Raw genomic sequence first — 137,039 nt, 5'->3', positions numbered from 1 at the left:
ATCAGATAGAAGAGAAATATTCATTCATCATATTGTTCTGCATTTTCAGCGGCAAAATATTGGTTTATCTTGGAATATCTAGAAATCTATATAAAGCGCAGACACAAGCAACCCTGTTGTTCTAGGGAACATACATATTCATAGTCCATATTTTACAAGCGAGACGTTGCACTGAGCAGCAGTCCTTTTGCATACAAATCACATCTTGGTAGTGATTCTTGACCATCCTATATTTCTCTCAAGCGACTGACCTGAAAGATAAGTAATTTCTGAGGAGCTATTTTCCTGTCAGCTTGCAGCCTCTAGCTTCTGTAAATCATCCTGTGCTTCCTATGAATTGTGCTTTGAAAATTACTTTTGCTTCTTCCAATTTATTTTATTGAACTCTGATGACATGTTCTGCATGCAGTATGCCTGTATCCCTGCACTTCTGAGACATCTGGGAAGGCTGCCTGCCAGATGGAGCAACCCTTGGACCTGGAGGGAACAAACCCATCCTGAGCTCTGAAGCTGCTAGAACAAGTGGGTTACTGTCTGTATATGCCAGATCATGTCTTTCTGAGGGTATATGTGAATGTGGACAAAGGGCACTGGTTACTCCATATCCTTTTCCCAAATTAGGGGGGGGAGGTTTTTCTGCACAGGGAGCAAAACCAGATGTGTAGCAAATACCACCTACTGTAAATAGACACATGCTCTTACCCCAGCAATGGGCTAACAGCCTCCAACTCCTCCTGCAGATGGGGCCAGTCTCCAGCCTTGTTGTTATCTTCCAGTACTTGTATGGTCCCTAGGTTCGACCCTTTTTTATTGCTCTTCCCTCTGGAAATAGGAGAAGATCCCTGAGTGTTTTTCCTCCAGCAGAATGGATGCTTATTCTTGCAGGCTTCTTGGGATGGTATGAAACTTGCAGTTACAGCTCAGAGCTGTGATACATGTGTGAACAGGAAAATGTCATGATTTACATGGATTCTGGATGGAGTCACTCCAAAATGAAGACAGTGACCCTCTCCATGTGTTTGGGCTAATGTATGATATAAATACAGGGCCCAGTGGAACAGTTGAGCACAACAGCTAGAAAACACACAGTGACTGAAATCATACAAATTATTCCCATTAAAGCCTCAGATGCAACCTTAACTTCAGCTGAGAAAAAATAGACCATTGCCACAGCTCCAGCCTCTTCTTGCATCTTGTCTCTAGGCTCTGCTTTGGTCATTTGCATGCCACTGGTTTGGGCTCCAGACATGACATGCAGCCAAACCCTTTGGTGAGAAGTTTTGTTCCTGCCCCAGGACCAGTTTTCAGTAGCAGACCTTACACTTAGGAAGAAGCTGGATTCTCCAAGCTCCCTAACTCCAACACACTTCTTCCAAAGACATGCTAAAAACTGCTGGTGTTGAGGGGTGCAGGAGGCAAAGTTTCCCTGCCAGCAAGGAAGGCAGCGTCCCCATCATGAGGGCTCATTGCAGTGTGCGGTGTTGCTGCTGCTCCTTGGGTGAAGAGACGTGGCCTTTCTGCTGCCAGAGAAGGCTTCTGAGTGCACAGCCATCTGCTTTGGAGATTCATTTTAAACCCTGTTGATGTGTCCCTGTGCTGGGTGTGCAGTGTCAGCCTGGGCGGAGCAGACAGCAACAGAAGGTCTGCCATGAGCATGCACTGGGAGCAGGAGGTGGCACTGCCATTCCCTGTGTTGTCAGTCCCTTGGCTCTTCCCCTTCTATTCCAGTGAAGCAGGCAGAGGATGAAAGGCATGGAGACATGGTCCTGACCTGGCTGAGCCCTGGGTGAGTGGCTTGTGCAAGCCTGTGGGAACTCTATTTTTATTCTCAGTTTAGTCTGTTTCTGTTAGCAGATTAATCAAATGGGCTCTGAAGGAGCCTAAAGGCTGGGGTGGAGACAGAGCTGTTCTATGAGCAGTTGGAAGGAAGCCTGAGGCACTCCCTGCCACAGTTACCCTGTGTGCTGGTAACATCCTGCACCAAAGCCCCTGGTCCGGTTTTGTTACTGCCTCTACTGCAAAGGTAGCCAGCTGGTAACTGGTGTGAGCCAAGTGAGAACTGACAAGAGTTTTATCTCAGTAAAGTACATCTTCAATTGGCAGAAGTCTCTACATGCTTAATCCCTTTGAAAACAATGGGAGTTTGAAGGTGCTATTTGTGATTTTGGGGAAAACTTCTTTGGTGTCTCTCTGCATCTAGAAATATAAAAAATCTGACCGTAGGTGTATAGCACTACAGCAACCACTGCTGCTTCACTGAAGTCTCATGCGGGGAAACTTCAATCACAGCATTGATTTTTATCCTGTCTCAGCTTCATTTCTGGAGTTGGCTTGGCTTTTCTCCAGCAGGGCTTTGCTGAGAAATGCCTGAGCAGATGTGACATTCCTGAAGATGTGCAGTTTCTCTTACGATAACAACAGACCTCTTTTTCCTGCTTGAACATGGGAGGCAGATCAAAACTGGTTTAGTTCAGGGAAGGGTTTAGTCTCTCAGTCCATTCCCTGCTATGGACAGTTAAAATAATGATGTATTATCAAGAGCTAATGAGTTCAGACACATTCCTAACATAAGAAATTGGAGCATCAGGGGAGCCCAGTGTGCCAAAACCCTCTCTTCAAATCATTTGGCTACTGTGAGAGATGTGCTAGGTTATGGCTTTCAGACACTTTTATTATAGACAAGAGTGTGAGGGATTGTGTGTGTCTCAGAGTCTATTACCTGTGTGAAATGCTCTGCACAAGCAAGTGAGAAGTGAGAGCAGAGCAAAGTGCTAAATGAGGTATGGAGCTGATCTGCTTTGTCTCCTCTTTGCAAGTTTGTCCTTCGTTCCCTGAGACTTTGGCTGAGCATTTGCCAAAACACTGTAGTTGCGTCAGGTCAGGAGGGATGGCATAAGGCAAATTTGACTCTGAACCACCTTTATATCCATCTTAAATGTCTCATGAGGGAGATGTGACTGTCCCAAGTCTGAAATCACAGGATACTACTGGAGCCTGAAATAGCTGGAGATTGTTATGAAGATGGGCAGAGTATAATGTGATCTCACCTCCCACCAGCTCCTCCTCAGTCTGATGTGCTGGTCAGAAGTCATCTTTCTACTTCTTGAACCTTTCCTCTCTGCTTGCACTAGAGGTGATGTCTCTTGTGCAACTTTTGCACTACAGAGCATGCTCTGTGGGACCCAGCTTCTGAGTGCTTATATCCTTTCTCCTGCTCGTATTTTGGAAGAGCTCCAATTAGGTGAAGGTGATTCCTTCTGATGGGAATGGGTCAACCAGTGGAAACAAACAAAACTTCAAAGTGGTTATGCCACATCCAACTCCATCTGGGCTCAGTTGGCTTCCTTCTTTCTACAGTGCAAAACTGATAACAACAATGACCTCCTTGGAAAAGTCAGACTTCTCTGTTATTATGAATTCCAGTTCTAAATCCTCCTTTTAAGAAGTTTATGATAAGATGATTATCGTAAATAAGCTTCCCCTTTAGCAAAGAATAAATCATCAAATAGACTTTGTTTGGTGAGATCTTTGGCAAAGGAATGTAAATAAATAAGCTAACTGAATAAACTTCTTTATCTGATGTGCTGAGCAGAAAAAGCAGCAAAGTTAATCATTTAGGAAAATAAGCTGGTCTGCTGTAGTTGTTTCAATAACAGACCAGGAAGAGTCTAAGAGAAACAGTCTGCTCTAGCTCAGTGACCCTGGATGTTTTGCCAGCATCCCACAGACCAGAAGAGATCACGTTTATCAGCGTGGAAGCAACGGTCTCTCCTCCAGGAGATGTCCTACAGTCTAGGTCTTTGATTTGTCTCTTTTCTTGAACTGACCTATTTCAGAGTTAGCTCCCTGCAGCAGAACAGAGATCTCTCATGAAGACAGCTGTGATTTCTCTTCCACCTCCTGGGATTAGCACACACAGAGAGACAATAGTCTGAATTTGCAGTGTCTCAAACCTCAGACTCCGTTCATGTTTCCATATAAGCAAGTTCTTGTGCATATGCATGTGATTGTATGTGGATGCCAGTCCACCACTGCCCAAAGAAATAGGAGTGCAACTGCTCTGATCTTCACCACAGTTTTTTTATTGACTTGTGTGGATTTGAGCTAATCTGAAGTAAAGCTGCCTGGAATCTGAGCCTATAAACCAGACACAAGTTGCACAAGTTAACAATGATGTGTGCAACTGCTGTGGAAAGAGGAAATAGCCTGATGCAATTTAGATGATTCTGGCATGTATCAGCTGCAGTTACAATTAATTTGTCAGCAGATGAGTTGGTTCTCATTCTCAGTTGTCATGGTTTGAGGGGTGAACATTGCTGAAAGGTATCTCATCATCCCTTGCTTTCTCTGTTTGCTTGTGCCATACTTTCTGCCTTGCTGTCCTAGAGCATGAGCATCTTATAGAGAAACCTAACTGTTGGCACCATAGATGTAAACAAGCAAGAAAAGCAGAAGAAAACTGGTCAATGAAGAGTTCTTGGCTGTGAATCTCTTTGGTAAGCCAGGCCAGGGTGACCTTTTGGCACTCTCTTGACTCATCCATCTCTGTAAGTCTTGTCGGTTAACTCCCTTCTTCCCTTCCCCAAAATGCATTGGTTGATGAAAGTGTGTGTCTGGTATTGCAGCAGAATCTCAGCACGACGTTGCTCGACCAGGATGGTAGTGTTTGGCACCTACATGATGTGTTCATAGAGGTGGTTGACTGTAGCCTATGCAAATGCCCTTGGCTATCCTCCAACCATAGTTTACTACTATTTCCTTGTTTCAAAGTCTCAGCATTTTGGCATAGCTGCATTTTTGCCCCTTTTGGGGTGTTTAACACACAAGTATGAAGTCAAGATAGCTTGGAACTCTTCCTGGGAGGAAAGCAGCTACAATTTCTAACAACAACGAAAATAGCACATGTTTATGTCAAAATAACAGCACAAAGTGCTTCCAATGTCAGACCACATCGATTTGACCCGTGAATGTATCCAGTATAGAAGAAGTGTAGGCTTGCTCCTCAGGCCCAGCAGCTTAGGACACATTCAAGGTTTGAGTAAAAGCCTTTGCAGAAGCAGCAGTGGCATTGTGAGCGCTGTCCTACAGCTATAGCAGAAGAAGACCCGAAGAGATTCATGTATTCTCACCATGAATCTCTTAGTGACTATCAGCACTGCCCTTATATTCACAGGATAGTGATTTATTCTACATTCAAATAATTGCATGCAATTAAATTCACCTCCTTTGCACTTGGAGAGCTAATGAATGTCTCTGAAATATTCTGAGATCTTTTCATGAGAGCCTTTTCTATGTCCACTATTCTAAAAAAAAAAAGTTTCCCAAAGCTTCCCATTGAGCTAAATGCATACACTGTGTTTTAAGACATGGGAAATTTATGAATCTGTATAAAACCTAAGAAATAAAATCTCAGTGCAGTTGAAAAATATGATCAGTGCCTTGTTGAATGTGGAAACAATATTTATGATAGACCTTCACTGTCAAGTCTTGCATTCTCTTTTTGTGGTGTTTCTGCCTTTGAGCAACCAGCAGTTTGTGAAAATACCATCAGGAAGAGTGCTTACATATAGCTGGCCCATATGGTGGCTTAGCATAGATGATTGTATTAAAAGCACTGAAATAGAATAGTATATTTACTACAAATATTTTTTCTGGTAATTATGTCTTACGCCCTCAAGCCTATGAAGCCAAGACTTAGAATCTCAGTTCTTACTCCCTTTCATCTGTGAATCTGACCACTACAAGCTACAGAAAACTCTTTGGTAATGAGGGCCATGAGAGCAACTTCATGCATGATAAAGCTTCATTCACCCTGCCACCTTCCAGAAGGTGGGCTTTAGCTTCTTCTTTTTTGAAAAATAATGGCTCAAGTGCACAGCTCATTTGGTCTCCTAGACATCAGGTTACTTCATATAGACAGAGAGAGCACCTAGAACAGGGTCCAGTTCTGATTCTTTCTCTAAGGGGACAGTGCAACACATGGACAGGCTGCAGGGAGCTGAAATTGGTATTATCTTGCTGAAAACTTTCTGTCTGTAGATCCCATTCTGGGGTACTGATCTTTATTCTACAGAGAAGCCTGTAGTTGTTTGACTCACTATGTTGCATCTGTCGTGAAGAAGGCAACCAGGCAAATGTTGTCATGATGCAGAATAATTTCTTTCAAGAATTTTGTACCTAAGATGTGCTGTCCCTGTTGTCTTATTTGTGGTCTGTATGTGACACCAATACCTTCTATTATTTTAATCTAAACGTACATTCCAGTTGTTTTCCTATAGTATGGCATTTACTGGAATGGTCAGTCCAAACAAAACTGGCCAAAGGTGATGTAAATAGGTGATGTACCTGTCCTGCTGTTCTACTTCCACTTTGCCATAAATTTGAAATTGAGATTGTTCTACATATGATGACCAGGTTTTTTTATCTCCAGTACTCAGCATCTCCCCATGCACTGTGTGATAAGGATAAAGCCTGGAGAAAATTCCAAGAGCACTGAATTAGGTGCAGAGTTTTCCAGTTTTCCTTTGTCTTTCACCCATTTCATTTCCACAGAGAGAGTATTTTACAATTCCGTGGAGATACTTCAATACCTGAGAGTTTTGAAGAGTTGCTGTATTTTAATATGTACAAGATTTAAAATGGGTTAGTAAGCTATGGGTATTGACAGACAGATTTAAATCAGAATGTCTAACAGTGGTGATACTTAGTGATATATGCTGCTGAATTTTGAAAGATGCCATTTGGTATAGATTGCTGAGTGGTAGATATGGTGATGCTTTGATGACATTTTGAAGTTCCATGCAATACACTGCCAAGTTTCTGTACAAATTGGTTAATATTTTCTAATTTTGCTACACTTTGCATGACTCTGGTCTGCAGAGAAAACCAAAGCCTCCCAACAAAACCCCTGTCCTACCCTGGCAGTAGGGCTGGTGCTACCCATGCTTTCTCCACTGTCTTTCAAGAAGCCTTGTTTTTGCATGAGCAATATAATCATCTTCTCTTATTTTCATTCAGCAGTACCTCTCCAGAAGGGCAGAAATTGTAGGCTGAGAAATACTATCAGACTTCAAATTAACAGTTAAATGTGCTCTTCATTCAAAAGCAACTCAGCCTTGAGATTTCTGAGAATTCATTGTCTTTGTCGTTTATATGTCACCTCTGATTTACATCCTTCTTCAAACTTCAGTGTCAGGGGTGATTTATGAGTGCAATTTTCTGTGTAATATTCTGCAGCAATAGTTGGCAAATCCCTTCCCTGAGTGGGGGTGTATGCTTTGTTACACACCAAAGAGACACACAGCCCTTAAATTTCTTGAAGACAATGCTTAGTAAGCTTTTTGAAAGGAAAAATGCAAATCTCATCTCGTAATATGGTACTTAGACAAAAACTGCTTTGGCCTCTTATGTGAGAGTCCCTCGTTGAGAGCCCCTCTGACCACCACGAGTCACTCTGTTTAACCCATCTCTCACTTTCAGCTTGAAACTGTACTGCTTTGCTGTACTGGAGGCTGCTCATGCTGAAATTTAAGCTTGAGCCTGATGAAAGGCTTTTGAGGTTTGTTCATTTCCTGCTGTATCTCCCCCTAGGTTGGAGACATTTTACATGTTTATGGAGTTCTTCTTTGAGATGCCAAAAATATTAAAATCTTGCATGAAATATTGATGGCATCAGCCTAATACCTTCAGAGAGGGCTCTGTGTTCACTCTTGTTCCCAAAGATTTAAAAGGGACGTGAGTCCCACTAGATTATTTTACACAAGTGGGGTTTCTCTGGATGATTTGTAAATCTGTATTTACAACTTCTATAGGTATTTTCCAGCAAATCAGTTCACATCCACCCAGCAGCACATGTGTTAAAAATCTTGCCGATTGCCAGTTCAGTGCCCAGGTTAGGGACCAAGAAGGCACCCTTCTACAGCCCACTTAGCCATCAGTCTGTCTTAACTAGGACTTGGGTGAGTTGGAGTATGGTTTCAGCCCTGAACTCTGCTCTCCTCTCTCACACACTTTATAGTCTAGAACCACTGCTGAGCAGGGACTTTGTGACCCTCTTCCTACAGTGCTGGAGGTTTTCCATGCCTCTATGTGCTGAGACATTAGTGTTTTATTGGCACCAGTGACTGTGGAGGACAGCAAGTGCATTAAACAAGTGAAAGTTCTCTGGTTGATAGCTGTGGGGGAACCTTTGTATGCACGGGTGTTTCCAGGAGAATTTGGGTGGTTGTAACAGTGGCTTTTTACATCCCTGTGCTCCAGTGAGAGAAGGAGAAACGTTCCCCAAATTGCCACATGGTTGACCAGCATCCTTATGCCTATGAATAGTGGGTACATGACACTGAAATAGGAAGTGTGGCTTCTAGCAAACTTCCTATTTTCACAGATAAAGTTGAGATGTTGGAAATTGTGAAATTTAGTTGACAGATTGCCAAACCTTTTTCTTGCTGTAGTGATGCTCTGCAAACAAAAAATTTTATTGGAGACTGTCAAAAGAACATTTTCTCAGTAAATTTTCTTATTATGAGGGAATATCCAGCGCATATAAAATTGCCCAAATATTTATCACCTATATTCTTCATTCCTTTATGTTTTGCCTTCAGTGCTCTCTCTAAAAACAGCTTATCTACATAGAATGATGATCTTCTTACCTATGTTGTTAAAAATCAGAAATAATTAAATTAAGTTCACAGGGCACAACTCAGAAGCAAGCCATGGACAGGAGCTCGGAAGACACAATGGATTTAGCTTGGTGTAAAACTGGTGTAGGGGGATTGTGATGTCTACAGATTTGTGGAGATATGTAGCTCTCTATCACAGACAATATGTATTTAATAATTATCAGGGGTAATTCACACATAAAAATAATATAGTCAAGGGGCATGGATCTGACAGTGTTTAACAGGTCTTGTTTCAAGTTCTTCTGGAAAAGAATCAATTTGTAAGTATCTGGTACAGATTTTATGCCGATTGTTTTCTGCTGCTTGCAAGATTAATTGGTGCATTAAGAGCTGGACTTGAGCTTCTTTGGGTGTGTTAACTCAAGATCTGCTGCTAGAGACTGTCTGGGGAGTGTCATTGTCCCTGCAAGCACATGTCTGGCCACCAGCTGTGTCACTGGCAATATGGTGGGAGCACTCCCTGGGGTGGTGAGGACCTCTCATCCTCCCATCTCCTTGGCTTTTTCTTTGCTCCACACCTGCCATCACCACCCCCAGACCCCTCTGTCCTTTGGCTCCCTCAGCCTTTCTCACCTGTGCTGCCTCTCTCCTCCCAGCCCCACTTCTGCAGCACTCCCCCCAGAACCCACCTCATACTGGTAGCTCTGGTGCACAGCACAGCTCAGCCTTACCCGGGACCACAGCTGGAGGCTGGCGACTGCCAAAATGACTCCCTGTGCCTGCCCTGCCCTTCCCTGTCCCCATCCCTGTGTGTGCCCTGTCTCAGGCCAGGGGCGGGTGCCTGGCCCACAGCCTCTATGCCACATCCGCCTCCTCCTGTTTTCTCCAGGCGCTGTTCTCCCCGCCTCGGTGGCCCAGATTCGGATGGCCTGAATTCCCCCAGCCCCGCGCTTCCTGCTGGCTGGCACCAGGCCGCAGAGGGCACAGAGCCAGGAGGCCGCCTTCGCCCGCGGAGCTGGGGCAGCCACAGCCTTGTGGCCTGAGCCCTCCCCCCGCAGCATGGCTTTTGCCAAAACCCACAGATTCGTCCTTTCTGTCCTGATGCTGGTTAGCGAAATGGGGGACGGTCGGTATTGATTTGAGGGGCTAGGCAGCTCCGAAAGATCAGCGCTGTGTTTGCTGGAAGGCTGACACCCCTGCTTTGCTCACTCATGGGGGCTCCCGCCGACAGAGCTGATGGGAATACTAAGAAGCTTCCTTGGCCCTTTATGATCACAGGTTTTGTCTTGCACAGAACTGATGTGGCCTTTTAAATCCATGCAGGACCTTTACAGCGATCTCCCTTCTGCACTTGCTGACCTACCATGGCTTTGGTGGTTTATTTTCACTGCTGCTGTGAGTTGGATTTGGTCTCACTTTCCCTTCACGTTGGCACTGTAGCAAGGCTTTCTTAAGATGAGGCTAAAAGATGAGAAGAAAAAAAGGGATATCACATAAATGTGGCCAAATAGGTCACTAGCTGTGTGTTGCACGCATTTATTTAGCCCAGGCACCTTCGAAATCATCCTCCAGGTTATTTTTGGTAGAGGAAAAGAAGTAGTTATCCTGGTACTTGGGGAAGGCAGTAGGGTAGTAACAGCTGAAGAGGTAATCAGAAATGCAACCTCTTTTGGCACCAATGCAGGTCATTAAAGACACCTGGTTGCTATGGGAACCCCAGCAAGAGCTTCTCAAACAAATCAGAAATCAGGAGTTGATTACTCCCAGCAAGCTCAGCCTGGATGGGCGGGAGAATATGGCATATCTGAACCTGAATTATCTCCCTTCCCTGGGTTGGTTACTGCTGTCTCAATTTCACAAATCATTAACACCGTGTTGCTTCAGGTTTATAGCATCTCCTGATGCCATTTTAAAAGACTTGCAAAGGGGATAATGAACCAGATGCACTGCGAGCGGAAGCGGCCTCGGCTGAACCGCCTTCGGAGGGGCTGCGCTCCCATGTCTGCGCGGTCATCCCAGAGCACCTACGGAATCAGAATAAAAACCACTACCTAAATAACAGTACTGCTCTGCTGGGGTGGTGCAGGAACCATGTATGCAAATAAATTTCCCTTTCAATTTGTGAAAACACAATACTGAAGGGAAATGAAGGACCTTTGGAGATACGTGGTCTGTGTTTTGCCAGTATTTGAATGAAATGTCTTTGCTGTTGAGTCGCTGCATGTTCAATGGTAACCATGCTTAGGCAGCTCCCGGGTAAGGAATACAGAACCAGCTCTTTAGATGCTGCTGCACCTACCAAAGGCATAAGCCTACCAGTCACATGGCACTGTAATTTCAGTTGCTTCTTAATAGCCCCTGAACCCTGCAGATGACCAGGTTCCCTTTAAATCCAGGTTTCCATAGTCAAAAATTGCAATCTGCCAACGCTCTGACACTGCCCACAGCTATTGCTTGCCTGCATCCCATGGCCAGATGCAAGACCCACTCCCTGAGCAATGCCCACATTGTGGGTGGCTCTTCTATGTTGAGTCTCCAAAGTACTCACCATGCTGCCGGAGCTGGAAATCTCTACCTTGGGTATTTGCCGTATTTGGATCAGTTAGACATAAAGTTGAGATCGCTGCCTCTGACCTAGCTTTGCCTTCTGCAAGAGATGAAGTTCTATGTAAAAATATATTTATTGGTAACTTGAATGTTAAAATGCAATAGTTGTCAAAGAAAACAGTTTGGATTACAGTGGTATTGTGTTCTGGGATGCTTGGGCACAAAACATTTTTTCAGAAAGTTCTAACAATCTGTCTGGTGTCCTTTATGCAAGGATGCTGCATTCGCTTGGAGTGAGCTGACAGTGTGTTTAACAGTAACAAGCATATTTAGATTTTGGAAGTATGTTATTAATTACACCACTTTACACAACATTAAATTTGCTAATTAGGCAAACTTACTCTACAGAAGCAAAACCAAGGTAAACTGAATTCTTAAGGAAAAAAAAATGTGTTTAATGACTCGTGTACACTTTGTAAACTTGTGTAATCAAAAAGAGGATCCTGTAAACAGGACTTGTGAAGTCTGCACAGTGTTTGGGGAAGGAGCATTTAAATAACTGAGTGACTCTTCTAGTGATACTCCAGTGAGAAGTAACAGCGCTCCTATAGCTAAGTGGAGCTTGTAAAGTCAAATAATTCATTGGGATCAGCAATTAGACAGTTCTAGTTAATTAAAAAACCAATGTCTACAGTAAAAAAAAAAACCAAAAAGAGTGTATTTGTGTTTTCAAATGCAGAGGAGCCCTGTTGCTATGAAGACCTTACATTAGGGTATGAGATGGTGCAAAAGGAAGACAAACTAACTAGGAGCCATTAAAGGAGAGAAAATATGCTGGAGTCACTGGAAATGATTCAACTTTCCTGTGTGAATGGAAGTGAAATTGGTCCTGTTGCATCAAATACTCCCCTTTGAAATGAGAGAACTCCCCTGGCTCCAGTATTTCTGTCCTGTGAGCGCAGAAGGGAAGGAGACTGACAGAAGTGGGACCAACCTGCGTAACATACTGCAGTTTTCGGAAAGAATTGTCTTAATACCAACTCATTACATGAAAAGGAACTCCACAATTTGGCACAGTGAAAGGAAAATTAATGGCAAAAATATCTGTATCTCCTTACAGGCACATTCTGGAACACGGTACATCCTGGAAATATGAATTCACACTATTTATTTAAGCAAACGCAAAAGATTACTGGCTGGCAGGGAGCAGAACTTAATGCAGAACAGCTTAGATACCCAATAAAAAATGATGCTTGGATTAAAATATTAGAAAGTCTAGGTAAAAGTGACCTCATCTTAGTAAGACTGTGACATGAAGTCACCCGAGTTTAATTGATCGTTTCCTGAGCTGGGCTCTGGCTGGTACCCCAGCCACCGTGGCAGCGCCCAGTCCAGCCAAAGAGCGAGTTTCCTGCTGAGGCACCATGGGGCACATCCGAAAGGGCAAAAGCAGTGTTGTATGACACAGCCATAAGCCCTGTGATGCTTGAGTACTCCTGCAGACTAACCAAACCCAAGCAGTCTTTGTAGCTGTCTTGTCCCCACAGTGCTGTGTGCTGTCTCGGTGAGGAATAAGGCTTAAGGAGGATGCTGCTGGGCATTGGGAGTCTCACAGTCTGTTTTGTAACCAAAGCTGTTCCTCTCTACCCATTAAGCATCTTCCTACCTTCCGCTCATATGACCTCAGCCTGAAGCCTACAGCATTATTTTTCTCCAGTTTCACATTGTTTTGGAAATTGATTAAGTGACTATTTCGTTGTTTGTTCTAATAGCATGCCACCCATTTCACAGTGCAGATTCCCCCCCAGTTCATGGAGAAGCAGCCTCCAGCCCTAGGGTTGGTCTCCATCTAATTGGAGATGCAGATCTGGAACTTTCATTGTGCACCAACAGCCGGGGTTGTGCGTGCTCCCAGCCCTGTCAGGCAGTGGGGGCAGGTGCATTTACCAGTGTGAGAAGGACCAATGGAACTGCTCCAGAGTTCACCTGAGAAATAGCGAGGCATTTAGAAAATGCTCTTGCACAGGAGTGTAAGCATCAGCCAGAAGAAACAAGAGGTTTCTTGTTTCTTGCAGATACGGTGTTCGGTGCGTGGGAAGGGGAGAGCTCTGATGGGCATTCAGTCAGAAGTTGGTGCAGGGTTAGTGCTTCCCTTCCTCGAGAGAGAGAACCCAAGACTTGAATCACTTTAATTAGGTTGTTGCTGCTCAGGGATGCACCAGTGAAGTGTTTTCTGAAACAAAAGTTGAGGCCTCCGGCCAGCTGCAGCCTCACCTGGATCCTGTAACATGCCTCAGGGTGTTGGTCCCCAGGCACCACACCAGCTGTGCGTCCTGCAAAGGGGGATGGTTCTTTACAGGTGAACCTGATGCAATCACAAACCCTGGCTTTTTAGGAAAACGCCCTTAAATATTGCTTTGCTTTGCTTTGCTATTTAAGGCACTGAAACATCACACTTGCTCCTGGGGCTTGCACATCTGTGGAGGGTTTGGGGGCTTGGTTTCAGGCTGTGGTCATCTGCACTCAGGGGAAGTATGACACACTCACTGTCAGGTGCCACGCAGATGGCCCTTGTCAGCAGGGAGGGCCAAGGGGGAACTTTTGTGCTTGGAAGAAAGTTCTGTGGCTGCAGAGACTTTCCCTTCTCTGCGGCATTTCTGATCTCTGCTGGGAAAAGCAAAGACTGCAGGTCCCTGCACAAGCTGTGGGCAGAGCGTGCCAGTGTCCTTGCAAGTGATGGGGCAGAACCACAGGAGAGGCCCCACTCTACAGCCCCACTGCATCCCTCAGGGCCTGGCAGCTGGACTGTGCTCCTGTCACTGCTCCCTTCTCTGCGCGTGGCAGCCAGGATGCGGCTCTGCCACGTCTTAAAATGTGGACCGGGCATGAAAGTTGTTAAGGTACTTCTGGAGGTTTTGCCTTTAACCTCCTGGAGAGCAAAAGGCAGCTCAGGTCTCATTTTTCACCTTTTGCTATGTAAAAGGATGCCCTATGCCTGGTTAGGGTGCTGTTAGCCAACAGCTCGCTTGGGGCCAGCAGCATCACCCCCCACACTGCCCACCAGGCTCTGCAGAGCGCATCCATCTGAGGAGATGGAAACATCAAGTCAGATAATTGTGAGGGTGATGTGAATGTTGCGATTCATATGTTATTTTAATACCATTGACAACCGTTTTCCTTCTCTACCCATGTGGCAGCTGGGGCTGTGCTGGTGCTGCTGGGGCTCAGGTAAGCCATGGTGCAGGTGCATCCCCACGGAGCTGGGGAGGAGGTGGGTGCTCTGGATGCGGCTGGGGATGGAAGCAGATGAGGTTTCACTCCTCAGAGTTTGGAAGCAAATCTGTTGACTGCAGGAGTTGTGCCTTCATCTGCTGCTCCCTACTCTGCAACGCTCAGAGGATGGAAATGGTCACACTTCTGCCGTGTGGCCCAGGCCTTGCTCAGGGCAGGGGCAGCCGGAGGCACAGCTGTGGCTGGGCTGGGGGGTGAGGGTGAGCGCAGCTTTGGCAGTGCTGAGGCAGCTCCCCTGGCACTGTGCCCCCATTCCTCTGTCTGCACCCCAAATATAGCGCCAGAGGTCCGGGCTGTTTGTGGAGAAAGGCGGTCAAAACATACCATGTGGAATTTTATTGCTCCATCGCAGCAGAAGGCAGATCCCAAAGCCCGGGATGCTGGAGCTGTTGACGCCGATGCTGTGAAACAGCTGATCGTGAGCGCAGCGCCGGTCAGGCACCGGCCCCTCGGCCACCCGGGGCTGGCAGGACAGCGGCCAGCCTGACCCGCGCTGGTGGCTCCGTGCGCTCCAAGACCCTTTAGTGCCAGCAGCAGCCCGGGCATGGGCAGGGCGCTGTCCCGGCTTGGATGTGGTGTAAACCTCTCCAGGCAGAGGAGGACACGGTTCCAGCTGCAAAGGAGGCAGCCCCGGAGGCAGCCCCGGGGTGGGGAGGGGGGCACTCATGCGTCCTGCCCGGCAGCGCGCAGCTGGCAGCCCCGCTGCCCACAGAGCGGTGCCGGGGCTACGCGGGCAGCCGCGGCCCCTTCCCTCGCGTGTCCCCGGGCGGAGGCCGCGCCGCGGGAGATGCCACCCCGCGGGGACAGCAGCCCGCGCGTGGCCCCCGCCCCGCGGCAGACACGCGTGGGCGGGGCGTGGGCGGAGCGGCGGGGCGGAGCGGGGAGCGGCACGGCGCGGAGGGGAGCGCGCCCGCAGAGAGCCGCGCTCGGCGCCCGCTCGGCAGCGCCTCCCGCCGCCGCGGCACCATGTGGCAGCCGGCCACGGAGCGGCTGCAGGTAGGCGGGGGTCCGGCCCGGGGAGGGCGGCGGGAACGAGCCCGCGGAGCCGCCCGGGGAGGGCGGCGGGCGCGGGGCCGGCGGAGCATCGTTCTCCGCGCCGGGAGTTTGTTGCAACTTCTCGCCCCCACCCCGCCTCCGAGGAGGGTGGTTGTGCTGGGGGGAGAACGGGACGCGCGGAGTGCGGTGGGGGCGAGGTGCTGTCCCGGCGGCATCCCGGGTCCCGGCTGCCGCTGCCCGGCGGCTCCGGCGCTCCCGGCGGGGCTCTGGTGCCGGCGGGCGGGGGTGGTGCGGCTGCGGCCATCCCGGCCCCGGGGGGCGGTGCGGTCAGTGAGGTTTCGGCGGAGAAAAGCGCCGTTTTAGAGCTTCTCTCCCTACACCCCTCAGGTGAGGGGCAGCCCCGCCGGCCCGACTGCCGCCTGTATCCGCGGTGCGTGGCGATGCGGGACGGGACCCGCGGCGCAGGGCGCTGGGAACATAAAACCCTGTGGAAGCCGTTCGCCACCCCCAAAGCTGTCGGTCCGGGTGGCTTATGAGAACTTGGGTCCGCTCCGTACCCCGCCTGGCCCTCCCGCAGCAGGTCAGGCTCTGCTAGCCCTGGGCTCTGCCTTCCTTTAACACACGCTTTTATGTGTATTTCGTAGTCGGGGTGAAACCCGAGACAGGCAGCGAGCGAGATGAAATAAAATTCAGTTTGTAGTTCCGCGGTGTCGACTTCGTGTAGTTCCCCAGCGCAAGTGTCTAGTGAGAGGGAACCGGGCTCTTTAAGTCGCAGCCCGTGGTCTGAGCTGATGTCAAGAAAAGGTGGTTACTGAGTTTGCAGCGGAAATCGAGCGTTTGCTTCGGTATCATCGAGCAGAAAACTCAGGGGTTTAATTTGAGTTGATAGCCAAGGCAAGCTGAGCAGATCCGTGAGTTTTAATCCGCACCAGCCGGTAACGGGAATAATTCCCGCTCTTAACAAGAGATACTTTTCTCAACAATGCAGAACTTGGTTTTTGGTGGCTAGGAATGATGTGCCACATCCACAGATGATGGGTTCCAGGGTAAAAACTATGGAAGCGTGTTGGTTTTGTTTCCCGTGTTAGCCAGGAAGGTCTGTACCGATGGGAAGCGGTGAGATCCCCTGTGTCAGGAGTTAACGGCCCCTGGCTGGCTGTGGAGGCGGGAGCACCGGTATCACCTGTGCTCTGGGGCGTGGAGTCCCCTCTGGGGCTGCTGCTGCTGGGGAAGGACCTGAGGTGAGGCAGCACCCGGCAGTTGAGGGCAAAGGAGAAATGGAGTGGGGGGCAAAGGAGAAGGGGAAAGCTGAGGTTAATAGCGGTGTGCTGGTTTGGATTGTATGGACTGGCTCCGTGCCCCCTTTGTGGAATTAGGGGGTGTTAAAAGTAACGAGATACTCGTATCACAAACATCTGATGCTGCCTACAAAAGCATGCAGGGCTAAAAAGAACCGAGCGCGTATGTTTTGCAGAGTAAGGTTATGAGTGGAAGCTTGTTCAGCTGCCTCGTGTCCCACGCACTGGTGGGGATCTTGCCTTGGGAGCGGGTGGAAGAGGCGGTGTGCGGAGGCTGCCTGGAAGGGATGCTCGCCGAGCCTCTTGCATCACAACACAGGCCTGTAGAAAGGGGAGGGGCTGCACCGGAGGGCAGCTGTAAGCCCCAAAGTTGACAGCAGTGGTCACTAACTTTGCACAACTTCTGGTTGGTTGCCTCTAGCTAGATGCTCCAGACCTCCTGAGCCTCCCAAAATGCTAAGCACCCCTTATTGTGCTTCTTGCTACCAGGAATTGCTGGGGAAGTGTATGAAGAGCTATAGATGCTCTAAAACCCCCCCAAGTCATAGGGATCCACAATTGCAGAATTAAATGATGCTTTGGACTTTTACCAGCTCCTGAAGTGGGGAGAAGGGGAAAGCCTTGGTGAAGCCACGTGAAACACGTAATAATTCTGTGCTAATACAAGAGTTTAAGTAACAACATAGTGGACAAAATGAATATGGTGAGTGGAAGGATGCTGTGAGTAACTAGGATGTGATCCTGTAATTGGGAGCTGGACCCTAACCCACGTACCCACAAGCCAGAGTTGTGTGTGCAATGGATTTTCTAATATCCCCACCTCTATTTTTCTTCTGGGTTTTTTTTTCTTTCTCCAAAAGAACTTTGAAACCTGGTCACTTCATGCAGCCTGATGTCTTCCCATACTGTCCCCAACAACCAAATGTTGTGCCTCACCAGCCTGGCCAGAGCTGCCTGGTATCCACCCAAGGACAGCTTGTGCAAGTCAATTACATGTTTTTTCCCTCAACATCTTAGGTCAGTTTCAGGTGTCTCACATTGCTCTCTTTGTCCCAAGCTCCCTCTCTTCTGGCACCCAGCTGCTATGAAACAAATCTTGTCATCAGGGTGTTGAAATGGGACCCTGTGCTTGCCCCTGGATGGCAAAGATATCTTGGGGGGAGGGGGCACTGGGCATGTGATTTTAGGTGAAGCAGTGGGGTATTTGATCACTGGGTAGGGTAGATGAAGTTTTGTGGTCTCCATGTGTTCTGCCATTATGGGTTATACCAAGTCAGGTATAACCAAGTGCAGGGTATTTGGGAGATGTATAATGGTAGGTCAAGCCTTGTCTTCTACAGGTTCTCCTTGGAGCTGATGTATAGGTGCAGAAGGCGTGGAGCTGGCATAGCTTTTCTAATGTTTTCCAGTGTGATTTTGACCCAGTGCATCTTGCATTAATACCCGGTCATAGAGACGTGCAGCTCCATCATAAGTGACTACTGTGTCACTTATGACCCTCTTTCAGATTATTTCTTTTGGCCTGGTTCAGTAAGGGAAAAGTAAGGACAGATGTTGGAAGTGACAGCCTGTTGGTGTGGGTCAGTCCTGCCCTCACTGCTAAGGGGAGCTGTGGATGTTGAAGTTAACAGGAGCAAGTGCGATGGTGTGAAGGCTTCTGTTGTGCTCGGACATGGTCACCTGTGGCTTGTGGGTCTCCCAGTCTCATGCAGCCTGTGTAACAGGGCTGTGTGTTCCTGCTCTGTAGCTGTTCATGTAAAAGCTGCTTTTGTTCTTTTGGTCCTGTCAAGTTTCACAGTTTGTGCTGAAATTTTTGGCGTTGGCTGGACGGCTGCAATTCCAGTAGTGAGGTCATCAGCAGAGCTCACGCATACGCAATGGGGATGAAGTGTCATCAGCAGCTGGCTTATAGAAATGTGGTGAGCTGGGGCACTGAGCTGGACATCTCCCCACTGCTGTTGTGGCCTCTTGCTGCTGAAATGCACCCCCTTTTCCCGTTTGGGGGCACTGGTTTCTGGCTTTGCTTGAATAAACAGTGATCACTTGTTATAAAACAAGACTTGGCTTGGGGATCTTGGTTGGTTTTTAGTCACTCTGGTCTCTGCTCCACTTCTCTCTGGAAGCTTTTCCTGTTATCCTGCTACTTACTGAAGAAGCCTTGCTGTTTCTGTAAAATATGTTGAGTTCAATGGATTAGAGCAATAAGCTAAAAAATATAAATATCCCAAGTTTCTGGAATTTATTTGAAAATATGATACGACGAAGACTGCTTTTTCTTCTGCTGTTCCTCTGCTTTCCCTTGTTGTGATTCTTTCACCTATAGTGACATCACAGTTACATGTATTTTCTCCAAAGTTTGGGGGATGATCAGTTATATGAGAAATGGCACAGCCAGGACCTGGCAAGAATATGCCATAGGGATCAGTGGATCTCTGGTGTCTTCTCTCCAGAAGATCATGGCTTTGCAGGTAATGCTGGCATTAACATTACTCATGGTTAATGTAGAAGAGGTGATTGGGACTGTGTCTTTTTTGGAAGACTTTTACCCTTCTAATTTGTGTGGCAGCATTCCTGACTTGTGTTCAGTAAAATGTAGGTGAATGTATTGAACACAGGAGTGCCTCCTCATCTCCTCTGCTGGGACATGAACACAATGGGGGAGGCTTCAGATATTTAAGGGCTGTTCTCCCTGCTGGGAATGCCAGGGCTCCAGCCTAAGGATTTCTGAACCTTCTGGGTATGGTTTTCATTGCCGTGTTTGCAGCGGAGCTTATTGATGGTTATAAGCAGCGTGCTCTGATTTTTTTGGCTCAATGCTTGTGGCAGTGGCACTGGTTGAAACAATGCTGAAAATCTTCTGAAATCTTTAGTTACAATTATTTCCGAAAGTCCCCTTTGTGCCTCGCTCAGGACATGAGGGTTGGGAGCCCTTGGTGGCACAGCTGGGATTTTGGAGCTGCTGGCCTCAGTGATACTCCCGTGAGGACTCTGAAGTGGTTTTTGAAAACAAGGTCTTTGTGCAGTTTCGTGTGCCTGTCTGAGAGTTGACTGCTATTTGCTTTGAAACCTAAATTTTCCTGGAAGCTTGATGCCAGACATTGTTTCTAGATAATAAATCCCAGTGGGTGCATAGTTTCCAAGGTCATGCTGTTTATAAGCCCTGTTTATAAGTTTTCCTGCTTCCCTTAACACATGTGGGTAATGGGGATCACCATGTCCAAACAGATTTTGCCCTGGAGCTGGAGCCCCAGCAGTGTGGGTGCTGCCCAGCCTTGCCTCGTGCTGTAACGCTGGGCATGGCCAAGCTGTGCCCACAAGCCCGTCTTCCGGAGGAGCTCTTGCTTTTTCTTCTGTAGATGGTATGGCCATGGGCTTGCACAAGCAGTATCCAGGCAGGAGGGAGCAGGTCGAGGTGTTGTGTTGTGGAGCCTGCTCCCATCCCCTATCTTGTCCCTGCCTGTGGGGCAGGGTGGGGAAATGCTGCTGTTTGAGATGCTTTATTTGAGCACGTGATTACCTCTTTCCAAACGGTCTCTGGGTTTCTGCCATCATCTGGGCCTGCCCCAGACCACTGTAGGACAGCTAGGGAGACTCTCGTGCTGTCTGCTGCATCCCTGCTTTAGGACTGGACATCATTTGATGGGGTGGCTTTATACGGACATGCAAACAGCGAGTTTATGGAGGAGGATTTCAGTGATTCTCATTTTGCTCATCTGTGAATTGGATATTCTGACCATACCCAAGGTTTGTCTTTGGTTTTGGTCAAGGATTTAACAGTGGATGGCTGTGGCGTAATCTCATATTGCTGGAATGTATTTCTTTCATAAAATCCAGCTCTGTTCTAGAGTGCTGTGAAATACTGTGGGGGAGTCCTGCGGGTGGGTGAGATGTGATGAAGTGCAGGAAGCTTCAGGCCCTTCTTTACTGGGGCACGTTTGATGCCCCAAACCCAGAGACTTAATTTTGCTGTTGTGTAATTTGTGCAGTCACTGTGAAGTCATGGGAAGGATGTTTCTGTAAGGCTGCATTACCACGGTCTTTGAGTTTCTGGTGTAATTTGCCTCTGCATCATTAAGATATGGTAGTGAAAACACAGCATGGGTATTGATGGAGGTGAAGAGTGAAGGCACCGGTGTTGGTGGTGTGGCTGCTCACTTTCTGGCCTGAGAGCATGACCCTCTGATGCTTCAGAAGCACATTGCTTGTTTTTCTGTGATTTGTTACTGTTCTCTGTACCGCTGCATTGTGAAGATACTCAGAGTTTCAGTTTTGGGCATGACAGACCCTGTCGCTAAAGAAATCTGTATTGAATGCATCCACTCCCAGGTAGCATCCCTCTCCAACATCATGAGCATTGAAACTCTTCACTGGAGAGAAGTTGTCTCAGGGTGCGATGGCATCGAGGTAATCATGGGCACGGTGGTTTTATGATGTTTGTTCACATCTGTTCAGATGTAAGGGGGCTTTAGGTGCTTCCAGAATGAACTTCCGCTCTTTCTATTCTAAACCTGGTGTTCAGATGCATACATCCATTAAAAACACAGCATGCAGTCAGTTCAAACAATAGTTTTCCCATTTTAAAAAGCATGGGGGGGGGGGGAAAAAACCCCTTTAAACCAAACACAAACAGGTTGTAAATGTAAAGCACACAAGCAGCTGTCTAGGCAGAAACTGCTGCAAGACGTGTAGCAGGACGGATACTACTACTGAGCTCTGGTTTTATTAAATATTATGTCAGAAGGAAAAAGTGAAAAGTATTTGAAATTTAAGCTTGAGTCATGTGGATGCAAACGTCTGGGAAGCCTTACAGCCCAGTGTTTTGGCACTACATAGCTTCAGGATATCTTTCAAGGCATCAAAGTTCTTGCACTAGCTTGCTGCTATGACTTTACAGCAGTCAGGGATCTTTAAAACAAAGCTCTGTGATTCCAGCAAGCTCATCTGGCACCACTTAGCTCGGGCAGTTCCTTTTTTCTACGTTATTTATTCTTTGTAGAAAATGAATGGCTCTGGAAAAATGCTAATTTTGGGAAGCATTCTATGACCAAAAGAAAATCAAACTCAGTGACTGCCTTGCAGAAAGCCCCCTGGGAAATGATCTTAAGGGTTCGTTTATAGTGTACTACTAGTTTCTGTTTATGAAACTGACAGCCTGTTTGATGACCAAGAAAAAAAATAAATAAAGCAGTGATTTCCTTGAAGAAAGACAAACTAAAACACTGAGTGGAAGTAGTTCAGAGCTTTGACTGCCTGTTTCTTATTTTCTGTTTTTCCCTGGTGGCAGCCAGCAGGACAGGCAGCAGCGCTGTGTCCAGAGCTGTGCTGCATCCTGCCAAGTGTGGCTGTGTTTGCAGACCTTCAGCTGGGTGATGGGAGGTGTGCTGGGCTGCCCAGGCCTCCTCCTGGCATCCTCTCACACCGTTCAGTACTGTAGGGACTTTTCAATTTAGCTGTTGGCACAAGCAAGATGAGTGTGGCCTAGGGACGCGTAAATGTGTAGCTGGAGAGTCCCTTTAAACGATGTACTTGCCTTCCTTCCCCCTCGCCCTGTGCTTTCATGTATGATAATTGAACTCATTTGCACTTCACACAATAGTTATTATTTGAAGAGTTGCAGGTGACAGTACTGTTAGTCTTCCAGGCTCTTTCTGAAGAAGCACATCAGAACCCTTTGACCAAAGATTTTAAATGTGAGTGATGGGAAATGTGTCCTGAGAAGACCTGATACAGCTTTTCATCATTTGCTTTTCCTCCTGGAATTCTGAAAAGACGAAGTGGCAAATATAAGTTTTTGAGCAGAATCTTAAGGGAAAAAAAGAAGGATGTTTCTGGTACTTGGTATTCTTTTAGTAAGAGCAGTTCAACAAAATTATACACAGACTCAGAGTGGCTGAGTTACTCGTGTTGCACAGACCCTTACCCAGGCAGTTCAGCATTGGGTTTTTTGAAGAACTTCCAGTTCATTGGAAGCCCTTAAACAGTATCCCCTTTCCTGGCAAAATGATTGTCAGTGATGCTAGTTCAATGCCAATTTGGAAATGTAAAAATTCTGCCATTCCATTAGTTTCTGCCTGTTCCCTCACAGGCTTCCTCTGCCCCATTGTGCCGGGTGCTTCAAGGGAGGCAGTGGGATGCCTGGAGCAGGTCAAGGGCCTTTTGTGGGCTGTTTCATTCCCATCTCACAGCTTAACGGCTGGTTATGTTTCCAGGCAATGCAAACGGCTGTGTTTCAGGCTGGAGTTACTACTTACAGGTTTCACTGACCAAGCTATGCTGCGAGTGCAGCACTGCTCGGTTGGGATCCCCATGCTGTAGGACTGGTGCAGTCAGCGCTCTTGTGCTGTTCCCCTTTGTGGTGCTGGGTCTGTGTGATGTCAGGCAACTTTCAAATGTCTCCTCATGTGAAAATATTTTCTCCAGATCTATTTGATGGGACCTGCCAAGAACCCTGAGAACAGATAGAAAGTTAATTAAGTGTCCTGAAGCTCAGATTTATGGCCACCTCTTTCTTCCTGTGCCAGGTTCCCTCTGGGTTTGGGAAATGGCTATTCCATATGTTTTCTGTGCAGTTTTCAGAATTACCCTGGAGTAAGTTTCCAAGTACTTGGAGCCTCCATTTGGGTCCAGACATTTCCAGAGTGTTTTACCTGGTGGGCCAAGCTCTTCTGAACATGTACCCATTCACACAGTGCCTGCAGGGGAGGAGGGATGTTCAGGCTCTTGTCCCACTGGTGGAGTAGCTGCCCTGAAGATTTTGCACTGGGATCTGGCCCAAGCTCCAGTGGGATCAGTAGCAAACTCGAGGCTGACTGGATTGTAGAGCAGGGCAGCAACTGTGTCCATCAGGCTCTTATAGGAGATTCACAAAATTTGTACAGTCTCATGTAAAACATTTCTCTGTGTTATGGAGCTTCTTCCTGAGAGTGGCTGCTGGCTGGAGGCCAGGGCACAGGGTCTGAATGGGACCTCCATAGTGATGGTGGCAAGATCAAATACATCCTCTGAGCCTGCAAGCTTCTTGCTCTCCATTCCTTCCCTGAACCTGGGTGTTGAGAGACAGAAGGGATGGGTGGACACAGCATTTCCTCTCCAAATGGCTTCGGGGGAGGCTCCCTAGAGTGAACCTCATCTGCTCGGTGGCTTTCCTGGGGACAAGCTTTCCTGCTGTCAGGATTAATCTATGCTTTCACAGCTGATGACGATGATACTGACCTGAAAATGCTAATTATCTCTCCCTCTAGTCATTCTGGTTGAAAAACCAGGCAAACAAAAATTCTGTTATAAATTATTAAAACTACCCAGTCCATATTAAAATACTGAAGTTGGTTTCGAGTGTTATGTTGAGAAATCTGTCCTTGGTTTTCTAGTATTTCCTTCTGCTGGGGAGAGGAATACCACGAGAACAGTTACATCATGGTGTGCTGGCTCTTCTGGCTCCAGCTTGGAGCTGGAGAGTGTAAAGACAAACAGCAAAATCATTAGAAAAAAAACACATCAGACTTCAAAAACAGCATTTGAATTTTTTTTTTTCCTCCCTTGATTTGAGACTATTTATTTAACAGAACCCTTTGCCTGATTTTTAGCTTTTCCATCTGGATTTCCTGCCCCCCTTCCCTCCCCCCATCAGTTTTGACCGGAACGGTCCCTTCTGGAACTTAGGTAAACATCAGGCTGCAGCTCCCTGAGCTGCCTGGGTGTTGGGGTGCAGGGCACACCTCTCCCCTGGCTTGCTGCGTGGTGTGTCTGTGGAAGGTGGCTGTGAGTTTCTTTCATCTTCCAGAACATTGCCAGCTTAAGCCTCAGATTAACCAGAGTAGTCAATGCAAAGATCGAAGAGAAGATTTTGGCTGTGTTCTGTTCTGCAGCTGAGGGTTTCAAATTGTCTGATGGGCTGAGTGATGGTTTTTGTGAGGGATCTGGGGAAGTTTTACTTCAGGTAAAGGAACAGTCACTGTAACAAGTTTCTTGTATCTGCCTATTTTAAGGCAACGTGAACTAAAACCTAGAAGTATTTGCATGTATGTGCAGAAGATGAAGTGAGATATTTCTATGGCTGCTTTGCTTATCCCATAGTGTCCATATTACTTTCTGTGCTGCCTGTTCCAGAATCGATTGATATTAAGTCAATTTTAATGTGGGGTGATTTTAGATTTGTGGGGTATTTTTTTTTGTTTTGGTTTGGGGTTTTTTTTGCTTTGTGGTTTGAGGGTTGTTGGTTATTTTTTTCTTTCTTTATCCCTGACCCACAGGAATTTTCTGTGCCTGACCATAAATAAAAATGCAGAAGCTTGAATCTTGTCCCAGTGCTTTTAAGAGGGAGCCTGTACCGCGCAGATCTGCACAGGCTTCAGTTTTCACAGCTGTGCTCTGTTGTTTGGATTAGAATCAGAAGGAAGGATATTGTGAAAATTTCATGCCGGTCCCTCTCAATAGTTTGGCTGAAAAGGCCTATTGAGTTCAGTACCCTGTGTTGGAGAAAATCCTGATAGCGAAGACAGCTTTGGTGCCTCCTGCTAAAATGAGCTGGAGGGATGCAGGGTGCTGGTAAAGAGCGCTGGGTGGTTCATTTTTCCGTGATAGGTGATGAAGAATGAATCCAGCAGTGATTCCCGAGACACCCAAAGCCCAGTGACCCTCCAGCTGAGGACGAGGCACAGGGGTCAGTGTGGGCTCTGCCCCCTGAGCTGTGGGTTTGCTGCCCTGGCTCCCCGCAGGCCGAGCAGCGCGGCCGCCAGCAAAGCCGCCTCTTGAGGAGTTGGGTGGTGGAGGAAGAGGAGCTTTCTCTGTCGTGTTCTTCCTGCTGGAGCCTCGACACTGAAGTCTGTGGATGGGATGTTCCTGTCTACAAGATGGGGCAGTTCACTTTGATAAATGTGGTTAAATCCCTGGGTTATAACAATGCAGCCTTATCTCTCTGCCTTTGAATCCATTAACTTTTATCTTGCCATTTGTGATGCAATATAACTGTTCAGTGGTTTACAAGGAATGTTAGGAACCATTTGTCTGTGACTGTTTTGTTTTGATCTGGTGTGTAGAGGCTCTTTTTTCCATTACAGAGCCTGGAGCTTGGTGCTAGGATGTGTAACACTTTCAAAGGGCAATGTTTTAATCTTGTACCTCCAAAATACAGAGCGGCTATAGAATGATGAGTTGGACAGTTTGAAAGGTTACAAGAGCTGAGATAGCTCGTGGCTGCCTGTTCCCACATACTAGTGGTGAGGTATTCAGATACTCGGTTCTCTTTCTTGTAGCTTTGAGATTGTACATGATACCTTGCACCTCCACCTCACAGTCCTGCAACTTCTGGGAACAGGACTCTCACTTCCAAGGAGTTACCCTGCTGCAAAGACCTGGGATTTTGTTTTCCTGGGCAGCTATCACAGACAGAATTCAGATAATTGCCTTGGAGGTGTCCAGTGGGGACTGGGACTGCCTGGTACAGGAACCAGAAATGCCAGGCTTGCTGCAGGGTGTGCAGGGGCCAGGGTCAGCCTTTCTGTGCGTCACAGCAAGCCTGCAACCAGTCTAAATGAACAAGACAAATGCCTTTCATAGTCAAGGGTGTTGAAAAGCCCTGGCACTTCAGAACAGTGAAAAATATTCACTGAAGTTTGTCACTGCTTAATTATTCTTTTCCTGAAGTCACTCCCCCACGTCTTCCATGTCTTTAAAATGTAGACAAGTTCTGGGCTGCTGAAGTGGTGAAACTCGTCTACTTGCTGGAGAGTTGCAATTTGAAGAGGTTGTGAGCTGGAAGTGATAGCTGAAATGAGTTCTGGCGAGATCTTCATGTGGAAAGGGATATCCCAGAGCAGCACCGTAGCGATTTTGCTCCCATGGCCTGATGAGCTCCTCCGGGTTTTCTCAGCCTGCGGTTGGGCTCCAGCAGGTCAGAGCAGGGGTCCAGCTGTGTGAGGTGGTCAGGTCTGTGTAGGTGGAGGTGTTTCGGGGTGTTGTCAGAAAGGCAGAATCTAAGGAGGCTTTGGGCTAATGTAAAATGCTTTGTGGAGATGTAGAGCTTCTGGGGGAAGGAGGAGCCAAATCTGTACCTGGGGACCAGGGTCTGTGGGCAGATGCAGCTTAGGAACCCTGTCTGCAGAAACCCTGCCCTGAAACAGCTCTCTTCTGGTGGGTTACAAGAAACACAGACATTTTAAATGCCTTTCAGAGGATGTTTATGTTGTCTTTTCAGATTGGGATTTTTATTTCTCAACATCAAAAGTTATTAATGCTGCTTACGTGATGTTAGAATAATAGCCATGTACAGTGGTCTGCATTGGCTAGGGAAATGCCTCTATCTCGTTTGTTCTGAAGTTTACTGTGCCAGCTCTGGAAGCAACAGCCTGACCTTTAGCTCCTCTGTTATGGTCTGAGGGTGTTCTTGCATGGATGTGAAGCTTTCCAAGATAAAGGGAGTGAATGTGGTTTGGCATTTAAATCATGAACATTGTATCAAGCTAGAGAATTTCAGAAGCCATTAATGTCAAAGGCCATGTCATTTTGTTCACTTGGGAATAAACTGCCCCATCTATATATGTCTTTGGTTTCAGTCTGAAATTAGAGCTTGAGGAACATGCTGCCAGTGAAGTTACTCTGCTTTTCTTACTCTGATTGACAACAAACTTCATGTGCTTTTAAGAGTCCAAATCTTACCTGATTTTTTTTTCTCCCTCCCCCTTTTTTTTTTTTGTTTTAAAGAGTAGATATTTGTGACAAATATTAAAGCCTCAGAGAGCTAAACTAAATGTTTCAGTATGACTCTCTTTGGAATGCATGTGGTACTGAAGTCATTCTGGACTGAGCCCTAACGCTTTTTGGATCAGGGGCTGCTATGTATCCGACAGGAACATCTGTGCCATGCTGTGTGCTTGCCATGCTCTTGCTTTGGAGTGGGGGGAAAACCACTTCACAAACTATTTATGGAAGTGTTAATAAGTGTCATAGTTCCTCCCCTGTGTGGGGGGAAAAGGGAGTGTGGGTCCCTTTCAGGAGGGTTGGCGTGGGGCTGTGGACTCTGCCCCAGCAGCAGGCTTGGAGCATCACTGGCTGTCGGCCCCGGTGCCCCATGGTGCCTGCAGCCACCTCCTGTCACAGCCTGCTGCCTGGCTTGTGGCCTTCAGCAAATGTCTTCAGTTTTCAGCTGAAAAATGTATTTCGTATTTGTGAGTCTGGGCTGTTTGAAGCCTTTTCTGTCATAATTTCTTGTGAAAATGTAGTGTATTTGCTGCTTCAAAGGCTTTAAAATGCCTGCTCTGCTTCCATGCCCAACATCCCCCTGCCCCCCAGCATTTCTCAGGATCAAAAAATTGCTTCTTACTCAGCAGCCACTGTTACAGAACTGAAGTGAGAGAGCAGCCTGCCTCATCCTGGGGAAAAAAACCCCACCACTGTTCCCAGTGTTTTCTTAATCTCAAATCTGTACACGGGATAATAGGGAGGTTCTGTCATATTTTTCTATATTAGCCCCAAATTTATCTGGTGATTTTTAAAAAAAATTTAATGAACAGCTTTCTGGGAAACTTTTTAATCTGGTGTCCTTACTGAGCTTTACCAGTTGGCATAAACTTGCATAAAATCAGGTTGAAATGGTTGCTTTAACTGACCTAGTCCTTACAGTGCCAGACCTGACTTCCCATATTGGTAGTAAAGTGATGTGAGTTTGAGGAGTTGGATAACGAAGTTAGTTACTGTTAATTGTTACAACCGTGCTGCAGAGCCACCAATGCAGAGCAGTTATAGCTGTGTAATATTTTTGCAGAAAAATTACAGTCTTTTGGAGCATCTGAGTTGGTAGGTGTCAAGGTGCAGGGTTTTATTTCAGATAGGGTTTGGTTAAAACCCTTTATTAGGGCTCTCCATTAAAAAAGGTGCAGGTAAAGACTTCCTTAGCAACGCTGGTGGGATGGGCTGGCTGGGGATGGAGGGAGCAGGGTTGTCAGAACACTGGGGGACTTGGTGACTGTTTTGCAGTGGGAACAAACTGACAAAGCACAACTTGTCCATCTGTTGGAGGTGTGAAGGAACGACTTTTGAGCATAATGTCACTTCCTTAAAGTAATTGGGTTTTCCACTGGGCAGGAGGCGATTGCAATGCCACCTGTGTCAAGTTGATGCCATGCACTGGATCTTCTTTGCTGTGCAGTGACATTAACCTGGTGAGGAGAGGGTGATGCTGTCTGCACTGGAGTAACACCTCTTGCATTGCCCGGGCGGTTCACAATACTTGGTGGTGGTGTCACAGTCTCTGGTCCTTCTAATCCTTCCTGGGCACAAACAGGGTGCAGAGACGCTGACGTGCAGATCTCCAGCAGCGCAGGGAGCTGGGCTGGCAGTGCACTCTGGCATAGAAATTTGGGCTGTAATCTTGTGCTTTGCAGAAGTCTCATGTGTGCAGCAGTTTGTATAAGGTCCAGCTCTTGAATAAAGCTTTAGAAGGGAGTTTGGAGGCAGGTGCCTGCCCGAGACTTCTGTGTTACTCGGTACCCCTGGTTGCTTGCCTGCTTTGATAGATCAGAGCAGGAGTGAACAGGCCCCATAGCGAGAGTTCGTGCTGTAAATGCTGTGCAGTGATTTACTGCTGGGGCTGGTTATCCCATGTGGTGGTTTACTGCGCCCTGTGTACAGATCCAAGGTTTGCTCTAGGAAATGTTTAATACTGCTCTGCTTTGTGCACGTGGAGGTCAAGAGAATGTGGTTTTTCTTGCTAATCATCCTGTCTTGCAAACTAATGGTAAGTAAAATAAAGCAAAGAGGAAGCGTGTGGATTCTGGCCAGCTCTTAGTAATGTCTGAACCAACTAGGCCAATGCTGTGTTATTTTTCTGACTTAATTTTACAGAACTTCTGTGGGATTTTGAAATCTTACTAGTCTTACCCTGTGTAATTTACTCTCACTTCCACTGCATAGTGGTTGTTTTTGTGTGGATGGGTTTTTTGTTTGGGGTGTGTTTTTCCTTTCTCAAAGATAGTGGGTCAGTATAAAGAAGTATTTTATACAGTGGGTGTGAGATGGCTTAAAAATACAGTGGGAGTTGCTACCAGCATTTATGTTATAGATATTCCCCTGGAAGTTAATATTGAAGGGTCTAATGAGCAGGATGCTCTCTTGCAGGGGTTCTATTTACAAAGATTTAGAATTTATCTCCATTCCTGGGATGTGTCCTCCTCCTTTAGACCTGGCACAAGATCAGCGGGGGCACCTGGGATGGTGAGGAGGCCACCCGCTTCCCTGCACTTGTGTGTGCTATTTCCTGTCCCCTAAAGCAGCCAGACCTTGGATGCTGTGTGTCTGTCTGCTGAGATACTGTAAGGACAAAGGCTGGTCCTCACCTCAGGAGCTGATGAGCTACAACAGGGAGCAAGATGACTTCAATTTCTATTGTGCATGTTTTGATTAATGTCCTGTTAACCTTGTGTTAACCCCTAACACCATGCAGTTACTAGTATAGATATTTACTCTTGTTACATAGCTACAGATATATGTAGCTGCAGCTTTGTGGTAGGATTAATGCTATGTTGTTAGTACTCAGTTTAAGTAAAACAATTTTGTCAGACTTTCTCCTTTGTATTTCTTTTAATTGGCAAAAGAGGAGGCACAAACAAGGTTCAGATGGCCAGAGTCTCCAGAATCTCATTATCTTAATTGAAAAATGTCAGCCTTTGACATTAATAAATGATTTAGCTAGTACATGATTTAGTCACTGGGGAGAAATGGAATCGACTGTTACAGCCATCCTTCACTTCTAGCCGATAATGATAAGCTACAGCCCACGGCACTCAAGAATTAATAGCTCTGGACTTAGGATATTATTTCTGTATATTAGAACATCTCAATTTCATTATATTTGGTAACATTTTATTCTGAAATATCTTCACTTAGTAACGAACGGGAAGGTGCATAAAGGACACCATCCTGTATCCTCTAATGTCACTCTTCAGCTCTTTACAGTTGCATGTGTGTCATCAGTGCTCTGCCCCTTCTTTTTTAAAAATCAAACTGGTTTGTTTCTGTTGACCATTCTTCTCTTCCAAAAGGAATCAAGTTGCTTAGATGGTGTGTGGGGATTAGTCGTGTATTGAACGACTGCAGTAAACAGGTAATTAATTCTCATCAGAACGTACACTGTGCTGTATGTGGATTTTATGGAGTCTTCTGGAAAAAAAAATATTTTCTGTCTAAAAAGCATATCCTACCCAATGACTGGCTGTAAAAGAAACGGCTTGGAAATATTTCCTGGCCAAAGAAAAGGATCGGTGCATACTTTTAGTTTGCCATTGTGGTTAACTTCTCTATGTGTGTTTTCTAGCAGCATTTTTTTTCTCCTCAGTTTTCTGTCTCCAGTGTTAATAAACGTAGGTACAGAAATAACAGCCTGCTTGAGCTAACCCGTGTGGTCTTTTCTTGTGCTAATGCCTACAGTAGGATTTTGTAAAGGACAATCTGAGGATTCAGGCTTGGCTTTGTTCCTGTTTGAAATCAGTGTCAAAATAGATGACTTTGCTGGATCAGAGACCTGGTGATTGTGCCCTGGGTTTTTTTCTTTTCTTTTGCCCTTTTATATATATAAATATTTTTATATATTTTTAAGAACTAGGTCAGTGGGCAAAATAGGGCATTAGTGTGCTGAAAGAGATAAGGGGGTGAGGTCTGTGCCTGATAGAGCACCGTGCATGGGGTGGGCACCACACATGGTTGTGCAAGGGCAAGGTGGAGTTTGCCATGGATGGCTGGCCTTGTGTGGAGCCAGGAGTTGTACTTGATGAACCTTATGGGTCCCTTCCAACTCAGAATTCTATGATTCTGTGTGTTTTGGAGCACAGCCAGTGACTGATGAGTTCTGATGACCAGCTTTTGCCTTTAGAAAGTAGTAGTGTTTATTTCAGCTTCTAAACCAGGTGAGTGAACAACTGTTAGGAGTACCAAGAGATGCACAGCCTATTGGTTTGTTGAGCATAAAAGATAGTTTTTTATGCTGTCACCAGCCAGCAAAGGGAGGTTGGGATTGGCAATACTGGTGTTTCCAGAAAATGAGAAATCAGAGGTGTAGAACACATCTGTCCTCAGGATTTCTGCTTGACCTTCCCGTTAATGCAGGGGTCTTGCTGTAGTCTTTTGGCTTTGCCAGTTGCATCTCTCCGTGGGTCAGGATCAGGGCTTCTGACACTTTGCAGGCAGCATTTTTCTTGCATTGTTCCCTCTAGGCAAGCCCTGAGCTCCAGGTAACTCAGCAGGAAAGTTATCCTGAATTGTGAGCGCCTTTTTCCCTCTAACTTCTCCAGTCTTGCTTAGCTGTTTTCAGTCCTGCCCTCTCCTGGCCATGGCCCAGCAAAGCTGAGTGATGTGCATTTCCCAAACTGTGTGGCTTTACAGCGTGGCTATCTTCTGGGGCATCTTGACACTAAGGTTTCAGTGTCCTTTTGCTGTTGCATCGTACTGGGAATGACTGCTTAACCTGTCTGATTCCTGACAGAGTGGTTTGCCTTCTTTCAAATCCTGCCTTCCTTTAGCTTGACCCTCATAATCTGGGATTCCCATAGTGCCACATTTTCTATAGATGTGCAATTAAGTGTGAGTTTTCTGCCTTAAACTGTTGTTGCTTTTTTTAAAATTGACTTATCTGTTACTGTCACAGACCATATCTAAAACTGTGATTCTTAGATGCTCAGAAAACCTGGAGACAAATGAGAAGATTCCCAAGTTTATTCCTCGCTTGCACACTTCCAGCTGTGATGGCTTCCATACTACCGGATATGTTCCAGCTCTGGCAGATGAGGAGTGAAAGCAAGAACTGTTAGGGATGGTGACCTCAGTGCTACCAAAAGCCAGGCACTGGACAGCACCAGTTCTTTGGTTGCTGCATTCTTGGGCGAAACCAGGTTTGGAAGTTTTTAAAGGCCAGGTACAGGGTGAGATGCATAAATAGATCCTTAAACTTTCTCTCCTGAGTTGCAGAACATCCCTCAGCAGGTCAGGCCTCAAGACTGCCAGATATTCGTGCTGTACGTATTCATGTGTGAGTGTTCTACGGTGACATTATCACAAACCTGGAACTAATGCGAGCTGCAAATGGAAAAGCCATGCCAATTAAAATAATAAAAAGAGGGAATGTGCCCCTACGGAATGCTGTAGTGTAGTTGCCCTAAAAGCATGCACCTAGGTATAATAACAAAGGCCTGATTTCGGCAAAACTTGAGCCATATGCGTTTATTTTCCTACTGTGAGCAGCCAGCATGTGCCCACAGGCCTGTAGGCTGCAGGGTAAGGGTCTCATTGCTTGCAGGACTGAGGCCTAGGCTAAGTATTCCGTGTTCCGATGCACATGTATCTTTTCCGGAATTGAAAACATCTTTTATTCCCTGGGCTGAGCTGGCAGCCGGCACAGAAGGCAGTCTGCTTTATGTTTATCAATCCAGGGAGGAGCTCAGCTCTTGCAAGAGTACTTCTCATATGCCAAGAGCACTGATAGAAAGTTTTAACTCTCTTCCACACTCTTTTTTTCTTCTTTTTTTTAATTCCCCCTCTTAATTTCTTAAACATGGCCATTCAAGGAGGCTTTTAATTCTTCAAATATGGCAAGGATGGTGTCAGTTAAGGGTAGAGGGTTTAAGCCCATGATTTCCAGAGCTGTACTGGTGGCTCAATGCTGTGTGACAACGCATGGTCTGTCCTGGGAGGTGCCGTAGGAGCATCCACCTGCTGTGGACCAGCCCTGGGTGGGGAATCTGACCTGCTGTGCTCCCTGTGCCCCTCGCTGTGGGGATGCTGCCTGTGTGCCTGAGCCTTTTTGGGGCACCTGGAGAGGTTTTACCTGTGGACTGTGTTTTATGGGGAAAACCTGATTCAAACTACTGCTCTGTGCTGCCATCTATGCAGATTATATCTGGAGAGACTAGGCAGCCGAGTTCTGATGTGTTTAAATTATTCCCTTCATTTTAATTAGCCTAATTTAAGCTATGATTTAAGTGTGTAAAAGCAAGCCTTGATCATTTCGGGGCTTGGCAGAACGCACCCTCTGATCCAGGGCTGTAAATAAAGCCCTGGCAGGGAGTGAATGCCAAAGACCTTCAGAAGGGCCTTTTCAGATGATTCCTGTTGCCCGTGTGTGAAGGAACAGGGATGTGTAAAATGTTTCCCTTGTAGCTGAGGAAATTTTAAGTCTTTAGCAGCATATTTAACCATCAGAGTTCCAGCATGAAAATTTCTTGCATAAATTGTGGCAGCCTATTTCACTGACTACCAGGTTTATTACTAAATGAACTTGATAATTAGTTTGTAATCCGTGCATAGGCATTTCATCCTGGTTGTTTTCTTGTGGAGAATAATTTGCCTTTTATTTGTTGAGGGTAGGTTTTTTTGGTGAAAACACAAGTCCCATTCATGATGGGCACAGCAAATGTAGTAAAACACTATCATAGCTGGGAGTTGTTGTACGCTATGGATTTATGTCAAGAATGTTAATGATTTGTTTATGAATAAGTGAGCCTGTAGTATTGTGAAACAGTATCTGGCAGGGATGCTGAATGGACATTTTGAGAGTGGAGGATTCTTGAACTGAATAAGCTGTAGATATTTGTATGTCTCAAACTAGTCATAAGTAAGCTTATGGATTTTAAACAGAAGTGTTTATTTAATGCATTATTATTGTCTACAGTGCTCATCTGGCGCATGTATGGGCCACTCAATAACAAGCAAAGAGGTTGTTAAGTATTTATTAAGGGCAGTTAATCTTCTTCTAGTGGGCTTTATTTTAGAAACAGGGTTTTCTTCCAGAAAGGAACAGGAAGCCTTTAGCAGAGTGGCGTTGATGTTGTACTACCTAGTTTAGCAGAGTCATTGCTTGAGTTTCTTAATGAAATTATTGCTTGGCTGTCAGTATGTTGTATGATCCCAAATACGCACCTGAGTGCATGGGAAGGGTTTACTGCTTTCTTCTGATCCCTGTTTCCTTGGAAGGATGCTTATGGATGGGTAGGTGGGGGTGGCTTATTCCCACCTTACATTGGGTCCAAAGACTGGTGTCTCCTGTGTGTTGGGAGTATTTGTGAGAAATGAGGTGCAGTCCTGCTAAAGAATAATTTGGAGACTAAATTGAGCCTCATTCCAGGTAACAATTCCTTGCTTTGCCTGTTATAATTTGCACGGTCTGGACATTGGATCTAATCACTGGGTTATCAAATCAACTGACCAACAACCAATGTCCAGCAGCACAAAGTGAGAGGTCCTTTCGCTGTTTTGGACTCAGGTCCTTAAACTGATGTGTGAATTTGTGTTAAATAAATAGAATAAAGTTTAAAAACCCTATTGCAATACTTACACTCTCTCCAACCATCCTTCCTGTAAAGAGTTTTATAGCTTGTTAAATAGGCACAGATGCTTAACACAGAGAAAGGGCTGCCACTCAAGTTGGATTTATGCAGTGTAGCTATACCTCTTGAAGAACTGCAGGTAGGTGATGATGATGTGTTGGTCACTGTAGCAGGAGTGGTGGCAGAGGCAGTTGGTGTTGTGCATCTAGGCTGCTGTGTGGAGTGGGACTAAACTCTGCCTGATAAATTACGTTGCTTCTTGAAATAGTGTCTTGTACTTTTTAATGAGCTGGGCTATCAGCTCTGCATCAGTGGATGGTTAAAATGGAGCCAGAATTGCTTTAGCATTAAACTGTGCCTGGAGGACTTCTCTGAGAAATTGCTTATGATGATGAAGTGAATATAATACAGTAAGACAACCTTGCTTCTTTGCTGTGGGGTTTTTTTTTTTTGAGTGCAGTTTTGAAAATTGAAACATGTACAGATGGAAGGAAATTGGGAATGGCTTTGGAAGCCATGCAGTGCTCTCCCTTTGAGCGTGGATAGGGAAGAGAGGTAAGACACAATTTATTGAGATGCAACTTATATAGAAAAATCGGATTTTCTCTAAATATGGTTTGATTGTGTGCCAAAAGGAAAAGAGGCTGAAGCCAGAGTGCTTCATGTGCCAAACTGGAGAAAAATCTCTTCCAAACCAAATGGGCTGGGGAAACATGAGCCTTGTTATTGCTTGTTCCTTCTGCTGTGTGTGCATACGTACTGCTAAATAAATGGGAAGATAGCTACCCTCGGTGACTGCTGATGAGGAAGCAGCTGTGGGGGGTGGTCAGGCTAGCCCGTAGTGTTGCTGTAGCTCTACCAAGTTTGGGATTTAACCTGTGTCCCACATGTCTTATTTCTTCAGCAGTGCGTTTGTTTCTTACGCAGTTTTCAGAACTGTCTCCTCTTCCTTCCCCAGAACTGTCTGGTCTGAGATGGTAATTGAGCAAATAAATAGCCCACGAGCTGTGTGCTGCTCCTGTTCTCCAGTACAGCAGCATGTGCTCGGGGAGGAAGGCAGGAGGGAAACTGTACTGGAGCTGATAAACTAATTTGTTCTGTAGATAGATGCTTCACCCTTTTCCCACTTGGATATATACCGCACGATTAAACACCATTAAATGTTGGCAGCTTCACAGGAAACTGCATTTGTGATTTGTCCCCTGTGTTAGGAGAAAAGGCAATCCCAAATGTGCTTCAGAATGGCTTTACTCTCTCGGTTTTGGAGTATCAGTGATAGCCACCAAAGTCTGCTAATTTCTAACTGTAATGGTGATAAAACATGAAAGTGGAAATGCTCGTGTTGTAGGTAGGAGTTGGAACTAATCACTTTTCTACAGATGCTACAGGGAAAATAGATTATGACCACAGCCCTGTTTCATGTGCTGGTTCCCTTTTCATCTGTATCCTAGTGATGGAGCACTGCGTGGAATATTATGGTTTTCAAATTATTTCTAATCTTTATTTCTACAAATCAGTTGTTCTTAAGAATAGGTGTTCACTATTAGGTTTTGCACTTAGGTTTTTTATATCGTGTGGTGGTCAAAACCCATTGCCCTTTATGGGTAACTACTGTGTACGCCTGCCTGCCTCGAGCAACAGAAAGTGTTGCTAGTTTGTATTTCTGTGTCTGCAGGGAGATGCTGTAGCCCTTTAACCTCTGATTTTAATCTGTTGTGCTCTTTGTGGCGTGGAGGTCACAGAGATGCACATAATACCCAACCAGTACTTAAAGATGTGAAAAAACAGGACTTGGAACACGTTGATTGTGGTGGTTGCTGGATTGTACCCAGAAGGCAACAGGCTTTGTTGAATGATCAAAGGTCTCCTGTGCTCATCAGCTGCTGAGAATGGAGCAGACAGATGTTTATCAAGCGGATTGTCTTGTAAAACTGTGGAATTGGCTTGTGCAAGTAGCTGTGCATGCAAAACTTGATTGATGTGATTTCAGAGGCTTTTCTAATGTCATCTGAAAATCTGTTCCAGGTGGACAACCTGGGATCTAAAATTGAATAAGAATTCAAACAAGGATATCTTCTGATGCTAAAGCTATCTAAGACTGACAATAGTGTAGTGGAATTAAAGGTTGGTATGTTGGAGGGGAACTAGTGGTGATTAATTGATGTGGGGTTAAAATTCCCTCTCAACATCTGTGACTTCAGTTACCAGCTTGCTCAGACTTTCCAATTTGTTATCTGTTTCAAGATTTACTTTTGGACTGAAATGATGTATTTTTTTTTAATGAAGATATTTTAGTTGCAGTGTCTCACAAGCAACAGTACAAACATTTTTACAAACTTTCCCCTAAATAACGATAGCACTTGGGCAGAAAGAAAACAGCCCTCTGTCATCTAGCTCAGAATCAATGCTCAGGAAGAGAAATGTTCATTTTGAGTGTTTTGGCTCTGATCCTCTTCTGACTTCTCAAGTGGAGACCTAGAGGCAAAGTCACATTTTTGTGCCCACGTGAAGCGTTTTATGCTGAATGTCCTTGACTAGTGTGTTGGCAGAGCAGCTCTGCAGTGGGCAGTGTGGAGGATCTCAGCAGCTGTAATGAAAACCCTGATGGGAATGATTGGTAATCTCAGTGAACCAGAAGTCTTGGGTAGCTGTTGCATTACACCCCATATGCACTGGTGGAATCTTCCCACTGCAGTTCCCTTCTGGTGATGGTGCTCCATTGGACTAGTTGGCGTTGATGATCCTAGCTCACAGGTTGGTGGTTAATTGTGAAGTGATCCTTGCTTTCCAAACGTAAGAAACTGCACTAGGAGCTAGACAGTTACTTTTCCTAGAAGTATTGATGGAAGAGACCAGGAAACTTGACAGATTGCCTTGAGAAGTCTTCCGTGGATTCTTTGTCCATTGGAGAACTAGGACTACCCCATACAGAAGCAGCACTGGAGATGCACATTGAATCCCTGTGTTTATGCATCTGTCTGTCTTGAAATTGCAGCCCACCTGGTTACTGCCATATCAGTAAATGTTCAGAATTGCACCCTCTTTTTCTTCCATTTTGAACAGATTGCCATCATTGACGTCACTCAGTTTGGCTTTGAGCTATTTTTTTTTTTTTAAGAACTGTACAGCTATTAGATATGCAAATAGCTTAGATAAGGACAGTTGGGAAGCCTTCAGTAGGGCTGCAGCATAAAGAATTTCAAGGGTTTAAAAAAATTAATTATATGATTGATAACCCTTGCACTTAGTGGTCAGAATGCAAATAACAAAAGCTGCAGAGCTGAGCAGAGAGTCTCTACAAGAAGTGTTACAGCAAGATTAAGGTACAGAACGTATATTTTTGCAAGGCAATCTACTGGATTTATTTTGACAATTATTTGTTTGTGGTTGTTGTGAAACTGGAATTCTTAGCAGGCCTGGTATAATTACTGAGGACGGAATTTGTAGAGCTGCTCAAACATTTTGCATCACAGTGGTGTGGTTTGGTTTTTTTCCAGTCAAAAACATGCCTGTTTTGATTAAAAGAAATAATTTGTCTTGAAACTTTTTTCCCCAGAGAAATGACTAATTGGTATTCACAAGATAGAGTACTAAAGTTTTATCATAGGCCCCTAAATTCTTTCAGTCCCTTCCCTTTCAGGGTAAATAATTTAGAATTCAGATGCATCAAGTTTGATAAAATCCACCTTGTTAATGTCTCCTGTAGAATTACAGCTCTCTGCTGAAATGACTGCCTCAGTAATGCTTCTAAGTTAAATTGAGTGGGGCAAAGGAAGAAGACAGTGGGGAAATGCTGGGCAGGCAGTTCATTTATTTTAATTTTGTTGGTTTTCACATCTGTTTAACAAGCTGTCTGACACAGGTACGCTGGAGACCATAAATGTCATGGGTATTCCGAATACTGTCGTCATGTTGTATTACAGGAATATATATTAGATCTGCATGTAGAGAAGCTCAGGGCTTCACAGCCCAGGTCCCTTTCTCTGGATAAAGTATTCTTTGCAATAATCGACGCAGTTTGCAGCAAAAAAAGGTTGCAAACAAAAATCCCATTTCTCACTTACATTCCTCTTCTCCTCTGCAACTTATGTCTCAAAGCTGGCCAAAAACTTGCAGACTCCAAATTGGCTGTTTTCAATGCAAAATTATTTAAGCTGTAAAGTGGCTGAGAATAGAAGGGGGTTAAGGTGGTCAGTGGTGGGGGAAAGAAATTTGAAGCTGTAGTGAGGATAAGGTTGTTCCTCCTTGTCTGTTACTCTGTGGGATTGTTTATTTTGCAGCTGTTTTCTGTGTAGAAAACTTGTAAGTTGTTGATGTGTGGAACAAATATTGGAGCAGGCTGGGCAAAAGTGAGAGTATAATGGGCGTAAAAAGAGGAAGTGTTTTTCACAATGTAGAGAGGTTGAATGATGAGCCTTGTATCAGGCTGGTCTTCTAGTTCACTGGCCTTGCTGGAAGGGAATGTTTGGGTGGTTTTGAGCTCTTCTGTCTTTAGTTAAACAATTTATTATTTCCATCCCTCGATGCTCTTTGCTTCATTGGCACTGATGAATTATAAGACTGAAATGGCAATTTACTAATTTTTAGAGTATTAACTGTTAGTTCTTCATGCAGGTGTATGTAGTAGCACAAGTAAAAGAGCAGTAAGGATGGGGACTAGCTCTGTTCCTGATGAACTTCAGACTTGGTGTGCCACCGATTTCTGTGGAAGCAGGGCTGGTTTTCATGGCATATGGGATTCCAAAAGACTGGGATTTGGTTATGAATGAGCACGTGTTTCCAGGATTGAATTACATGAGTTTGTTTAATCAATTGTGGATTCCTCTAGAGTGACGCTGCAGCGCCTGTGTGAGGAGTTAGCTCTTTTTAATTGGTCCCATATGTACTGGCAGATAGTATATTAACCATGCCTTGGGGGGATAAGAGCGCCTGGTTGAGTCTCATGGTGCATATTTTATTTCTTTTCTAGAGGGATTTGGGCTTTTTTGTGTTTTTTTGTTTGTTTGTTTTAAGAACCATGGATTTGTATGTATGTGTATTATCAGTAGTGTTTTGAAACTTATTACTCAGCTGAGGGATTAGTTAGGCTTCTGCAAAATTATCTGAACTTCACGGATAAGTAAAGAAGAAACCCAGGTTTTACAGAGAACCTGGAGTTTCTGAGTATCTCTGCATTTGAGTGTCTAAACTGTGAGAATTTGGAAGCTTAATTTCCCTTCTCATCAAGTGCCTAAGGACTTTAAAAAAAAAGATAATGGGAGCGTCAGAGAAGATTAATTACTTCTGAAAAACCTTGGAAACACTATGCAGTTTTAACCTTAATATCTAGAGAATGTGATGTGAGGGGGCTGCTCTGTCTGTGGGTGCTGGGGGTTTGCCCCCACAGAGGGGAGTGCTGCCCTTAGCTGCTTGACTTACTCTGCACTGGAAATGCAGGTTAATTTTCTATCTGTTTTGGCTCAGCTTAGCCTGTTAAGGTAGTTGCAGGAGAAACAGGAATGTAAATGAGTTGGTTTGATTTTCTTTTGTAAAGGTTCTTGTTGCAAATCCTGTCAATTATCCAACTCTAAAGCTTTGCTGAATTAATGAGACACTTGGTAGAAGGGTATTTTTGATTGCTTTCTGTAGACTCCCTTATTCATGTTGTAGGCTCTCTGGTGTGCTGCTCTTATTCATGGCTTTAGGAGGTGGGAAGACCTCCTGTGTGAAGTCCCCCAGGGGACAGGGGTTATGCATTGGCACTGCGTCGGGACCCAAATTTTGTCTGTGTTCTGCATCGTCTGCTGAAAGGTTTGTATAGTCATAAATCCTGTTCGAGTTCCCCTGTGGTGAAGAATTTTGTGGTGGAGGCGTGAAAAGAGTCCTATTGCAGGAGATGAAATGCCTGTGAGCGTAGCTGGAGCTGGGGAAGGTGCGTGTGATGGGTCAGCAGTGCTGGCCGGATGTGATTCCCATGGGGATGCTCTGGAGCATGTAGTGAAGGGGCTGTGTGGAGACAAGGGAAGCTAAAGCAACCAAGCTGCTTTCTTTGCAAGGCTTGGGTGGATGCACCCTGACTCGCTGAAGAAGCAGATCTGTTAGCTTCTGGGTCCATGGGAAGGAGGGTCACCCCCTCTCAGAGGCTCTCAAGAATGCCAGGCTTAAATCCTGCGAGTGTTTCAGACCTGGAAAAGGCAGTGCTGTAAATTAGCATCAAAACAGCCAGTGGTAAAATGGAAAGCTTTGGAGAAAAGAATGGATTCTCATTATCTTGTAGCAGTAAAACCAAGAATTCGTTAGACTTCCTCCAGAAGTCCATTTGGGCTTATGTAAGCCATACATAAGCAGCATTTTTGAGCACGAATTTGTACTCTTTGTTTCTGAACAGCATTATTCTGCATAGACAGGTTGGATGGGGCTTTGGCCAACCTGATCTAGTGGTGGGTGTCCCTTCCTGTGGCAAGAGCTTTAAGGTCCCTTCTAACCCAAACCATCCTATGATCTTAGAAAGGCAAGAGAGAGGTCACAGGACTGCGTAACTGCTTAATGGGTTATTGATTCATTGTAAAGAATTAAGGAGAAGAGTGTGAGAGAGTGAAATGCCGTTTTTGAAGGGGCTGTGTTGGGGAATGTAGTGGCTGTCTGGCAGGTATTGTATGAGATGGGCTTGCTCTGCCAGGCACTGAGCGAGGAGAAAGAACTTTTTAAAGCATCCTCTGACACAGAAATTATTGGAAAGCCTCCAAGAGCAAATTGAAAAAGCAACAGCCGCCTTTATGCTGCAGGATTCCATTGTTTTAATATTGGGCCAACTATACCAAATAATACATCTACTGGAAACTCATGTTAGGGGAAAATATGTTGGAAAGCAGCTCAGGGGTCAGCTCAAAATCAAAGTGAATGAACTTGACATATCTATGCTGCTGCGTGTCCTATTTTGTTCTTTCTCTTCTTGTCAGCTCCTATTGCTTCATTTATTTCCATTCCCCTTCCTTTTTTTTTTTTTTTACCATTTGCCTTGGGTTTGTGTTCTGGCTGCCATTTGTCCTGAAAAATGCTGGGACTAATAAATACCTGTGCTTGCATAGAGAAATTCTGGTGTACTAATGCATTAGAAATTGTAATCTAGTTTTAAATTCCAGCCTTGCACACAGACATGGTGCTTCTGGGGAGATACTGCTGCTCTGGTGATGAGAAGATGAACAGTAGATAATGGGGATTACTTTATTTTTCTTCTGTGCCATGTAACAGAGCTATGCTGCCCAGGCTGGTTTTGTTTGCTGGACTTTTGAGTGCAGCTTAAAGACCAACATCATCTGGGATGGGATGGAAGAAAAAGGCAGAGTGGTTACTGCACATGTAAATGTTATTTACAGTAATCACATTTAATAAGCTATACAACAGAGCTATGTATTAATTGGGTTTGGGTGGAATGAGAGCTAGTTTAGTAGTGACAGTGTTATTAAAATTTGAGAGCTAACTGATTTCTTGGGGCAGAAGGTTGAGAAGTTCTTGTTTATAAGTACAGCTCAGTTGGTACAGTGTGGAAAGTCATTATACTTTATTTAAACAGATGCTAAAAGAAAATAAAGAGTTCTGGTATAAAACATGCCATGAACACCAGGCACTGGAAAATAAAACTAATTTCAAAATATGTTTAGCAGTCATCAGTAAATAATAAACTATAAAAGCCCAAATCCAAACATTTAGACATTCATCCATATGCACAACTTCCTCTGAAATACTGAACTGGGAATTTAGGTACTATAACGTAGGGACTGATCAAAAATCTTTTTATTGTAGTCTTGTGACATCTTTTATCTTCTCCACCAATATTTTAGGAAGGTCCTATTTTATTTTCATGATTATGGGTGACATGAAACATTGGCTCTGTACTACTCTGATGTGGATCTTTATAGTGGGACTTCAGGTTTTCAGCAATTATGACTAAACTGGGAACTTAGACTTTGAATACCCTACATTCAGATTTGCTTAGGTTGGGGGGTTTAGTTTGGCTGAGTGTGGAGTCATGAAATTCTCCTCTGGCTCTGAAGTTCCCTGCAGTTTGGAGGGTGTTTGTATCTGGGATTGTGTTTTGTTTGGGCAGCGATCCTGCTGATTGGAATCACATAAGCTTGGCAACAGGACGGAGGCATCCAGCCAGAGCAAACTCAAAGTACACAGGGTCTGAGAACAAAACGTTTCACATGAATTAAATTGTGAGGAAACAGAAATTCTTTAAACTCGTAAGAAAACAAGGCAATGTGAGCGTTGTCACACCGGCAGCTGTGGGATCAGGGCTATTGATAGGGAGTGAAAGTTTTATTTATGAAAAACCTTGATTGTTTTGTGCTTTTAAGAGAGATGCCCCAGAAGAATGATATTCTCCAGGAAACTGATATCAGAGCAAGATGGAATAACTCTCAGCACTTGCATGCAAAGATCCAGCAGTGCCTTCGCTGACAAGCGCTTTGACACCTGACTGGGTTTTGTTTCATCTGCAGCATACGCTGCAGCCGAGCTTGCCATCCTGAAAAGGTTCCCTGTGTACTCCTCCTGCTTGTCTATCTGCCGTCCTGCCCCCTTCTCTTCATCTGTCCAGTTATTCTGCATGTTACAGGTTTCTCAGAGCTTTATCCTTGAGTCCCTTGTTAGGGTGAGCAGGAGAGGTCCAGGTGGGTCTCTGTGGCTGTCAGGGAGCACTGCTTGCAGCATGCTGGGTGCTGCCTTTCCTTTCCCCAGTCTCACTCCTTGCTTGCTTTGATGCCATCTTCAGCGTGGTGTCTGGTCATGTGGATTTGAGCTTACCCTGATAAATGCAGATTTCTCTTTTCAGTACCAAAACACTCCCCACTGCCCCCGCCTCTCCTCTACGCTGTCTGGCAGGAGGGTGGTAAGAGCAGGGGGATGTAAGGAGGGAAAATGCTGGCAGGCACTGGTTCAGTTTCTAGTATATGACCCTGCAGGGTAGCATTGGGCATGTATGTGGAGCTGTGGCGAAGATTGTTTGGGTTTCTGTTGTTTTACTTTCCTTTGAGGCATGATGCTTCCTAGATGCTTTGCCCCACAGTCCTTAGAGGTGCCATCCCCTCAGTGTGGGTATGCCCAAGCTCGTCTCCATCCCTGTGTCACAGGGTGCTGCAGGTGAGTCTGTCATCCCCTTGTGCCTGTTGCCATTTCGTTGTGATGGAGAGACATACTTTCAGACATAGTTAACCTGCTTTCCCACTGAAGTAGCACCTGTTACCTGAAAGAGATTGAATGGATTTTGCTTGATTTGCTGGCAAAATACAGCTCTCAACACGCTATATCAGATGGGCTTTTAATGACCAGATTTCTGGAGTTGGATCAGTTTCAAGAAGATTACTTGGGCTGGATCTGTTTGAGTATAAAGAGTCATGACATGATCTTGGATTTGTGCACGCCAGTCAGTTTTGTATTACAGAGCAGACTGCTGATGGGATGATTTCTGACTTTGGTAAATGCTTCCATGTCCTCTGCAGAGAGTTTTATTGTAATGTTCAGCACAATGTTTATGTGAACTGCTAGTAAAGGATAAATAAATACAGCATAGTAAAGTTTAATATGGGGGAGGAAAGTATTTAAACTGTATTACCAATATTTGTTTAACAAGAAATGGATCAGATATGACATTTATCTGTGCTGGATAGCATTTGCTTAAGCAAAACAAAGCCTTGGAATGGATCAGTTTTCATATGAACAGTATCAGAATTATTTTCTTGACGAAAAGCTAAAGGCTTGGGATGGGGTGGTCCTTGGGTCACAGCTGTGCTCATTCACTTCTGGTGTAACCATACCGCTAAAGGGCTACTGAGTTATCTCCGCTGACCATGAGTACAAGTGTCTTGTACCACAGGCTGGATATGTTGGTATTCACATTCCACTGGGAATAGTCAAAAAGGGACAATTGCATCACCAAAGTTTCTCTTGCTTTTCATTACACTTGGTTGTGTCTTTCCCCTCCTAGGCTGCTGTGTTTTGCTGTGGGATGGTGTTGAAAAGTTTTGGTTTCATTCCAGAACTAAATGGATTTCAAAGGCAGAGGAAATCCTTTCCCTGAAGTAGTAAGTTGATAGAGGTTCTTTTTTAATTTCTCAGGGATGGATTTTTTTTTTGCTGATGCCCTACTGTGGATTTCACCTGGATATTCCTTTTGTATATCCTGTAGAAGGAAGAGTTGCACAGAGGATTGCTTCTCATTGTGTCCAACCTCACTTTCAGAGGCTCTGAACTCTTAGAAGTCGTCTTCTCAAGTTAAATTCCTGTCAGTTTTGGGTTTGCACTCAGTGTGTTCCTTTGGGTAAATCTGACCCAATACAGGTCACCTGGAAATGTGAGGCTGGTTGATGCAGTTGTGTTGGCTGTAACGCTGGCATTAAGAGATAAGAGGGGCTGAGAGCTAAGGTGCTGAAAACTTTTACATTCATCATGTCACAACCCCATTAGGTTTTAAACTGTGTTTATTTTGCTCATCCCCAATTGCTGGGTTACAGATTACAATGAGCTACAGTCCCCTCTTTCTCGACACTTATATCTGCATCTAATACAGAACCCTTTCTCAGATTTATTGAATTGGAATCTGTTTTATTTCCATCATGAAAATGAAAAGATCCACTAGCCCAGGCTTGACTGCTGAGCACTCAACATTGTGAACAGCAGTGCCTGTTTAGTTAAGACCTGCAAATGAAGAGCTATGCAGAATTGTTAAGCATTAATATTGCAAATTGTCAGGTCATACTCTTCTCCTCTAAGGCATGTTTAATTGTAGAGTCACAGTTGTTTTCTCCAGGACGTTTGGCCTGAGCAGTGGAAGTGAGTGTATTGTTCTTGATAATCTAAACCAAAGCCAAATGCTGTCAATCTTTAGTTTTAATAGCAACAGAAATTGTGCTTGGACTAAATACACAGCACCTAAAGTTGCAAATTCAGTTGTAAAAAACTCTAGAGCTAATTTATGATTGTTGAGCTGATAACAAAGTATGTAAGTTGAAAATGACTTACAGGTTCTTAATTCTTCTGTTCAGTTAACCTGTAGCTAATAGGGTTAGTGATGACAGGGTTTTCATTGAAGTAGGGAGCACCTTGAGAGCCATCAAGGAATGAAGTATATAGGGTATCTGTGTAGTGACAGTCTTGGCCTGCCATGGGTTAGGGCTACCAGCTACACACCCTTACTTTTCTTCTATAGGGGAAAGGGTGAAAGACTGGTAAACTAAGCAGAAGAAAATGATGGAACTTGAATCTTTGAATAAACAAAACCATGATTTTTCTACTAAGATCATTTTCCAATGTTATTAGGGGCTTTACTTAAACTTTGCTCTAAATGAATTCATGTTAAAGTAGGAAAATACAATACTAATTACAGCTCTGATATTTTCTTTGGTAATTAAGCTATTTTGTTTGCTCAATGAAATTTAAAACTTGCTGCCAGTTCCTTACTGTTGTATTGCCTCTTGTGTTTCTTTCAAGTATAAAGTGTGTATCAGTAGCACCAGCTAAATGGATAAAGGGTGAATGATGGACAGTTTTGAGCTGTTTGTTATGCCAGTTATGAATCTCTTCTTGTGATGACTTACACTATAAGAGCTACCAAATGAACTTAGTGGTTCTGGCACATGAAATGGGAATGGTATAATGTTCCTTGAACGTTTATTCACTGAATTGCCAAAGTCATGCTTTTCAAGAACTTTGGGAACTTAAAGCACTTTAAAGAAATATTCTGGGTTCACAGCAGTGGAGACCTAATGCCTCTTCTCAAAAAACACATTGGCCACTGTTATAGGTCAGTATTTGCCAACACTTTCCACAGGAGGTGCCAGTTTGGAGTGGAAACTAAGAAATGGGTTCAGCGAAGCACTTTATCCTGTTCTTGGTTTAAAGCATGTGAATAATCCCATTGACTACCCACGTGTGCATTACTGGGACTGCTCACATAGTGAAAATTAGGCATGTGTTTAAATAACTTGCTTATTTGGGGGCTCACTGCATGATGTCTTCTGGCAGAAACTTGATTTTCTTATGAGAGCCATCATATGACCTGTGTGCAGGGAGAGCAGTGCTGTCTGTGCAAGTTGTGAGTCCAAAGCAAAAGGCTATTTCTGTGTCCACCCCCAATCCTTCCTGCACTTCTCTGGCAACTAATTATCCGTCTGCTGCCAATTGTGCTCTAGTGTTTTTTGGCACCCAACCACTCCAACGTTCATGCAAGTATTGAATTGCCTTTGTAAGGCAGAGAGTAGTCTTCTCCTTGTTTAAGACTGTATATGTGGTGGTTAAAACATGAGAAAAGTAGATGATTGTCATAGCTTTCCTAATTTTGGTCAAACTGTGATTTCTCTGTCAGTAGCCACACTGAAGTTGATAGACATGCTAGCAGGGGTGAAGCACCGTTTTGGAAGAGTAAGCTCAGCACTCAGAGAGGCTAAATGGAGTTCTTTCATCTATTGAGTATCTACTGGAAGCGTTCTTTATTTCTGTAAACAGATCATCTATGGAAACAGAGAGAGGGAGAAGTTAAATGCTAGAATGCAATCTTCAAGCCTGATATTTCACAACCATTATCTCTGGTTTGATAAAAGTTGGCCCGGCAGCAAAATAGTACAACTTCAGGGTAAAAACACACTTTGATAAGTTTTCCATCTCTGCCTTCCTCTCCCAACTCCTGCAGACACAAAGCAGTGGATGACCTCAGAGACAGCATTTACCCTGTGCTTGAAAAGGAGCTGGTCACAGGCAGGGAATTGTCACTAACCTACACATGGCAGGTCTCCATTGCTCTCTCCCTTCTGCCTATTTTCTCCTCCAGAGGTACAACCTCTACAGTAATTTAGCAGATCTAGAGCCTATGTATTAAAGCAAGTCAAGGTAATAGAACTACAGTTGTAGTAGCCAGCAATTAGCTAATGGGACCAGTAAGCCCAGCACTGCAGCTGGTGGTTAGCGGTGCTCCTTCAAGGTCAAGATATCAAACTTTGAGCTTGCTTTTACACTTGTCATGGCTGGTTGTTGTTTAGCCTTTGCTAACAGCTTCACCAGAGTAGCCTAGGAAACTCCAAACAAAAGGCAGTTAATCACAACTGAAAGGTAAAATGAAATAGGTTTTTTTTCAGCCAGTTTAGTAATCCTGACTGGCAAAGAGCTCCGTTAGCTTCAGGAATGTATGTCAAGAAATGTTCTTCAATGTATACTCATCCTAAGTGGAGTGAGAACTCCTTTGCTGGAGCCGTGTCCAGGAGCCATTATGTGTTATCTCATTCGATGACCCAGATAATAAATAATTAGTAGATTTCACTGGGGTGAAAACTTGAATGCTTGCACAAGCAGCATGGAGGTCCTAAAGTGTTGCTGTAACAGCTTGTAACTTCACATATGAGGTAGGCAAACAAGTCCTCTTCTCACAGACTTTTAGTGTTTGTGCCTTGAATATGGTTCTGAGAGTATGTAAAGTACTGTAGGTCCAGTACCTTAACAATTATTAGACCTGAACACTGATGAGGTAGGGATTAAATCGTTTTAGAAGTGTATTAACAGGCTTTCGGTTAGCTGATGATTAAGTACTTATGAATTATGCATTTTCAATGGAATACTCAAATCCACAAAAATCCATATGAAACTAGATAATTGATTCATCCCCTGTGTATAAATAAAGTATTTAATGGTCACTCCCCTGGCCTAAAGCACAGGACTGAAAAACAAGGACCTGGGGTGACTTTCTAGCTGTGATAGAGACTTCTTGTACAGCTCTGGAAAATCAAGCCCAGAGATGTTTGTGTGCCTTGCAGAGGTGAAGGGGAGGCAAAGGAAAGGGGTGACTGCAAAACAAGTTAATCTCCCATCAAAAGTCAGAACAAATGGCTTGGTTAATGTAATCTGGAGAGATCCCGCCTAAGTCTAATAACTGCTGATTTCAAGAGTGAAGTTAGGAAGCTGTAATGAATGCCTGTTTCTTTACAAAGTGCTGCAGTGTATTGCTAGCTTGGAATACTCCACTGATTTGCTTCTCATATCTGTGCACTTGATTTGTGGTAGCAAGCAAAAATGTTCAGCTTCTCAAATGAAGGTCAGTTCAAAGAAATATCTGAAAGTTTCTCTGACTCCTCTTCTTCCACAAAATTGATTTGGAAATCTTTAAAGGATTGGCTTCATGCTTCTTCAACATTACTGTCCACTTGATTAATCACCCAAGCCTGGGGTGGGTTATTTCTTGTCTGTTACAGCAAGTGACAAGTTTTGAATGACATCTGTTGGTTAGTACCAGTAGTGGCATTTATATTGAAGGCTAGAAGAACTATTGCTTACAGAGGAATAGAATTTAAAATTCACATGCTAAAGGCAACCTGATGGGGCATTCACTCTAGTGGGAATGGTAACACCAACTAAGGTCAAGGAGATGAGATTTAAGTATAGAGGAAAGAAAACAAGACTGAATGAATACACAGTTCTTTGAATGGTCTTTGATCCCCTGAGCTTCCCTCTATATGGTCATTAGTAGAGGATCTGGGTATATGAACAGTTTTATAATATCCCTGGGAGTGATCAGAGATTGTATTTTTTGGGACATATATGGATTTCAGTGAATCTTATTTTGTGTACATATACCTTTTTAAATTGAAAACAGTCTCTGTATGGCTAACAGAAGTAATGGATATTGACTTAAGGTATAAAACTTCCTAACCCACCCCATGGAAACTTCCAAGGCACTGAACAGCGAGTGAAACATGCAGATGCTTACAACTACTAATTCTTGCTTTTCTATACCAGAACTTGAGATAATTAGTTTTCTTTCTTTGTTTTAGCACTTTCAGACCATGTTAAAGACTAAGTTGAATGTCCTAACTCTTCGGAAAGAGCCTCTCCCAACGGTGATCTTCCACGAACCAGAAGCCATTGAGCTGTGCACCACAACTCCCCTTATGAAGACCCGTACTCACACTGGATGCAAGGTATTCTGGAATGTAAACTTAAGGAGCAACACCTTTATGCAGGTGTCCTGTGTGTGGGAATTCAAAGTAACCAACAAGATCGTTGCTGCTGTTGTGGAAATCCCAGTATCTGGGATTACTCACTGTAAACACTGCTGTTGTTTCTGCAAGTACTGGTGGTGAGATGGGAGATGAAGGGCCAAATGCTGTGTGCTTGCATTTAGCAATCTATACTAACTGAAGTATATACCTACAGAAATAGAGTTGCAGCTTAAAACTTGAGGTCAGTTGGGTTTTTTGGGTGGAGGCTTTGTGTTTTGCTGTTGGTTTTTTGGGGGGTTGGCTGACTTTTTTGACAGAGGGGAAAAAATAGAAAAAAGGGGATGGGGAGAAGTCTTGGGTCTTGATTTGGTTAAGCAACAAGATGAGTTTGCCTGGTTACGTCAAAGCACAGCTTCTGAAAAAGCTCTTTAAATTTTTATGGCATAAGAGCTTCGAGTGTGTTCTGTGGTAAGAAACCATGTAAAAATAGCAAACAGATCTGCTCTGTTCACATCTTCTGTTGGAGTTATTTTCTTTGGTTGCAGAGCTCGCCTAGCCTTGCAGGGCCGTGGGCAGCTTTACAGACTGAGATGGGTACCAGTCTGACCTGTGGTCCCAGCTGGGGCTTGGCATCCAAGTGCCCTTCACCCAAGCCCAGCAGTCAGTTGTAGGGAGTATGACTTTGAGGGTCTTGATGAAAATGGAGAGAACTGGGCTTCAGCCCCCACTGCTCTGTGAAATGTCAGTTCTAGAAGAGCCATTGCCTGATGCTACAGGTACTGGATAAAGTCCAAAATGAAGTTAAATGTCCTCTTACTCCCAGCCCTGCCAGCCTGTATATACACATGCATGCACACGCTCTTTTCCTTGTTGGAGGATCTGATATGAGTAAGATGGGGTTGGAATAAGTTGTTTCTTGGTGTGTTGCCCTGCTTCTCTTGGCACACTGTGGTGATGGCAGGGGGTGTGGGCATGCTGTGAAGGACTTTGCTTGGGCACCTCCAGATCTGGCATTTCCTTAGCTAAGTTTCTTTTTGGGAAGTGTATTTTTTTGTTTGACTTAGCCAAGAAACAAGAGTGCTGCTGGGTGTTGACACAGTGCTGACCTGTGTTGACACAGAGGGATGCAGGGCAAGGGACCCTAATATGCTTTGTATGGTAGCTCATAGCATCTGCTCTTCTGCCATGATGTATTTTGTCCTTTATTTTGACATGTAATGAATTTTTAGAGAATATTAGCTATCATAAGAATGGTTCACGAAGTATCTGATTTTCACCCCTAGTAAGAGAGTTCAGACATAATAAATGCTTTGTGAAATCAGTTTATCTCTGTGAATGTGTGTAGAATTTAAATGATCCTTTTTACTTAACCTACAGTCCTTCAACTGGAAAAGATGGATTGCAGAGAGATGTTGAACCTTCAGTGAAGAGAATCTCATTCTATATTTAGAGATCTCTTTTATTTATTCATTTATTTTTCTTGCAATGTAACACAGTAGTGGTGACGAGGGAACATCTGCTGCCACAACACTCCCCTCTTCCTGCTGTCCTGTTTCTCCTTCCTCCTGCAGCTGGTTCACCTCCCGCTAGTGCTGGAGTCTTACAGTGGTGGTTTTGGGGAGGTGGCCAGCACCTCTTCAGATGATTCAGTAATTCTGATTTCCAGTGCCCCCTCTGGGAAGGTGATTCCACATATATGTTGTTCTTGTGGCTAAGAAATTGTCTTCAGTCATTAACTAAAAGCCTTTGATTTTACCTAGTCTCTCTAGTCACAATCTCTTTTTTTCCCCCTGCTCTCCTTTACCTGACTAAATTATTCTTGTTACAGGGCTTGTATCCTCTAGCAGTTTGTAGGTAATTAGCCACCTTCTCATCTTTCCCCTGTTATTATTAGCTTCTTTCAGAGTGATGCAATAATAATTTTGCCATAACAAAGCCAGTATTGTATAATAAGCGTTTGTGCGCTGTGGGGTTTGATCTATCACTGTTATTCCATGTGTAAGTGGGGAGATACTGTGGTGTGTCTGGTAACACTGAGCCCCTCTGGTTCTGAGACCTGGGCTTTTCAGGCAAGAGCACAGGATCCAGGTTTTACTTTTTCGTAAGTCACACTCTTTTGATCCTTAATCGTTTTATTCCTCTTGACTGAAATCCATCCAATTTTTCTATGTAATCCCATTAATGAGATAGCATCGTTTCTCTGACAGAAGCTCCAGACATCTAATTTTATTGCACAGTTTTAACATAAGCCTCAGCTGGCACCATCGTGTTATGGGAACTTGACACATGCAATTGCTTTGCTGTTCAGAAGTCTGAGCATTGGCTTTCTTACGCAATTGCTCTCTTCCTTGTCCTTTCATCACAAGACAGGCTTCTCTTTCCTCTTTGATTTGATGCTAGCTGCTGAATCCTGAAGAAACAAAATTCCTCAGCTGAGATCCAATCTCATTCTGTAATTGAATGGGGTGGTTTTGAGAGCAGCAGTGTGTGGCTTGAAGTAATCTAGGGTGGAACCCCCACAAAATATGGGAAGTTAAATAATTGAACAAACCCAGAGAGCTGCCATTTCCTGTTCAATCCCAGATCTGATGCACCTTTGTTACCATCTTGTTTCCTAAAATACATATATTTTATTATTTACAGTAGAATTCTTAAGACTTGTTCCCCTTGCACCTGCCTGCCTGTGCTGGCTTCGCTGTTGCCATTTCCACCCTTCTAGACCTGTGGGCATGATTTCATCAAACAGGAGAAATAGAGAGTATTTGCATTGATTTGCAGCACAGAGCTTTAGGGACACACGTTGCAGAGCTTGTGGTGCTGGGTGCTTAATGAGACAGTGGTTGATGCGGAGGCTGTAGCTCCTGAGGGGCACTTTGCCCCACTTCCTCTCCCTTCCCCACCACAAACAGGGAAGGACAGCCCTGCACCCTGGGGTTGGACTGTCAGCAGACAGGGTAAAACAGAGCAGGATTTCTGGGTACAGTAAAGCACTTGACTCTGTGTTTTCCCTGGGAGTGAATTTGCTTCTGTTTGAGCCATGGTGTGTGTTAGATGAGAGGCAGGTCTCTGGCCCCAGAGGAGACACAGCTTCTCATCATCTTCCAGCTGAGACTGCCAAGGCAGGGCAGTGGGATGCAGTGCCCAGAGGGTTCTCATCTCTCTGATGGCTGTGGTGGAGCACCCACATGTGTCCCACCTGTGATTGATGTGGTGTTTGTGAATGCTGGAGCACCAAGTGTTATGGTCAGTAGCTGTTCTGAAGAATGAAGAAAACCTTGCTGAACCTAACCACCTTGAGCTGAACCACCCTGTGGTGGGGAAGGACAAAAATAAAGTGAGAATAAGTCTTTTGTTCTTACCGACTGAACCACAATCATAGGTTCCTAATTTGCTCTCAGTCAAATAGAGCATGCTTCTGTATACTGGCTTGAGAGTGATTTAGATGCATGTGTATAAAAGTGTGTCCATCTTTCTTCAGATCTTAAGGTCCCTGATTACACTGTGGCTGTCCAGCTTGTATGTCTTTCATGTCAAATGCCGTGCACTCTTATGTTTCAGCTGTAAAACTCCTCTTCCCTTATCACACCACTAAGTACCACCAGATGGAAACTGAAAATCTGGAGTATCTCCAGAAAATAAGTTGCTCTCTACTCAGAAATATGCTTTCTCTGTGCCTTTTAACAATTTTTTTTGAAGTTCTGTGTGGTTTATTCTTCCTTAATGTCCTCATTGGCTTATACTGATTCTAATGTTTCTTGATTTCTGTCCCTTTGAGCTATGGTGGTGGCACAAAGAGAACTGCCTAAATGACTCTGTCTCTTCTGCTGTAGCTTTTCCAGGGACTGCTGCAGTAATGCAAAAGGACAGAGGTTAAAAACGCTGCCTGCGATTTTTGAAGTGGTGTCATAGGTCTAATTTTTTTTTCTATTGGAAGGCTCTTCAAAGTGAAGTCAGTGCTGAATAATCAGTAGCTCGTTGCCACCTACCTTGGGCCAGGCGATCTTATTCCTCCAGTTCCCACCAGTGGACAAGCTTTTCTTAGCAGCTGGGGAGGCTGAGATGACAGGAGCATAGACGGCACAAATAATTGCATTCTGAAGAGTATGCTTTTATTACATGGGAAAATATATATTAATGATATGGTGTTTGCAGGAATGATACTTGTTGCTTGACTGTCTTACTGGAGTGAGTTGGTGAGGTTATTGATTTAGGCTTTGTGGAGGGCTGAAATTTCTGCAGTGGTGAGTATCTTAGTTGAAGATCAACAAAAATCTTGGTTAGTGATTTGTATAAATGACATTAGAGTGGTACTGGCATTTTAAAATCAGGTTTTGCACATAGTGCTAGAGTAGTAATCTAAATAAATGGAGCTGGTTCTTTCAGAATAGCTTCAGTTCTTCACATGGCAAAAAGAAAATTATTCCTTTCCTAAGCTTGCTGCTGCATGGTGGTTGCTGTGGGGTTTGTTTGGTGCCTGTAGAGCAGGAAAGGGGCCATGGCTGGGCCAAGAGTGCTCTTTTTCACTTTAATTCTTTTCTATTCTTTTATTAAAAATACCTTTCACCGTTAGAGACAATGCTTGTCATCAACTGTGGGCCCTACTGATGCGTCTCTGCATGAGGAACTGGCTCCATGTACTTTAAGCAACAGGATTTACATCAGTGTAGTAGAGACTGGAAGTTAGTCTGCAAGAGAAGTACAGGATCTGATTATGATCCATAGAAATAAAATGTTTCTCACTGGGATACTTAATAAATAAAATGTTGTCTTAAAATTGCCCTGCTAGACCTGATTCTAATTCCTTGTGTAAGGGTGTCATTTAGGAATGTCTGCTCAGATGCTGCTGCCTGTTTTTGGGTTTCTGCTGTATTAATTTTGATTGCAAAAGCCTTGCAGCAGGACTGTCTCTTACCATATGCTTGCAAAATATCCCATTTCTACTCTACTAGATGACTCTATAGCATATTTATTAATGCTCTGTTGCTGCGTTTATTGATAGTTTCAATTTTGTCCTTTGGGTTTTATTTTTCCCTCTAGATCAGAATTTCCCAAGCTGCTTTGCCCAGCATTTCTGTCTTATACAACCTCTGCCACTTGTGTCCCATCCTAATGAACTCAGCCATGGTGGTGGCCAAATACACCATTATTGGTGTAGCTGTCTGGAAACAGCGTGTTCCCCATCTCCTGGGCCTAGTGGCTCCTCAACATTCAAAAAATGCAAAAATGAATGAACCATCCTCCCAGCTTCATGCAGCCCACACAGTGTGGCAGCAACCCCAGCCTCATACCTCTTCCCTTCTTTGCTTCCCAGAGCCAAAGCTCTTGCTCTGATCAGCTGAAGAGTAAGTAAATGGCTCCCCTCTGCCGTGCTGTGACTTAGCCAACCCTCTGGGTTGGTTTTGTCTGTCTTGATACTCAGTCCATCAAAATTAATGCAAAGAGAACACTGTCTCTCATTTCAGTACCCAGACACCAGGGTGCTCTTTCCTGTTTGTGCTGTCCTGTTGGCTCAAAAGGGATGAGCATGTGGCTTAAGACTTTGAGACGGGGAAATCTATTTTCATAGATAATTTAAAAACCCCCATGCCTCTTGAATGCTTATTACTACTTGGGCTACTGAAACCATAGCTGTTTGGAAGCTGCACATATTCTTAAAAGCACCTCACTTCATCCTTATAAAGCTTAATAAAAGTGTTCTTTTTGCAGCTATAGTCAGAAATGATTGTTTTCCATGTAGTTTTATACAGCTCTAAATAGGAGTCCAGCTAGTTGCCTGGTCTTCATTACCATTTGTAAGTCTGTAATATTAAGATGGCCATTAACTTTAATAAAGAAACAAATTAAACAACTGAGACAAGCCAAACTGTACCATCACTCCCCAGCCTATTGTTTTCTACCATGCTTATTATGAGTGTGAAGCACAGAGCTTATTTTCTCCTTGCTTCATTAAAGGCCTTCTGTTGTTATCCTTAAGCATTACATATTTTGTATTGTGAATTAAGAGCCTGTTTTTCTGCCACTTTCTCCCCTCAAATGAACCAAAAGGATACACGTGAACAGTGTATACATATGCAAATATATGTATACAGTGATGGTTGGTGAGAGATATAGAGGCTTTGATTATGTGTTTTCCAGAAGTGAAGTGTATCAACTAAACTAATGTCTCAAGTATGCCATATAAAGAGGAAGTGTTTTGTTTTGTTTTTCTTCAAGTACAGTTACAGAAACAAAAGAGAAAAGAAAAAAGCCAAAAAAAGCTTAATACTGACGTTAGGGAACAGTAAATGGCTTGCAAAAATCACAACTGAGGCTGTGTCCCAGGGTGCTTTAGAGAATTTGGCGGAGTCTTGTTCTAATATTGAAAACTGAGAGTTGCATGTGCTTTTTTCAGACCATGACAGTGTGGTAAGGACCTGCCATGCACCTATGAAGTCAGTGAGAGCTTTGCTGTGGGCTCCCTTGTGAGCATGGTGGGATGCAGCTGTGCAGGGTGGCAGGCACGGTCAGGCAGCACACACCTGGTGCTTGGCAGGGGCTGCTCTCAGCTTTCAGCTTCAGAGAGGATCTCTCTTGCATATGATTCCTTTTTATTACATGCATGGAATGCCCATTTGTGTCAGTGAGGATTTATGCTTTAAATGAGTGCAGAGAAGCTAACAGAAATATGAAAGGTAGAAGCAAGTGGAGAATGTTGTTATTAGAGAGTTGTAATGCTTCATTTCCTCAAGTCCAGGAGGCTTAGGTGGAGAATATAAATTGGTTAAAGCAATTGAATTAATCTTAAACTGAGCCTGCTTTAAATAGGACCTTCTGCAGTGTTCCGTTTTGCTGCATTGGATGTATTTGGGCATAATTTTATTTGCTTACTGGCGAAGTGGCATTGCAAGACTAATGTATTCTGAGAGCGGAGGAAGTTATGCCTGTCAGATGTGTTGGTGGTATTTTTTGTGCACAGGGTGACATTTTTCAAGCTATGGTTCAAGTAAAGGGCATCTTGTTATTCAGGAAGTTCTTACATCCCATCTAAAAATGGTTATGTATTTTACTCAGGTTCATGTTTCTGCTTTAACTACCTTTATAGGAGAAAGTATATGGCTCTTTTCTACATACAGTGGTATAACTTCTCTCTGAATATATGTATATTAATTAAACAAGTTTGCCTGCTTCTGTTTACTTTTGGATTTTCATTGAGAATATGTATCTCAAACCATTGTAAAGACTTCCTTACGAAGAAGACAGGCACCTTGGGAGGAAAGAGCTGCTGGCAGGGAGGACAGGAGGATTTCTGGGAGCTGCCCAGCATGTTGGGGCTGGAACTGCCCTGGCTGCAAGGCCTTTGATCAGTGAGGCTCCCCCTTGCATTGCCTTCAAGGGGGAGGGAGCTCAAGGCTGGGGATGCTCTAGGGAAAACTGAGGAGGGAGCTGGGCTTCACATAGAGATTTGCAGTGAAAATAGTGCATGCTCCCAGGGCAACTAGAGGATTGTGTTCGCTGCTCCTTGGGCAGGGTAAGATATTTACCAGGTAAGCCAGACTTTGCTCAGATATGTGTGTGTTCGAGCCCATTTTCCATGGCAGTAAGCTGCAGAAAATATCCCCTAAACAACAAAAACCCTTGAACTTTTGAAGGAAATAAAAAAAAAACCCAAAACCCAGCACATCCATTAACACCTTGTGCTTTGCTTCTCCCCTTGGTGCATGTATTGTATTGCTTGTACAATCACTGTATACCTTACACTTCTTCATATTGCTGCAGTGCTGTCCCTGTAGTGGATACAGTGAGCCCCAGTGAAGAAAACTTATGCTGATGCATGATATGGAGCCTGGGAAAATGAGTTTTTAACATAAACAGAAGTCCCTTTGGCTGGAATCAAGTAATTCCTTTGGCTTCACAGCTTTGTTGCTATTAGTCGCCCCTAATTCAACAAAAACTTGAATTGGAAGTCATCAGCCCTTAATTTTGTTAGCAAATGGTATTTATCAGCACAAGTAATCTAAATCAAACCTCTTAATGTAAAACAAGGCACTAAACCGTTTATATTCCAATTAGTCATGGAAGAGGTAGTGATTGACATTCAAAGGGCACTGCATAAAATGCAAATCCATAGGAATTAAAAATGCTCCCCGTGACTTGGTTGAGGATGAGCACTGCCCATTCCTGATTTTCACCCTGGCTGGGAAAAGCAACTAAGAAACTTGGGAGGCACGGAGGAGGCCAGGCAGTGTGCGCCAGTGAATGCTCAGTAGCTCTTTACTATGTATCGTTTGTATTTCTGTAGTATTTCTCACCCAGAAAGATCCCTAAACGCTTTCTAAAACAGGTCTGTTGTCTCCCGCTGTTCAGCGGCCGTTCCCGGCCAGCGGCTCTGTTCGCAGGGGTCACATCAGCTCACTGGAGCTCGGAGCAGGGCTGTATGGGCACACCGTGCCTCGGGTAACACATGCTAGGGGAAAACTAAAAAAGATGCTGAGAAAATGCATACTTCTAGTTAGTAATGCGCTGAAAAAAGGTATTAAAAAGCAATATATATTAATGACATTCCTTTTATGCAGAAAACTCCATGGAATACTGCTGTATCTTGAATCCCAAATGTGGGTTCTTTTGTCGGTTCTAGAAATCCCACTTTTCAGGGTACTTGGAGCTGTTGCCTAGTTATGGCTGTCTTTGTAAGAGGCAGTGTACCAAAACAGTTTCCTCTCAAAGAATATTTAAATATTTAAAAACTATTCAATCTCTTTACAGCAGGAAATATTTAAGTTTTGAAGTTCTAATTTTCCACAATTCCTTAGGAGACAATTTCCACTTACCCAGAAATGTAATGCTGTATAGTGTACGTCAGTAAGTTCTATCTTTTGCAGTCTGGCACAAAGCCAAGGCACCAGTATGAAGCACAGTGGCATCTGTGAGGTCCTGGATGGCTACAGATGTGTTAGGATATTTCTTTTTTACGTTGTAGAAAATATTGTGCTCATCACAGTTGTTCAGGCAAAGCCTTCTGGTCATAGGAGCTAATTGCTTCCATAATAATTAAGGTTCAAATATCTAAGACCTAATAGCTTTTGACATATAAAAATTAAAATGCAATTGAAATTTATTACAGTGGTTACGCTGAGCAGATGCTGCAGTCGCTGTCGATTGTTTTGTTCTCGCCTGTCCTTGAGAACTGTTTCCGTCTCAGTGCGGCTGTTTCAGGCAAAGGATGGAGCTGTGATTTGTGTTGCTGGAGAGCATAGAGAAGCTGGTGCTTGTCTACGGCCCTTAGGGCCTATGGTCCCCACTGCGAGCTGGCTCTTGGAAGGAGGTGGCACCTTTCCTTCATAGCAGGTGAAGTTATTCTTGAACAAAACCAAAGGACTTCTGGTTCTGTGGCTGTGCCTCCCTTGTATTATTGCAGTGGGCAACTCCCTGCTCAGCAGCATGAATCGTGCTGGGAGAGGTGTTGGCAGATCTTTTTAGTCCCGTTTTTTGCAACAAAGACATCCTGCTTATTCTGTAAAGGTATTCTGTGTGGCTCTTCCCCTGCAGTCATGGATATTGTTTCTTTGATTTCCATTAGAATGCTGCAAAATTTGCATTTGGCACTGGGTACCCACTGCTTAAACTTATTTGAGCCAACATGAGCCTTCTCAGGAATTCGTAATCTCTGCTTACAGCAGCTGTACTATGCCCAAAACCATCAGTTCTTATTTTGAGGCTGATCCCATGTGCTGAAAGCTTCCCACTGAAGCAAATGGCATGGGCAAAAAAGGAGGCTGAAATGGATTACAGATCCATTCTTCTGTAGATGAGGTACTGTTGGCCTCGTTCATAGCTGCACAGGCTGATGGAATGTAGATTAAGGTTCCAATAAAAAAAAAAAGTCATCAGAGAAAAGTGTGTCCTTTGTGTTCTACCTCAGTTTCTGTTGGTCCCAGGAGTAATCCTATTATCATCATACTATCACAATACAGTCTGCAATGCAGTGTGATGTATAAATACATTGGCTAAGAAAATATTTTTTTCTATTCTTGGGGTTGGATGTCAGTGTCTGAAGCTAATCACATTTTTTTGTTTCATTAGAAGATTTTTTTTTCATAGTTAATTAAGTGTTTATATTGATAAACATCTGTAGGCAAAACTTCTGGACAATCTTAAAGCCTGATGTTATGTTGTCTTTTGCTGATCACCTACCGTTATTGTAACCCATTGTATTTGACTTCAGGCTTGTGGTAATTCAGTCAGCCTCTCTGAGGCCGCAGGTGATATAGGAATAACAAACACAACAGAGGTATGATTCTTTTTTTACTTCTTGTTTAAAATTGATCTGTCTGCTTTCTTACAGCTTACAGTCTGGTTTGGAAAAACCAGTCAGTAGTCCTAGGTTAAGAACTTTCCTCATACCACAAATTCTTGTGTTAGTGGTATTCATCTTGAATTATTTGACCACAAGATCCTAATAAATGATACACATTGTCACTAAAATAAAATACTGAATTTAACAGCTATATAAATTTGGAGTTAAGTTTATCAAGTTTAATCAGAGAATAAAATACTCATGTTGAATTGGTAGTGTCCTGTTAACTGGTAGAACAGAAGACTGTTTTATACCCACTGAGAGTGTGGGCTGTCTCTCTTTGGGTGATGCTGGTGATTTGCCTGAACATCAAGTTTGCTTTCTGACTACTAGAGCTTAACACACTGAGGAAAAAAATCAGTGAGTTAATCAGCTGGGAGACAGTCTTAATTCATTATGCTGTTCAGGTTTTTTTCATCTGGAAAACCATGATGTCATGATCATCTGATTAAAGTGCTCTCAAGATTTAAATGGTGTGGCAGTGACCTGCACTTGGTAACAGCAGATTTGTAACCTGTCTAATCTTACATTTAATAGGTGGATGTATTCAAACACTTCAAGTAGAAGGAAATTACTTTAAATGCGCAAATTATGGAAGAAAAGCAAATTGAAAAGTGTCTTATATCTCTATCTTATAAAATTCACTGAAGATTCATTGAAGTATTTGTGAGAATGCTACTCACTGACAAATCTATTCAGTGGGATGGAAGTTAATTCTGAGTATCCTCTGGGACAGGATGGGGAGAAAACAAACTGGTTCTAGTTCTTTATGGAAGCTGCTTTTTTGACTTAATCATCTATAGGCTGGGAGTAATTCCCCTATGCTGATATGTCTGACTCATTCATACAAGTAACGCAATAATACACTTCAGCTCTGTCAGCTATTTGTAACCACAGTGGCCAGAATCCCTATGGGAATCATTGCTAATGGGATGCAGTTTTTGGGTTGGCTTTGCTACGGTATAAATTGGCATGCTTCCTTTGACTTGACTGCTGTGCTAAGTTCTATCATCTAAGAATTTGGCCTTTTAGTTTGACATGTGGCTTGGGATTCATAATGATTGGAAGCAGTTTGTTAACGAAATCAAAGTAATTGAGTACAGCATATGTGAACCAGTGCTCTTTGTCAGTTGTTATTAGGCTGAAGTGTTAAAAATATCAAGTAATTCTTGAAATGATTTCTATGAAACAGCTTGATAATGATTTGAAGAAAGGTGTGTTTTCACCCCAGAGCTTTGCCTTGAATTGCATTTGAAGGTCTTCATACATGGCCAAACAATTTTTGTGACTATGCATTCCTAAGTGGGAAGTAGGATATATACCTAATACATGTAATTGAAGTTTGTAATAGTTTGCAGCACTGTCTTAGAACTACTGACAACAAACTGAATGACTTTACTAGTGACTTAATGATGAACTGCTCTGAGGCTTTTGTTCTGCAAGACTTTCCTTATCTGTGTATATAGCTTTTGTTTAATGTTACTACTTTTATGCAGACAGTGCATATCTCTGGGGTGAAACTTGTCCCAAACCAAGAGACCAGTGTACAGCTATTGCTGTCATTGTGCTCTGGAGGGTGTTTAACACAGCATGGCTGGGTGAGCCTTGGTTGCAGTGGGAGGTATGACTCTCGACAGCTCCATGCCTCTCCCCTAGGGTAAGGCATGGGTGCTGGTTGCCCCAAACTCCTGTCTGTCCCATCCAGCAGCAGCTCCGCTGAGCAGGGGTGTGTGGCACGGCTCCTGGCTATGCCACTGTTAGGGGCGAGGGGCCTGAAAGGCACCCAGCAGCTGCTCTGTGTTACTTGGCTGGGTGGTGCTGCATGGCCTCTCAGTGCAGTTTAGCTGAGCAAGTACAGGAACTCACTTGCATGACCTCCGGTCCAGCCCCACCTGCCCCTGGCATGGCTTCATACTGGTGCTGATGGTGATGCACACAACTGGATGCTCTTCTGTGTATTTCTATAAGGTGCAAATGTGGTGTGTAGTGGTGTGTTTTGGGGTTTTTGGGGGGGGTGGGAGTGAAAAGAAACTAAAGATGAAACTACTTTGCAACACATTTCATAAAGTTATTTTTACTCCAGTCAGCTCCTCAGTAAATTGGTGAATTTTATTTTGGAGTGGGACATACAGATTATGATTACAGAGATTTTTCTGTAATTTTTACCTCCTCTTTCAATAAGGTTGTGTGTTTGCTCCCTGTTAGCACTTACCTTCATGTGCAAGAGGTTATAAAAAGTGCATGATGTTTCTCACATTGTAGCAGCTTTCTACATTCCAACCCCTTTTGCCAGTTTGACTACATGGAAAACCATAAATGTGTCGTGCAGGAAGATTTAAATGAGGACTGTTAAGGTCCCAGATGCTCATTCCAGAGCTGCAGTTTCTTAAGAGCTGTCTGAGCTTTACCTTACGTGCAACCATGACAGTCATGCCGACTGAAATCCTGCTAATTGTTTTGCAGGCATTTTGTATGACGTGTCTTAAGAAAAAAGTCTGAGCATCTGTGAAACAGATGAAGTGAAAATTCCTCTGGTGTCTATCAGCAAACATAAGCAGGTGGAGCACATCCAAGTTTCTGCAGCTGAGGGAGGGGCTCCAGAAAACGTGGGTGTTTGCAGCACAGAGGGAAAATCAAAAGAAAAATAATTATGTACTTATCTTAATTTGATGGGGCTGTGTCATGTAAGGCCAGTTAGTTCAGGAACAGCAGCTTTCTGCTTTGTTTCAAGGGGTAGTGTAACTTGATTGTCAGCTTTGCATAGAAAACGAAAAGGACATAGCAGCCCCTCTCAGATGCAAATTGCTGAATCTAGAGCTCTACACTGCAAATAGAGCTTATGTCTCAGTTTGAAGTGTGTTACAATGTATACACTTCTTGCCTGTGCAGGGTTAATCAAGGTAATCACTGGAAGACATTGTTGCATCAATTTCCTAATTGTAGCATTCCTGAAAATCAAATGGTTTGTGTGTTTTAAGGCAAACCCAGGAATTTAGAAATAAAAAAAAATATGTTGCTGGTGCCCACTAAAGGAAACGTGTTGTAAGCAGCTGTTTTTACTGCCTGGTGTGAAGGGCTAGCTGACATCAATTTAGCACTTCATGCATATGCACTTTTATAGAAATAGTTTTTACTGAGTCTGTTTCAAAGCCTTTTAGTGTCACTTAGTTAATCCTCATAACAATCCTGTGCAGGGCTGCATCATTATGCACATGGTCAGATTGGAAATTGGGGAGGTTTAAGTGACTAATCTATAGCTGCACCATGAATCAGTCCCGTCCTGTCCTATCTGTCTTTTTAAGGCAGCACTACTTCACTCAGGAAAGTAAAATATGACATAAAAGTTATGGCAATGGTTCTATGGTATGCTTTAGAATATTCTTAGTGAAGCAATACTTTTTATAGGCACTGTATGTGATACAAATAAGACTTGTTTATTATATAAAGGACAACTAGAAAGGATTAAGTAATTTATACATTAATTGACTTCTCTACTTCAAGTGAATTGTCGATGTACTTGGCTAATTGCATGGACAAAGACTGACCTTTCCCAGTACATGAAAGGAAGCCTTGCTGCCTTCTCAAGAAAAGAAAACTGGAATGTTTTTTTAAATAAATGCTTTCTTCTTCTAAGAGCGTGACTGTGCAAAAACGCAGGCGTGCCAAACTCAGCCCTGTGTGTGAAATGACCAAACGTCCTTCACTGCTTTCTCTGAAGTTCACACGCACTTAAATCAGTCTGCAGTCTGTTTTCCACAGTGGTCTTTAAAAGCCAAGAAAGTGCAAATAAACCACACAAATATTTGGCTAACCCAGGAGTTCCTCAGTGGCACGATCTCCCCCTTGGATGACAGCTGGGTACCATGCTTTAGAAATCTGTGGTGCTTGGGTTGTCTGTCCCTGTCACATGTAGGGTGGGGAGGAAGTGGGAGACTGCAGGCTCTAGTTGAGTGTCAGAAATGTTATACATAAACTATAAGACCTTTCCCTATAAGATTCTGGGGTGATAAGGAGGCACTTTATTCTTTGTCCTTCGTGGTTCCTCCCCTTGGAAGATTGTTATAAAAGGAGCAGGGAATTCACAGAAAGAACTGTCTAGTTCCCTAGTATCTCATGCTCCTGTTGAAGTCAGACATTATATAGACAAATTATCCTGTAGCTATGCCTGACTGTAGCTTCAAGATATGAACAGCACTTCTTTATTTCCAGCTGACAGGAAGTATTTCTGATGCTATAAGTGAGGATCATCATTGTGAATGAGCTGCAGATGCCCTGTGGTTTAACCCTCAGGTTTGGTTAAGCTTGCGTGTTGGTTCATGTCTTAGGGCTATCTTTCCAATTAATTGTCTCAAAGCTGATGCACTGAATAAAATGGAATGTATTAGGGTGCATGTGTCAGGTGATGGTTAAAGTCCTGCCTGATTATACAGATGTGAAAATAGGGTTCTAATAGGACACTGTATATTCATAAGCAAATTCTCTATTCATTTTATAGCAATGTAACTCCACGGCAACTGCACTAAACTTATGGAATTGCTCTGATAAACCAGTGCTTTATATTGCAGTAGTGGGCTAAGTTCCTTCAAGATGAGAGGAACATCCTCTCATCTTTCTACGTATTATGTAAGACAGGAGATGCATTGTCCATATTCTACCATGTGAAATCTGTTTCATATTTCTTTTGCTGAGCATCCAGATCATATAAATGATTATGGCTATTGCTGTATAGCACAAAGCAAGCCATGTTCTTTTCATGTCTGGAACAGTTTGACATAATCAAAAACTATCGAAGATATTGAAGATGCTTATTCAGCCTCTAAAAAAAGCTATGGCTCAGGCTCATATTCCCAAGTGTAAAGTTCAGGGATCTTTAGGAGAAAATGAACCCCCTCACAAATGAACTCCTCTCAAATAATATATATGTTACCATACTCTTAATCTGGGGTTAATCCCTCTTCTAAACCTAAAAGAAGTGGATGACAGTATTGGCCACTGTTGCCCTGATCCCCTTATATAAAGTGTGAATAAAGCCCAGAACCCTGACTTGTCCCCATGTCCAGTGCAGGGATCAGGGAGGAGAGGGGTATGAGGATGCTTTCAGGTTTCTCATCATTAAATAAGCATCCCTACAAATCTGTTCAGACTACTTCTTGGTAAAGGCAGGCAGCTTCACTTTAGGTTTCAGAATTTGCATTGAGGATGCAGACCCTGGCTAGATAGCACCATCCATCTCTGCGTTATTTTATAGAGGCCTTATAGAAGATGTGGGAGAGCAGTTCCTCTGTGTATGTAGCAGTGCACACTGGTACTGGTATTGTGACTAAACCTTCATGGTTTCCTTGTGGTAAGAAATGAAGTAATTCCGTTTTACCAAAGTTTTAGTGAATCAAAGTTGATTTGCCTGGTTCACCTCAGCATGGAGGGGTGACAACTAAAATAGGCACCTGCCTCAAAACAGATCAAGACAGTTCTGCAGGACTCTGGGAAATACAGATTTGTCTTAGATAAGTGGTATTGGCTGGAGATGTTACTTCCACACCTATGAACAGTCCTTTAACAAATTATCCACAAAATTGGTTCAAACAAACAATTTTCCAATTTATTTTGCTTTTAAGAACAAAGAAAATAAATTACAAGCATTTTAAGGATAATTTTCTTCTTTTTTTTCTTTTCTTCTTTGAAGCCCAGAGAAATAATACTATCTTGAGGCTTTTTTGTTCCTCTTTGCTGAGTGCCATGAAGAAAATCGATTATTGCCTCCTTCTCTCTGTCATTTTCTTTAGATTGAATAGAGATTGATTGCTTTTCTGGGATGAGAAAAAACAGGCTGTGTGATTCTGTGATACTCGACGCTAGCAGCAGTGGAGAGCACAAAGCAGTTTAGTGGTGATCTTGATTATCAATGAATGTAGATTCAATTATGTCAATTTACTTATATTATTTCACATTCATACAGTCAGTTCTCCTGCTTTCTCACTGTCTGGAAGCTGCTTTTTTTTAATCATAGTTTTAGATACTATTTTTAGTTCTGTTTGAAGTTCATTATCAGCCTTCCTTTGATATTGGTAGAAGATCTGGTTGCAGGGTACCCCACTGTATTTATTTTGTTGTTGGGGTGGGTTTTGTTTTGGTTTGGTTGGTTGGGTTTGTCTATTAAATAACATACCTTTGACAAGCAGATGCTGACCTTGGCATTTTGTAGATACACAGATACTCAAAGAAACAAAGATAAATTGCTCATTAAAGCACTTAACAGAAAAAGCTGCAAAGCAGGGCAAGACAGCTTGAGAATTCACAGTGATCAGATCCTTCTTGCTGTACTTCTTTATTTTTTGATATTGCATGTGCAAAGAGGCCCCAGATGCCCAGTAGTGGTTGTTTGCTGACAGAAATACTCCCTTGCAACCACAGATGGGGTAACTATATGCAGGCAGAGCCCCACTGATGTCCTGTGTGTTGCATCTCTTGAGTAGTCTGTACAACAGGAGTTAAGCAAATGACTTCTGAGGAGTTTGTTTCCAATGAGTTTTCTGGCTATACAGAATTGTTTTTTGCTCTTTTTGTTATGTATTTTTATACTTATTGGCTTCTTGGCATTCAGTTCCCCATAAAATCAACATCTTTGTTTAAAAATACTTTTTAAAGGCACACTGTCATAAAACACATGTGGATGTGGTGGTATTAATGTAAAATTATATGTTCCAAAAAACCCCACAGAGGTGAACCCATTAGAGCAACAGTCTATCTTCATAAAACACAACATAGGTTTACCTAAAGAACGTTACTAAGCATCTCTTGGGATATTACCAATGAGAGAGGCAGCAAAACTGAAGGATCATTCACATGTTTGGAGGAATGGTTTTAGTTTAGTGTAATCCTGTGGTATGTGTTTGGGATAGATGGAGAAATACAAGCATTTTGGCTAGTCCAGGCTTGCCTCCCCACTGTCTGTATGTGCTGAGATATTTGTGTCTCATCTGCATTTTGCTTACGTGGGTTAAAAAAAAAGGGACCTGGATTGTCATCTTGTTCTGTATTTTAACCTCTGGCAGCAGATGCCCTGAAGGAGAAACTAAAATGTACACAAGAAAGTGCCTGCACCTGGCCGATTGTTCAGTGTCTGAAAGGGTGTGGAACGAAGTAGCTGGTGATCATCTGATGCATCTTATCCTTCAAGTGTGAGATTTGATTACTTCAGGTCTTCCTGTTCATGCTCATGTAACTGTAAATATAACACCTGCTGCGTTACCTAACTTTCTAAAATTCCCCCATTTTAGAACCTTTTAACCAAGGAAGTGCACATAGTTAAAAGAGGGAACCTCCTTGTCTCAGCCAGTAACATCAGGCCTGGCAGAGCAAAAGGGGTTTTTTTTCCCAGTTGTGACTTCTGCAAAAGTTCATAGACTACATCTGCTGTGTACCACACCTCAGGCAGCGTCCTGCTCTGCCCAGGCTGATCCTGGTATAATATGTGATGCATACATGGGAATTCAGAGTTAAACAGACCAAAACAACTGCACCTGCTGGTGGTCTTATAAATGGTTCAGCCTTGCAGTCTGGAGGGTGAGTCTGAGGGGATGCATTCAGATCAGGGCTGAGATACTTGAAATACCTCTGAATCCTCCATGTTAAGCAGAACACTTGGAAGTATGCTGCTGACCATATAAAATACTGCCAGGTTCTTAAGATGCTTTGTTACGGGTTACAAAACAAACATAAAATCCTGTGCATTTAAAACCTGATTTTCTGTATTTCTCTCTGGATGTAATATCTACAGAAAATGTAATCTGAAGTGGAAAGGCCATTAAGAAGTTTTGCTGCTTATATTGTAATATTGTAAATGACTAGGATATAGGCATAGCAATCATCCTTATTTCCAGTGCAATCCTGAAATGCAGAAACACAGTTCAATTGTATTCTGCAGTAAATTTATGCAAATGAATTGTCTTTCATACTGATGAAAGCTGTTTTCACTCTGGGCAGGATGAAATGACTCTGATGTCTCATCCTGTTTTTTCCTCCTCTTTTCCCTCCACCCTGATCTCTGGGCGTGCGCTCTCATTGTGTTTTTTTTCCTTTTTTCCCCTCCAGTTCCTCTCTGTATTCCAGACAAGGAACCTGGTTTTAATTTTCATGTGTCATGTCTGTCTCATAAAACACACACGCTGGATCATATGATGGTTGTGCAATGTCAGAGCACTGCTGAAGTGAGTATCACACAGAAGGACTTGTAAAGTCATCTTGAAATGAAGTGTACTAAGATTCAAATTTGAAAGGGGCAGTATTTCCATGCATATGACAGGAGATACACTGACAACAACTAACAGGTATGTTTAAAAACAGTGCTTGTGGCTTCGGCCTCAGTCACTGTCACAGTAACTTCCCCACACATCCCTGCTGTGCAGGGGTGGGTGGGGGAAACTGTCTCAGCCCCTTGGGTGGGTATGGTGGGACTGTTGCCATGCGCTGCCACGGGGCCATATTCAGCGTGGCCGTGGGCCCTGTGTGGCACATGAAAGAATTTGACCATCCAGTGTTGACCCCAAAGCATCATTTTTTGGATTGCAGTCAGGGTCCAGTTATGAAACAGCTACGAATCGCTTAGTTATGTCGTTCTGCCCTGTCCTGAGGCACAGTGTGACTAACGATTTAATAAGGTTTTGCTCTGTGCATGCAGGCGTAACTCTTTGTCCAGTGTACGAGTTCAGCAGCACAGCTTTGAGAAGCCTGTGAGAGTTAGGCAAGGGAGGATTTTTCATGGATGTGGGCTGTAGACTTAAATGGCTAGTTTCTGTCAGGCTTGTGAACCAGGGACATCACTGTGTTATGCGTTCCCTTTTGCAGTCAATGCCGCAAGTTGTTTTGGTGTTGAAACAGAAGTAATTACAGTTGATTTAAAGTCAGTAATCCAGGTGAAAACATCTTTTTCTTCCTAGTCATTTAGACAATGCACTTCCTAACATGAGATCACAGATGGCAGTCCTACAAATAGATGCATCTCTACTGAAGAAGTAGAAAGATGTGGGATTTTATTGATGCGCATTGCTGCCAAGTTGCCAAGCTGCTGTGGAAAAAGCTTGTTTTCCTAGGCCTCCTGTAGCATCAACTCCACAGCACATACTGCAGCAGGACCCGTTTTCAGGCTCATTGCTCTGGAAAGGGTGAATTGGAGACAAAACCAGACCCTTATCCTCCATTCCCTTCCTGTCCTTAGCTGCAGCAGCACAGCAAAGATCTGAGCTGATGATCTGAAGGGTGAAAGCACAAGGAAAACTTTAAAATATGTAGGATGTTACAGAGGCAAGTTGTGACTGCCAAAAAAAGCAGATTTTTCCACATAAGCAGGAACCTGTTGTGCATGTGCTTTAGACATGATGCAAAACAGGAGAGAAGCTTTTGAGTGCCCAGATGGAGGGGAAGGGCTGTGCTGCTACACGATGACTGATGGGACATCATCATTTCGTGATGACTGTTTTCTTCTGGATAATTTCGTATTCTTACCTTAGAGAAATATGAATAAGGGCAGGAAGGAGTTAACTGGAGTACTCACAGTCTTGTTACTGCTGTTATTACACACATCTGTCTTATTTGATAGAACGTCTGGTGCTTTTCTCTTGTGCTGTGTTTGGTTTGCTGTCATGTGGGTGTGCTGAATTATAGATAGCTTTCATGAACAGAATAGCAAGGGGATGGTCAGTGAGGGCACATACAGTGTTGCATTTCTTTGTTGTTTTTCTCCCAGGTGACTTTTGTGTGCATGGGTTGAGGTAAGGCACGAGGCTGGAGATGAGCAGAATGTGCCCTGTACATCTGATGCGCCTGCTGGGTTTTGGTTGCCCCTTGTACTCTTAAAAACTTCTTGCTTGATTCAAATGGGGCAGCTAGGCCACCCAAGGTTTTTCTTGCCCCTCTCCTTTTGGAGCTTGTCCCTTTTTTCATAGCATTGCTTGCAGGTTGAGAGCTGAAAAATGCTCTTTATTGCTTATGGACAGAGAAACCAGCAAGCGACAGAAACATCACAGCCTTCCAACTCTGTATACAATCCCTCATTTACTGCAGAGTCACAGCCCTGCCATACAGGGCAAGAGCATCCTGCAGTGACACTGACTGCAGTGGCTGGGGCTGCCTGGCCTGTCTGTGGCTGAGGGCTGCTGCTGCTGGGAGCTGTGCTGAAAACTTTGAGCTATTTCTTCCTGGGACGTGGCAGCTTGGAGGACTGAGCTGTTTATCTGCACGTCTGTCCATGCCCTCTGTTGAACGCTGCCGTTGCTAAGGCTGGCACCCAAACAGACTGCAGAGCCAGAGACAGGGGTTTTTTAAGAACGTCTCTTAAGATCCTGAAAAACTCTGGTTTTAAACCACTTAGTTTTTGGTAGCTCTTGCAGGATAACCTCTTAGGGGAAAGCAGTGCACAGTGAAAAAATACTGTCTGGGCAGGAAATGCTGACTGAAATATAGCTTGCTTTATGGAGGTGCTTTAATAACTAGGAGGCAGCTTGCCATGCCATGGATTGGAAGCAATTGTTTGTCAAGAATAGGTGGTTTTGGTTCTTGACATGTAGCTTTCTTTTCTGGAAAGTCTGTGGTTGGTGTCCTGAGCTCTGAAAAGCCAAAAGCAAACAGAAGAGTCATGGCTCTTCTCCCTCCTCTCCAGGTTTAGGAGAAGAGGGAGTGCAGTGCACAGGTTTCCAACCCACCAGAACAGGCTACAGGAGCAGCTGCAAACACTTCGCTTTTGGGTGGAGAGGTAATTTCAGCACTTCTGTGTGCTGATGTTTTGCAAACTGCAGTTGTTTCAGAGGTACTTTTTCCACATGTGCATACTTGGACAAAGCAAAATATTTTTGCTTAGGATTCTTGGACTCCCCTTTGTGCCTTTCTTGTACAAAGATTCTTTGAGTTCTTCAGGCTTTTTGTAGTTTCTTTACACTGACTCAGAGGAGGATTTCACATATATGGTGGCAAATTGTAGTCTGACAGGCTGGTGTGAGCCTGGAGTCATTCCAAGGCAGTAACTGAATCAAAATTTGGCGTGGAATTATGATGCTGTTTCTAGATCCTGAACTTTCTGTGATTTCATTCTGATTTGCTGTGTCTTGCACTGCATTATGTTTTAATAATGCTAAGAACAAAACAGATCTGTTTTTGTAATGAATCTATTTTTAGAAAAATTGTGTCTTTGACTAACTGTCTTTATGTTTGGGGCAGTGATGCATGTATACTTCACTTCATTCATATATCCAGGGGCAGAAGTATGCCCACAGCACCATGGACGTGGTGAGAGCTAGTGGCAGAAGTGGCTGACCTGTGGCAGAGCATCCATGCCTGTTCTTGGGCCTCTTCTGCTTTCTCTTGCTGAGGAGCTTTGCTTTTCAGGCTAAAAGACCCTCGTATACCTAGATGATGTGGTGTGTGCAGGCTGTGTGAAGGAACAGTAATGCAGACTTGCAGAATATCTTTTTTTTAGAGTGGTTTTGTATTATTTCTGTTTCTACGTAATTTGGCTGCTAGGAAATGTAGGTTGCAACCACAGGCTGGCAGTTCTCTGTTCTCTGCCATGCAGTTTGGATATTGGTAACCAACTGCAACCACTTTTAGAGATTTCTTCTTTTTTTTTTTTTTTCCCCTTTTCTTCTTGTTTCATTTCCTCAAATTTTAGCATAACTCTGGTAAACGTTGAAGTAACTTCTTCTAAAAATGTATTTTCTTATTATTTTATATTTCTAGAAAATCAGGGGGGTTTTATAATTTTGGGAACACTTCCTGAATTCTCATGGTTGAAAAAAATTGTTGTAATGCTTGGCTTTGAAAATATATATATGTGCATTGGTGTATTTGTGTGTATATGTATATAAGCACACTTTAAATGTGTTCCAGTGGCATTTTGTTTTCTGTTTCTAAGTTTACTCTGGGGTTTTTTTTGGTCTCTTTCCTAATTTTCCTCCAAAAAATTAATTTGGTGTCAAATTTGTTATGAAAATATCCTTGTCCTTTATAACTGGTACATAAAGAAATGTTTTGATTAAAGGATTGCCCTTGTTAGGGTCATCCTTTAGTTAGTGATTCATCCATACAAAAGTCTCCAGCTAAAGACAATAGCAATTCTGTGCACAGACTCACTAGGGGCCTGAGCTGCAGCGGCCTCAAGGAAAAATCTGAAATTCTTTCATGATTACGTGTTTTGACTGTAACATTTCACTGTTGTCTTTGTAATTTAGCCATTCTTACAGCAAGTTAACAATGGTGGGTGCTTTGTTTTTTTCCTTGGATCACTATAATGATTTCTGCAAAGCTTAATGAGTTTGCTTTCCTATGTGGTTATGTCCCATGTGGGGTTTTTGATTTTGCCCCAAGCCCCACCTAAGCATATTAATTTAAATGCATTTCACCTCAAAGGCATGGCAAACACAAATGTTTTCCTTGGGTTTTAATGGCATTACAAAATTGGCAAAACATTATTTAACCCTGGGCCTGGGTTCCCCACCTGAAGAGAGTTGCTACCAAAGTTACTGGAATTTGCAAAACTTGGTGGGTAAAATAATATTATTTACAGAGATGGAAATAAGTAAATGATGGAGATTTGGGAGGAGAAATTCATCAGGGAAAAGCTTCAAAGTGTTCTTAGTCAACTTCAGGTTTTCTAATCCCTTTTACCAATAGAGGTTCTTCTGATGGGCAGTAAATGACACTTATCAATTGAAATGGAAATCCATTATTTACATTAGGGACTGATAGTTATCAACTGGGCACCTGTGATGAAAGACCTACGGTTCCAGGAGCTTATCCCCAGCCGTTTAGCAGCAAGGCATTGATGGCTTTGTCCCTGGAGTCAGAGAGGACCGAGAGTGTTCCTGAGGTCATCCCATCTCTGCCACGTTAACCAAAGCCTAAGGTGTCCCTCAGATTTTCACCTTTGCCAGAGAGGAAGCAGTTAGTCTTTCTGTCAGTGCAAATCCAGTGCTGTTGGGAGGACACTTGGAAGATTTGTGAGGCATTCTGATAATTGCAAGGATAAATTGCTTTCCTGATTAGCTGAGGAAACCTTTAATGATGCTGTTACAGGCTTTGCATGGTAAGAGCCAGGGCATCAAAGATGGGTAGAGCTTCATCTGGCTGCTTGGGAAGGGCAGCATCAGCTGGAGGATCAGCACTGGAGGAGGAAGGGATATGCTTTATTCTCTGTCTGTATCCTCTGTGCAGTCAGTGGTCTAGATAGGAAGTCACAGAAGGTGGTGGGAAGCAGGTAGCTACAGTCAAAGCAAGCTGGTTTTTAAAATGTCAAGTAAGTAGAGTGTAGGAAAAAAATCTTACTCCAAGTAGATTTCTGTGTGAAACCCACCTTGAATATTGCATAGGAAGTAGGTGTGAACAGAGCATCAGGAAGGCAGTGCACATGGTCTGCTTGTGGTCCTTGTGCACACTGGCTCGTCCCAGCACCCCACGGCTTTATGCTGCCCTGGAGGAGAGAAGCCTGGGGCTCACCTCTGCAGTGCATCTCATTCCTCAAGCCTGCAAATGAGCAGGCTGGCAGTCTGCAGCTTCAGCTACAGTCCATGGCAGAACACACACCTCTTTGTGCAATTCTTCCTAGAGGTATTATCTACTGAGCACAGTTAGTTTCTCTTGGTGGGAGCCAGAGGTTGTTGGTGCCTTCTGCAATCTCCTAAGAAAGATAGAGAAAAAGGAAAATATTTTCATTGCTTACTGCAGAGTTTCTTCCAACATGCAATTGCAGTTGTGCAGCTCTCCTTCCAGTTTTCCTGCAGGCTGTCACCTAGGAAATCTGCCTCCTCTCCACTGCACAATGCAGGGGGAGCACAGAGGATGTGACTGTACTGTGATCCATCCACCAGCGAGTGCTTTGCAGACACATTTGTGGATATCCAGACAGCTCATGTGTGTGTTGGAAGGGCAGTGCAGTGAGGTACCTGGGCACAGGGCTGCAAGGCTGATGGGCAGGAGGGGAGGATGCGACCTGCTCATACCAGTTGTCTTGGCTGGGTGTCACAAGCTGTGCAGAGCTGGTCAAAGAGCATGAGCCAAGCTTGTTTTAAAAAGAATATCTATTGTTATTTAACTGTAATGTATGTTTTACTGAGTCATAGCAATGCTATGATCTAAATTAAGTCATCTGCCCACTTGGAAAATGCCCTAGTATTGGTTTTACAATATCCTGAGTTTTTAAATGCTTAGCCATAACTCTTCAGGGAAATCCGTGAGGAATCTCTTCAAGCCTAGTCATGAAATCATGTGGCTTTCATTGATTTCCACAGGATAGGTCTCTGATTTCCCATTTTATGTTCTATATAAAACATCTTCACTTACCTGTGCTGTCAGGGATGTTGGCCCATAGTGAGATAATACACATTTGTTGAAACAGAGATTTGTTACTTAAAGTTTTGAGTGCAGGAGGCAACTATATTAGTTGCTATGATAGAAAACAGCTCATACCAAAATGTTTAGGATAGTTGTGCATTCCCTGGAGAATGTATAGAAGTGAAGAGCAAGGCTTAATGGTGGTTTTGGTCAGTAATTACTGTGTGGCTTATATTTAACCAAGGTGAATCAAATAATCTGTAATGATGAAATAGATATTGGACCAATTTGTGACAGTTACAGCTTTAGTTTAACAGGTTATCATGCATGAAATTAGTTAATAACGAATGGGTCTTTATGCTGCAATAACATCTGGTTTTGTTTTCTCTGTTCTTGGCTTCATCCCAAAAGAAGATGCACCTTCTCTCTGACAATCAGTTGGATTTTCCAGCTTCCAAGTCACAGAGAAAATTAATGAAATTCTCATTTCATGAATTACATGAAAGTAATTCAGCTGATTTCAAATAAGTTATTTCATATATGTCTGTATATGTATCTGATGGAAAGATTCATCCTGTCATCCCATGTAAAGAGATCTGTCCATCTCCCCATACACTGTACCATAGGAGCTAATCTTGGCAATGGAAAATTTATCTGTTTCAGTGCAGCCTTAGAAAATGATAGCTTCCATGATTTTTTTGTAGTTATCTTTCTCTCTGACTTTCCCTCAGGCATCCACGTACTATCTCTCTAGAGGAGATTTCAGCAGCAGACATTAGGAATGGGAAGAGTCGCATGATATGAGTCATTAAATAGCAATAAAGAAAAAGGATTATAAACTAGAGCTATCTCAGAACAGGCACCGCCTATTGCAGATCTTCAGAATTTTCTTCTGCTTTTGGTAAATGTCTTCTGTCTCTAGATGGGAAGCTGAGAAGTGGGCTGGTGAATGGGCAGTGTGCACTTTCACAATTAATAAAAGCTTCAGTCATGACACAGAAATGACTCAACTGTCCCTGTTTCATTCCTTCCCCTTTTTCACTCATCTTAGGTTTCTTGCTTACCAAGATAGCAGTGGCATTTGGGAAGGAAGGAAGGGCTGCTTTGGAGAGGCAGCTTCAGTTCCTAGAAGAAACAAACCAAAGCTCATTCACATGTGCCTGCTGCAGTGCTGAGCAGTGTTGTATCCAGTCCCCATTTGGGGCTGCTCAGGGGCATTTGAGATTGTGGCTCAGTGTCCCGGCAGGAAAAATTGCACGTGGCTTATTTGCAAATGAACTTCAGGAGCAGCTGGGGCAGCGCTGGGCTGTGGCAGCCTGTGCTCCACAGCTGAGCCCCTGCCCGGACAGAGGCCGGACAGCCCTGTGCTGTGCTCAGGCTCTTCCATCCAGCAGGGTCGGAGCAGCCAGGGCAATAAACACTCCGTGCTGCGCGTCAGCCCGCAGAATGTAAATATTTAGGGGGTCCTGTTGGAGAGTAAGCTCTTTCAAGAGCCTTCTGTTTATAGTCATTCACAAAAGTAAATATTCCCTATTACACAAAGATCATGTGGGTAGGTTCCTGTGCTTAAGCGCTTTGTCGTATGAAAAGCATAAGGAGCTGAGGAGCTCAGCTTGCGGCTACTCATCAGACACTCGACCAGTTGGGCACAGCTTTCTGTCCCCACAGCAGTGGGCTCTGTGGGCTTGTCCCACCCCACTGTTGCTCTCCTCAATCATGAAGCTAGTTGGATTTCAGCCTTCCTGAAATGTGGTTGTGGCACGTCACGTCTCCAGGGTGTAGCTCACCTGCTCACAGCAAATCACATCCCTTTTTCTTCTATTTTTTTCTCTTTTTTTTTTTTTCTTTTTTTCCATTTTCAAGTGCTGAATAATACAGGATGCAGCTGCCTGCAGATGTTCACTGGTCAGACCACATTTTTTATTAGGACACAGGGATTTAAAGGTGTTTGGACAATACTGGGTTTGATATCTTTGAGGGCAAAACCAGATTATGGCTTTGTACCTGATTCAGTGGAAATGTTGGCATCTTTCAGGGCTCTGCTAGCATCTCCTCTGTGGAAGGATGATGTGGTTTCAGCACACCAGAACTGATCGTTTCTAATCGTCAGGTTTTAGGAAATGGTGCTACAGAGAGCTTTCTGCATTCCAGAGCTGCTTCTTGTGGCCCCTCATATGATGAAATCATAGGGAACAGTGAGCTCCCGGATTTCTTACAAAAATCATGTGGGTTTTGTCTGACCACCTTGTTCCTTTTTTTTTCCCCTTTTTTTTCCTCTTTTTTTTCTTTTTTCTTTTTTTTTTTTTTTTTTTAAGATTTGTGCTGCCACAGTGCAGGCACAGTGGTGGTGACCTTACTTTGTATCACTATAAATACTTCCAGCATCCTAGGCTCAGCTGAAGTGAGCAGAGTAAACATGCCTTCCAGTACACCCTGAGCCTCTGAGACTCTACCACATGGCTACAAATCTCCCATGCAGCAACTTCTGGCTTTACAGGCAGTTTCTTCTTCCTTTAGACTGATGCCTGTGAATTAGTCATGTCAGGGCAGGAGCCTTGCCCAGTGGTATGGACTGATGCAGGACGAGTTAATGTCTTGTTGAATTGAGAATTCATTGTCTTTTCCTGCCTTGTGTTGTATTTGACAGTTGTTTATGGTCCAGTACCAGGTTCTAAGAAGATAGTATTTTTTCATCTCTTTGGGGATGGGATATCGAAGAAGACTGTATATTCAACTAATTTGATCTGATTTGGATTTATTCAGATAGTAATATTTATCCTAAAAGTGCACTCTGATTAGATTTGTTAAGTGTTACCGTGAGCCATTTGTCCTTGAGGGAAAACAGGAGGGAAAAATGTTCTGGGAGGCTGGCCAGCAATTTGAAAAGCTCATATTAAAAATATGAATAATAATGGATGCTTGACATTGTTTGATATAATAATACTTCATTTCTATAGTCAAGAATCTTCATCCAAGATAGTAACCTCTCCTCTCCATTTGCATGTGTTGTACTGTCCAAGAGGAAAAAGAACAGTGCAACTAACTCAGGTGATAGTACAGAAGTTCTTCCAATTTTTGGTAGTGTTACTTGAAATTTTTCTTATTCTCTGAAGGATCAATGATGTGGGTTATGCATATCTAATTTTATCCCTCTTTTCCTTTACCACCTGCCTGCTGTGTGGTACCTGTGCTGAATGTCAGTGCTGCTGCTGGTGGTGGCTGCTGCTTCTGTATAAGGAGCAAGTAGGAACACAAAGGTGCATCTCAGTGTCTGGAAGGCAGCTGAGTAGAAGGAAGTGGAGGTTTTCTGCTGGTACAGGGAGTGCTTTGCCCTCCAGACTGGCCAGGTCAGAGTGATGCAAGTTCAGCTTTGCAAGCTGCCGTTTGCCTGTCCCATCTTCAGGTTTGATTCTTTCCCTGTTTGAAGTAGACATGTGTGTTATAGTCTGGTTCTGGAGCTGGTTGTTGAGTTTGGGGGTTTTTTTTGAGTGAGAGATTTGGCTTTTAGAGTTGGGAGTTTTTCCAGTTCAGTGAGGGGATGTTGACTGTTACCAGAGTCCCATGACCAGAGTTTCTATGAGGAGTAAAAATGTTTCTTATTATGTTAGGCTGTCATAGAAGCAACTGCAGAATGATTGTGTCCAAATCCAGTGTGTCCTAAACTGTAGACTCAGGCCACTTGACTGGTGGTGGTAGATGGGTGTCTGTCACAAGAATGTTTATATTTGACCACCGAGTGGCACTCCAGATTCAGCAATCCAAGAGGGGAAGGGTCTGTTTCTGCCATGAGGTTGCAAGGATTTATCATACAATCATCTGCAAGTGTGTAGACACCATTGAATCAAATTGAATTGCTGAAGGTTAAATTACTATCTTCAGAAATGCTTTTCTTGACATTTCATTATCCCAGTACAATATAAATATCAAATTTGATTAGCTGTCAAGCAGCAACAAAAACAAACCAACATCTTTCCATCATTTTTACTTCAGAAAAATAGTAGGAGGAATTGTTAAAAGTAGCTGGTTGCCAAAGGTGGATTAAAGTTTAAAAATAGTAATTGAAAATGGCATTTAGTTGGATTGCTAGAATATTTGTTTCCCAGAAGGTGCCATTACGAGGAGTGTTGTTGTTGGAGGCAGATGTTCAAGCTTCTGCAACCATTTCTGGATATAACCTATTGTGGTTTGGGCTATGCTAGTTTTTTCATCCAGCTTTAGTGCTGCTTCCAAGATTCATTTTGACACTTTGAGATTACATTGTGCTTACAGGACAGAAACCTCCCAGTAGCTTACTCAAGATTCATTTTTTTTTAATCAAGCAAATTGAAATAGAGCATCACATTTAATTGACCTTGTTGGCAAAACCATTTGTGGTGAACTGGCTGTATCCATATTTTTAAATTAAGGGTCAAGCAAACCTCTGGTTTGAATGAAATTTGAGTTACCTTAAATTTGAGTATGGTCCTGTCTGCTGGAATTTAGGCAATGCGATATTTTAAACATTATTCAGTGTCATAGCAAATCATTCATCATACTCAGTGGATCTAGAATTGTTTATAACCATTTTTATTACAGTGAACAATTTCTGGTTCATATTATAATTACTATTCAAAGTAGTGAAATCAATCTAATTATCTTTTGTGAGATTAATGTGTAACTCCAGCCTCCTATTTTACATATGTAACTGTGAAGGCAGCTGCTGCAAGAGAAACTTGAGCAATATTTCTGAATAAATGCATTTGATAGAGCTCCAGTTCTGAATGAAGATGGGATATCTCTGTGACTAAGAAAGAATTAAGATTCCCTCTGGACTGTGTCTGTTGCAGAGCACTGTTAAGTTTAATGGCTGTTTTTGAAAAAGTGGGAAAAGTTGGTCACATACACTGCAGATCCGTTCTTGTTTCACATCATGCCTGGTGGTGGTCACACAGCCTCTGGTGAGATAAATGATTGTGGCATCACTGATATCTGTGTGGCTACAGCTTTGCATTGGGCACAGACATCAGCCAGCTTTCTCCAAACAGTCTTTGAAGTATCAGCTTCCCATGATGGGAGGCTGAATCAGGCCAGCCCTGAAATTTCAGAGTTTCAGAATTCTTTCTTACAGGTTCTTTGTGTTTTGGTGTTTTGTGTAGTTTTAGTTTTGTTTGTTTGGGTTTTTTTTAATTGCAAATGCCAGTTGTGTTTTCTGTTGAGCTGATACTTTCAGGGATATTTGATTTTTTTCAAGTTACATAATTTCATCTCACAAGTGACTGGGTAGTGAATATGGGTACCCATGGGGGCTGGCATCTTGTGACATAAAATACAGTAGGGATGAGTATGCAAACGCTTCAAGAGCAAAATCTTTATGTGCTTCCTGGTTTGTATGCAGGTTGCAAAGGCAGCCATTACTTTCTAGGCTATTGCTTAATTGAGATAAAATTAAACATTATCAGCTGAGGTTCTAATACTTTATAGGGGATTTGTACTGCATTATGAACTGCATCCTTAATGACAGATAATTGCAGTCATTTTCCTTTTTCGTGGTGGTAGAACTATAAGGCAGGTTAAACAGCAGTGTAGCAGAAATTGTTCATCCTTTAAGGGCTTAAGATAGGAAGCCATTCTTCATTTTTTTTTATCAACAACCGAAGAAAACACTTTATATTTTCCTTGTAAGTAGCAGTGGACTGTCATGGAGAAACATATGATTGATTTCTTTTGAGTTTCTCTTCTTGAACCTGATTTCCAGCAATGATTTAAGAGTTGAAAGAAGCCTTCAGGAAGTTAAGCCAAACATTTGGGAATCTTTTGTACTCCATCAATGTAACTTGGTGGGTTCCACCTCTTTATGATGAGTTTCCATTGGTAGTGCCTGGTAGTTTCACAGCAGAAACTTGCATTTACATTTTAGCATTTAGCATATGTAGGTTATAAAATGCTGAACTCCTAGATCCCTCTGGATTTGGTTTTGTTTGGTTTTTTAGACAAACAAAAGGTCTGATTCCCTGCCCCTGTCTGGTAGAGGCGCTCAGCCCCCAAATGCACTGCTGAAGGAGTAGGTGCTGCTCCAGCCCACATCCTGGTGACTGAGCTCTGCCTGCTGGGAGATGGGACAACAGTGTGTGAACCCCATCTCTTGCTCTGCTCATCACCCAGGAGACAGGGTGCGTATGGGGCCACTCTTGCTCCATTCTAGTTTGGGTAAAAGTGGCAGCAGCGTGGGGTGGTAGGAGGGGTGTGGGTGGTTGTGCTTGGGCTCCCTGCTGCTACCTCTGTCTGGGGTAGTGCTTCCCACCTGCACCATCCTCCCCAACAGGCCAGGCCAAGGTGGTTAGAAATGTTTTGTAGTATGTGACTAGAAGCTGAGAAGGGGGTCTTAACTGGTGCTACAGCTGTATCTGTAGCACCTCTGACCCCTTGGGCTTTCCAGATGTTGGTTGCTCTGTTTTGGTGTACAGTGTCTTTTTTCCTTCCTTCTCCTCTTCTGTCATCCTGGTGAGATCATGCATGCCTTGCATAATAACTTCTCTGCTCTTAATTCTCTAATCTAACTCATCCAAGCAAGTGTCTCATCTCCATATGACCATGGCTTGATCATGCTGGAAGATTTCATAAGCCAGCAGAATGGATTTTGATCCTTTCTTTGTTTTGGTTTTGGTGCAACACAGCTGTTGCAACGGTACCTCAGTTACATTAGAGACAAGCACAGTATTTATTTTGGCTCTTGGTTCTTATTTCACTGTCATCTGTTATGGGAGATCTGTAGTAGTTTGATGTTTCCCTACATGACATTGATGTACTACCACATTATGCATAAACCTGGTGTATCAGGCATCTAGTTGTATATACTAACTACAGATTTCCACACTGACAACACAGGATATGAAGACTTTTTGTTAGGTGTCTCTGAGCTTTCCAGACTTGCATTTTAGTCCAAGTCCGTTAATACAAGCGGCTATAGACTGTGCAGTTGCAGGAGGTGAAGGAGTAGGGATCAAAGAAGTTCCATCATTAAAACCCATTCAAATGACAGACATCAGTGTGCTTGCTGAGACGTTTCTGGTGCCTGAATGCAGAGCAGATCAACCCCCAAACAACCTTCTGCTTAGGCAATGGCTACAGATACCTTTGGGGCAGTATGAAATGCTTCAGATGGACATCCGTGTGAGAACTTGGTTTTCAAGTGATGAACCAGAGCCAGGGCTTTTCAGGTGATTTAAGTTGTTTTGATGGCTAGCTTGTCTTGGTTACGACATGTCAAACAAGATCATATCATAGGATTCAACATTTTTTTGCAAACTGTTACTACTGTTGCTGAAGAGTGGTTTGTTTTCACTAGCAGGAGTTACGTTGTGTGTTCCCAGGGCCTCTAGTTCTACCCTGGGTTTTCTTCCTGAGTATCCTGACCATCGTTTTCATGTTCAGGGATGTCACAGTCACATCTTCCTTGCTGTTGCTCTTTTGCATGAAGTCACTCTGGGTGAAGTGGTGCAGAAGCACCACTGTGCTCAGCTGCCAAAACGCACGATACATTCACATGGGTTGACATGGAGCACTGGAAAGCCCAACATCATTTTTGCTCTGTGGCCTTGAATTCCTGCTGTCTGTTGATTTGCTATCAGAGAGTTGGACACAAATCTATTTGTTATTAAAAATATAAATACAGTAGTTATTAAAAAAACTTCAAGCTGGAATAGTAAAGAGTGATAGCTCCTTTTAACCAGGAATTCAGTGAGTCCTCAGAATAAGTGTTTGGTTTTCTGGTAGTGCTATGCATGTAATGATGCCCTTCAGGTGTGATGAAGGCCTTTTTCATCTGAGAATCATCTGCTGAGAAGTGCTTATGAAATGAAACTTTGATTGCAAGAGTTTTCATTCCCTAACAGGTTATATAGTGATCAAGGAAGGTGGCTGTACACGTACCAAAGTCAAAGTTACTGGGTGTAGTTATATCTGTCTACACAAAAGAATTTATGTTAGTCTTTGGTTGAGTCTTGTAGAATTTTTCCAGGCCTAAGGTGATGATTTTGCCATCTGGGAGAGTCCAGATATTTATCTCCTTTCCCACACTTGCAGGACATGCTTGGATACCAGTATGTTTTCTGTTCTTTTAATGTATGTGTTTACTTCATTTGAATTTCAAAAAAAAAGGTAGGTCCCTGAAGGTGGCAGCTTAGTTTCTGGAACTGGAAAAGGACACAAGCAAGATGAAGCTTGTTATTGCTATCACATCCTTGATTTAATTAGCTCAAATACAAGATCTTGCTTATACCTGACATTGTGTAAAAGTTTCAAGTGTTAGTTGGAAAGTGTGAAGGACGTTATGTCTTCCTTGCCTAAAGCATAAAAGGAAAAAGCTGCTTTCCCTCAAAAAGAAACTCCAAAGCAGTTTATACTCTACATCAAAGAGAAATACTCTGCGTCTTGATCTTTTCCAGACAGTTTGTAATAGAAGTCCAAACCCAATCTGTAAGCAGTAGCCAAAGTGATTTTTGCTTCTCTCAAGTTCTTGCGTGCTGAACCTAATCATGCTGCTTATGCATTTTTCCTAAGTGCAGCATCCTTATAATGGAGAGTAGATTTTGCTTTGGCGTGTGGTACTGTGGAATCATCCTCTTGGATCACCTCCAGCAGAGCACAGGTGGCAGTTCTGCTGGGATCTCACAGCTTCTCTGTTTTTATTAGCCTTTCTGGCTGGTATCCTCTACAGTATGACCCACTCAAGATGTGCACTTTCTCTGGACCACTCCATGGAATTTCTCCTGTTCACCTTCTAAAATTTCTTCCCAATATCTTAAATTAAAAATGTTTGTGTAAAACTCTCAGTGTTCATTCTAATCACTGGCTTATGATCAGATTAGCTCAATTTCAGTGGCTACAAGGAGCCTAGGAGTATCCTTATTGGATCATCCAGGGAGATCCATGCACTTCTCTGAAGGGTGTGCTCTGGAAACAGCTGCATTTCCAGCATGAGCTTTCTTGAGGTCATATCATGGCTCTTTCCCTGTTCCACACATTACCAGCCTTCCCTATATAAAGTTTCTGCTTACTGTGGTTTTCTTATTTTTTCTTCTTATTTTGATGGGCTCCCTCCCAAGCAAATGCAGCTCACACCTATTTCCATCACCTGGCTGGTGCAGGTGGTGCTGGTGGGGCACTTGTCCCCTGCCAGGCTGACATCTTCCTGGGAGGGAGGAAAGGAAGGAAGCAAGCAGAGCAAATGGTAGGCAGGAAAGGAAGGCAGATGCAAGAAACATGTGAGGTTACTGTGCTTCATGAACACTCCTCCTTTATATTTGCTGATCCTTGGGTGTTAATGTAGCCGGGGTCTGTTCTGCAAAGTGAGTGGGAGTGTAGCAGATGTGGTGTAAAGACAGTACTCTTCCATGCTTTTGGGAGACACCACTCTGAATGACACTGTGCAGTGAACAAGACAGTGTCCTGAGTGCTGCAATCATTGGAAAACTGTCTCTAGTTGCAAGGGTAGCACTCTGGACCTGGCTCCTAGAGTCTGATTATCACATCTGTTAATTACTCTGCTCCTTCATAAATTGCCCTTGCAGTTTCCCAGTGTAATACTATTCATTGCCTCCTCTTCTCAACTCTGGAGCTGGGGTGTACAGGGACATGTAGGCAGCTGCTGTTTATATTTAATGACACAGCTTGCTAAACTCTTTGTGAAGAAAGGTGTTAGAAATAATGGCATTATTCTGTAGCACATATATATGTGTGTCATATCCAGTTAGAGTAGCATAGTGTCACTTTATGCATGCAGATAGGAAGCTGTCTGTGTACACTGTGGAGCAATTTGGTGTCTGAGGAACCTCAGGCTGTGACAGGCATTGTGATATAGGGTGCATCACTGCCATTTCTTGGCCTTAGTGAGTTCACCCTTTGAAGGGCTGGTCTCCAGTTCACTAGAGCAGATAGTGTGATCTTGCTGCAGTGGGAGGGACTGCCTTGGACATGCTGTGGATGTTTTAAATGTGGAGATCTTTATAGTCTCTTTGGTGCTTTTGTGAGAAGGAAGATGAAGCTGGTTTTTATCTGCAATTTTAAAATGAAAATAAAAATCTGACCTTGCTAATGACAAAAGATGAACACAAATTATTATTTATATTGTCTGCCATAGAACTTGTTTTTATGGGTGGGGACTAACCTCTATTTGAGCTGCTTCTCCTTGGAATAGAAAAGGTAAACAAGATCCTCCAAAGAAACATCATGTGCTGCCTGCCCTTGCCTGGAGTAAAAAAACATTGGGGTTTTTTTAGTGCTTTTGGGTTTTTTTGTGAGTTTCTTATAGGAGCAGTATGTTTTCTTGTAAATAAGATTCCCTCGCAGGAATAGCTAGGTTGGCATCTTCAGATTTGATTTGTGCATACATGGCTTGAACTTTAATGCTGGTTTTGGGTTTGCATGCTAATTAAAGAATCTTCTACTTGTTTTCAGCCCAGCAAGAGATACAAACTTGTTTTTGATGAGGCAGCAGAGGCAAAGGGTGGAAGGCTAGAGGTAGATGATAGGGGACAAATAATATAGTGTCTGTTTTTACTGTAAATATCTACATTTTTAGCCTAAAGTAAATCTCAAGTAAATCCTATTTTACCCAAACTACTGTTTTCTCTCTATTGCACTGTCATTTTTAAGCTCATCCATAATTGAACCTAAAATATATGTTATTTTCTATTTAAAAGTATTTAACCAAAACAATTAGAGCTTTGGTAGGAAACCAGACTGTTAGGAGAGACAGCAAGAACTCTAATCCTGTGAGTGAAATTACAGCTGTGTCTCCTATCAGCATTGTATTGGGCTCCCTAGAAACAGGAACACTTTGACTTTGCTTACTTCAGCCTAGATGGGGAAGCCACAGAATTTTAAGAGACAAGTAATTCCTCATTTGTTAATGAACACATCGATCTGTCTTGCCAATTTTCTGTCTGTATTTCTAGGTACTGAAAGAGTGGTCAGCTTTTCTTAAAATGCTCAACACGTGTTGCTGTCTGTGCTCTTCTGAAAATCTCTGTCAAGATCTCAAGGCACTCTAAACCCATGGGCTTTCTTGAAATGCTTTGAAATGTTTGGTTCCTGCTGTTTGGGAAAGAGAAGCCATCCCCTGTGGGCAGTTCATTCCTGTCTTGGCCATTGGTTTGTCAATTCAGACCCTGGTGCTTTATCTTCCCTTTCTGTCTGATACTGGAAAGTGCTGAAGAAAGCATTATGCACTGGTTGGACTCTTGGTTTGAGATGATCAGGAGCTATTAGTCTGCTTATCCTATTAAATAATTTTAATAACTGTATGGAAAATTGTAAATGTGGGATTATGAAAAATGGTAAGACTAAGAATTTACTTGTATCAGAGCTGTGAAACACCTTGTTAGTGGGAAGTAACTGTTCGTCTAGAAAGCAATCATCAGGCTTCTGAGATTTTTATCAGATACATATGGCATTTACAGTTAGTAATGTGTTAACTTTTGGATGGCAAGACCTCATTGAGCTGCTTGTGCTATGGAATGGCTTCTTGTGCTTGATAGGGTGGGTTTATTTTGCGTAGAGACAGTTTATAGGCTGAAGAGTGATTTCAGAGAGTTAATGTCGCTTTACCCAGAACTGTCCCTACCCCCCATGTGGGCCAAGCAGTGCTGGAGTGCAGGTGTCTGAGCTTTAGTGGCAAAGCACCCAGTAGGCTCTCTGCTCCCCATGGCTTGGCTGTGTAGTCCCAGCTACTGCCAGGCTGCAAAGAGGAAGACAGAAAATAGGAGTGAGTGGGCCTGCTGTTATATTTCTCTTACCCTAACTTCTCCTAAAGCAACATAGGCTATGGAGAGGTGATGGATGGGATGCTCTGCTGGTTCAGTGGTTGCTCTAAATCAGTATTGATCCCATTGTTGCTTTTTGCTACTGGACCTATATATCCTTTCTTTCTTACTATTCATACAAATACAGACATTCTCTGCAAATAAAAATTGGAGCAATTTTTTAAATCTGGATGGCAGTTTTGGTTGGCTGAGAACTGCAAAACTGGGGCTTTTTATAATGTTATTATTATATTTTTAACTGCAGGTATTTATTGTTGCATGAAGACAGTAAATGTCAAGAAAAACAGTGAAAGGTTTATTTATTTCTATCATAAGTAGCTTCTTTTTTCCCTTTGATCCCTAAAATTTGCTCCAGTTTGTCCTTTGTCAAACAGATTGACAGTGGGGCTATTCACTATAGATTTTTGTCTTTGGAAAGTCAATTTCAGAGACAGTGGAAGCTATGAAAATGAATTTTCTGCCCTTTGTAAAAGCCATGACCTCTGTAATACTAGAGAGATGAACTGTGGATATGAAGGAAGCTCGTAGGAGTTTGCTGTGCAACTAGTGTGAATAGTGATTCGATCTGACCTGCAGCCATCTGAACTGTACTGGGGGAAAGCTGCTGTGGTTGATTGCTGCAGTGATAAGCAGAGCTCTCCCCAGAGATAAGGACCTTTACCCCTCTCCCCTTATTTCCTCCAAACAGTCGTCCACTTTGGAGTGCCACCTTCCAGGCTCTTCAAGCCACAGCTTGGTCTTTCCTTTCATCTTGGCTGAAACTAGCACCATTGAAGCCTCCACGTCTTGGTTTTTGCTCCAGGTGGTTAAGGACTGTGCCTTCAGGCTGCTGTGGGTGCTCATCAGGTTAGACCTGAGATATATGCCAAGAGAATGTGTTGGAGGCAAGGTTAGATTTTTTTTTTTTTCAGAGGTGGATAAGTGATGCTGTGATGAAATCAGACAGAAAAGGAGGGAGGCTCCTCCCTCTGTGTCATTGTTAAAGGCTTCTCACTGCCCAGAGAAACTCCACTTCTCTGGAGCCCAGGTAGCCTGCATGAATACCCAATTCACTGGTTGCTCTCAGGGGCTAAGGACTGCTTTCAGATCTTTCTGTGGTGTTTGGAAAGATACTGTGCAAATAGGAAGTGACTGTATTGAAGGCACAGAGGAGCACTAAATCCATTGTGAAAACAGAACCTTGGACGCGCTGTGAACCACGGCTTTGGAAATGAATTAAAAACTGTGTGGCACCATTGTCTTCCATCACTTATACTCCATGGGGTATATTTGTTCTTTCAAAACCCTTGTTTAGTTGGCTAACATACTGTTGCATTGTAGAGTGCGAATTTTCTGGTTAAATTGTAATACAGTGTCATGAAACTTCAAGGCAGCCACATGGTATTCTTTCTGTCTGTGCTGAGCCTGGGTTGCTGTGGCCCTGATCCAGAATTTGATACCACAAACAAACAAACTGGTAAATCAGGCATAGTTATCTAAGGGCTCATTTAGCAATAAAAGGAGTTGTTTAACTATATTTCCTTTTTAATAATTTATTTAGTGCTCTCTTTCAAGTTGAACTATGCAAGCTGGGTTTTGTTGCTGCAGTGTAATATAATAGCTCCATCCCAGTGTAGGTACTGTATTTCTTCTTCTCAGGCCTTCAAATAAGGCTTTTCCTGAAGATGCTAAAACTTGTGAGAGCTGGAAAAATCTCTAAGGGTTTTTCAAAGTCATCAAATTCATTTCATATAGTGTTGCAGGAAAGACACATAAAACTAATGACCAAGTATTTTAATAGGAGATTTCGCAGATGCAGGTGTAGTTACATTTATATGGGGGGGTGTGATATTTCTGGGTTCCCCTGTTCTCTTTGGGCAGTGTGTTTCGTTTGCAGCATGTGGAGGATAGCAGAAGGGGTAAGTGCTGCAATTTCTAGGAGTCTCTAGTGTCTATTGTTTGTTTCATAACTTTTTTCTTTTTTTAAATGTTACTGGTCTTGCGACACGCGGGGAGGAAGAACTGAAATGGTTCAGTTGTCATTATTTTCCTTCTGTTTTTCCTGTGATGTAGGCCTGACATTACTCTTGAAATACAAACCCGATTTGTAGTCGTCTCCTGTGGTCCCTGAAGCTGGCTCCCTTCCCTTTTGCTCTTAATTTCAGGTGTTGTCAAGTTGTGCCAGGAAGCAAGTGCAGTTGAGATGTTTGGTCTCCAGAACTGAATGTCTTAGTAACATGGGCTTTGTTCAGTTTTATTACTTGGCACATCCTTTGGAAAGGAAGAACTAAAGGAGAAATACAAGAATCTCATGGGGAATGCACAAAGAAGGGAACCTTGAGGACAGGTCTCAGCCATAAAAGATCCTGAAAAACGTGCACTCTGCATGGCTTTCTGGGAGTACTTCAGTTTCCAGAGGCTTGGAGAGTATGTAAAATGCATGTGGGTCGGTGCAAACGGTGGCCCAAGTTATACAGCCATTCCTGTACTCGCCCTTTGCACGCTCCATTAAGTACAATTGGAGAAGTTTTTGTAGGACTGGTGCCAAAGTGAGCTTTCTGTGGGTTGGAAAGGAAGGGGAACAAAGTAAAAGCAAGCAGCCTGGTCCCCCCCATCTGCCTGAGGGCTCCTTCCCTCTGCTGCAAGACAACAGCTGTGAGGAGCCCTGGACCAAAAAAGCTTTCGGAAGTACAATGGTTTGCTTAATCCCATTTCCATGTTCAGTTTCAACCTCATGTAAATATAGAATGTGTAGAAAAAAAGCCTTGTTTGTAATTTGAATGTAAATGTGAAGGTAGATACATGTTTGGGGGTAGATCATGATCGTACAAACTTATGCCACTTTGTCCTGGCAGAAGGGACTTGCTCAAAGGGGAGGTTTTTTAGGTGGCAGAGGGGAGTTTTTGGAAGGGCTTTGTGTGAAGGAGTCTCCAAGTAATTGCAACTGGTGACTGCACTATGGGTTGGTTTTTCTTCTCACTTTCCTGGCAGCCTCCCCATTTCTCCTTTTCCTGGGAAGATTCCTGAAGGACAATGGGAAATCAACTGACTTATCCAAGAATTAATTTCTACCTAGTGGTAACTGCGCACAAAGAAAAGAAGTTATGTGGGGCGGTGAAAGGAGACAAAGGAACACGGTCTAAATACCACTATAATGGGAGTGTTTGGGCATAAAAATAATCAGCAACTTGTATAGCAGGGTGTCCAGCAGCCCTGCTGAGGCTGTGTATGATCGATGTATTTGTTCATTCAGTTATATCTTCCATCACAACATTTTAAAATGACTGTTAAATTGATTCCTTGAGTTTTAAATAGCACAGTGTAAATCTTCCTCTCACATTGGGACCCAAGTGTCTCGGCAAGCTCGTTGGTTTGCCAGTTCCACTTGATTTCATTTCAGGCTCATCCCTGCAAGCCAAACCACAAAAAGACCTTCCTGTCCAGTGGAAAACAAAATACAAGAGGTGATCCCTTTTTTTGCTAACAGGAGATTGCAGGGAGCAGAGCTGGCACTTGCTGAGGTGGTGTTTGGGCTGAGTTAACCATTTTGCCAATTATTCAGAGACTCTGGTAGCTGGATAGAAGTTAGATGTTCTTAGATCTAACTGAGGACAGTAGTTTAATACCCAGGGTGGTTTATAAAGAGGCTTGTTGAGCAGCAGTCTGATGTAATAAACGGTGAAAAGCTCAGACAGTTGCGTTTCTCAGGGTTGAAGGAGAGCTCTGCTTGCTGCTTACTTACCCCATGCTGGCTGTTTGGCCTGTGGAACCATTGGGCTTTTTCTTGTTTGCTTTTGTTCCTCTCAGAGCTTCAAAATTAAGCTGTCAAGGGTAAAACTTTTTTTTCCTCCAGTACATTTATTTACTAAATCTTGGACTTGCCAAATGTCAGTGTTTCTTCCCCCTCTTCCCCGGGCACTGTAGTTGGTGTGGGTGATAGGGCTAGTTGTATGGGATAAGGAGGGCTCTGCTCCAGTGGGTCCTCTGCAGAGGTGGATGTCCCCTGCCCAAGCACTGTCAGTGGGAGGCCTGGCAGATCTGCTCTGGGAGGACTGGTGGTTTTATTTTGGCTGGGATCACAGAATCACATGTCTGTGTGCTCTGGAGTGTACTTGCTCAGAGATAGGACAGGATGTCAGAGATGTGTCCTGCACTTGATGTCCATTGTCCCTGAAATGTTTGTCCTACTTGGTGTCTGAGGAACGAGAGGTCCTTTGTGGGTGAGCTCTGCCCTGCATCAGAAGAGCCCTGTACCTGAGATGCTGCCCTGGCAGTTGTGGGCCTGGGCCTTGGAGCACCGACCTGGGATCGTGGTAACTCCTCTGCTCTGCCTGACACCATGTTAAAGGGCTTTCCTGGGCTAACTCAGAAGCAGCAGTGAAGCTGGTGATATGTTTTTCTTTCTACTGGGGATATGTATTCACAGTGCTCCAGCTCTGCCTTCTGCACTTGCTACTGCTACCTGGAAGCATGGAGCCTATAAAACCTGGGAGAGTAACGATGGATCAAAACTAACCACTGCTCATGCATCCTTTAAAGGGACTGAGTTGGAGGATTGAATTATGTCCAAAGTGACTGCCCTGTGCTATCACTTTACACCTTAATTGTGCATTGAACCCTTCCTGGGACTGAACTACGACAGGACCTGGTGCATGGTTGCAGCTGGGAAACATGTGGGAAAATAAAGGCACCTGTGACAGGCTGCTGCAAGTGTGGCCATGGGGACAGACGGATGATGGAGGGAAGGAGCAGCTGCTTCCCAGCAGTTGATTTCTCCAAAGGAGTTCTGAAGATGTAAAGAGTTGAATGCATTTCTTGCTGGGTTTGTTTATTTTGTTTTGTTTTCAAGGGAGAACTGCATTGTTTTAAAACTTAGGTTCAGCTTTTTTCCCACTAAAGGAGTCAGATGCTGGCTGTTGACTTAACTAGTGAAGAGGTGCTGACACTTCCAGCTTTTTCTGGAGCTACTCTTTGATTGCTCAGAATAAAACAGACTAACTACTGATGTCCCTTCCTACCTCCCTCCTAAACTGGAGGGTGGCTCTCAGAGTCGATGGTTATTTTCTGTTAAATGGTTACCCAGGTCAATCTGTTCTCCCTCTATAAAATAGTTCTCCACATATTTCTCCCAGCCACGTTACTGCATTTACTGAGTATTTCTGTGTGCTGAGGAGCTCTGTGCTTCCCACAAAGACCCTCGTGTTTGTGCTGCGAAGGCTTTGGCTGGATGGTGGGCAGTGTGTGTGAGGGAGCAGTGACAGCCAGAGGGAAACTGTGCAACCTTTTTCCTGAACTGAGTTAGTTTGTTGGGTCTTAAGCAAACGTTGCTTGAATGCAGTTCATGGTATTTGCTCAGTGATCTAGTGGAATGTCTGGGATATTTTTGTTTTTCTTCTGGAGCCAGAAAGGAGTCCTTGGCTCTAAATGCCAAAGCCGCCAGCCTGAGGCAGAGTCACTGTGCCTGAGGGTGAGGAGAGCAGAGCTGCTGTGGTGGTGTGGTGAGGAGGGCACCCTGTCTGGCACTGAGTGCCAGGAGCGGGGTGTGTTAATTAAAGATGGTGCAAATGACTCCACAGCTAAATTTGCTTTTACTGAAATGAAAGATGTGTCATGACTAACTGAGCTGCTGGGTAGCCCGCTGCAGGCCTGTCCCACTCATATCCCAGCTCCACTGTGGATAAAAAAAATCCAGTTTGAGAGCTCAAAGCTGTGTGACCCCCTGGTGAGCGCTGACCCTCCCTGGCTCCCCAGTGTGGGAGGCACTGTCACTCTGTGCACGCTGTATCACAGTGAAGCTCCCCGCAGGCCACCTTGTCTCCTGGCCAGCTTTCCAAATGCTGCACTCCATCCCCAGCCTTGTGGGATCAGCAGGCATCCTGGTGGGTCCTGCCAGGCTGCCCAGGGCAGCCTCTGAGAGTCTCTCCACCACAGCTTTGTGACATGGGGCTAACATGCTGTGTGGAGGGGAGCTATTCCAGGTGGCAGTGGCCATGGGGAAACATGCCTTCTTAACCTTATTTTTTCTCATATCTATATATATAATATATATAGAGATATATAAAAGTTTATCTCATATATATATAAGGTTTTATTCTTGTCTCTGAACTAAAAAGGTGATGTTTGGGATCCACCAGCACCATACCTAATGCACCTTCCTGATGCTTTTTGGAGGCATTAGAGTACATGGGACTGTATCCAGGCAGCTTTAGACTTCTCCAGATTGTGTGCCTGGTGGTACAGCTGGCTGCTGAGGCACAGGGAGGCTTGAGCACAGGTTTTCAGAGTAGCAGTTTTTTTGCAGTGTTTTCTGAACCTGGTAATGATGTGGAGATAGAGCTCTGGCCTTGACAATGCCTGTATGGAGGCTGAGTGAAGCTTGGGCTTCCTCGTCCTTTGTGTGCTTGTGTATTGCTAATGCAGACAGTGATCTGGTTTCTCTGTGTTCCAGCAACAATTCATAACAAAACATGCACACATCCTCCCAAACCTGCTTCTTGCTGATACTTTCTTCAAGTCTCCTTTGTATTCCTCTGACATGTTTTTGCGAGTTTATCTGATCTTTAGGCAGGTGCTTCTTGCCTTGCAGGGATGAGCTGATACTTTACTTGTTGACTGGAGGCTCTTTGTGCATCTTGACACAGACCCTTACAAATGATTTTCCAGTACCACGTGCTGGATTTTCCAGTACCACGTTCTGTTGACACAGAAAAAATTGTTCTGATTTCAGGAAGAAAATGTCTTGTTACCTCTCCTTGCCACACCTGTAAGTGAGGAGTATCTTACTGCCTTAGATCAAACATAATCAATTGCAACTAGATGAGATTTGAGGCTAAAAAAAAAATTATTTTAAAACCAAGATTGACAAAAGATACAGTCACCTATTAATAAGCTTTGCATAAGATTCAAGATTCTCTAGGACATCCTCTTGTCACTGCAAATACGCAGAGTAAATAGCTGCTGGCTCAAGTTCAGTGCTACATTTGGGTTTTGTTGTTTTTTATTGGTGGGTTGGGTTTTTTTTATTTTCTTTAATTTTGTTGATAAAGACCCTGGTGTGTAAGAAATACTTCACTAGTTAATTTTCCATATGGTCCTTTGATCATGGTCTTTGAATAGTGAGAGAGCCCAGAGTCCTGTGTGCATACATGTTCTTGTGCCAGATTCCTGTGCCAAGAGAGCATCTGCCCTCATGTAATGTGATAATCACACATCTTTACAACTTGGATCTGCTTTCTTGGAGCAATGATAGTCTATGGACCAGGGATAGGCAACAGAGAGAGAGGAAAAAGAATTTGGGATGCTTAACTTTAACTGACCAACTGAGGTTCATGAATTAGGAGCAGTCTGGACTTATGGTCTGTAGAGGAGTCCAGATCTCAAGTTGGATCACCACATGCAGGAGTTAAGCTGTTTTTTATTTCATATGAGCTATAAACAATGTGAGGTCAATGATAAAGAATTGAGTATGGAAAGTAAAACCCTCTTATTACTTCTGACAGATTGTGCTGCTCTAGAAATGAAAATGTCTATGGCAGCAGCTATATTGGTCTTTTCAAAGTTGGTAAGCTCTTGAGCCTAGTTATAGAAGATATTTTCACTCTGTGTTACCGGACTGAAGGGGCTGAAATCAGCAATGTCAAAATACTCCGATTATTGTGTGTGTGCTAGGACAGTGCCTGAAAGATGGTGTTGATTAATCTTCATGTCCTTTGATGTGAGACATCTCTACATGTCAGATGGCTGTAGTTGTGTTATGAAAGGGCAAAGTCACAGCATTTTTCTGTTGAGGACTGTTTTGTCAGATACTGACACTGGTGTTGGCAAGGGTGAAATAAGGAGCTCTTCAGAGCATCTCAGCTTTTGCTAAAGGTTTCAATGTGTGCAAGCAGAGAAGTGCTGAAACCACAGGTGTATTTTATGTCATGTTGGGTGACAGAGCCCTATAAGTCCATCCTTAACCAGTTTTAGTTCATGCTGGTACTGTCCCTGCAGTCATGCAAACATTAATAACTAAGATAGTAAACTGGCCAGGTCCAGATGGATCACTATGTAGCAGATAACACCTAGATGATATTTAATCATGAAGAAAACTTTGTTCTGAATAGGATGCTGCTTTTTTTTTTTTTTTGTGGCAAATATTCAAGGTGTCTCATCAACCCCTATATCCCTGTTCTGTATTTAGCAGGTGGCCGTGAAGCAATCTGTCTTCACTAAGAGCTTCATTAATGCTACCCTTGTGAAATGCTTGTATCTCAACTAGGAAAAAAATGATCATTTGTTTAAAAAGAAACAAAAATAACAGTAGTAGGTGTTGATGTTTCTATGTAAGACACAGTACAGGGGAGACTCTAAAACAGAGGTTTTGTTTATTCTCTCTCCTGTGAACTCATTGTAATGTCTAAGCACCTTATAAATATTTATGAATGTGTCCTCAAAGGAAAATGAAATTTATATAATGGAGATGCAAAGTGGTGCTAAAGGAAGCAACTTTCCAAAGGTTCCTACACAGTTATGCAGTGACAGAACTGGGACAGTAAATTACGTCCCATTTTCGTAAACAAGTCATCATCTCATCCTTCTTTTTAGTTACTTTTTCCTTGGCTGCTTTCAGAGTTATTCACTGCTTTTCTTCATGAAATACAAATACTTTATTTGTACAGAAAGGCATAATTTTTTTGGTAACTTCACACTTGGGCAGCCCACGCACGGATTGATGGCCAACAGGGGGTTGGAGTTAACGGCAGGGAAGGGACAGCGAGCGTTCAACTCAATTTATACTCCTGTGCGACAGTCTGCTCTGGTCTTGCTACTCTGCTGCTGGAGGAGCATCGCTTGGGAGCTGTTGGTGCTGAGAAGCTGCACCGAGCTGTTTGCAGCACCGAGCTCAGCAGCACTAACTGCCTGGGAAGCAGTTATACGCTGCCCAAGTGGGATGCAGCTGCCTTTGCTTTCCTCTCCCATTCCTCACACCTTTGGGGAAGGGCAGCTCATGTGCAGTCAACAGCTTCCTTTTGCCTGTAATGAAACAACTCCCTGCATTAACTGTTGTGCTTATTTCTGCATGCTCCAAGTGATACCGGTGTTCTCCAGACAGCAGCCGGGGTCACCAAATGTTGCAGTGGTGGCAGCATCTCTCCTGCGGCCAGGGATTCAGAGCTGTATTCCAGCAATGACAAAGTGCATGAGCAAGAGGCTAATTCTCTGTTCCTCGGGGCTTAAGGGCTTTGTACAAATCTCTTTGAAGTCACTGAAAGACTTCTGTTACTGCAGTGGGCTTTGAATCTAACCCCAAGTGCTCGATTAATTTACAGTGTGTGTCAGTCTTTTGTTGGCTGGCTTGTGAATATGAAATGGTGCTGAGCGAACCTTGGGAGAATATATTGGATGTGTAAATTTGCACACTGATCTTGATCTTTCTAAAGCAGTATAGTATGGCTGAGGATATATGTTCAAATACCCCCCAGTATATTGCAGACAAATTTGTCTTTGGTCCTGTATGTGCTGTTTGTGTGTGTTGTGTTGGCACAATGAGCTCTGAGGTTTGCTTTTAAGCTATTCTACAGTACTTTAGGGAACTCAACTCTCATCACTAATAAAATAAAATAAAGCAAAACGCTGGTAGGTCTTGCAGTGTTAACTGTTCTAGCTGTTTTGTTTCCCACTGTTCAAAAAAAAAATATAAAGCTTTATAAGATTAAACATATTCCCAGTGCAAAGCATGAATATTTATAGGCAAAGAATAAGATTTCCCATTTTGAAATGTCAGTGCTATGAAATTGCTTTTTTGGCAGGCGTGATTAAGCCACACGGACTTCCAATAATGTTTTGTAAGCTTTTTTCTTAATTATGGCCTAATTTTTGGTCTCTGAGTCTAACAAAACCTATGAAGCTTGCAGCAAAATATTTTTCTTGTGGAAAATTTTGTTTGCATGGAATAGAAATCCCGTATTCCTTGTGGGTATGATATTTTAATGCGTTTAAATGTGGAAAAACTCTGTTTTTTCTTTGCATTTCTTAAAGCATATACAATATAAAAATAGCTGATACTGTGTGCTTAATACAGGATTTTGAAGAAATTACTTTGGAAATTGCATGTGATTACTTTCTTTTTTTTTCTCCAAGTGCCTGGAGTAAAATGCACACGATGTTGTGAGACATCAAGGAAGAGGCACAAGATTCTGTCTCAACCAGTAACTGCTGCAAAAGACAAATTAGAAGCAATTTTCCTTTCATACAGTTGTTGTACTGTTCTGACTACAGCAATAAATAGAATAATCTGCATAATTGTATTTGTGTAGTGTTGATCTGTTTTTTTTTCTAGAGAAAATCCCTTTTCCCAGATGAAACAATCTTCCATTCAGCTGTAAGTGGAAGAAAGCCTCTTTAGCAGCTGCCCAGATATAGGGGGATGTTTCTGCAAAGGCTTAATACAGAATTTTGATGTGGACCTCTTGGTGAATTTGATTTTTGTGAACAACATACAATAAGGGCACTAAAGACACCTTGCTTTCCTGTGCAGATTGGATAACAGGTTATTTACTCCAAAGAGCTAGGCAGAAAAACACGGGCGATGTGATTAAACTACGTTATTACTAGATTATTTTTTTAACAGCATATTTTCTTAAATTGATGCAATAAATGCCTCAGCCCTGCTCAAAGATAGAATTTTGAACAGCTTTGAGCTATTCCTGGCTTAATGCTTAAGTACAAACAGCAGAAGTGGTGGAAAAACAAGGTCATTTTGGAATAAAAACATATTCAGTTTAAAGTCCTCTGCCGTGATCACGCTTTTCTGACCCCTTGCAGCATTGCATTGTCAAACTGGGAATGTCTCCCTAATGTTTGAAATACAATACAAATATGTTATCCAAATAAAGTAGAAAGGAAAAAAGTGACTAGCATCATAGCTACCTGGGGCCTTCTCTGCTGGCTTGCTAACATGAGCTTAGAGGCATAGTCGTGGGCTCTAAAGCTGGGCTGTCCAGGGGAGCTGGAGAGTGACATCCCTTGAAACTCAGAGGCTGAACATTTTTAACATCTGGGTTTGAATGGTGAAGTCAGCATCTGAAATAGCAAATATTTGGAAAACAATTTGAATCATAGAATCATTAAAGTGGGAAAAGACCTCCCAGATCATCTAGTCCAACTGTCCCCTTACCGTCTGTATTACTTACTAAACAAAACAACCTGTTTTACTGAAGAACGTGAGGAAACTGGGGAGTGTGCTTTTCTTTTCCAGGCAAAGGAAAGTTCCCTGGGCTGGCAGAAAGCAACGCCAGACTCTGCTCTCCGTGTTTCACCTATCTTTGCTCTTCTTTGCAGGTTACGTATTTGGGTAAGGTTTCCACAACAGGAATGCAGTTTTTGTCAGGCTGCACAGAGAAACCAGTCATTGAGTTATGGAAGAAGCACACGCTCGCCAGGGAGGATATTTACCCAGCTAACGCCCTTCTGGAAATTCGCCCTTTCCAAGTCTGGCTGCATCATCTGGACCTCAAAGGCGAGGCGACAGTCCACATGGATACCTTTCAGGTAGCACGTATAGCCTACTGCACTGCTGACCACAATGTCAGCCCAAACATCTTTGCTTGGGTCTATCGGGAGATCAATGATGACTTGTCGTACCAGATGGACTGCCATGCTGTGGAGTGTGAGAGCAAGCTGGAGGCCAAGAAGCTGGCCCATGCCATGATGGAGGCCTTCAAGAAGACTTTTCACAGCATGAAAAGCGATGGCCGGATCCACAGGAACAGCTCGTCAGAGGAAGTGTCTCATGAGTTTGAACCTGATGATGGCTGACTGGACTCATTCACGGTTCAGCAAAGGCAGAAATGGCCTAGGGAATGAGAGCTGATAGACGAATAAGCAACAACTGAAACTGAGGAATGAAAGGACTGCCAAACACTTGTCTGACCAGCTTTTTAAATCAAAAGAGCAATTCAGTACCTACAGATATGCATCATTAAAGTAATTACATTACCTTGAATTCTGCTGCTGTTGTAAAAGTGAGAAGAAAAAGTTCCCTCCCCCATCTTTCTCACCAATCACTGTCCCTTTCTCATCTCTGTAGTTCAGGTGCAGACCATGAAATAGAGTCATTCCTGTTTGTCCTACAGGACTGGTCAGGCAGTTTTATTGCTTGCTTCTCTGGCATTCCTAGCTGGAGGATGATGCACAAGAGCCAGTAGACCTGGAAAGCCCTAATTGTCCCTGAAGAGTCTTTCTCCATCGTGCATCAAAAAAAATCCTTTGACCATACGTAGGGTAAGACAGCAATACATAGCCTGTTAGACTAATGGCCTGGCATTATGCAGTTAATTCACATTTCACAGATTAAAAAAATGAAAGAAGATGCTCGTATGTACACATTATATCATATGCTATCCTTTATTTTATTAATTGTACCTTTTTTCTTAATATACCTGCTGCCACATCTTTCATCCAGCACCAGTAGTTGCAGTTTCAGACTATAAAACTGCAGGATACCAAAAAGAGGTGGGCAAAAACACTCCATGATGGCTAGGGGTACAGTGAGCCAGCACCGCTAGATGCATTTTCCAACCCTGACGTGCTCTGCAGGAGAGGGGCCCGCTGGTAAGACTTGAGGGACACTTGGGTCTGTTGGTGGTTGAACTGTTGACTTCTCATCAACCTCAGGTCTGAAGGGTTGCAAACATGGTGGCCTCAGCTCCATGTTGCTGGTCGAGTGGCCTTGCCAGGGTGGAGCCAGTAGTGCCTCCTTGCACAGGCGGGGCTGCATTACTGTGAAGATCAAAGGAAGCGGCCCCTTGGGAGTCAGGTTGGAACATCTGTTCTGGTTGAGAAGCTCATGTTAAGATTCCCGTATCTTTCCTTGTTCACAGATATACAGAGTCATGCCTTTCTTAAATGCAGATGTTTAATAAAACTCAAATAAATGGAAAAACTTGTTTCACTTGATATTTTTTAAGGCCAAGAGCAGCTCAGTAGTTTGCAAGTAATGCTGCTCCTTTATACAATTTTGTTCGTGATTATGGTAATGTTAGGGGCACAGGGGCACCTTACAGAAGCCTTAAAAGAAAGCTAATTCAAGCAGATAGCTCTGGTTTGTGGGTCTGTATGTTGGTATGTGAGAGTATGTCTTGAGTCCAGTGTTAAAGCATGGAGACACGTTGAGGAGGGCCCACGCTTCTCAGAAAATTGCTTGTTGCTTTACAATGTATGTAAACTGTTCTGCAGCATAAATGCATTCGTATTTTAATTAAAAAAAAAAGTTTTGAGTTAAAGCTTGGGAGTTTTAAGCTGTCTTTCCAATGCAAACTCTGTGGTTTTGTTTTACGTGTGTGGGTTGTGTGTCCATTTCATTTAGTGGAATGAAAATGTTAATTTATTTCCATTTGGTATTACATCAGTCTCCATGAAAATTACCTTTAATATTTTAATTTCTTTTTTTAAATATTTAGCTGATTATTGCCATGAGAGGGTTTTTTTTTTGTTGACTTTGCTGTGTATGGAGAAGACTCATTTGGAAGTGGAGGATCACTTTTGGGCTATATGCTGGTAAAATGTATGTGTATCTATTTTTGACCAAGACACAGTTAGGCAAAACTTCCTTCAATTTTTGACAATTTATTTTCTTTTGCTGAGAGCTGTAATCGTGTGTTAGGTTCTGTACTTGTTTGGATCATCTGCTGCCAAAGCTGCTGTGACTCAGCGTGTGAACTCCCCTGTTTCAGCCTCTCCACCAGCCATCCCTGCCAACAACAGAGAGGTTTGACTGTGAGTCCCAGCTCTTAACTGAGGGCTGCTCAGGAGTGGGAGGGGGAGAAGGAAGACACCAGCCCTCCTCACACAGGAGCTGAGATGCCTCCTGCCTGCCCTACAGAGGACTATGGCAGATGATTTGGGTTTGGGATTTCCACTTCTGGGGCCACATACATGAAGCATTGTGTGTGTTCCCGCAGTGGGAACACAGGCACTGCCTGCCCTTCTCACCAAGGTCAAAAGCACAACTGCACAGAAATATGGTCACCAGTTTATTTTCAGTCATGGTCTTTCCTCTAACATTTTGGGGTCTGCTGAAAATATCCTATCGCCTTGAGTCACTCACAGGCATGGGTTATGCAGAGTACCTGTTTGGATTGATTTATTTTTTTAAAAGAACACTTAATTTCTGTGAACAGTGCAGGCTTTGTTTGGGAGCAACACACAGAAGCCATAGACAGAAATGCAAAGGATTGCTCTGACGTGCTTTTGCTCAATGCTGAAGTGGCATCCTGCTGTTCTCCTTCCTTGTCTGGTCTGTGACTGGCAGCATCTGCCAGCAAGAGCCCTGGGCTCCCCCTTCTGTAGCCTTTGGCCATGTGGTGTTACCCAGAAGAGGAGTAATCTGGGAGTGTGATTTTTAACCTGTTTCATCTGCAGATCATTTCCTATGGTGATGCTGTGTGTCAGGACATGGTGTGATACCTTGATGCTAGCAGCACCATGGCGCACTTCCTCAGTGATGGAGATGCAGGTTACCTGGTGGTGGTTTTGTTCTATAGGAAATAGGCTTGGATTCAGAGAAAGCAATGCTTTTGGGAACACAGGGCTTGCCTGTTTGCTGGTTGCCTGTGTGCATTTGGAAATTTGTTCCTGGGTGCTGATTAGGATCCGTTACATGTGGCAGATGGTGAGGTGGCTGCTGTGTGTGCAGTCCTCGCTGTCCTAGCGTGGATTTCCAGTGGGTTAGGGAGGTCTCACAAGGGTATCTGATGTTATGTCTACTTTGATAATTCCTCAGAGTTTGGAGGTTGTGGATTGCATGAGAATTTTGAATGATAAAAATGAAATGAAAAGGAGAAAATTCTAGTCCTTGTGATTAGAAAATCTAACCCTTTGAAACACAAGCCATCTACTTTCTCAGGGTTGAAACATGCCAGGGAATATGAGGGAACGTGTGAACTCCAGTTTGTCTTCAAAAACATGACATTTGAAAAATAATCAGTATCATGAGTTTGGATCCTTAGATAATTTAGAATTCTGGCCAAATCCCTCTCTTTTATCAATACTAAGTATGTGATGCCATTTGCATGAAGGAGAAAAGCTTTTACTCTTAAATTGCAAGCATATCAGTTATCACTGAATATCAGTTGCCAATAGATAATGGAACGAAACATCAAGTTTTCCTTCATTTAATCTGTTGGAAAAGAAAAATCATATTTTTTCCATCAGAAGTAATTTCCAGTTGGCTAAAGACTTTCCTTTTCAACTACAAAGAGCACAGTTTTGGATCTTGTAGCATCCCGCTGTGGGTTGACGAGTTCCTTTGGCATCAGCCAGGGAAACATGTAAGGGATTTCTTTCCCTCTTCTGTTTGTAGGGGTAAGTAGAAAAGTGTCAAATATCTAAATGTTTTATTGGACCTGCAGAAAAAATAGAGTGCATTACACCCCAGCATCAATATACATGACTATCAGTGTCTGATCAAGCAGAGTTTTCTAACTACCTTAAAGAAAGAGTGCTATTCTATAGAGAGTACGTTTGCCCAGTTTTCAAGCTGTGAAATCTAAATATCTTCTATTCATACCAAGTCTTCTGTGGAGCTGTGAGCGAATGATTGTAGCTCAGGAGGAGCAGTTGTACTATGGGGAGGGCAACACATTGCACCAGCAAGCACAAATTGCTCAAGAATTGCTTAGATGTCTATGGGATGTTTTGCCTGTGGGAAAGGAGAAAAGCAGAGTTATTTCTTTCATGTTTTAACTCAAAGACACCTAAGAACAGCTTAATATTTTGTTTTGTTTAAAAAAACCCCAACACCACTCAAATACAACCAGACCAAAAAAGAGCCAGCCGTTTTCAGCTGGTTCTACTCCCTAACTTTGCAGTGGTGAGTGGCTTCATTTTTACAGCAGAGAGGAGTTGGATGTTGCCAATGAATTGCATTTAATTTTCCTAAAACCTACAAATAAATGCCATGTGACTCAGAAGCCCTTGATACAGAGGCAACCCCCTATCAGTCTCATACAAAAATTTTCATATCTGTTATTCTTGGAAGCTTTGAAACTTCAGTGTCTGTGTATTCACAGTGAATTTTGAGTTAGGAGGTTTGTTTGTAGGCTCGTATGTATGCATATACACACCTATACTCCTTGAAACAGCATTTTCTGTGTGAAGGACACATGTAATGGGAAGTGTATGTGTGAAGGCAATCTTGCATGTTAGTGTTGAGATAAATGATTTATTTCTTAAATGTCCTTTAGTGGGAAGCAAATTAACTTGTCTATCTACACGCAAAATTTGATATGCTATATGTGTTATTTACCATTTACCTCCGGGGATGTCCTGCTCCATGCCCAATTAACTGCTGTAAGAATGATGTATGGTTGGGCTCATTTCTCCCTGTGGCAGTGAATTATTAATTTGTGTGTAATTGGGAAGTGATAGCTTAAATGTATGGTTGTTATCCTGTTGACTAGAGTGTTCAGTCTGCCAGGAGTTTACAATAAGATTATATAACCTTTTGTGAACATAGGGACAGTCATTAGACCTTTTTTCTAATGTAATTTTAAACAGATACAGGGTGGTTTAAAAGTTCCTTTTTTTGTTAAAGTCTATTTAAATACTTATTTCTTTTTGTAGTACATTTGGTCATCATCAGCTGCTTTTACTCGTTGCCCCAAGGATCTTTTATCTCCAGGACATGACTTCTACACTGCCCTGGGGCCAGGCTGGGTGGAACTGGGGGCTGCTCCCTCCAGCCCCAGCAGAGGACATGGGCCAGATGCTCGTATCCCTGATGCTGAAACCACAGGAGTCTGCATGCCTGCATCAGGGCAGGTTGCTTACAGGAGAGCTCACCTCTGGAGGCTGGGCTGGGACAGGAGTTGCTGCATGAAGCTTTAAGAAAGTTGGGTCAGGTTTGATTTTTTTATACCTAAGTTCTACAGGCTAAGGTTAAAATTTGGGAAGACCTGTCTTGTATGGCAGTAATTCACTGTAAGTGCCATAACAGTTTCTTCAGTTAGGATTGTAATTAATTTTGATCAGGGCTGGTGAGGCAGATAAAATGATTTATTGAACATAGTTGTATGTTTGGAGAGATGTTATCCTGTCTTCTGCAGTTCCCTCTCTGAAAAGGGTTGTGAAATACATTGGAAGCACAGACACGATGCATGTGCTGGCCATGTGCTGCAAGCAGGATTAAAGCTGAAGGCTGTTAAAGCTGCGTGGGGAGTGGAAGGGCACCAGCAGGAACATGTGTATCTGTGGCAGAACAGAGATTCTTTGCTGTCTGAGCATGAACCAAGTATGTGAAAATCTGGTTAGTTCATAGTTCCTCAAAGGGCTCCCAAACTGAACTGTTGAGGTGTGAGAATAAGGTGTTGGAAGGCTTTCTGGGATCATTTCAGCAGAGATGCCCAGTACAGTTGAATGGTAGGAAAGTCTTCACCAGAGTGAGTGAATGTGATGTGCTCAGCTTCCACGGCGGCAGTTGGTTTAGTAATGCTCTGGTACAGCCAGTGCCTGGAGGCAGTGGGGTTTGTGTGGGTTGGACTCCTGCCCAGTGCCAGGACTTCACAGGGTGTGAGCAGCAGCAGCAGCGAGTTGCTGCAGTCTGATGGGACATGCTCATGGCAGGGTGCTCAGTGGACTCCTTAGGTGGCACCATCTCTGGCCATTATCTTTTTCCCTGATTTCAAATAGTTATGTACCTGATTTACCCTGCTGAAAGAAAGAGGAACTTCAAATTCTCGGCAAGAGATGGGGGTTGCTGCCAGCTCTTTTCACAAAGAATGGAAGGGAGGAGGTAAACTTCTAGTGTACAATTGAGGTAGCAGTAAATATACTTGGAGTAAGTGTCTCTATGTACTGATGAAGTTCTGGCAGGGAGTTTGAAGGTAATCCTAATACTGTGCTAAGCTTAAGGAGATGAAACCCGAGCCTGCCACAGGAACATTTCAGCAATAGGTTGTATAGGTGATTTCCAGTTACTGCTAGAAAGGTGGAGGGGGTGTCTGGGGAGTGTTTGCTTTGGGTTTTTTAATGCCTGTGGTGGAAGGTGTACCTGAAAAGGCTGTTAATGTTTTCTCAAAACTAGTCACATGTTAACGGGGTGACTTTTTTGTGTGCTTACATTGGCAAGGTGAAAACGCCTGTTGAAAACCTGCCATTAGAAGCATCCCCACTCTGATGGCAAAGGTGAGTGCCTTTTAAGTACTGTGCCCCTCACCTGGTACAGAAGCCACACATCCCTTCATGAGGGGGCTATTACTCCCTCAACCTCCACATTGGAGTGGGAAGATATTACTAGATAACTTTTATCTATTATGCTTTGATTTGCCTGTTACATTCTCTGCTATTTTCCTGGAAATCATATTGCTCTTGGACAGAGAGGAAACAGAATAATCTTTGCATAATGTGGCTGGTATGTTTGTCTGTGGGCAGTATAGATTTTCTGAGAACAACAGGCAGGAGTGGATTTTGTTCTTGGAAAGCAAGTAATTTTTTTTCAAAGTTGGTGTGGATCCCATGCGTGTGAAAAAGTAAGTTATCTCAAATTAGTCACTTCTCATTTAGAGATATTAGGAATAGTTTTAGACATGATTGTTGGGGATATAATTAATCAAGGTTTTCTTGCACAGTTGGGTACAATTGTTGTGGCTGAGTGCTTAGTGCCACACCGGTGCTCCTTGGCTCAGTCCCATCTTTGATGAATTCCAGATCTGGTGGTTTCAAGTAACAACAGCTTTTCCAGATCTCAAGATAATAATGAAATACGCAGAGGAAATTCAAAGGGAAAACTCCTCTAGAAAGGAAAAACGAGGTTAAATGATGATAGTGTCAACTGTAAGATATTTTTATATTCATAAAAGATGTCAGCCTATCCAAATGCAGAAACAGGTGAAATCTGAAACTGCCCTTGACTGTGCTTCCCATCTACCCAGGCTCTACTATATGGTTTGGAACTTGATTCTTTCTGGGATTTCCAGGTGGATTTCTTCGTGCTTTTGGAGTCAGCTCTGGCCACCCAAAGAAAAAATGTTTGCATCTCCCTTCCCAGTTTCTAATCGCTGCTGCTATTCAGTAGCAAAGCACTGGCATGGGACAAGCTGGAGCCAGGTCTGCTGTGAGAGGAGCTGCATAGTCCCTGCACCCTGCTGCAGCTCGGCCATACAGCTTTGCAGTCCTCTGTGTCCCCAGGAGGAGGTCACTGTCACTTCCAATGAACCCTGCTGTGCTCCCTGGGCCATCATAGTGTCTTCAGCAGGTAGCACACTCTGATTAAATTTGTATGACCTGTCAGAAAAATACATCTTTTTCTGCCAGTGTTGTGGAAGTGTTTGTATGGTAACGCGGTCGTCTCTGCTGAGCAGTGGGAGAAAGGCCACAGTCTCCTTCCTGCTGTTTGCAGAAAGATGACCAGAAATAATTGCCTAGTGTTGGCTAATTGTCTCATTAGAGGTCTCTGCTGATGCGTGGTAGAGGAACCACGGCTGTTCTGCCTCAAGTGATTAAAATCTCGATGTCGGGATGATGAAAAGGGGCAGGACTGGGGGTCCCGGTTGGTGCATGTATCTCTGGGACAGCAGCCACTGGTGGGACGTGAGAATGCTCATGGGGCCAGGACAACACCAGTGTTGCTGCCTGTGGGATGCTCTTGCAGCTCATCTAAGCTGTGGGTGGGGGTGCCCAGCAGGCGTTGCAGGATGAAGTGATGCTGAATTGCACTGAACTTTCCTCTGCCGGCACGGTCTTGTGCAGCAGGTCGCTGCGTTCCCTGGGCCTTACTTACAGAAAGCCTAATTTATGCCATTTAGAAACGTTAAGAACAAAGAGTTTCAGCATGGTTCACATCTTGCCTGTGCACTGCAGTGGGTCTGAGCTTAATTCATCAGCAGAGGTTTGTTCTGCTTGAAATCCTGGAGAGCGGCTTCTCTCCTGAGGTATTTCTTCTGACTTAATTGCCAAGTTTTAGTGAAATATGAAGTTCGTTGTTGTCTGCTGGAGCACTGGGGATTCTGTTTTGTTGGCACATTTTTCATGACCTTGTGTCAGCAGCATAACTAGGCTATGAGATAATTTGTATGCTTTAGATGAGCAGCTGTATGCATCTTAGCTGGAGAGAGAAGTAAGTAGGATCAGTCCAGCTGAGTTAATTAGGTAAAACAGAGAAATAACTTTAATCTTGTAGATTAAGTGATGTCAGACCATGCAAGACATATGCAACTTCCATGCAGGTGTAAATCATAATGATCTGACTTGGTATACACCAAGATTTAGTAAAAATGAGAGAAGCAATAGCTGTAAATCTGGGGGGAAAATAAAAAACCTATAGCCATTTAACAGCTTAAAAGAAAAAAGCCTTGTACCCTTATTTCCATGTCATGCCGTCCTGGTTTTGGTGGGCAGAGTTAACTTTCTTCATAGTGTATAGTAAGGGGCTGTGGTTTGGGTTTGTGCTGGAAGCAGTGTTGATAACACAGGGATGTTTTAGTTACTGCTGGGCAGTGCTTATGAAGATCCAAGGCTTTTTCTGCCCCTCACACCACCAGCAAGTAGGCTGGGGGTGCACAAGGGGACAGCTGACCCCAACATGCCGAAAGGATATCCCATACTGTATGGTGTCATCCTCAGCATATTGAGCTGCAGGAAGAAGAAGGGGGGTGAGGATGTTGGGAGTGATGGTGTTTGTCTCCCCAGGTCACCATCACACATGATGGAGCCCTGCTTTCCCAGGGGTGGCTGAACACCTGCCTACCCATGGGAAGTGGGGAATGAATTTCATGGTTTTCTTTGCTGGTCTGTCTGGCTTTCACTTTACCTATTAAACTGTCTTTATCTCAACCCACGAATGTTCTGGCTTTCACCCTTCTGAGTTTCTCCCCAGTCCTGCAGTTGGGGAGTGAGCAGCTGCATGGGGCTTAGCTGCTGGCTGGGGTTAAACCATGGCACCTGCTTTGGGTCTACTAGTGGCTTTCCACTCATTTCCTATTTGAACATTTGTGAGGTTGCAGGAAAGGAGGACCACTCTGCAAGCCCTGTTCCTCATCCTTGTGCTGCTGCAGGTGTCACGCAGTTATCACTATTGAATTTACCGGAATTCTGTTGGCCACAGGGATGAGGGTCAAAGAGTAGAGGAAAAACAGAAGCAGTAGACTTATAATGCTGCCTTGTAATGCCTCAACTTCCTCTCCTGGGGAAACTCTATGAGCTACTTTGAGGAGCAGTGAAGGACAGATTCTGCACTGGCTTTTGCCCGGCATAAACCTCCCCACATGGGAGGTAAGTGATGCTTCAGGAGACTGGTCTCTGAGATGTCACCCTGAGTAGACAATGGTTAGACATTGGCTCTGTACTGATAATCACAGCATTTTTCTCTTGTATTTCTGATAAAACTCAATGTATTGATTGTGTTTTCACTGTATAATATTTGGGTGGAGGAATCTTAGCTTAGCTGTCTTGGAAATCTGGGAACTACCTTGAAAAAAGGTTTAGGACTCTTTCCATATCTGTAGTTTGGAAAAGCAGCAAAAGCATGTTATTAAACTTACTTTTATTGAGTTTTATTGAGCCACAGTATCTGTCATCCCGGACATCTGTGACAGCTTCCGTGGTTTGGGTGCTTTCTGTGGAGAAAAAAGGCAAAAAGCCCCTGTAGTTTATTATAACAATGCAATTATTGTAATTCAGAGTGTGTAATGAGGTGTCACCTTGTTATTTCTTTCTCCTGTGTGCTCCCAAGGGAGCCAACATGCTGGGGAAGAGCAGGGCGTGCCCCCTTCACCAGCCGAAGATGATGAAATTGGAGGTGGCTTCACTGTCAAAACTAAGCCATACCTGTAAAACTAAGGCATGGAATGGGTAAGTGTGAGCTTAAAAAAAAAGGTGGGAGACTTGTGGAAAAACCTTACCTTGGCACCTACTGCATGAAGCCTGGTGGTCACAGAGGAGCTCCCCCTCCTTACGTTAATGGTCCCTGTTGGTGTGAGGTACCACATGATGGAAACCTCTTTCCTTTGCCTGACTGATGTTTTTTTGGGTTGCCATGCTGTGGCACATCCCCTGAAAGGAAAAGGAGGGTGATTGTTGCTTTAGCATTTTGTCACCTACTAGGGGATTTACACGGGATTGCAACATCATGAGTAGTTTTAAATCAAGTAGGCACTGCAAGGTTTTGTCCAACACAGTAATAAATCAACACGCAGTGGCAGAGAGCAGAGATGTCAGGAGAAAACCAGCAGAAGTTAAAGGCTCCATTCCTCAAAAGCTCATTACCCTGTTCTCATTTGCTGCTACCTGCTTCTAAATTCAAGGAGTTCCACAGTGAAGTGCCAAGATAGAAAATCTCACAATGCAAGCAAGAGAAAATGAGTTTAATGAGTGCTGCGTGTTCTACATCCCGTAATTTCACCAGTAAGCTCTCAGACTTGTAGAAATTGCTCCGAAATTGGCAGCCCAGACTTAATATCTGCTACCATTTTGCCATCACATGCAATTTTAGTTCTCAAGTGACTCCAATTTTAAACTCCCAGTGATTTAAACAGCTGCATTGTGCAAAGGCTGGAGTGAGGACATGCTTTTGTAATCAAGCAGCCCAACTCTGAATTTTATGGCGTGATGGTTACCGTGCCATTCAAACTATGCCCCATTACACAGAAGTGCATTCCTTTGATTTTACCAAAGAGACCATAAATATAACAAAAAGCATGGCTGGAAAACATGATTTCATGCCTGGATTTTTCAGCTCCTTCCTACTACAAAGAATAAATGAAGTGGTCTCTGAAAGGGGCATATCTTTGCAGTGAATTATGTTTGGATTATTTGTATGGCTAGCAGAGCTCATCATTAAGCTTACCAGAAAATACGTGCCTGTTACAGCGTTTAGAGGAACAAGCAATCCAGTTTTCAAATCAAAAGAATAAAAATGAAACTTCCTGTTTCAGCCATTTAATACGGTGGAGGCTCAGGGCGTGAGGGGAGGAAGTGCTTGTGCTTGATATAAAATTGTAAAAGATGTTCCACAAATGCATAAATAAAAATTAATAACCAGCAGTCATATGCTTGGCAAGCTATGTAAGGCTTATTTGCCTTCGAGTTTCTTGCTGTGTCCTTTCCCCCCAAGGTGGTGTACTGTTTTCAGAGATGAAAACTCGGTTTCAAGAAAGATTTGGCTCTGAAATGGAAATGTGCTTTTGATTCCACGTTAGGTCTTAGCAGACAGTACTTTTCAGTCCCGTGTTGATCGCTGCAGCCTCTCTTCAGAGAGAGCAAACCCCAGCATGTCTTGCCACCCGTGACTGGCAGTACCCAGCCCCTGTGGTCTGTCAGTAATACCAAAGCTTACCCAGGTTCTGTTCTTAGTTCACCACCAACGTGAAATACAGAATAAATGCCATCAGCATCTCAAACTGAAAGCGAATAGCTGTGCCATCTGGCATCAGTGGAGCAAAAAAATAAACCAGCGTGCACAGGTACAATAATTGAGAATTTAATTTGGGTAATTAAGTTTCATACATAATAAAATTTTATAGTAAACATTTAAAATGTTCCTAAAAATATAAGGGCTTATTTGCTCAACGTTTTATAGAAAGGTACTTATTGCAAATAGATCTGGTGGGTAATTTTGTGCTGTGAGTTATGTGAAGTATTGATTTACGTGAAAGCCCAAGTGTGGGCCACTGGCAAGTGATTTCAGCTCACATTGGATTAGATCCAGTGGGGCAAAGGACAAGCTTCATGCCAGCCTAAAAAATTTAATTGCTTTCTTGCAAACCTCAAATCAAGTATTTTTCCTTGCCAACATTGATGATTTAATTTTGGACATTACAAAAAAAGAACCCCAAAACCCCAACTTTGTCTCCTGCCTCTCCCCTTCCCAACCTCATCTTCTTTGGTGGTTCCCTGAGCCAGCGCTGAGCTGGCTCCTGCCTTTGTCCCCCTGATGCTGCTGTCCTTGGGACCATCAGCAATCCTCCCTGCCACCGCTGTGCCTTTTTGCCAGGGGCCTGTTAGATGCTGTCAGTGACAAAAAGGAGATGATGGATAGATGAGGTTGTGGTCGGATGGACTGGTTGAGCTGCAGAGGGACAGGGTTAAAGGCTCCCTGCAACTTGCCATCCCCACTGCCTTCTCAAAGCATCTTTGGGTGTGCTGGTGGCAGTGCCAGTATCAAAGGACATTTGCTAAGGGGGTTCAGAAGAAAGGTTTAGTTGTGTGAGTCCCACTGATTTTCAGTGCTTGGGTTGATAGGCCATGTGCCCCACTGAAAGTATGGGAATACAAGGGCTTCAAGGCACTGGATTTTGGACTTTGTCAGAGATAAGGTGATAACAGCCATGCTGGGCTGCAGATTAATGCCTTTAGAAATGTTGATGTAGTGGTAGCAATTTGCTAAATTGTTTATGGGTTAACCACAGCTTCAAGGCTCAGTGGGCTGTGCTTCCCTGCGATCAGCTCACTCCAGAGAATCAGGAATTCTTGTCTGGAAGCTGCTCAGAGGCGCCAGGCATGGGCAGGATAATGCCAGTAGAAAACCCAAGGCAAATTGTGCCATTTTACATTTATGTGGGTAAGCAGCCAAAAATTCCTGTGTGTGCTTCAAGGATGGCAAGCACTATTTTTTTTCTCAGATGTAAATGTAAGAAGACACAGTAAAATGTAACCCGAGGCCCTTCAGTAACCAGGAATTACCATCCCAGGCAGAGCAGTGATCCCTTTTGTGCATTGTCAGGTCTTTGAAAACGCCTTGTGCTCCAGGCTACAGATGATGGTCCTGCAAGGCTATACCTGCCCACTGCAGGATTTTTTTTCTCCAGTCTCATGAGTCTGCCCTGAAATATGAGTGTTTACATCTCTTTAATCCTATTTACCTCATTCAGGACCATCTGATGTTCTCATCTGTGGAAATGCCTGATTTGTATGTGAACCCTATTAAGCTATTGAACGCAGTGATAACACGTGGCAATGAGTTAATAGGTTATGCACATGCTGTGCCACTTTTTTTAAAATCAGTAGTAAATCTGTAAAGCTGTTTAAAATCTCTTTGCTCCCCCATGCACAGTTCTTTGCTCTGATACAGTGATAATGGGTAAAATCACCCCGTTCTTTCCTGTTCTGCCATTATTTATGCAACTGAGTATGTGTCCTTGTGCTTGTGTCTGCCCTAAACTGAAAACTTAGCATATTGTGGCTGATTTTTCTTTCTTTCCTACAGATCTCCAAGTTCTGCTTTGTAATGTCTGCAGTAGGGACCAACCACTCAATCTGAGTTGCAGTAAAACTCTCAATACCTCTCTTACATTGCTGCTTCCATTCTGGGCAGATCCTGTGCTGTGGTACTGGGGAGATGGCTACAGACTTTCACCGATGGAAACATTTAAAATCATAAGAGCATTTGAAAATCTGGTGGTTTGTTAGCAGTTTCCCATGGCTGAATGAGCAACAGCAGAAGGAATATGGCCACAAGCGCCTGGAGAGACTGTTGGGCAGCATGTTTTAGGGGCAGTGCTGGTTCCTGAGGCTGCCCAGGGATTCTTCCTAAAAACCAACCCTTGGTGACAAATACTCGTGTACTTCAAGGTTATTTTACAATCACTTTAGAAAGTCAGTGCTCCAAAGTTCAGAAGTGTTAAATATAATGGTATTTGGACAAGTGTAACTCAGCTTTATTTTGCCAGTGAGTGGCAGGATTACACACATCTGTGTAGTGAGTGCGTGGTGTTACGGCACTCTAAGAATGCTACAGGGCTTTGCATGGAGGCTGTCTCTGTAAGCCCAAAGGTGGGTAACAAATGAGAGCCTCAAGATGTGGCTGGGAGAGAGAGATCAGATTGATGGTGGAGGCATTTGAATACCAGCCAAAAATATAATGTAAGAGTAGAGCTGGCTTCGATAGGTTTGTGTCAGGGCAGGAAACTGATATTGAGATAATGTAAAAATGAGTTGAGGGGGGTAGGTGTCTGTGTCTGCAGGGTGCTGCTTTCTGTTGATACCGTTACTTTGCCTGTTGACTCCTCCATGGGTTTCTCAGGTTTTCTGCATTTAGGATTGTGGAGCTTCTTGAGTTTCCTTGCTCAAACGCAGGTGTCAGCAGCCTCTAAAATCGCTGTTTCTTCTCATACCCTCTTTTTTTCTCCTGTTAGCTGACCTTTCCTAACAAATAAACCAACTTTCCCAAAACAGATTTTCTTTCACTGACCTGCTGGGTTTTCCTGTGTGCTATGCTTGCTGTCCCATGTGAGCTCTGGGCTCTTCGTTTTGGTCATGGGAATGCGGCCAAGAGTCCAATGGTGTTTGCTGCAGAACATGCAGCAATGGGACTGGGCTTTTTACTTCTTCCTTGGCCACAAGAAGATAACAGTAGCACCTGTCATAAGTGGGGAACTGGGGAGACTTTTATTCTCCATCTTGGTGTTCTCTGGGGCTTTTGACACACCAGCAACTACAGCCGAGACCATGGAGACTTTAGTTGTGCTCAGTTCTGAGAATGGTATGACCTGCTCCAGAGAATATGTTGTGGAGAAGGTCCAGGTGAGCATTATCCTATGGATTACGATGCAGAAAACCTTTTAAAGCAAAAGGTCTTACAGGAGAAGGTAAGAACTGCCAGACCCCTGATTCCTCTGGTCTCAGTACTTTGACAGCTGGATCCTTTCAGCCAGGAATGTCTCATCTCTGGCTTTCTTCCAGTTGCGTGAAACCTCATCAAAGCCATAAATACCACCTCAGCCCTTGAACTGGACCTGAAGGGGAAATGAAAATCCCTCCATCCATAGGCCTCCACAAGGTAGGATTTGAAAATAGGTCTTTTCTTTATCACTGTAAAACAAAACCCTTTTACCAACAACAAACCTGGGCACACCTACAATACAAATCCCAGATGTGATACCTGAGCCCTGGTCCTAGCTGATGGAAATCATTAATATCTCATGTATTGACAAGTCTTGTCTACAGCGTAGTAAATCTGTCTAAAATTTTGTAGGAGTGTACTACAGTGCACTATTTGGCAATAAATCATCTCAAGTCTCAGGATAAAGCAATGAAGATGTTGTAACTGAACTGTAGAGCAGAAGCTAAATAACTTCCAACAACTATTCATTTTGTATAAATATATATGCATAATACACATATAAAAATACATATGAGATACACTTACATAAAACCACATCTCAGGGCATGCCAGATGCACAGGTTTATGTGTAGCATGAGGTTTCTTTACCTAACTACAAAAATGTTCCATAGTGTTTTGTTGCTCTTAGCAAGTCTGCTCTTAAAACCTTAGTTCATAACCCTGAGTATCCCTGTTTTGAACTGGAGTGTTTTATAGGTTTGGGGTTTTTTTAATGGTAGTTTTCTCACTCAAAAATGTTGCTGGGTTTGCCATAATGATGAAAAAAATAGTCCTCCATTGCAATTGATAATGGCTGTTTTTTCACTAATTGGCAAGAGAGCTGGTAATCTGGAATATATTAGTTTCAATTGATTTGGCAGTTGTGATTTTTCACTCTAATGCAACAGTTGTGTGTATGTATTTTGCATAGCACTATAGATAGGAAGCCTCTGCCAGCTTAGCTGACAAAAGTATTCTCTGTTTTAGTCTTAAATTACAGTATTGGCATTAAAATGGACAAGCCTGATAAAAGCAAGCCAACAAGAGATAAATTGCCTTGCAAAGGAAATAGAGCATTCAGTTCAGGAATTCTTTTGCCTACAAAATGCTCTATGTAGATTCTTGTGTCACTTTGCAGGACTGGGGTGTTGCATGTGTGCAGGAACCACAGAGGTAACAGAGGGAAATGTCTTGCTGTGCAGTATCAAAGAGCATTTCCAGGCCATACCTGCTATGCAAGAGAGCTTTAGTGAAATCTAAACAGGGCTTATTTAGGAGACTTAGAAACAACATCATATTGGCAGTACAAGTCTTAACCCTTCTGTTAGGGGTTCCAGCTGATGTGAAGCATGGTGGTAGAGATATGAACTACTCTCCAATGTGAGAGGGCAGCAACTTTTGACTCTTGGCATAAATCCTTAAGAGCCAGTAGGTGGTATTAATTTTATCCACTGCTGCAAGAGCTGCAGCTGTGTTTTACCTGCTCGTTGTCCTTCCTGTGGCCTCTGGTCCCCCTTTGGGGTCAGCTTCCCTGTGTGTCAGAGTTTACTGTTAAGTTACCGATGGTAGAGCGGCTGCCTCAGCCTACAACATGAGAGCGAGCACATGCAGTGCAGGGCTGTGTGCAGCATTAAGGCAAGTTTGCCTTTAGTGATAACATGCTGTTTGTGAATCATTTTTCTGGTAATTACCAGGTGGCCTAACATCTAACCTGTGAGGCTTCCTGGGACTTGGTGGGCAGCTGCTCAGCTTTGGTCAGTGGCCTGATAACTGATAACCCTGATTTTAGCACTGTAGGGTGAAGCGAATCCTCTGCTGCTGCTGGAAAAGCATTTCTATTAATTTAAAATGGAAGGTATCCATATATTCAGGATAACTGCAAGATTGTTCTTGGGAATGTGGGAGATATTTGGCATTACCAACTTCAAAGAGGGGAAGAGGGAGAGAAGGAATTTAATTCTGCTTATGTATGAGGTAATGTCAGTTCCTTGCAGTCAGGAGACTGGGGCTTAATTGATATCATATGGCTAAGAAATGTACTCCAGAGCAGCCTAATTTGATTGCTTTTTAATAACTAATAACTCTCGATGGGAGTCCAAAATATGTACGTATGAAAAAGTATGCTGGAGCTGCCTCTCTTCCCTGCCAAGATCACTGTTACTGAAACAGATTTGTACCTTTTGCAGTCCTGGAATAGACACCAGCAGTGGCTGGACACGTACTCCATCCGCTGGCCCTGGCCAGGAGCGTCTGGAGGAGCCGCAGCAAGGTTGCAGGGTATGTTCCCACTGGCTGAATCCCTCCGGGTGTCCTCCTGCCTGCCCAGACAAGCTCACACAAGCGTGGCTGCCCCCAGCTGCAGAGCTCACAGGAGTGATGAAGGGCCACTGAGTAGTGCTGCTGTCGAATAATTTTTTCCCTTGGAGTTCGCTGCCATCCTGAGTCGTGGATCTCAGAGCAAGCAATCATCCTCTGTGATGGGGCAGGAGACTCAGAAAACATTCAGCTCCACAGGCCCCTTTGGTAGCCCTGTGCCACCAGTCCTCAGAGGCCCCCTGCTCACTCCTGAGCCCATGGGCAGCTGCTGGGGTGGCCCTGGCTGTGCTGAGCGTTGGCACTGGCAGTGTCCCTTGGATGCAGCACAGCTGTACATCCCTGGATTTCCCTAAACAACTGGTTGTACAGAAGCTCTGCCTGCAGAGCAGGGTCTGGGTGCAGGTGGGCTGCAGAGTAGGGTGTATGTAGAAACATGACACATTGATTGTATCTGACAAAACCAGAGGGAGAGCCCCATGTTCTTCCCTCTCTGCCTGCCCCAGAAAGGCAGCTGAAGAGGAACGAGAGGGTTTGGTGGAGTTGTGGCTCTGTCATGGTGCCACATGCCTCCCTCCCACTGTCCTCCCAGAAGATTTTCCCCCACACTTACTTAGTGGGCAAGTGGCCAGGGCAGGGTCACACAGGAAACCATGACCAGGGGTTGGCCTCCCAGGGCATCTCAGTTGCTGGAAGCAGGTCATGAAGCAGCTGCCATAAGAACTCCTGGCAGTTACAGGATAGGTAGACAAGTTACCTGAATGTGCTGTTCCATAGAGGGATGCCAGCAAACCCACTGTGAGAGCTTGTGACAGCTGAGCAGCTGCTAAGGGCAGATAGTGCCCAGGAAGAGCTCCCATGCTGGCCATCAGACCTCCCACTTTATGGTGTTTGTGAAACTTCTCCAGGAGGTTTTTGGGCTTCAGTCTGTGCTTTGGGCAAGGAGTGACTGGGGGTGGGGGGCCGTAGTGGGGATGACTGATTCTACTTTGTTGTTTGTGCGGTGCCTTATACACAATTTAGAGCACTTACCATACTTTCCTGCCTTAGATGGCTTTCATATCCAGTTAGACAGTGTTCAGTGTACTCCAAGTTAAGAAATAATGAAGTTTCTAACATAAATTTCTCTTTGTTTGATGCCTTTTTGTTTGTTTGTTTTATGACCTATTAAGCTAAATATTTAAGTAGGAAGGAAGAAAAGCAAATGCCATGTTATGTACACTCAGCAAATGAGTGGAAGATTATAGCACTATCTGTCATTTACCTAGTGAGCTGGGAGATGTCAGGAATGGAGAAAGGAGCATCTCCTCTCAGGTTTGGCAAGTAACTGACACTGTTGCAATTCTGGGGGCACTTAGTGTATGGCCTCACTCTAAATTTGTAAGACTGTATTATTTATTATTGGAAAACTGGAAATCAAGTAATACAGCAGGTAACAGCTTACAGTAACATAAAACCTCTTGGAAGATTTTTGAAGTGAACTGTTTTTGTTGCTGTCTTAGACCTCAGTCTAATTTTGGATAATGTTTGTACTCTGCATGTTAAGACAACAGTGTGTGACAGCAGCAGTGTATCTCCTGGACTGCCCTAGTGCTGGGGTGATGGACTGGAGTCAATATGATCGAAGAAACTCTTCCACTATATTTTTAGCCAAATATTTAGGTGTAGGCTGCAATGTTTTGCTGTTTAATGCTACAGATGTAAGATAAATGTTATTTGTTTTTGTTTCTGACACTGGGAAAACCAGGGTAGTAGTTGTTTCAGCCTGATGTTTTGAATATAAACCCCATAAATGCAAAGAGCTAAGCAAGAAGGTGGTACATGGGAAAATTCAAAGCCACTTGTATTTGAGACATAGGAAGGGATGGAGATGATGGTAAGAGATGCCCCATTCTTTTCTAGTGTTTGAATATCCTTATGGAAGCCACCCCAGATTGGTACCCTGGTGAGAAGAGTCAAGACTGCAGAGGGTACACGTCACAGATGCTTTACAAGGTCCATCTCCTGAATGACTACAGGGACCGTTTCCAAGTGAGAACCTGTGATTGCAAGTGCTGTTGCTGTGGGCCTGTTCAGCTGGATTCAGCTGGGAATTCTCTGAGTGAACTGAACTTGAGAGGAAATGAATTGTGCCTATTAGCTCATTACACTGTTACCTGTTCATCTTGCAAAGGTCAGGAGTCATCAGGAAAGTGCATGTAAGTGCAAAAGAGGATTTTTTCTGTTTCTTTGTCTGGACTTGGTTTTGTTTGAGCTTTTTGGTTTATTTTTGGTTGGGGGTTGGGTTGGTTTTTGAGCCAGTGACACTTTGAAAAAAAACTGATCCTCTGTGTGTGTTTCCTGCCCATGACTCCCCTCACTGTGGTTGCACCTGGTTCAAATGGCTGAGTCTATAATCAGAGCTAAAATTGAGCAAATTATGCTTGTGATAATTGATATGTATTTGATTTATTTCACTGAAGGGGGAAGAGGATGCAGGAGCAGGATTAATTCAAGTGAGTTTTTAAGGAGGGTATCAAAATCCATACACCAAAAGCAATTAATGAGAGACCTCTCCTGGGGTTCTTAGAAAGACTACCAGGAAGGTATAAAATTATAGAAAATTAAAGAAACTTGATGCAGGGCAGAAAAAGGAAAACAAGAACCAGGATGGAATAATTAATGCCAAAACCAAAATTATATTCTATTTCAGAAGAAAACAAACACATTGAAAGAGTCCAGAGATACTTCTGTGAATGGGGACTGATGACTGGGGCACTTACACTGTTTCTATGAAGCACAGGCAATATTTTAAAATTAGTAGAAAATTTTTCAGCTTTTAAAATTATTCCTCAGAAAAGCAGAGGTGAAATGCAAAAATCACTATTTTGTGTTGCAAAAGGGGAGAAAATTTGCTGCAGTTTCTGTTGCCCTTCTATTCCCTCTTGTCCAAAGCAGTGGAGGTAACAGGCACATTGGAGCATGTCTGCCCTTCTCTCCCCTTCCTACAGACAGAGAATACAGCCAATTTATAAATATCATTCCTCAAAGCAATGTCAGGAGACGATGTGGTTTGTTGCCATTAAAATGACTGGCAACTTCATTTTATATATATGTGTGCTGGTTTTCTTCACCTCTGTGAAGCTGTCTTTGATTAGATTTTCATCAGGACTCCCAGTAAATTGCACAATATTAATGCACTTATTTACGTGGAGATCTTTCCTTTGGCCTTCCAGCTTGCCTGTTTCTCCCTGTCCATTGCAGCTTGCTCTGGCTAGCTCAAAATGACTCAATTTTTTGTTTTGGACTATTAGATAATCAAAGGGCACTGCTATTTCATAAATGTTCATTAAAACAAAAAAACACAACCCCAAACAGCAGAAAGCAATCAATGCTTATTGCAGTAGAATATTAGCTTGTTGTTCTGAAAATGGATACTTTGCTTTCAGCTTCAGTAAATAAAGTTCACCAACACTCACAAAACTAGTTTACAGCTCTTAAAAACATAAATCGTTTCATGCAAATTAATGATGAGGCAACATGATTGGGAATTGTAGCAGATGGTTTGGGGCTGCTTTTAGGTGAGATTCTGTATAACTTCATACAGTATTGATAGACTCAAAAAATCCAACTGGATCAAAACCCCAAAATCAAATAAGCCAACACTGCTCCTGTGTTACAGGAATGCTGCTGGTTTTTCCCCTGCCCCATCTGTCTATTCTTTTAACACTGCCATTCCCTTAGCTCTGGGGAAAGCTGTGCCTGGCCTCAAGGGCAGGGTCAGCTCCCCTGGGGGTTCCCCTGCCAGAGCCCTGTCCTCAGTAAGCCACACACAGCAAGTTTTTCAGATGTGGCACCACTTCACTTAATTGTTTTCACTTCTACAATAGGGCAATAAAAAAATTATTGCAAAGAAACTCTTTAAAAAGTCTATAAATTTTTATGCCTCATAAATGTAAACCACAATTCACTTTGTTTGCTGTATAAACATTCCTCTTAAAATCTGAGTTTATAGGTTTGTAGGGCACAGAACAAATAGGATTCTGGAACATAAGTCTGAGTTCTATTCCCTTGAGAACTCTATTACTGTTAATTAATAATTCTGGGGCTTTTTTCCAAGGAGAGTGTTTCTGAAGCTCTGCCGTTTTACTGCTTGGCTTTGATGAATATTTTATCAAGCAGCAATCAGCACCTTGCACTGCAATGGTGTGGCTTACAAGTCTCACAAACTGAAACCCAAGCAACTGAGAGAAGCACAAGCAGAACACAAAATTATCAAACCTTCAGGTTTTCAGAAAGACTCTGAAGTGAGATAACGCTGATTTACCCTGAGGCCAAGCAGCACATTGCCGTTTGGCTACTGCCTGCTGCTTCCCTCAGTGGTGGGGTTTGGCTGCTGGGGTTTGACTGGACTTTTAATCATACGTTTGGAGGGCAAATCCTATGAGGAGTGGCTGGGAGTGTTTAGCCTGGAGAAGAGGAGGCTGAGGGGAGACCTTCTCCCCAACTCCACTGATCTGACAGGAGGGTGCAGAGAGGTGGGCGATGGTCTCTTCAGCCAGGGGACAGGAGATGGGACAAGGGGCAATGGCCTCAAGCTGTGCCAGGGCAGGGTCAGGTCAGATGTGAGGGAAAAGTTCTTCCCTGGCAGAGTTGTCAGGGCCTGGCACAGGTTGCCCAGGGAGGGGGCTGAGTCACCTTCCCTGGATGTGTTTAAAAAAAAGGAAGATGAGGTGCTCAGGGACATGGTTTAGCTTAGGGTGGGAATGGTTGGACTTGATGATCTTCAAAGGTCTCTTCCAACCTTGTGATTCTGTGGGGTGTGGGCATTGATGGTGCTGGCGAAGCCACTGGCTCTTGCCTGAGCTGCAAAGCAGAGCCCTGGCAGATGCTAAGGTGTGCTTGCATCTCTTGCAAGGTGCTGTCTTGAAGACCTTGCAACCCAATGCCCACCTGACAATTACAGCTGCTGATCACGTAGCAGCTTTTTTAATCTGTGTACTGAAGAGCTGTTTGCAAACTACACAGAGGTTTTCTGGTCCGGGTGTGTGGCTGTTTCCCCTCAGCTGGGTGTTTCCCTGTGCTGGGTGCTGGCTGTACCACCAGCTCGGCGCACAGACCCATTTCTGTGTGGAACAGACTGGGTGCTGCTGGGTGACAGCGTTTCTCATACCCGTGATTTATTTACAGGCTGACAAACTGTAGGCCTTAAGGCTGAATATTAATGTACTAACCCTAATTGCAATAACATATCTGTTTTTCAGCAGTGTCGATCTCCCACAGCTTTCAGTGGCCCTAATTTTTTTCCCATTATATTCCTCAGCTCTCTTAAAAATCAGAGCACTTTCACTCTAAATGGTCTTTCATCAAGCAGCCTTCAATGTTACCATTTTGATTTAGGATTGATTCCTGTGTTCTGCTGAAGCCAAAGGCTTGCAAACTGTTTTGGGGGACTGTTTTGAAGTTGGGGTTTTTCTGGGTTTTTTTCTGGGAACCACAGATACCCTGTTGATACTTCCAGGGAAGCTTCCAACAGTTTAAACGCATAAAATCTTTCTGCTGGAGGAGAGCTGGTGTGTTTCTGTGGTATGTGTTACAAGAATACATTTAGACCACTGCTGCCATTTGTATTTTAAGTTATCAAGTGCTAGAAAAGTGCTATGAAAGCCTGTTCCCACCCCAACAGAGAAGGTTCCTTTTCAGCCCTGATTTCCAGCTGTATGAGCAGCCTCAGCTTTCACCATCCCTCCTCAGTTCACAAGCAGATTTCTAATTGTTTTTCTTTTTGGATGAATGGATGGCAAAGCGCAGGCTGGTCTGTGTGGGGCAGGCTGAGCCCCTGCTCAGCGGGAAGCACTGTCCAGAGGGAAGGGGAGGTTGGTAGCCATGGAGGAGCTCGTGGCAGGGTGTGACACAGCACCCATAGTGACACCTGAAGACCTGACCTCACTGTGCCAGTATTCCTTTGACTTTAGTTTTTAAAATGTATTTAAACCTGTGAGAACTGTTTATCTCATATTGATGTCCCTCTAAACGATGACTCCTGTACAGCAAAGCCCTGCTAAACTTTCCAGTTCCCTTGTGGCCTTGGGTTGCTGATACACTTTCAGTAGGGAACTGAAGACCTAAACCCAATGCCTGTTGTGGAAAGACAAGTCAAGAGAGGGTGAGGAGGACTGTTTCTTGCCCCTGTGGAATCTTTGCTTTTCTGTGGCTATTTTCATGTCTATTTTTGCAAGTATGAAGTAGAAGGATCTGCAATGAACATTTCACAGGAGTAAATCCTGTTCAAGGTCAGTTAACTAACTTCCATAAGCTTTGGCTCAAGTTTATGTACTTTGGAGTGGAATTTTTTTTAAAAAAAAAAAACATGCCAGAACCAATATACAGCTCTGAGCAGACAGAAGGTTTATCATGTTCCCATTTTCTGATTCTTTTGCCAGAGGGAACCTTTTATCATACGTGTGCTGCTATTGTTGCATTCATTAAAGGAGAAAAAAAAGAGAAAAGTTATATTGCTCACCCAGTGTTTTGTTTCTGATCGTTTCCCAGGAGCTTGGAGCCAGGCATGTACAGGAAAGCCTGCTGCACTCCCCATGGCACTGGGTGGCCTCAGCAGCAGGAGGGTGATACTTTCCATTACCCATTGCACGTGTGTTTCAATGGCAAGACTGAGCTGCTTTCTGAGGGGTTTTCAGGGGCTCCAGCAAGGAGGTGGCAGCAGGAGTGGGGCTCAGCTCTCCATAGAAAGCCCGAGTGGCTGTGGATGCTGAGCGGTCATAACCTGGCAACTGGGCTCCACCAGCACTGGGAGGTCTTGAATGTCTGGGGTGGGAAACAAAACACGATGGCTTTTCCCAGGATACCAACCCCTTTTCTTCCTCAGATGGGCTGTGTGCGCAGAGGGTTCCTCACCTGAGTATACCGGGTAAATACAAGTTGCTCAGGGGTGGTTTTTACTGCAGCTGAAGAGCCAAAGTTTAGGATTCTTTCACCATTTCTTTAGCTTGAGATTCTCCTCATGCTGGATGCTGTGGGCTGCTTTGGGTAGGCAGGAGCTGTAGCACATCTTTCAGACTACATCATACTAGTGCTTACATGAAGGAACTGGAGGATTTAAAGCAAATGCACAGGATGAATGAAACTACAACATGGAGTTTCCAAAGTAATAAAAAAAGCATGGAGGAGATACATCCTTCTGCATCCCCAAGGAAGTGAGCAAGAGCTTCCCCCAAATCCCTTCGAATAGCTCTTGCACCCATGGGGGGAGCTCAAGGGTGTGGGAAGCCTGGGAGTGCACAGGGATGGCAGGTCACTGCAGCTGCAGGGATGGGCATGTCAGCACCAAGACCTTCTCTGGGTGGAGAACCTTTACAGGGACAGGAACGATACTTGGGGTTTAATATTATTTTTATTATTTTTTTTTAAGTTGGAAAAATGACTGGTGAATTTTATAACTGTTTCACCAAAATTCTGAGCTCCCAAGAAACTGCAGCCTGCCTGCTGCCTGCTCTGTGTGTGCTCTTACCCTCTATGGGTATTAGACAGTTGGGAAGAACTCTGGGTGGAAAGAATCTTTTGGAGCATATTGGCTTTTAATGAAACAGAGAGTTTCTGGGATGCTCTTTAATCACCTCTATGTCCTCAGGGTGATCAGAAACTGGCCTTTTTATGCACTGTTCAATATTCTGAGCACAGCATCACTACACCCTGCAGCTGAAGCCAGGTTTTAAAAAACGTTTATATACTTAATTCTCTCTAAAATCAATACTTGTTAATTAGCATGTGTATTTATCTTCAGACACATAGGTATAAATTGCATATTACTGATTACCTGCACAAATATGTTCCTTAGTCTCCAGACATTATTTGGAAAGACATATTAAAGAGTTTGAGAAAGTACCTGCAGATCAATTAATATCCCAGATTCCTGCTCTTGGCTGCTGGTTGTTCTAGGTCAACACACAGCTGGGCTTTTCCCAGTGGAGGTTTGTCCCTGCTGTAAAGGCAGGTAGGTGACCTGTCTGTGGCCTTTCCCTCTTCAAATTTAAACTTTGTGGGATTGAAGACATTATTATAGGATTGGGGAGTTCAGAGTACTTTTTTTTTTCCCTGGAATTTGTTGTGGGGTGTAAAAAATCTACAGTAAAATCTAAGAGTTCTTTACATGTTACTCCAAAGTCAGTGGATGTAACTGCAATTTGCAATTCAATTTTCTAGTGCTTTCTGCATTTTCTATTCCCTCATTTATAAAGGAAATTACTGAGGAAGCACCATTTCTTTAGGATTATGTTTTTATAAAGTTTTTACATCTCTTTCAGGTCAGTACCAGCAACAAAATAAGGATGAAATTAATGCCAACAGTGTCTTCAAAAGTGAGTATTTTGGTGGTGTAGAGAGACTAAGAAGAAAGATTTGAGCTTTTGCCTTTTTCCTCATTGCACATTTCAGATCAAATCCAGCACTGGACTCATCTTCATTTTACATTTTGGATTTCAAAGGAAGGTAAGCAACCTTTTATGTGCTAGGGAAAGGGATGGATGATGAAAATAGTCAGATTTCCTCCTTTCATTCAAGGTAATGTAGATCAAGTATGACTCCTCTGAGGCTGGTGCAGGGCCTGTATAAGGGAACAGGGTTTAGATAAGACTGATTCTCCTCCCATGGGTACAGCTGAGCAACTGGTTTGGACTCAGAGAGGAGAAATGGGGAATGTGAGGTTTTGGAAAGGGCAACAAAGGAGTTCTGGCTGGGTGGGTAGGGAGCTGCGTGATGCTCCAAAGCTGCCTGCAGGCACTTTGGCTGATCCACTGTGAATTTTTCCCTAAACTGCTGAGGTTTTGTGTGTTGCTCATGTCCACAGCACAGGAACCTGTGTTTGCCAGCTGACCTCACACGAAGCAGTGAGGATTGAACGTGGCTGACATGAGCTCTCATAGCTGCTTGCTAGGCCAGAGCTTGTCTTTGCCTCTTGGCAGCAAACACTGGTGATGTGCCTTTGGGCCAGGTGATCCAGCAAGGTCCAGACTGGATTGTCCAGCTGACTCAGACTTCCTCCTTGGTGGTGGTGGTATCGTTCACTGTGACTTCTTTTCTGATGACATTGTGCTCTGCAAATTATAAGAGGCAGAAAACATGTGGGGAAGTTTTAGTTGTCTGGCCACTTAAATGAGAGCATGCCTGTGTTAAATCCATGGACCTGTTTCCCAGGAGTAGCAGGAGTGCAGGATGGCAGGCCTGCATCCTTGTATGGATGCTTCTGTGTATTTCCATCAAAGGCAGTCACTTGTTAGATGTTTGTGGAGGACTTTGCCTGAAAGATCCTGTAAAAGAGTCTTTTCTTAGGGATGATTTTTTTTCCCCCATTGAAGGTTGGGACCTAAGGAGAATTTCAGGTAACTGCCTACCCTTACCAATTTTATGGACAAAGCATAAAACAAAACAGTGACCAATGTCCCAGCTTTGGTTCCTTGATTCTGGAAAGGCTGTGTCTGCTGTTGGAGCACACAGAAATGCATGAAAGGCCATCAAATTGTTGTTTACCCACCAACCTCCCAGACCACAGCCCTGCAACAAGCCTGTGAGCCATCCTGCAACCTCAGACACGTGCTGAAGTACATCTGCTCTTGATCTGAAGCCAATCAAACTGACAAAAGCTGTCAGTAATATTTTGATGGGCTGTCACCTGGCCATGGCATGCTACAGTCTGGCCATGTCAGTGCTGTGCGTCTGGGCTTATCCATGTGGTTTGTGGGCTTCCTAGTTGACTGCCTTCTCTGGATGCCAGTCACAAAGCTTGTTGTCACAGTCAGGTCTTGCATCTATATGGAGTTTTAAAGAGCCAGTCAGGTCTTGCATCTTTATGGAGTTTTAAAGAGCCATCGTGTGTCTCATTTGGGAAGTCAGAGCTTTGGGTCTTCTAATGGAGACACTACTAAAAATAAGTTTTCTAACAGGATGTTCCCTTTTGATGCTGGATCATCATCTTCTACAAGTGCCTCTTTCATCTTTTTTTTCAGAGCAGGAGATATGCAGTGATGGGAAGGAGCATACTGTGCCCTTAAAAAACAAGGGCAAACTGTAGATCTGTGATTTCAATGCTATGAATATCACTTGTCGGCAGGGTGGGAGTTTGGAATCAGAGTGCAGTGCAAGGAACAATGTGTCAGCCAGCTTGCTTGAACTTTGGTCCTTCTGAACCAAGAAATACTTTAATTATTTTATGCAACACGTGGCCTTTTGATTCTGGCAAGCAGAGGCACAAGTGAAAGTTGCTATGCAACCAAGCAAGCAGCTGCTGAGCTGAGGAGCCCAGGAACTGGGAACTTTTACAAACGAGAATTGTCTTGAAAAGTACAAGCAGGCAGTATTCAATGGTTGTTTCCAATTTTCATGTGTGTCATCATCTTGTTTCTGAATTTATTTAGCCATTGTTGGTGAAGGGTCATAGAAATGTTGCCTCAGGTGCAGTCTGACAGCCTGTTTTGGGGACAGTAAAGCCATGGGAATTCAGCTTTGGTGACAGTGACATTCTGCACGAGCGACTGACAAAAGACTTTGATTATTTTAGTCCAGGCTTGTGTCGAATACAGAAAGCTCCCCTGTCACCACAGTGCTGGCTCGGGCCTGACTTCCCTCTGTCAGGAGCATAGATTCAGTGAGAGGTTGTGCCCAAAGCCAGCAGCTTGCAGGGATGCGCTGAGGGAAGGGGCACCGTGCGCTGTGTTTGCTTCTAACCCAAAACCAGGTACAGGGTCAGCGCAGCGACCTCCACTATGGGATGAATATTTGTTAAGGTGAATGGCTGAATTTTCATAGAATCACAGAATCACAGGGGTTGGAAGGGACCTCCAGAGATCATCAGGTCCAACCCCCCTGCCAAAGCAGCTCCCTAGGACAGGTCACACAGGTTGGTGTCCAGACGGGGCTGGAATATCTCCAGAGAAGGAGACTCCACCACCCCCCTGGGCAGCCTGTCCCAGGGCTCCCTCACCCTCACTGGGAAAAAGTTTTTCCTCATGTTGGTGCGGAACTTCGTGTGCTCCAACTTGCAGCCATTGCCCCTTGTCCTGTCTCCACAGAGCACTGAAAAGGGGCTGGATGATTCCCCCTGCATCCTCTGCTTCAGATAATTATAAACTTTAATTAGGTCCCCCCCTTAGTCTTCTCTTCTCAAGGCTGAACAGTCCCAGCTTACTCAGCCTTTCCTCATAGGGGAGGTGCTCCAGGCCCTTAATCATCTTCGTAGCCCTTCTCTGGACTCTCTCCAGGAGATCCCTGTCCTTTTTATACCAAGGAGCCCAGAACTGGACACAATACTCCAGGTGGGGCCTGCAAAAATAAACATGGGTGTCACCTTAATGACCGGGCAACCAGTAACCTCTGGTGCTCCTCCTCTACTCATAGGTCTGATACATGTTGCTAGCAGGGAGGCCTGTCTATCATTAGGTTTAAAGTAAATAAATAAATTCTAGTGAAAAACAATCTCCTTTTTATTCCCTGAGATACACACTACAAACTATCAAAGGTTGCTGACAGACCTTTTAGTGGAGTTACAACTGAATTACAACAAGACATAAACCACAAGCTCTAACTACCAGTTGTTCCACGTATCTAGTAAATTCCAAGGGAAGTGGGCATTCGAGGCTGTAAGCAAGTCCTTTACTACCATCCCTTCCCATACAGGCTGTAGGCAGTGTTCAGGCACTGTGACTCTGAAGCAATGCTTTGGAACAATCACTTCTCCCCAAGCACCACGGTGTAATTCATAGGGGTGTTAGGGGAAGCCCCTGTGTAGACAGATCAATGGTTAAAGAATTGCCAAGGAGAGACATAAATCCTCCATCAAATTACAGACAGTGTGTCCAGGCTGCCTCCTCCTGCTCTTACTGATAATATTGAAGCAGTAAATTATCATATCAAAGTATAAATTCAAAGCAACAGTGATAATCATCTCCAATTCGCGGTGGATAAGCAACTAATGAGAGATTTAATGTACTAAAAATGCAGGCAATAACAAAATAACTACAAAATAGCAAACTGTTGAAGACTTTCAGGAAGAAGAACAAGGAGAAAAATATTTTTCCAGTAGTTTGTTATAAGGTACCAACAGTCCATCTTTGAGCAGATGCAGAAGGGAAATTCTACCCAAGCATGTGCACTTGGCATGTTTCCTTGTTCTGCATGCTCCTTAAGTTGTGTTCCACCAAAATATCATAACTTTTTTCTTTTTGTATTGCCAATTTCCATGGCTGCAGGATGTAAGAGTCTAATTTGTCTGTTGGTTGATGGTTTTGGGTGAGTACAGTAATGGTGTAGGCACCTGTGAAGCCTTTTGGCCCAAAAGGATGGATAAAAATATCTATTGTGAGATGTTAAATCAACCCAAAGGAGCTGAATGGGAAAAGCACAGAGGTTTCTGTCTGTGAGGCTGCAACGAGTCTGCCTGGAGCTGGGAACTGGGGGTGTGACAAGGTAGAAGGTAGAGGGGAAAGGCTGGTTTTGCTGCGGGGTGGTACCTGCCACACAGCAGTCCATAGAAGGTTTCTGAAAGGAGATGAGCAACATGATTGAGTTTGTGAGGCAAAGTTGTATCACATGGGAGACTGGTAAAGTTTTTTTTTTAATGGCTGAATATATAAGAAAATTACATCTTGCAGATTTTGTGTGGTGGGAATCTACAAAATGAAGCCATTCCCTGAACCTGGAGTGGGAAGATGGAGATGGGTCCCAGGTCTGTCTGCCAGAGGGGACTGTGGTGGTTGCAGTGGCAACTGAGGCAGGTAAGGAACATGTACTTGGGCTTTGTTTGGCAGGGTTGTGCCTGGAGTGAGGAGAAGGCACCAGGAGCTGCCAGAGCAGTTGAGAGTTTAATCTGGACAGAAATAGAACAGTTGAGGAACAGTAGAAAGGCAGTTAGGAGTTGAGTACTGCTGTAGCAGTGAATGAGGGATCTTATGGTGGGTGACAGCTCGAGAACAACAAAACGCTCCTTGGGGAGAAGAAAGTACCATTTCACGTGTCTGTGAATCCATCATTTGTCTCCTGGTGAGTGCAGGCGTGAAGGCTGATCTGCAGAGTCTCTGGCTTTATTCCAAACCCTGAAAATAATAATCCTTGTTCCAAAGTGCTTACAGTCAAAACCAACAGAAGACAAAGACTAGCTCAAAAGAAACAAGGACAAGAGAAATTCAAGAGTGTACAATCTTCCAAGCGTCATTAATTGCAAATAATGATTTGTCTGACCTTGGCACTGCTCTCAGGAAGTCACACCAGGATCAAGAATGCAACACGATGACGCACGGCTTGAAAATATTGTGTCAAGCACCACCTGGTTCCTGTTAGCTGAACGCCTCGTTGACATTGCTCATTCATTCTTCACTTGACTGAAAACTCATGGACTCATTGCCTCATTGCTGGAGGGAGCTTGATGGAGCTGCTTGGCAAACCTTAATGGGTTTAAAATGTTGAATAAATTACTCATTAAAGGAGGGGGGAAAATAGAGCTAAAAAAAAGTGTGTAAAAATGTGTTGGGTTTTCTTATCCAACAGCCTGTAAATGAAGTATTTTGAATTGACAATTTTTATTTTCCCATCTGTCTTTGGGATGTTTTTCTGGAAACTGTTTTGGTAGGTATGCCCAACTACTGACTCTTTCTCAAGGCCCTTGGTGTGGAATATGATTTCTATGAAACCTGTAAGTGAGTCACACCAGTCTGGTTTTTGAACCGGCACTTCACAGGGGTGCCCTCTCGACGCTCAGGTTCATGAAGCATTAAATACCTATAATGATATTTGGTAGGAGTGTGCATTGAATATATTTTTATACCTCTAAAACAAATATAGGGAAGTACTTTAACTACTGGCATCTCTCTCAGCTTCCTGCAAACTAGCCCACCCATCTGCTTTACTCACCATTGCAGCAAACCTGGATGAGAAACTTTAAGGTAACCATAGGGGAGATGCACAAGAAGAAGACCTCACTGCTTGGATTCATGTGCATTTTTAACCCCTTTAAAAATGTAGTGCTAATTTTGTAATTAACAGTTTGTTGATATTTGCTCTTAATAGGGGGAGGTTTTGGACTCTTACAATGCTGTGTGTGGTGTGTCTGTGCTCATGCAAGTCACGTGCATATGGATATTTGTGTCTAGATATCTGCCTATCTGTCACAGATTGCTATGGCTGCTACCCAGTCACAGTTGAGAAAGCAGGGCTAAAACGCAGCTGAATGGATATGGGAAGCTGGAGAGCCCAGTGGTAATAATAAGTGTCTCTTGAGGACTGACTCCACATTCCTGAGCTGACCCCCAAGGAAAAAAAATATCTCCACTGCTAGTGGCACATGTTTTGCTAGAAATCCACTGATTGAAGCCTGTTTCCTCCTGTTGTGCAAACCGTGATAATGAAGCAGTTGTAATTTTTAAGATTGAGATTAATACAGCTAATGAACCTCAGTTCATTCAGGTTTGTAGTGGACAGCTTTCCGTGCAACAAGTGAGTAAGAGGAGCGTGGGTCATCAAGTATCTTCCCCCATCCTATTTCCTGATAATATAAATAAATGTTGCCAAGTTACTTTGTTGAGAGAAAATACAATACTCCCGGGCTCTCAATGAGTAATTGTGAAATCAGCTGTTCCCTTTATTCTTTTAAAATGCCATTTGTATCTAATTATTCAAATGTGAAATATTAGGACACCCTTGGCTCCTTCTGAGGCCCAAAGAGATCTTGCTGTGACTTCAAAACCCCAGCAAACCTAGCAAAATCAAATCATCTTGTTTCAATTCTATGTGCCATGAACTACTGCTAAGACAAAGGTAATATTGCTGCTGGTAGAGAGGGGGCTTCTCTGATGTTGGTAGCTCTAACTGTGTGCCATGAAGAGAGGGAATCGGGAATGTTGAGGTGCCTCTGATGCCTCTGCTCACTCCGAAACCATGGGGATTGTCAGGGCTTAGCAGAGACAAGGGCTGAAGGAAATTGGGGCTGGTAAATGACCTTCAGACTTCTACAGCTTTACGTGAAAATAGCAAAAAAGGCAGTAAATGTGGGGTCACATAAAGCTCTGGTTCTAAAGCACTCTTCAGATGAAACTCTTTTTAAGGCAATACAAGCCCTGGAAATAACTTATTACTCTTATTTATAATATGCTCATGAATAATTTACACTACATTAACTTGTAAATGTGATAGCTTTTGAAATCATTAAGCTCCAGTAACTTGCTTTGTAAATCCATTGGCTGGGTCTCATTATTAAAGCTAATTAGCTCATTCAACTGGAACGTATTTTGTAGAATAGCTATGCTCATATTCCTCTTTATATTGGGACATATATTCTAAAAATATTCCAGCAATGGCACAATGGAGATATTTAATAATAAGGATATAAAATTTCATACAGATAATTGCATTAAATCTTTAACAAGTTCTCCAAAATGTGGCAAGTGTGGTAGCAGGATTATGATTGTTTTAATGAATATATGATATTAGAAACCTCTGATATGTGCCTTATTTAAATATTAAACATTATAGTTTATACCTGGGAGGAATATTTTCAAAGTGTTCATTTGGATGTGTGAGAAGCTTTAGTTTTTGCTTAAGTTACAGCCCTAGGTTAAATTTCTAAGCTGTAGTATGCACTAGAAAGGAGGCAGACGGTGAGTGCAAGCAGTGTGCCCATGGGGACACACATGAGGCTGCTCTTCCTTCCACTCACAGGGAAATACTGTGGCCATCAGTTGCAGTGTTTTTTTTCCATGAAAAGTGCTTTCATTTGCATTTTTCTTCTGCATTGTTCTTTGTATAGACATTATTCTTCCTGCTGTGGAAAGAAAGAACAGGAAAGGAAAAACATAAGCACCCACTGAGCCCATTGGGCTTCCAGTGCTGGACCAAGAGTTGCACCCAGCACAGCTCCACAGAAAGTGCCAAACCCAGGTGCCATAAACACCCCGTGGAGCCCCTGAGCCCCTGCTTGACTGTGCCTCTGGGAGGGTTATCTTTGCACCAATGGCTTGTTCCCAAGTCGTCCCATCTGCCCCTTCGATTGAAATAATTGTGGCATGCCAAACCAGCACAGAGCCAGTGGAGCTGGTCTGTGGAATGGTTTAATTTCAGTATAAAGCAAAAGGTCAGTTAGGTTCCCTTGTGCTAGGGCTCAGTAGCCACTGGGCATAGAGGAAAACACAGCTGGTTTGAGGGTAATCATCTGTGTTGTATTTGAAAAGTATTTGTGATGTGAAATATCCAAATGTTGGGGTTTTTTTATTCAAATATTTTGCGTTTATGTTTGTGTCTCCTTCAAATTGAAACATTTTTAAACTTCAGTACATTTAAATCCCTATTACCAGCTTTTGAAGGGATTAGGGTAAATGGCTTTTATTCTGCAGTCACAATACTATTGCTCTCAAATACATCTTCTTGGATTTCCTGTTCAGAAGAAAAAAAAAAAAAAAGGAGGAATTCAAGTAATTCACAGCAAAGCTACAACGTTGTCTTCTGCACTGATGAATGTTTCCCTTTAGGAAAGGCAGTTCTCTTATTAATACAACATCTGGCTTTCATCTTGAAGAAATACAACTACTCAAAAGCAGGAGAAAAGAGTATAAAAATGTGACTTTTTCCAGCATATCAAGCAGCTAAAAGGCCTGATTAACATAAATAATATTTGGCAGGCAATGCTGCTCGAGAAACTAAATGAGTGTTCTGGGGCAAGATGGGACAAGATGTTTCAGAGGGCCCATTTGGTCATCTGGAGAGCCAAGAAGAGTGGGATGGCAAGGGGAACAGAAACCAGCACAGATTTATGATTCTGCCCATCAAAATGGCCGTTATCAGCAGGCCCTTCAGGGAGCCATCACTGCATTAACTACATCAAGAAAGCTGTATATTCGCACTGACTGCTGTGTGCAGCCACCCTTTGCTGCCCTTTCTCTTCAGCAGGCAGCGTGCGCCTCTCCTGCAGGACCCATCTCGATGTTCTCACACCTTTTAAACTGGAGGTTTGGAGAATCAGTCTTACAGAAGATATTTAGCCATTTTAGACGTTTGTCATTAAAAAAAATGTAAAAACACCCCAACAAAACCAAGCCCAAAAAAAAGATGCCTCTAAAAAAAAACCTTCCAGAAAACCAGCAAGGAGGGCAGAGATTTGAGAAACATTCCGGAGGTGATTTGTTTCCATGGCGCGGAGGTATGTGCACACTCCCAATGGAGGTACAAGCCCCAATCAGCATGTGCCAGTGAGAAAGGTCTCTCCAGATCTAACCCACTTCTTATTTCTTTTCCCTCCCCTTTCCTATTGGAAGCACACTGATTTGTCCATCAATGAGCAGACCAGCCTGGTGAGAGGGATGGGGCTGGCTGTCTATGTGCTGACAGTTATTGGTCCTTATTCCTGCCGGATGCGAGTGGTCCAGGGATACCAGGCACAGGGCAAGGACTGCTGAGCTGGGATGGTGGCACAGCTGCAGCATGGGGGTGATACTATGAGGACCTTCTCAGGTGCTGGGACATTGCTGAGCAGAGTTTGTTGCAACTTAGAAAATCATTGCATTCACCACAGCAGTTCAGTGGATGCTGAGCCCAGCCTGCAAAGAAATGGTTGGCAGGAGGGCAGTTGGCTTTTCTATTTCTGGTCTGTTTGAGCTACTGTGTACCATTTTAATCTGAAAGCTCTCATAATTTAGAAGTTTTAAATTAAATTTTATGACTTTATGAGGGAGCTAATCTCATGTTTAATTTTTGCTAAGGCTTACTTTTTGTTTGTTCTTTCCTTTTTTTTTTTTTTTTATTAAATCTTTCTGGTCTTGTTTGTAAAATGCACTGTAAGGGCACAGTCCTGAGAAATGTACCTAAGAGCTGCATCTGCCTCAGGGACTTGTATCTTCTCCCTTTATTAGGTCTGCTCCTGTCAGCCTTAAAACTCTGCAGCTTCACAGCATGCCCCTATAAGGTAAAATTCAATTCCCCCTTTCTGTAGAAGGGAAAACTGATGCACAGACCAGATAAATTACCTGCCCAAGGTCAGAGCATGGCTGAGGGAGCCGTAATACACTGATGAAACCATCTCTATCCCATTTTGATAAGCCTGAAAGTGGCTCTTGGAAGGAAGCACTAGCATGGGATACCTGCAGCAATGGAAAACATATCCTTTTTTTTTTTTTTCCATGTTTGCTTGTTATGGGGATTTTTTCTCCCCTCTTTAGCAATCCTTCCCATAAATCTTGGTAGTCAATTTTGTGGTTGGAGGATGACTAGGCTACTGGAGAGTGAGTGTGAATAACCAAATGTAATTTTATGGGGAGCAGCAAAAGGTTATAAATAAATTTGCAAAAAAAAATCCACAATCTTATGTCCTACAAAACCACAGGGACCAAGTCCAGCCACACTCAGTTCACCCCAATCACCGTCTTTCAGGAGTTTCTGAGGTGGATTAGACTAGGAGGTTACAGCAGAGGCCTTATGTGTCAAGAAGCTGTTGACTTCAAGAAGCTATTGACTATTGGCTTGACTTTTGTTTGACAAGTACAATATTGTTAATGAAAAGAGAGGAATCCCTTTTTCACCGCAGCGAGACGATAGCGAAAGCTTTCTGTTGCAGGGCAGATTTCTGTTTCCTGCTGAGAAAGATCAATATTGTAATTCTTTTCTCTCTCTTCTGTCCCTGAACAGGAATATGAACACTCCTTGACCAGCAAAATGACATCAAAATGAAAGAAGACATGTTAGTTGTCTTTGTCTGCCCCTCGAGGCAGTTGAATTTTCAGGACTCTCCTGTAGCTCCCCCCACCTCTGGTTGTTGGTGTTGTTACCCTGGGAGTCAGTCAAATCGCTCCCCCATCTACATTTCCACAAGCCCTTTCCTACCCCATCAGCTCATAAAGCGATGCAGTGGGCTGGCTCTGGCAGAATTTCTTCTTGGTGAATTTTTCTGATCATTCTCATCTGTTGATATGTTTTAATGCACTGAATGGCTGCAAATAACTCTTGGCAGCATGTTGTGTGATTAAACCAGCAGTTAGGAAACTCTGTGGAGGAGGAAATTAGCTTGACAGAGATTCACAACTCCTTCCAGAGCCTCTTCCACTTCCCATCAACATCTAGGGGTATTCTTCCCCTGCATCTAAAGGGAATATAGTGAGATGCTAAATGTGCTTTGATATGAAGTGCTGCTGAATATTTAGGTGGGACTAAGACAGACCATCTCAATAGCTAATTGCAGCTACAGAGGACTTGTGAAATTAGAAGGCAAATTCCTGGATTCAGATATGGATACTCTGAGATTTATTTTTTCACCTGGAAAAGCATAAAGATCAGGGCAGCAGTTTTAATTTAAACATGTGTAAAATGTTTTTTTTCCCACTGTTTCTGTATGTCTGTGGAAAGTTGCAAACTGGAAATAGGCAAGCTGTGATAACTCCATCACTGCAAGGGTTCATCTCTTGCTGTCTTTAGCTCTCTCTTCTGATGGGTTTGTCTTAATCTGCTTTTCTGTTTCCAATTACAGTGCTGGACCTGAAGCTGGGAGCATCAGGGCTGGCCCCTGTGGCACCGACCGGCCCTGCAAGAGCAAATAGCCCAAGCAATGATGGTGAAAGCAGCAGCAGGAGATGTGAGGAATTTTCCACACTCACAAGACTTTCTCAGCAGTACTTATTATTTAGTCTTTTCACTGGTAATCATCACAGAGTGAGCCTTTCCTTACAAGTTGGAGAGGCACGGTCCTGCTGACATTGAAAGCACTGGCAAGGGGCTATAGACATCGCTGGGAACAAGACCAGGCCTTAATGGGTTTTGCCTCTCAAGTAAAACCTCAAATTGAATTCTTTTCTTCTTGCGTGTAACCCTCTCAGCAATCTGAAAACATTTATTTATGTCACCATCATTCTGGACAATAAATAGGTTTTCCCTTTGATGGGGAGAGAGTCGATGTTCATCACCCATAGAGGCACCACTCCTCTTGGAAAAAAGGAAATCTCAAAGGCATTCTTCTAAGTGCTTTGTGCAATCTGTCCAAGAGCCGAGTAACTCCTGGGCAACCCAGCTGCACTCAGGTGTTCAGGTCACTCAGAGACCTCCCAGAGGCTCTTTCCAGGTGTCATTAAAAACCAGGTCAGCATTTATGTGTAGCTTGGTTAAAACTCAGCTGCTGTGAGCTACTGTAGTTTGCATGCTTGGCATGATGTTCCTCTGTGGATTTTGGGGCTTTATGGCAAAAACCACTCAGATATTCTTAGGGCATGTTAAATGCTATAGTAATGTGTTGGAAAAAAACCTCCACCCACCGGATGCTGGTGTGAAGGGGTCTAAGAGGAGGTGGTGACAGTCTGCCTTCACCAGGTCTCTATAGGCAAACCTTGTATATTGCCCTGGCTTCACCTATTTCTACTAGTGCAATCGATGCTACAAGGTAGTACAAGTATTGCAGGTCCACCAGCAGCAAAGGGGATGAGAAAAGCTGCAAAGAAAGAGCCTGACCCCCAACTCTGGCACCATCTTATGTTTTTTGGTGATGTTGGTCAGGGTGGAGAAGGACATCCAGCCTCATGCACTGCTTCATCAGTGCTCCTTGACCATGTGGGGTGACTCTGTGCTTGCCATTACAGATCAGCCCCGAAGGTTTCCAGGTTGTTATGAACCCTGGGCTGAAAGAACTCAAGTCTCCAAGGAGATAATGTACAAGCCTGTTATCCAGTGAAGAATGCTGCCACTGTTTAAATAATTTAAAGCATAATTAAATTTTCTGTATGTGACCAGATCTGTAGTTCTCCAAAACCTGGTCATCACATGCATTATTAAAAAGCAAAACAACCCAGCATCATTCATGAAATTAATTATGCAAGAGGCTTTATGGTTATTTTTTTATTATTATTATTTTTTGACTGTGTGATTTACTGCACATAAATAAGGAGCAAGAGGTGATCAAAGAGAAAACTTTGATAGTCTCCTTTGCTGCAGTGGTGGAAACCAGTTTGAAGAGCAGTTCCCTCGTGCTTGGTTAGTGGAAATGGGTTGTGAAAAGTTTCTCTTAAAAGCAGGTTGTAATAGTGTTAATTTTGTTGCCAATTTTCTAGGGACAGGAGGCACTGTTGATAGTGCTCTTTGCAGTGATGTTCTCTTCAGCCTTCTGGGGAAGGTAGTGAGCAGCCGATGGGGCAAATCCAGGAGCTGAAAGCTTTCAGATGAGAATCAGCTGAAGACCCAAACCCTGTGGCAGAGGATAGCTGCAGTCACGTGCAGCTGGACTGCTAATGCCTCAGCTGCTTTCTCCAGGTCTGAAGGCATCCCTGACATGAAAGCTCTTGTTCATGCTTTGCAGGTGGCTTGGAGTACCATGGAGTTACTTTCTGCTGAACGGGAATGCAAGATCTTTGTCAGTGCTTGTATCCTCATCAGAACTCGTTTGGTTTCAGGCATCTTTAAATGGGAGTGAAATGATAAAGGTGAGAGTAATTAATACCATGAAACTGTTTCCAGTGAATTAGCAGTCACCAGACTGTCGGGATATATTCCCGGTCTGCTTACTAATAATCCCTTGTATAACATGGTCTACTTCTGTCATTTATTAAAATGTATGATTTGGGGGGAAGAAACAAACAAAGAAAAGCAATATATTCAAGTCTCAAAGAGTTTCAGCAGGGTTCAGTTTGTTTAAATTCTGAAATGTTTATTATTTTCTTTCGGAAGAAAATCCTTCTCCTTTGTTGCAGAAGGCTGTTTTATTA

The 137,039-nt window shown here is 43.4% G+C and overlaps 1 protein-coding gene across 1 annotated transcript; it reads left to right on the top strand.

The window, feature by feature from the left end:
• Positions 1-15,422: 15,422 nt before the first annotated feature.
• Positions 15,423-98,302, top strand: PID1 (phosphotyrosine interaction domain containing 1; the record flags this gene model as incomplete). Its single annotated transcript, XM_084267558.1, has 3 exons — positions 15,423-15,452; positions 49,851-49,997; positions 97,770-98,302. The coding sequence occupies 3 exons, from the start codon at positions 15,423-15,425 to the stop codon at positions 98,244-98,246; spliced, it is 654 nt and encodes a 217-aa protein (XP_084123684.1). The 3' UTR covers positions 98,247-98,302.
• Between the last annotated feature and the right edge of the window lie 38,737 nt (positions 98,303-137,039).

The sequence above is a fragment of the Gallinula chloropus genome, assembly GCF_964237585.1.
Source record: "Gallinula chloropus genome assembly, chromosome: 8".
Classification (NCBI taxonomy): domain Eukaryota; kingdom Metazoa; phylum Chordata; class Aves; order Gruiformes; family Rallidae; genus Gallinula; species Gallinula chloropus.
The sequence above is the reverse complement of the archived record's forward strand: the minus strand, read 5'-3'. Positions and strand labels throughout refer to the sequence as shown.